At 42.8% G+C, this 102,710-nt stretch overlaps 1 protein-coding gene across 2 annotated transcripts; it reads right to left on the bottom strand.

Moving 5' to 3' along the window:
• Positions 1–567: 567 nt before the first annotated feature.
• Positions 568–96,449, bottom strand: efcab11 (EF-hand calcium binding domain 11). 2 transcript variants are annotated; one of them, XM_014196395.3, is made up of 6 exons: positions 96,266–96,449; positions 73,736–73,831; positions 70,788–70,836; positions 67,852–67,953; positions 53,461–53,551; positions 568–1,377 (listed from the first exon to the last, which is right to left on the bottom strand). In XM_014196395.3, the coding sequence occupies exons 1-6, from the start codon at positions 96,341–96,343 to the stop codon at positions 1,296–1,298; spliced, it is 498 nt and encodes a 165-aa protein (XP_014051870.3). In that variant the 5' UTR covers positions 96,344–96,449; the 3' UTR covers positions 568–1,295. The 2 variants fall into 2 exon arrangements, with proteins under 2 accessions (XP_014051870.3, XP_045574379.2); XM_045718423.2 differs by lacking the exon at positions 67,852–67,953.
• Positions 96,450–102,710: the final 6,261 nt, after the last annotated feature.

Here is a 102,710-nt window from a genome sequence, read left to right as displayed (position 1 = left end):
TTCTCCTTCTCATCTTTATCCCCCTCCGTCCTCGCTCTCTCTCTCTCTCCGTAACCCGATGTTGTGTAGAATGAATGGGAGGATTGGTTTAATCCAGTAAGAGAGTGGATTAAAGTGTCTTGTCCCAGTACGTATCGGATGCCGCTACCGCTGCTTCCTCAAGATGAGACGGAGGCAGGATTAGACAATTACTCTATTTGATTAAACAACTGCTTGATTATATTTCCCTTCAAGTCCATTTCCTTATTTCGCAGCCCCCCCGAGTCCTCTTTGATGGATACATGAAACAAACTAATGTGTGTGAGTGAGAGTAATTGAGTGTGTGTGTGTGTGTTAGAGAGAGACTTGTGGGTGTGTTTGTATACAAGTGTGTAAGACTGTTTGTGTTTAAACAACAATGTATGTGTGTTCATATGAGAGTGCATGTAAGCTTTTGACTGTGTGTGTGTATGTGTGTGTGTGTGTATCCCTTTGACTGTGTGTGTATGCATTTGTATGCCGTGTGTGCACTTGCGTCTCTCTGCGTCACACAGATCCAATACTCGGGTACTTTGATTACAAAAACAAATTAATCTTTATTCAGACGGGAGTGCCATCGTCGTAAATCTCTCCAGAACACAAACATTGTATTTACAGTCCTGTAATTGGCGGGAACAAGAAGAGCGCTGGCAAATCCCCTCTGGAGCAGCAGCCCTGGGTCCTGTTCATCAGGCACCAAATGTACTGAAACCTGGGAGGGACTACCTGAACATGTCAAATAAGCGATTTTTTGGATGTTCCATTGCAATGTGTTTTACTACTTTGTGCACTAATGAATATAACCCTGTTCACCGGGGCTTTATAATACAAAGAAGCTATGCAGGCGCAGCTAGGGCCATCCTGGAGCCCTGCCTGATTAAAAATCCAATATTATTACTACCAGGGGTAATATTCAATTTGGATGCAACCTACCCCTTCATCCCTTCTTCTCCCCTCTCTCTCTCCCTCCCTCCCCCTCTCTCTCACTCTTTCTCAGATGGAAGTACATTTGGGAGAGCAGGGGATTATGGATGGGACCTGCTTAATGGGGTTTAGAGAGAGAGAGAGACAGAGAGCAAGGAGGGGGTAAAAAGGGAGACAGAGGTGGCTGGGTCACTGGTTCTCGGTCAAAGTAGCAGAGGCGGCACAGAAGCACGTCAACAGTGGGCTCCAAAATGCATTCTGCACATGTTGTTCCATAGTTGATTTTTATTAGACGTTGGCCAGAACGAAGCTGTCCAGTCCAGGGAGGAGAGGAACGGCGTGTCCACTCTCAGTTAGCTGTTGGCCTGTCCATAGCTGATGACACACTCAAAGTCTCTGAAGCTCACGTGGCCATCACTATCCTGGTCTGCCAGCCTGTAAGAGAGACAAATAACACCGTTAGAGAAGAGGGGCGGGGAAGAGATGGGAGAGGAGATGAGGGGGGAAAAGAGGAGGACAGAAGGAGAGGAGAGAGGAGAAGAAGCAGCCAGTTGTCCAAAGTTGGTTTTTATTCTCTACCCCTGGAGAGCACAGCTAGTCAGCCACAGTACAGCGAAGCTCTGGCACACTGGCTCCTAGCACCACAGGCTGCAGGTCTTTTACAATGGTCCTATTACTCTGTTCTATATCCATAAAATAGCAGTTTTACAAACACATTGACACACACACACACACAAACAGACACACACAATCACACCAGAGGATGAGCCACTCCACTCCAGAGCCAGTGTATGAAGAAGTCGCCACAGCAAATTCAATCATGTCAATGGAGAAATTACAGTACAATAGACCTGACTCTCTCTCTATTTCTCTTTCTTTACATCTCTCATCCCCTCCCCGGGCTCTCTCTCTCCTCCATGTCGCTCTGCCACACACACACCTTCTCTCCCTCTGTGTGATCTCGCCATTCCTTGGCTGTGCAGAGTGTGCGTGTAAACACAGCAGCTGTGTGGAGATGAGGATCAACAGGGAGGAGAATTAGAGCAGCATTAAACAGCCAGCCAGTGGAAAATCACACTTCCTCCTCCCTACCTGTGTCTCATCGTCTCGCTCTACTAACCAAAGCTCTAACGGGGGCTCTAAATGAGAGCACTGTGAGGATCCAATTTGGACTCTACTGCAGGGGGTCTATCTGTATTGTAGAAGAGGGTTAGATAGTGTGACACCCCCATTCACAGCCCATTTATCACTCCTCCGCCGCACCCTCCCACCACCAGGGATGTAGTGGAGGGTGAACTCACCTGCTGCGTCATTTCCCGAAATACCTCTTTACCTGGTGGACCTACTGTACACCTGCAACAGCTACTCTGTGAATACAGGGTTTCCCAAACTCGGTCCCGGGGACCCCAGGGGGTGCACATTTAGGTTTTTCCAGAAGCACTACACTACACAGCGGATTAGTGAGGAGTTGATTAGTTTAATCTGCTGTGTAGAGGCCGGGCAAAAAACTAAACGTGCACCACCTGGGGTCTCCAGGACCGAGTTTTTGGAAACGCTGCACTGCTACACCTCACATACACCCACCCATCCCTCTTCACCCACTCGTTTCCCTCAAGCCCTCTAAGCTCTGCTAAGAGTGTCTAGAACTGTCTACTATGGTTTAGTAAAGACTATCTGAATCCCTGCAGGAGAGCAATGAAAGACGATAATAAAGTGACAAAGAGAGAGAGAGAAAGTGATATGGAAAGACAGCGAGAGAAAGAGAGAGATTGATATGGAAAGAGAAGAGGCAGGGAGGGAAAGAGAAGACCAAACAGGGGATACTGATAGACAAAGATGATGAGGGTGAGCCTGAATAACAAAACTAAGAGCCCACTTTATGTAGAATTAGATGGAAGACGAGAGAGCATCATGACTTAATGCCTGCGTGCTGCTTGTGTGTTTGGGTATGAGTGTGTGTATGAGTGTGTTAGTGTCATTTAAACAAACCACTTACACAGCGACATTTAAACTGACAGAAGCTACGACCATAATCAAGAACGTACCATTAAGACGTGATTAGTGTGTGTATAATCACACATTTGGAATGGCGTGTGTGTGTGTGTGTATGTTGACAGTCTAATTAAAGGCCTGACACTGACCGTTCTTGAAACCCTGTGTTGTAGTGACAACTATGAAATTACCATTACTGCTCAGGCTGTCAAACACAGAGACTGATAGTGGGTCAGAGAGAGGGGGATGGAAAGGGAAGGGAGCAAGGGGGCTGGATGGAGAGGGGGAAACAGAGTTGGAAGGAGATTGAGAGAAGGGCGGGGGGGTGGAGAGAAATGTGGTGAAAGAGTGGGATGGGGAGGGAGAGAAAGAGTTGAAGAGAGTGAGAGGAAAAAGGTGGTGTGAAAGTCAACTCCTAGAGGGCAACAGAGTCTGCTGCTTTTCATACTTTCCTTTTAATTAGTGAAACCAGGTGTGTGAACTCCCTAGCCAATCAGTGACATTAAGGGATCAACTAAGTGCCAGAGGGAGAGGAGACCCACCTGACAGACCCTGTAGCGTAGCTCCTGGAGGACTTCAGCTTGATACCATCCCTGCTCTAAGTGGTATGAACTTGGGCCTGTGGGCGGGGCTGAATATGTCTCACTCACTCACTGCAGTCCGCTTCCACAAGGGGAGAAAGACAGCAACTCCCAGGGGCCAGTGGAACAAGCAGGCTATGACATCATCAGCATGCACCGGAGGCCCAGGAGCATTAATCACAGTATTGTCATTGCTCTAAAACAGGATGGGTAACTCCAGTTGTCGGGGCCGGAGTGGTGTCTCACTTCCCCCCCCCCATCCCAAGCAAACACAGCAGATCAAACTAATTGCATTCTAAACCAAAGATCGTGATTTGTTGATTATTGGAGTCAGGTGTGCTAGTTGAGGCTGGGGCAAACTTGTGACACCAGTCAGCCCCCCGGGGACTGGAGTTGGCCATCCCTGCTCTAAAAGACACACACACAAAGCTCATACACACACAAACACACCATGAGCATAAAAAGAGAGCATGCCCCCCCCAAAAAAAACAGTTTCAACTCCGTCAATGTTGAATAGAGCGGACTCAGTGGTCCAACACTGACTACAAAGAGAAAGAGAGAAAGACTGCTCAGTAGTTGACTGTTCATTCAGTCCATTACAACTGGTTACACCAGACTGGATCCATTCATACCTAATTATATTATCAGTGTGTGGCAGCTGTGTGTGTGTGTGTGTGTGTGTGTGTGTGTGTGTGTGTGGAACCCCAATCGGGATATTGATGCTCTCATGAGAGCATCTGCCCCAGTTTCTGGCTGTGCATCACAACACACACACAAGCACGCACACAAAGACACACACACACACATTTATGGCGTGCAGGAGCCCAGGGTTTCAACCTAGTCAGTCAGTAACTGCCAAAATAAAGGAAACACACCAAATAAAGTGTCTTAATTAGTGATGCACTGATATGACATTTTTGGCTGATACCGATATCCAATATTTTCCCTGTTCAAAACAACGATACCAATAACCAATATTTAAAATTTGAGCGGCCTTTTAAGCATTCTAGTACACACAACGGTCTAAGGCACTGCATCTCAGTGCAAGAGGCGTCACTACAATCCCTGGTTCGAATCCAGGCTGTATCACATCCGGCCGTGATTGGGAGTCCCATAGGGCAGCGCACAATTGGCCCAGCGTCGTCCGGGTTTGGCCGGTGTAGGCCGCCATTGTAAATAAGAATATGTTCTTAACTGACTTGCCTAGTTAAATAAAAAGGTTACACACACAAGTTATTTTGTTGGCATTTACATATGTCCCCAATACCAGTAAAACATAATCAAAACCTATTTCTTTCACTTACTTGCTGTGCTGTTTCGTTGTTCATTTGTTCAGTCGTTTCATTCTCAACCAGGATTCCATCGCAGCTGCCCCTAAACCATGCTTGAAACTCCGGTTGTAAATTCATTTTTAAAACAATGCCATACACACAATTGTATGAGAGGTCTTTTTAACAAAGGACAAAAGTGCTTTCAAAAGTGTTTTGCCTAGATTGCATTAAGAAATGTTGCACGTTGGAAAGATACATCCTGAATGGTAAAGTATAAGCTTTGAATTACATTGAACAAAAATATGAACGCAACATGTAAAGTGTTGATCCCATGAGCTGAAATAAAAGATCCCAGAAATGTGTGCCTTGTTTCAGGAAACTAGGCGTATGTCGCGCATCACTACTTTACAGGAGAGACATTTGAATGTAGACATGTATTTTTTTGTGAACTTTCATGTGCCTTAATAATAACAAACTAGTATGCCATCTGTAAATACGAATAATAATAAAAAAATATGAGCCTAGTTGATTTAGACATGGAAAAAGTCTGGAACCTTCCCGCTAGCCATGTTTGGCTGAGATAATGGATGGGCTGGACATGCCGAGATGAGTTTGTATTCGTCTGACATGTAGTACGCTTCTGTCTATAACATGAGCTGCTCAGTATGTGTAGTTGATCCTTTCTAACGCAGCTTTTTTTGACATATCACGAAGAACTGCAAGAAACCCGTCTCCGGATTACATCTTCAAACTAAGGGCAACCATGACATCCGTGACAGAGGGAAAAGCGCTCATCCATGTCTACGAGTAAGACAGTCTAGCTAGCTACATTTTCAGATATTATACATTTCTATTTTGTCAGAAAGTCAAATTCATTGCAATATAAAGCGTACTGTTAGATAACTCGCTAATGTTAGCTGGTTGGCTAGCTAATGTTACGTGTATGATTTGTGTACTAATATTATTCGTATCCCAGAGCCATTTGCATTGCTAGTTATAGCTAGCTAGCTAACATAGAACCTAGTTGGTTAGCTTTAGCCACCTGTAGATTCATACAGGATAGTAGCGTTATGAGTTGGGATTATGGTTCATTGTTTAGCTAGCTAGCTACATGTCTAAACAAAAGACTCCACTATGCAAGTAACCATTTCACTGTACCGGTTATACCTTCTGCATGTGACAAATAAAATGCGATTTTAATTTATATAGTGTGTGTTTACCAGTGACGGTAATGTGACAAATAACATGACCTGCATCAAAGTCAAATTGTGGCTATATCCGGGAAAGCCAAAATTCCAAAAGCTGGACCTAAAATAGAATATAAGAGATCATACATAAGATCTGGCTGTGAGTCTTATGTGGATGATGTTAAAAATATTTGTTGGTCTGATGTGATTAATAAGGAGCATCCACATGCTGCACTTAATGAATTGATGAAATTCCTTCTTCCAAGTATTGATAAACATTCACATGTTAAGAAACTGACTGTTAGAACTGTTAAGGCTCAATGGATTGATGAGGAATTGAAAAACTGTATGGTTGAAAGAGATGGGGCAAAAGGAGTGGCTAATAAGTCTGGCTGCACATTTGACTGGCTGACTTACTACAAATTGAGAAATGATGTGACTAAACTCAACAAAAAGAATAAGAAACTGTATTATGAAGCCAACATCAATAATATAAAGAATGATGGGAAAAAAAACTTGAGTACTTAAAATGAAATTATGGGCAGAAAGACAAATTCAAGTCATCAAACCATTTTGATGTTGGCAATTATTTTAACGATTATTTCATTGGCAAAGTGGGCAAACTTAGGCAGGAAATGCCAACAACGAACAGTGAGCCATCATCCTCATGCATAAAAATAAAAAAAACAATGAAAGAAAAGTCTTGCAAGTTTGAATTATTTTAAGTTAAGTGTGGGAAAGGTGGGGAAATGTTTGCTATCGATCAACAATGACAAACCTCCTGGCATTGACAGCTACTGAAGATGGTAGCTGACTCTATAGCTACTCCTATCTGTCATAGCTTAAATCTGAGCCTAGAGGAAAGTCTTTGTCAACAGGCCTGGAGGGAAGCCAAAGTCATTCCGTTACCCAAGAATGGTAAAGAGGCCTTTACTGGTTCTAACAACAAACCTATCAGCTTGCTGCCAGCTCTTAGCAAACTGTTGGAAAAAATTGTGTTGACCAAATATAATCCTACTTCTCTGTAAACAAATTAACAACAGAATTTCAGCATGCTTATAGAGAAGGGCACTCAACATGTACTGCACTGACACAAATGACTGATGGTTGGTTGAAAGAAATTGATAACAAGAAGATTGTGGGAGCTGTACTGTTAGATTTCAGTGCAGCCTTTGATATTATTGACGATAACCAGTTGTTGAGAAAACATTCACTACCGTTCCAAAAGTTGAGTCACTTAGAAATGTCCTTGTTTTTTAAAGAAAAGCTAATTTGCTTTCCATTAAAATAACATCGAATTGATCAGAAATACAGTGTAGACATTGTTAATGTTGTAAATGACTACTGTAGCTGGAAACGGCAGATTTTTTAATGGAATATCTACATAGGCGTACAGAGGCCCATTATCAGCAACCGTCACTCCTGTGTTCCAATGGCACGTTGTGTTAGCTAATCCAAGTGTATCATTTTAAAAGGCCAATTGATCATTAGAAAACCCTTTTGCAATTATGTCAGCACAGGTGAAAACTGTTATTCTGATTAAAGAAGCAAAGAAACTGGCCTTCTTTAGACTAGTCTAGTATCTGGAGCATCAGCATTTGTGGATTCGATTACAGGCTCAAAATGGCCAGAAACAAAGAACTTTCTTCTGAAACTCGTCAGTCTATTCTTGTTCTGAGAAATGAAGGCTATTCCATGCGAGAAATTGCCAAGAAACTGAAGATCTCGTACAACGCTGTGTACTACTCCCGTCACAGAACAGGGCAAACTGTCTCTAACCAGAATAGAAAGAGGAGTGGGAAGCCCCGGTGCACAACTGAGCAAAAGGACAAGTACATTAGAGTGTCTAGTTTGAGAAACAGATGCCTCACAAGTCCTCAACTGGCAGCTTCATTAAATAGTAACCGCAAAACACCAGTCTCAACGTCAACAGTGAAGAGGCGACTCCAGGATGCTGGCCTTCTAGGCAGAGTTGCAAAGAAAAAGCCATCTCAGTCTTGCCAATCAAAAGAAAAGATTAAGATGGGCAAAACACAGACACTGGACAGAGGAAGATTGGAAAAAAGTGTTATGGACAGATGAATCTAAGTTTGTGGTGTTCGGTATCACAAAGAAGAACATTGAGACACTGAAAAAAATAAAAAGATGCTGGAGGAGTGCTTGACGCCGTCTGTCAAACATGGTGGAGGCAATGTGATGGTCTGGGGGAGCTTTGGTGGTGGTAAAGTTGGAGTTTTGTACAGAGTAAAAGGGATCTTGAAGAAGGAATGCCATCACTCCATTTTGCAACGCCATGCCATACCCTGTGGATGGTGCATGACTGTAGGGTACATAAGAAGTGCCCATCAAGACAATCCAACTTGTGGGAGGTGCTTCAGCAAGCATGGGTTGAAATCTCTTCAGATTACCTCAACAAAATGACAACTAGAATGCCAAAGTTCTGCAAGGCTGTAATTGCTGCAAATGGAGGATTCTATGACGAAAGCAAAGTTTGAAGGACAATTATTATTTCAATAAAAAAATTTTTTTAAAGTATAATCTTGTCAACATCTTGACTATATTTCCTATTCATTTTGCAACCCATTTCATGTATGTTTTCATGGAAAACAAGGACATTTCTAAGTGACCCCAAACTTTTGAACGGTAGTGTATGTGTTATGGCTTTTCAACTTCTGCCATATCATGGATTCAGAGCTATCTATCTAATAGAACTCAGAGGGTTTTATTTAATGGAAGCTTCTCTAATGTCAAACATGTAAAGTGTGGTGTAGCGCAGGGCAGCTCTCTAGGCCCTCTACTCTTTTCTATTTTTACCAATGAACTGCCACTGGCATTAAACAAAGCATGTGTGTCCATATATGCTGATGATTCAATCATATACGCATCAGCAACCACAGCTAATTAAGTCACTGAAACCCTTAACAAAGAGTTGCAGTCTGTTTTGGAATGGGTGGCCAGTAATAAACTGGTCCTGAACAGCTCTAAAACTAAGTTCTAGACCTCAGCTGAATCTGGTAATGAATGGTGTTGCTTTTGAACAAGTTGAGGAGACTAAATTACTTGGTGTTACCTTAGATTGTAAACTGTCATGGACAAAACATATATATTCACTGATTGTAAAAATGGGGAGAGGTCTGTCAGTATTAAAGAGATGCTCTGCTTTTTGACACCATACTCCAAAAAGCAAGTCCTGCAGGCTGTAGTTTTGTCTTATCTTGATTATTGTCCGGTCGTGTGGTTGAGTGCTGCAAGGAAAGACCTAGTTAAGCTGCAGCTGGCCCAGAACAGAGCGGCACGTCTTGTTCTTCATTGTAATCAGAGGGCTGATATAAATACTACGCATGCCGGTCGCTAAGAGTTCACGAGAAACGGACTGCATCACTTCTCCATTCTATAAAAAACGTGTTAAATTCAAAATTGTTTGCATAGTCAACTTACACACAGCTCTGACACACACACTTATCCCACCAGGGGTCTTTTCACAGTCCCCAAATCCAGAACAAATTCAAGAAAGTGTACAGTATTATATAGAGCCATTATTGCATGGAACTCCCATCTCAACAGCAAACCTGGTTGAAAAAAACAGATAAAGCAACACCTCACAGCACAACGCCTCTCACCTATTTGACCTAGATAGTTTGTGTGTATGTATTGTATGTATATTTTTAATTGATGCAGTTCTGTCCTTGTCTATTAAAGTTCTGTATTATGTCATGTTTCATGTTTTGTGTGGACACCAGGAAGAGTAGCTGCTGCTTTGCAACAGCTAATGGGGATCGTAAGAAAATACACTCAAAACCATAAGCTATTTTCAATAATTAGCTTTTAAATAATGATCTTGTTGTGAGTTTATTTTCCTGTTATAATGAATACAAATTAGCTAAAGTTAAGACGTTGTCAGCTATGGTCATTATTTGAACTGGCTAGCCAGCTAACTTAACATTAGCTAGCTAGCTAACAAGCTAGAAACGAACCAAAAAATTGTTTAGAAAGAAACTTTTAGTTGCCTGGTTTGCTAGATTGACATATACTAAAATCATTTTTAAACGGATGGGTTTATTGATGTTATGCTATTTGGACCACCAAGCTGCTGATGTCATGCAGCCTGTCATTTTTGTGTTTCTACTTTTTAATAAAGACAAATTTGATGTCGGACGACAATAGAATGTTCATGATGTCATAGACTGTATACAGACATGTCGAAAGACGTTGTATAAAGCAGCCATTAGTCTTGAAATCTTTGGTTGTTTAGTACACTACCGTACTCACTCTGCTTAGCCCATTGCCTCACATGTGAATACTTAAAGATGTGGGGCTAAGGTTTAACATCTATGGGCTAGGTGGGACGTTAGCGTCCCACTCTATTCAACAGCCAGTGGAATCGCGTGGCGCGAACTACAAATACCTCAAAAATGCTATAACTTCAATTTCTCAAATATATTACTATTTTACACCATTTGAAATATAAGACTCTCGTTAATCTAACCACATTGTCCGATTTCAAAACATTAGATTATGTTAGGAGAGTACATAGCCAAAAACAATCACACAGCCATTTTCAAAGCAAGCATATATGTCACAAAAACCCTAAACACAGCTAAATGCAGCACTAACCTTTGATGATCTTCATCAGATGACACTCCTAGGACATTATGTTATACAATACATGCATGTTTTGTTCAATCAAGTTCATATTTATATCAAAAACCAGCTTTTTACATTAACATGTGATGTCCAGAACTAGCATACCCACCGAAAACTTCCGGTGAATTTACTAAATTACTCATCATAAACGTTGACAAAATACATAAATTATTTTAAGAATTATAGATGCAGAACTCCTTTATGCAATCGCCATGTCAGATTTTAAAAGAGCTTTTCGGCGAAAGCACATTTTGCAATATTCTGAGTACATAGCTCGGCCATCACAGGCTAGCTATTCAGACACCCGCCAACTTCGGGCTCACTAAACTCAGAATTACTATTAGAAAAATTGGATTACCTTTGCTGTTCTTTGTCAGAATGCACTCCCAGGACTACTTCAACAACAAATGTTGTTATGGTTCCAAATAATCCATAGTTATATCCAAATACCTCCGTTTTTTTCGTGCGTTCAAGTCACTATCCAAAGGGTAACGCGCGAGCGCATTTCGTGACAAAAAAATTCAAAATGTTCCTTTACTGTACTTAGAAGCATGTGAAAAGCTGTTTAAAATACATTTTTATGCTATTTTTCTCGTAAAACAGCGATAATATTTCAACTGGACAACGTTGTATTCATTCAAAGAGGGAAAGAAAAAAATGGCGAGGTCTCGTGAACGTGCATCTCCAGTCTCTCTGTCACCAGGCAGTCCACTGACAAACTCTGCTGCTGTTATCTGCCCAGACACAGGAGACGCGTCAATCCGGTTTCTGAAGGCTTTAGAGAGCCAATGGAAGCCTTAGAAAGTGTCACGTAACAGCACAGATACAACAGAAGGACTACAAATTGTCAGACAGGCCACTTCCTGCTTGGAATCTTCTCAGGTTTTTGCCTGCCATATGTGTTCTGTTATACTCACAGACACCATTCAAACAGTTTTAGAAACTTCAGAGTGTTTCTATCCAAATCTACTAATAATATGCATATTCTCGTTTCTGGGCAAGAGTAGTAACCAGTTTAAATCGGGTATGTTTTTTATCCGGCCGTGAAAATACTGCCCCCTAGCCCAGACAGGTTAAGAGGGTGTGAACGATGTTGAATAGGTGTAGACAAAGAAGAGCTCTCCACTAGGTGTACCAAAAATTTCAAGGGCCCTTTTCTCAAAAGTGGGGTTAGAAGTTAATCAACTTTCAAAGCAAAATTACTTTCCATTGTTCCTCAACTGTAGTGTATGATATACTATGTTTTAGCTCGGAGTCTCTACTTTTATCCAATGTAAAAAACACCAACTCAAATTTTGCTGCATAAGACCAAATTGAGCTGGTCGGTCACATTTTCCATATGCACAAAATACTTATTTCTCTCAAATTGTGTGCACAAATTTGTTTTTCCATCCCTGTTAGTGAGCATTTATCCTTTTCCAAGATAATCCATCCACCTGACAGGTGTGGCATATCAAGAAGGTGATTAATCAGTAGTATGATTACACAGGTGCACCTTGTGCTGGGGACAATAAAAGGCCACTCTAAAATGTGCATTTGTCACACAACACAGTCACAGATGTATCACATTTTGAGGGAGGGTGCAATTGGCATGCTGACTACAGGAATGTCCACCAGAGCTGTTTCCAAAAATGCAATGTTCATTTCTACCATAAGCCGCCTCCATCGTCGTTATCGAAAATTTGGCAGTACGTCCAACCGGCCTCACAACCTCAGACCACGTGTTTGGCGTTGTGTGGGTGACCGATTTGCTGATGTCAACATTGTGAACAGAGTGCCCCATGGTGGCGGAGGGGTTATGGTATGGGTAGGCATAAACTATGGACAACGAACACAATTGCATTTTATTGATTGCAATTTGAATGCAAAGAGATACTGTGATGAGAGCTTGAGGCCAATTCTCGTGCCATTCATCCTCCACCGTCACCTCATGTTTCAGCATGATAATGCACGGCCCCATGTCGCAAGGATCTGTAAACAATTCCTGGAAGCTGAAAATGTCCTTGTTATTTTATGGCCTGCATACTCACCAGACATGTCACATATTGAGCATGTTTGGGATGCCCTGGATCGATGTGTATGACAGCGTGTTCCATTTTTTGCCAATTACCAGCCACTTTGCACAGTCATTGAAGAGTGGGACAGCATTCCACAATCAACAGCCTGACCAACTCTATATCGAAGGAGATGTGTCACGCTGCAGTCAGATCCTGACTGGATTACTGATCCACGCCCCTACCTTTTTTTTTTTAAGGTATCTGTGACCAACAGATGCATATCCGTGTTCCCAGTCATGTGAAATCCATAGATTAGGGCCTAAATTATTTATTTCAATTGACTGATTTCCTTGTATGAACTGCAACTCAATACAATTTTGGAAATTGTTGCATGTTAAGTTTATATTTTTGTTCAGTATACTTTGCCAGCAGGTAGAGTAGGCTACACACTGGTGTTTGAGTTGAGCGCTGCAGTGGTGCTCATTATAGAATATTTAATTCCCTTCATCTGAACGTCAGAGTGTCAGCAACAATCATGCATGTCAGTTCAGTGCACACAGCGTAACAGAGAAAATTAAATATTTGAGAATACATTTGGGAATTTATTTCATAGAACAGACATGCTTCTGTATTAGGCTATACTGTATCATCTCCAAACCAGCCCCCAGAGATGTTTTATTGCGGATCTACATTGATCTCAAAAACGACCTCTCCAGAATCCAATGACAGAACTTTTTTCTAGCCATGGTAACCAAAATAATGGGCAACTGGGCATTTTTATACATGACCCTAAGCGTGGTGAGACGTTAATTGCTTAATTAACTCAGGAACCACACCTGTGTGGAAGCACCTGCTTTCAATATACTTTGAGTAAATGAGGGATACAATGCCAAAAAATCCCAATGAAATATATTAAATCCCACTTTGTAACACAACAAAATGTGAAGAAATCCAAGGGGGGTGAATATGAAATCCAATCAAATGTTATTTGTCACATGTGCCAAATACAACAGGTGTTTACTTACAAGCCCTTAACTGCATTGTTGGTTAAGAAAGTAGTTACTAAAATAAACTGAAGTAAAAAAAATTATATTAGAGCATAAAGTAGCATTTACTGTAATCTCTGAACACACTGTCTGCAGTATGTGTGTAATCCTGTAGCTGCTTAAAATGAGAATAAGGCAGGAAGTACAAACCTCTTGTGTTTCCTTATATGACATCACAGATTAGGAGAAAAGATAGGGAAGGTGTGGGGATGGATAGAGGGATATTATGTGCCTGGGTAGCAACAGTTTGTGTGTGTGTGTGTGTGTGTGTGTGTGTGTGTGCGCGCACAAAAGGAGTACGCTCTAAGGTGGGTAGTGAGATACTGCTGGCCCTGTAATGTGAACGCAGAGGAGGAATCAGCCCCCTGCCGCCATTGAAATGACCCACCCCTGGAGGCCATGCTCTAAAAAGGGGGCTGCCCGGCTTTCTCTAGCCCAGGAGACAGGCCCCTGCCTGGGATGTGTCTGGGGAGAGGCAGGGGGTCGCTTGGGTCTCACACAGACTCCATTACTAACTCATTTCACTCACCTGGGGGGGTGGGGGAGGACGACGACATCAAATCACACACATAAAGAAGATGAGGCAAAGGAGGGAGATACAAAGTGAGAGAGGAGGGATGGAGAGTAGAGGGAGAGAGTCTGAATCACTGAGCAGTGAAGAAATACTCTCGCAAGCACACACTCACTCTCTCTGTTCCAATCAGAGGGGACCGGTGCCACTGTGCACATCATACGTTGTTCAGCTCCTGCTAACACAAACAGCTCCATGGGTACCCACAATCTATCAGTGTGGGGGCAAGCCTCTCTGATCAAATGAGAAATATACTCTGAAACAGCCAAGAAGTGAATGGGGGATGAGAGGAAAGGGGGGTACGTTACTCTCTTTGTACCCTAAAACACATCTCCATGCCTCCTCGCTGAAACCGTTTCCTTTGTCACAGTCTGAAGGATGAAAAGCCTTCATCTTCACCCACACACACACACAGGAGGATGAAAGACCTTCCTGTTCTCCGTTGGGCCCTACAGACCCCAAGGGAGGCCTGTCTGTCACATTTGGTTGGAACCAATGTTCCTTCTAAGCTGCGTCCGTGCAGCTCCCTGGGACTGCCGAGCAGAAATATCAACCCACAGAGAGAAGCACAAGATTGAACTTTACTCAACTTTCTAGAACAGTGGTCACCAACCGGTCGATGGCAATCGACTGGTTGATCTCCAAGGCATTCCTAGTCGATCGCAAAACATTTCTGAAAAAACCCCAACAATAAAGCCGTTTCTTCCAATTTTTTTTATTTATTTGTCATTGTCACACCTGCTCCCCCTCTACCCCCCTGGTGCTTGAAGGCACCAGGCTCCCCAGCATTACGCACTCCTGCCACCATCAGTACGCACACCTGCCTTCCCCCGTCACGTGCATCAGCCATTATTGGACTCACCTGGACTCAATCACCTGGGTCATTACCTCCCTTATATTTGTCTGTTCCCAAGCTCTTCTCTGCTTCAGGATTAATGTTCATTTGTCTTTGCATACCCGGTTCTGGCGCTGTCTCTGTCCTGTTTGATGTCTGTTCCATATTAAAATGTTCTACTCCCCATACCTGCTTCTCTTCTCCAGTGTCGGTCATTACAGTCATGGGCTGTTGGCAGTAGGTGCACCCTTGTGCGCTGGGTAGGCAAACTGTTGCCATTTTGAACCATTTCATGTGTATGAAGGTAAAACTCTGCCTTCCCCACGGGCCCAGAAATAAAATCAAGCGCACTATAAGCCTAACGCTGACCAATCGGATGGCTCAGATTACCATGTCTGCAGTAAAGTAGCAGGCATAAGAAATCTGCAGCAAAGTTAATACTGTGAAATTTCAAAATGTTTAAAACCATGACTAGAGAGAGACAGTCTACAAATACAGCAAAGAGCTGCTGTTTTTTTCTTACTCAGCATTGTCAACACTTTGTATTCAACACCTTTATAAGCCATACCTTTTTAATGGCCTGAACATTATCATTATCATCGCTACAGTACTGTTTTTAATTGGTTAATGTTGCATAGGTGTACGTTTCTTAAGTCACGTTAAAAAAAAAGATCTCGGCTCGCATTTTGACTCAGTGATTTTGACTCAGAAAAGGTTGGTGACCACTGTTCTAGAGTTCTCCCAGTTAACCCTATTCACATTTCCCTTTACTGTGGCAACTGTGGTCGAATCAACACAATATTAGCCACTTTCAATGCAAGGGTTAGTTTTAGGGTTAAGGTTAGGGGTTAGGGAAAATAGGATTTTGAATGGGACTGAATTGTGTGTCCCCACAAAGTTAGTTATACAAGACTGTGTGTGTGTGTGTAGTCGCAGCAGCTCCGGGGGCTTAGATAAGGATTGACATGTCCCCTAGAGGCCTCTATCCAATAAGAGGAGGAGGAACACCCTGCCTTAGGCTATCTGCTTGTCTACTGCGCACGCACGCACACACACCAGAGCCACTCCACAGGAAGAAAGATCTACTTCAGAGGAAATGTAATTCCAACAAATAACACTATTCCCTGTTCTGATTACAACATCTTGGACTGTGTTCTTCCGCAGCATTTTAAAACTATAGAGGGCTAGTTAATTACAATGGGAGTGTATTCAGAAAGCCTCTCAGTAAGAGTGCTTGGACAGGTTCCCCCTGTCCATTGTATAATCTTATTCATTATGATCTAAAAGGCTAAACTGACCCTAGATCAGCACTCCCAATCTGAGACGCTTTATGACAGTCATCATCTGAAACGAGTCTGCACACTGGGCAAATTTATATTTTTTCCTTATTTGTCGTTTCTCGTATTTGTTATTTGTTTGTTTGTTTGTTTGTATGACTCCTTTAGAGTGAGTTCTGGAGGACTTTTATAAAAAGTTAAAACAGAGAGAGATAAAAGATAAACACAAGTAGTAATTAAAATAATTTCAGGGCTGAGTTTCACACCAAAAAAAAATGGGTGTTCGTTAGTGAGCATTCTGGGAGAAGTTGTTGCCTGGGAGCGATCTCAGCATGATCTCTTCTATACATACACATCTGTAGGAGAGGGAACGGATGGAGGAGGGAGAGAGAACATTTGTTTGTGCACACGTTCATCTATGTGTGTGTGTGTGTGTGTGTGTGTGTACATGCACCCCATCATGACACGGCTGGCTCTCCCTACAATCAGATACAGAAGCTGGTTCCAAATCTATTGATGTCAATCACTGACAAACCCAGCTACAGTACATTTTACACCATTTAGCAGGACGCTCTTATCCAGAGCGACTTACAGGAGCAATTAGGGTTAAGTGCTTATGCGCACACCTAGTTGGCTTGGGGGGGTTCAAACCAGTGACCTTTCAGTTACTGGCGCAATACTCTTAACCGCTAGGCTACTTGCCCCAGGTACAGCAAGCCCCTGTCAGTGAGACTGCTTTACTCTGTCACAGACATCACGCTAGAGAGAGAAACATGACATTATTGCAGCAAGGACATAACAGGAGCATGACATAGCTAGTCATCTGAAACAGACTTCGTAGCTGATCTGATGTTACTTCCTGTCAACAGATCTACACAGATGTGTCACTTTTATAGAACACACACACTCCCCTCACTCGTCACCCAACCTGGCAATGCCGACACGTTGTTTACCTTACAGGGCCGTGGCTCCAATGCTATTTCCATCTAGTGGGCCAGACAGAGGGCTGTGTGTGTGTGTGTGTGTGTGTGTGTGTGTGTGTGTGTGTGTGTGTGTGTGTATGTTTGTCTGGTACAAAGCTGGTGCAGGGGGTTTAAACAGGCTTCGCTAGGACACCTGCCTGATTGAGTCCTTGTCTGCTCCCATTATTGTTTTAATAAATCACACACACACACACACACACAGAGCCTCCAGTGTTACCCGGGCGTTACGTAAAGAAAAACTTCTGAACGCAGCTCGCTTACTTTGAAACACAACGGGAATCCTGCGATTAGTTCATTAGAATGTTAATTACAGCTATTCAGCAGATTGGAACTACTGTAAACAGAAAATCTGAGTTAAGGAGAAAGGAGAGAGAGGAAGGAGGAAAGGGGGGAGGAATAGGAGCAAGAGAAGACAGAACAACTGAGTTTCTGGAACTTTGGCTTTGATCTTTTTCAAAAACGACATTGGTGGAACCGTATTGGTTTTCCACAGTGGCACAGTATATGCTGAGATACAGTTTGTGATGCAGCACCTTGTAATTACATGGCTGTATCAGCTCATTCATGGGGGCACAGTATACGTTGAGGTACCGTTTATGATGCAGCACCGTATCATACTGTGGTTCAGTCAGAGGGTACTGTGCTGTTTGGTCCCAGGTGCAGTTGAGGTCTTTGTGGATTACCTCAGGCTTAGCTCTGCTGCCGTGATCTCAGCTCTGATACCATTACACACTACCTAACAAATATCATCCCTCTATAGAGTACCCCAGTACGAGTCATAATACCTAGAGGTAATACCTTGAGGTCAAACAGGGAAATGGTTCCAATCATTGTTCCACTATTCATTTTTTTTAGAAACTGGGTTTTGATAACCATGTAAATCTCTCTCTAAAAAGGGGCCTTTTATTAATATATTCGCCTGTATTTACCCCCCAAAATGAAATGCTAATTAGCTGCTAATGTGGCTATCATAAAGAACTACAAATGCCATGATGATCTGAAAGAGACTGCTGAATCGAGGCAAAGGTAAGAATCTATGGATTAACTATCTAATGTTAGCTAAATGTAGTAATGAATAAATTGGCTACATTTCTTTAAATGGACAATTCTGTGAACTGTCTTTGGCGAGTTTTAAATTGACACAATATCTGTTAGCAAAGTTATCAGCTAGAGATGACATACAGGAGCTTGCAGGGATTTGTCGTTTTGCATGTTGTCTACTTTGACGCTAATTAGCATTTTCAAATCTGAGAGTAAAGAGATCCAAATATATTGATAAAAGGCACCTTGTCCTAGAGAGATTTACTAGGTTATAAAAACATCACGCCAGGGTAAGCCTATACGAAACAGCCCTTATTTTAAGTGTTTCTAAAGTCCCCTATAGGAAAAATGAAAGGTGGAAAAACGATTGGAACCATTTCGTTGTTTGACCGCTAGATTTTATGGGTATTATGACACCACTGTGGGGCTCTATCCCTTTCCCTCTTTCTTTTTATGTGTCCCACCCCCTCTTCATCTCTCCCCCTGTCCTTTATCTGGCTACACTGCATCACTTTCTGTATCTGTCATTTTTCTGTTTAAACTATATAGCTGCCTGCTATATCTCTATATCAACTTCTGAATACTGTATTTTACTCCAACACCTCAATCTATCAGTCTCTCTTTCCCCCATATCTATCTCCCCTCCCTCCCTCCCTCCCTCTGGCTCTCTGTATCTGACCCATAGTGCCCACAGTGTATGACCCTATATCAGAGATTAGAAGGGGATAGAATATTTAACGGGCTTCCTGATTTTGCCAACACAGATGCATAATCTCTTGTTGCTATGGCGCAAGGGAGCCAGAGGGCACATGGGCATTCCGGAATGTGATAGGACGACGCGACAGTTGGACGATGGTGCCAGAGATACACAGAGGAAGAGCTGACCCCACTCACACATGAGACATGAAAAAACATATACATTGCACGTGCACATACACATTACAGAGAGACATAAACCATGTACACAAACACACAGTAGCAGTGCGTGGGTAAAATCACTGGGGAAGTCAAGCCAGGGGGGAAAAAGCAGTGGTCAATCAAAAGCCACATTACAACCATGGTCAATCAAGTTCATGTTTCCGACATTTTCAGACTAGTAAACAAATATTGATTTAGAACACAGGAAATTCGCAGCCTCTTGCGAATTTAAGGAAAATTATGAAACACCGAGAGATGATTATCTTTGTACATTTTTGGGGGAAGCTTGGCTTTCATGAATACACGCCACTGCATACACACACACTCCCTGTCCTGAGCCCCTTGTTTCAACTAGAGTGCAGAGATCAGATATGCTAACGCAAACACGCAATCCACTGGCTGCTCAGCTGTCACAGGGCATGGCATTCTTCACATCCCTTCACCCAACCTGTACACTTCAATTCCCCTCTCCTTCCCTCTGTCCATCCCTTATTCCCTTCTCTCCATTATGTCACTTTCCTCATTTACTAAACACAACCCGCCTTCAATCTCTATTCCATACACATTCCCTTCACCCTTATCTGTACATCACATCACCTCTCTGTATCTCTCCCTCCATCGCTTTCTCCCCCCTGCTGGCCCACCTCTGAGTGAGAGATTTTACTCTCAGAGATTAAGAGAAAGGGCTGTGACGGTCATGGAATTTTGGATGACGGTTATTAGTCATGCAAAAATGACAGCGGTCACCATAATAACATTTTTTTTTTTTTACACACATTTTGCCCTCTCCTTCGCTCCTGACTGCATGTGCTGACACTGAAATCGAATGACTAGAACGGGTGTCCCCATTCAAGTCAATGATGGCCTAATGGGTGGACTAAAAGCAGGAAGTGTACCCATCAATATGTGCTGTGATTTGTTGATTCAACTCAATTGACATAAAAAAATACATTCCATTGCATGAGCCTCATGAGTTTGAATGAACAGTCTACATTACCATGGAAATTATTACCATCACAATACCAGGCAGCCATACTCTGAGTTGATATTCACATAATAATAAGGAATTCCCCTCGACCACACCCACAAATTGGGGAAAAACAAACATTCTTTCCGATTGACATCCATTGTAAAAGAGCCAACTTCGCTGTAAATTGTTTGTTATACAGAAACACGCCTAAAAGCTGCTGTGTGGTTCAATGTACATGTAAACAGGTCTAAAATTCCGACCTACGGTTCACAATGCTCCCACGTAGGGAAAAAGAGCCTGCGAGAAGAGCTCTGTGGCTTCAGGCTATTCTACGTGGGAGAGTGGGAAATGTGGGGACCCGGTGTCTGTGTGCGTGGAAAACATTTCATCACAGGTAAGATATTTTACACCGTCATGAAAAGGGGATACAATATTACGTTTTCTATGTAGTGAGCAAGCAATGTTGAAAAGTCATCTTTAGACATGTACTTTTCATAAACGTAGTTTTTGTAAACAAATCAAAATAGATTTTAGATTCTTCAAAGTAGCCACCCTTTGCCTTGATGACAGCTTTGCACACTCTTGGCATTCTCTCAACCAGCTTCAACTGGAGTGCTTTTCCAACAATCTTGAAGGAGATCACACATATGCTGAGCACTTGTTGGCTGCTTTTCCTTCACTCTGCAGTCCAACTCACCCCAAACCATCTCCATCGGATTGAGTTTAGGAGATGGTGGAGGCCAGGTCATCTGATGCAGCACTCCATCACTCTCCTTCTTGGTCAAGTAGCCCTAACACAGCCTGGAGGTGTGTTGGGTCATTGTCCTGTTGAAAAACAAATGATAGTCCCACTAAGCGCAAACCAGATGGGATGGCGAATCGCTGCAGAATGCTATGGTAGTCATGCTGGTTAAGTGTGCCTTGAATTCTAAATAAATCACAGACAAAGCAAAGCACCCCCACACTATCACACCTCCTCCTCCATGCTTCATGGTGGGAACCACACATGTGGAGATCATCCGTTCACCTACTCTGCATCACACAAAGACACGGCGGTTGGAACCAAAGATCTCAAATTTGGACTCATCAGACCATAGGACAGATTTCCACCGGTCTAATGTCCATTGTTCGTGTTTCTTGGCCCAAGCAAGTCTCTTCTTATTATTGGTGTCCTTTGGTAGTCGTTTCTTCACAGCAATTCGACCATGAAGGCCTGATTCACGCAGTCACATCTCAACATCAACTGTTCAGAGGAGTCTGTTACTTGAACTCTGTGAAGCATTTATTTGGGCTAGCAATCTGAGGTGCAGTTAACTCTAATGAACTTATCCCCTGCAGCAGAGGTAGAGCAGTTTCATCATAGTGCTTGATGGTTTTTGAGTTCTTGAAATGTTTAGAATTGACTGACCTTCATGTCTTAAAGTAATGATGGACTGGTGTTTCTCTTTGCTTATTTGAGTTGTTCTTGGTCTTTTACCAAATAGGGCTATCTTCTGTATACTACCCCTACCTTGTCACAACACAACTGATTGGCTCAAAGGCATTAACAAGGAAATAAATTCCAGAAATTAACAAGGCACACCTGTTAATTGAAATGCATTCCAGGTGACTACCTCATGAGGCTGGTTGAGAGAATGCCAAGAGTGTGAAAAGCTGTCAGCAAGGCAAAGGGTGGCTACAAGTGTTTAACACTTTTTGGGTTACTACATGATTCCATATCTATTATTTCATAGTTTTGATGTCTTCACTATTATTCTACAATGTAGAAAATATTAAAATAAAGAAAAACCCTTGAATGATTAGTTGTGTCCAAACGTTTGACTGGTACTGTATAAATATACACTAAAGTATGTGGACACCTGTTCAAATCAGTTGATTCGGCTATTACAGCCACACCCGTTGCTGACAAGTGTATAAAATTAAGCACACAGCCATGCAATCTCCATAGACAAACATTGGCAGTAGAATGGCCTTACTGAAGAGCTCAGTGACTTTCAATGTGGTACTGTCATAGGATACCACCTTTCCAACAAGTCAGTTCGTCAAATTTATGCCCTGCTAGAGCTGCCCCGGTCAACTGTAAGTGCTGTTATTGTGAAATGGAAACGTCTAGGAGCAACAACGGCTCAGCCGCGAAGTGGTAGGCCACACAATCTCAGAACAGAACCGAGTCCTGTAGCTCGCAAAAATAAAAATAAAATAAAATAAAAAATTATTAAAAAAAAAAAAAAAAAATCGCCTGTCTTCAGATGCAACACTCACTGCCTCTGGAAGCAACGTCAGGACAAGAACTGTTCATTGGAAGCTTCATGAAATGGGTTTCCATGGCCGAGCAACCGCATACAAGCCTAAAATTACCATGCACAATGCCAAGCATCGCCTGGAGTGGAGTAAAGCTTGCCACCATTGGACTCTGGAGCAGTGGAAACGAATCACGCTTCGCCATATGGCAGTCCGGCGGACAAATCTGGGTTTGGCAGATGCCAGGAGAACGCTACCTGCCCCAATGCATAGTGCAAATTGTAAAGTCACGGTTCGGGCCAGGCCCCTTAGTTCCAGTGAAGGGAAATCTTAACGCTACAGCATACATTCTAGATTCTGTGCTTCCAACTTTGTGGCAACAGTTTGGGGAAGGCACTTAACTGTTCCAGCATGACAATGACCCTGTGCACAAAGTGAGGTCCAATGGTTTGTCGAGATCAGTGTGGAACAACTTGACTGGCCTGCACAGAGCACTGACCTCAACCCCATCGAACAGCTTTGGGATGAATTGGAACGCCGACTGTGAGCCAGGCCTAATTGCACAACATCAGTGCCCGACCTCACTTGGAAGCAAGTCCCTACAGCAATGTTCCAACATCTAGTGGAAAGCCTTCCCAGAAGAGTGGAGGCTGATATAGCAGCAAAGCAGCATATTAATGCCCATGATTTTGGAATGAGGTGTTTGACAAGCAGGTGTCCACATACTTTTGGTCATGTAGTGTATTTTTTTGAATGGTTATGATGGTTAATGAATTTTCATGACGTTCTTCATCCATAACCGTCGGTTAAGCGGGTCTACGGCAATTGTGCCAGCCATACTTAGAAATACCATGTTTAAAACAACAAACCATGCCTTTTATTTCTGTCTTAAACATTTTATATTTCACCTTTATTTAACCAGGTAGGCTAGTTGAGAACAAGTTCTAATTTGCAACTGCGGCCTGGCCAAGATAAAGCATAGCAATTCGACAGATACAACAACACCGAGTTACACATGGAAAAAACAAAACATAGTTAATAATACAGTAGGAAAAAAAAGAAAAAAAAGTCTATATACAAATGAGGTAAGATAAGGGAGTTATGGGTAAGATAAGGGGAAACATTGGAATGGTAGATGTGCAGAAGATGAATGAACAAGTAGAGATACTGAGGTGCAAAGGAGCAAGATAAATAAATAAATAAATACAGTATGGGGATGAGGTAGATAGATGGGCTGTTTACAGATGGGCTATGTACAGGTGCAGTGATCTGTGAGCTGCTCTGACAGCTGGTGCTTAAAGCTAGTGATGGAGATATGAGTCTCCAGCTTCAGTGATTTTTGCAGTTCGTTCCAGTCATTGGCAGCAGAGAACTGGAAGGAAAGGCGACCAAAGGAGGAATTGGCTTTGGGGGTGACCAGTGAGATATACCTGCTGGAGCGCATGCTACGAGTGGGTGCTGCTATGGTGACCAGTGAGCTGAGATAAGGCGGGGCTTTACCTAGCAGAGACTTGTAGATAACCTGTAGCCAGTGGGTTTGGCGACGAATATGAAGCGAGGGCAAACCAACGAGAGCGTACAGGTCGCAGTGGTGGGTTGTGTATGGGGCTTTGGTGACAAAACGGATGGCACTGTGATAGACTGCATCCAATTTGTTGAGTAGAGTATTGGAGGCTATTTTGTAAATGACATCACCGAAGTCGAGGATCGGTAGGATGGTCAGTTTTACGAGGATATGTTTGGCAGCATGAGTGAAGGATACTTTATTACGATATAGGAAGCCGATTCTAGATTTAATTTTGGATTGGAGATGCTTAATGTGAGTCTGGAAGGAGAGTTCACAGTCTAACCAGACACCTAGGTATTTGTAGTTGTCCACGTATTCTAAGTCAGAGCCATCCAGAGTAGTGATGCTGGACGGGCGGGCAGGTGGGGGGCAGTGATCGATTGAATAGCATGCATTTAGTTTTACTAGCATTTAAGAGCAGTTGGAGGCCACGGAAGGAGAGTTGTATGGCATTGAAGCTCGTCTGGAGGTTAGTTAACACAGTGTCCAAAGAGGGGCCAGAAGTATACAGAATGGTGTCGTCTGCGTAGAGGTGGATCAGAGAATCACCAGCAGCAAGAGCGACATCATTGATGTATACAGAGAAGAGAGTCGGCCCGAGAATTGAACCCTGTGGCACCCCCATAGAGAGTGCCAGAGGTCCGGACAACAGGCCCTCCGATTTGACACACTGAACTCTATCAGAGAAGTTGTTGGTAAACCAGGCGAGGCAATCATTTGAGAAACCAAGGCTGTCGAGTCTGCCAATAAGAATGTGGTGATTGACAGAGTCGAAAGCCTTGGCCAGGTTGATGAATACGGCTGCACATTAATGTCTCTTATCGATGGCGGTTATGATGTCGTTTAGGACCTTGAGCGTGGCTGAGGTGCACCCATGACCAGCTGGGAAACCAGATTGCATAGCGGAGAAGGTACGGTGGGATTCGAAATGGTCGGTAATCTGTTTGTTAACTTGGCTTTCAAAGACCTTAGAAAGACAGGATAGATATAGATCTGTAGCAGTTTGGGTCTAGAGTGTCACCCCTTTGAAGAGGGGGATGACCGTGGCAGCTTTCCAATCTTTGGGAATCTCAGATGATATGAAAGAGAGGTTGAACAGGCTAGTAATAGGGGTTGCAACAATTTCGGCAGATAATTTTAGAAAGAGAGGGTCCAGATTGTCTAGCCTGGCTGATTTGTAGGGGTCCAGATTTTGCAGCTCTTTCAGAACATCAGCTATCTGGATTTGGGTGAAGGAGAAATGGTGGGCGCTTTGGCGGGTTGCTGTGGAGGGTGCCGGGCAGTTGACCGGGGTAGGGGTAGCCAGGTGGAAAGCATGGCCAGCCGTAGAGAAATGCTTATTGAAATTCTCAATGATAGTGGATTTATCAGTGGTGACAGTGTTTCCCAGCCTCAGAGCAGTGGGCAGATGGGAGGAGGTGCTCTTAATCTCCATGGACTTTACAGTGTCCCACAACTTTTTTGAGTTTGTACTACAGGATGCAAATTTCTGTTTGAAAAAGCTAGCCTTAGCTTTCCTAACTGCCTGTGTATATTTGTTTCTAACTTCCCTGAAAAGTTGCATATCACGGGGGCTATTCTATGCTAATGCAGAACGCCACAGGATGTTTTTGTGCTGGTCAAGGGCAGACAGGTCGGAGTGAACCAAGGACTATATCTATTCCTAGTTCAACATTTTTTTGGAATGGGGCATGCTTATGTAAGATGGTGAGGGAGGCACTTTTAAAGAATAAACAGGCATCCTCTACTGACGGGATGAGGTCAATGTCATTCCAGGATACCCCGGCCAGTTCGATTAGAAAGGCCTGCTCTCAGAAGTGTTTTAGGGTTTTAGCGTTTGACAGTCGTTTGGTCGCAGACCCATTATGGATGCAGGCAATGAGGCAGTGATCGCTGAGATCTTGATTGAAAACAGCAGAGGTGTATTTGGAGAGCGAGTTAGTTAGGATGATATCTATGAGGGTGCCCGTGTTTACGTATTTGGGGTTGTACCTGGTAGGTTAATTGATAATGTGTGTAAGATTGAGGGCATCAAGCTTAGATTGTAGGATAGCCGGAGTGTTAAGCATGTCCCAGTTTAGGCCACCTAGTAGCACGAGCTCAGAAATAGATGGGGGGCAATCAATTCACATATGGTGTCGAGGACACAGCTGGGGGCAAGAGGGTGGTCTATAGCAAGCGCAACAGTGAGAGACTTGTTTCTGGAAAGGTGCATTTTTAGAAGTAGAAGCTTGAATTGTTTGGGTACAGACCTGGATAGTAAGACAGAATTCTGCAGGCTATCTTTGCAGTAGATTGCAACACCGCCCCCTTTGGCAGTTCTATCTTGCCGGAAAATGTTATAGATAGGGATGGAGAATTCAGGGTTTTTGGTGGTTTTCCGAAGCCAGGATTCAAACACGGCAAAGACATCCGGGTTGGCAGAGTGTGCTAAAGCAGTGAGTAAAACAAACTTAGGGAGTAGGCTTCTAATGTTAACATGCATGAAACCAAGGCTTTTACGGTTACAGAAGTCAACAAATGAGAGCACCTGGGGAGTGGGATTGGAGCTAGGCACTGCAGGACCTGGATTAACCTCTCTAGGGGAGGTGGGACGAAATCGTCCCACACTATTCAACAGCCAGTGACAAATCAGATCGCCAAATTAAAACCACAAAATGTCATAATTCAAAGTTCTCAAACATAGGACTATTTTACACCATTTTATAGATACACTTCTCCTGAATCGAGAGTACATAGACAAAAAAAACACACAGCCATTTCCAAGCAACTTGCATGCATCACAAATACCCAAAACACAGCTAAATGCAGCACTAACCTTTGATGATCTTCATCAGATGACACTCCTAGGACATTATGTTATACAATACATGCATGTTTTGTTCAATCAAGTTCATATTTATATCAAAAAACAGCTTTTTACATTAGCATGTGATGTTCAGAACTAGCATACCCACCGAAAACTTCCAGTGAATTTACTAAATTACTCACGATAAATGTTGACAAAATGCATAACAATTATTTTAAGACTTATAGATACAGAACTCCTTTATGCAATCGCTATGTTCGTGCAATCGCTATGTTCGCTTTTCGGCGAAAGCACATTTTGCAATATTCTGAGTACATAGCTCGGCCATCACAGCTAGCTAATTTGATACCCACCAAGTTTGGGACAACCTAAACTCAGAATTACTATTAGAAAAATTTGATTACCTTTGCTGTTCTTCGTCAGAATGCACTCCCAGGACTTCTACTTCAACAACAAATGTTGTTTTGGTTCCAAATAATCCATAGTTATATCCAAATACCGCCGTTTTGTTCGTGCGTTCAGGTCACTATCCGAAGGGTAACGCGCGAGCGCATTTCGTGACAAAAAAAATCAAAATATTCCATTACCGTACTTCGAAGCATGTCAAACGCTGTTTAAAATAAATTTTTAGGCTACTTTTCTCGTAAAATAGCGATAATATTCCAACCGGGCAATGTTGTATTCATTCAGAGAGAGAAAGAAAAACATGGAGAAGCCTCGTGAACGCGCATCTCAGTCTCACTGTCCCCAGGGCTGACCACTCACAAACAGAGCTGCTGTACTTTGCCCAGAGACAGCAGACACCCCATTCCACTTTCTGGCGGCTTTAGAGAGCCAATGGAAGCCTTAGAAAGTGTCACGTTACAGCACAGATGCTGTATTTTCGATAGAGATGCAACAGAAGGACAACAAATTGTCAGACAGGACACTTCCTGTATGGAATCTTCTCAGGTTTTGGCCTGCCATATGAGTTCTGTTATACTCACAGACACCATTCAAACAGTTTTAGAAACTTTAAGGTGTTTTCTATCCAAATCTACTAATTATATGCATATTCTAGTTTCTGGGCAGGAGTAGTAACCAGATTAAATCGGGCACGTTATTTATCCGGCTGTGAAAATACTGCCCCCTATACCACAACAGGTTAACCTCTACATCACCAGAGGAACAGAGGAGAAGTAGGATAAGGGTACGGCTAAAAGCTATACGAACTGGCCGTCTAGGAAGCACACAGGAGACAGTACCTGAAATGTCAACCACAGAATGCGTAGAGCTATCTAAAGTAATCTATTACAAAAATAAAGCATATGGAACATGGAGAAAAATCCACCAAATTCTTCCTGAATCAAAATCATTTGCAAAAACTCATGACTAAAGATGGAGTCATCCATGATTCCCCGAATTATATTTTAAAAGAGGAAGCTAATAGATGTTTTCTTTTCTGTCTCATCCTCACCCTCTGGATGACGATTAATAAAACAAATAGAAAATTAACAAATGAAAAAAAAGATCAGTGCGAAGGTCAAATTACAGAGGAATAACGTTTTCAGGCTATTAAATCCTTTCAGTCTGGAAAAACCCCAGGGCTTGATGGTACAGATATATCAAGCCTTTTTTGATATACTTAAAGCTCCATTATTAGCTTGTTTTAACTACTCCTATAGAAATGGTCGTTTGTCAGGTACTCAGTAGGAAGGTCTGATTTCACTATTATTAAAACAAGACCCAGATGGTAAATATAAAGATCCAGTCTAACAAACTGGAACCCCTTACACTTCAATGCTGTGATGCAAAAATACTAGCAAAATGCATAGGATTCAGAATTAAAAGGTTTTACCAGGTACTGTTCATCCTGATCAGAGAGTTTTTTTTTTACATGGGCGACACATTGGAGATAATATACGACAACTACTGGAAATAATAGAACAACATAGAACAACATGAAACATCTAAGAGGCCAGGCCTGGTAATCATAGAGGATTTTGAAAAGGCATTTGATAAAGTAAGACTGGATTTAAAAATTTTGGTGAGTCTCTTATTCAATGGGTAAAAGTAACGTATAGCAAAACCAGGTGTAACATAGTAAATAGCGGCTCCTTCTCAGAGAGTTTTGAACCATCAAGAGAAGTTAAACAAGGGTGTCCGCTGTCACTATATTGATTCGTTATAACCATCAAAATGCTAGCTATTAAAATCAGATCAAATAACATTAGAGGATTAGAAATCCAAGGCTTAAAAACAAAGTTGTCCATGAATGTCGATAAGTTTTATATGAAGTCCACAATCTAGATCCCTGCAATGTCTCATTGAAGATCTAGATAACTTTCCTGGCCTCGCTGGACTAAAACCTTTGATAAGTGTACAATATTACTTATTGGATCTTTAAAAACACAACATTTATATTACCCTACAGTTTACCTATAAAATGGGCTGACGGTGAGGTAGACATACTTGGGATTCATATCAGAAAATATGTAAATGAGCTCTCCACAATGAATTTCAATAGAAAACGAGTAAGATAGACAAGATCCTGCAACCATGGAGAGGTAAATATCTGTCTATTTATGGAAAAATGTGACTGGTTAAGTTCTCACTTATGGCGCTGCCTACTCCTGATGATTCGTTTTTCAAATTATATGAGCAAAAAATATTTAGCTTTATCTGGGATGATAAACCAGACAAGATAAAGTGTGCCTATCTATACAATGAATATGAACTGGTTGGGTTGAGATGATTAAATCTAAAAACACAACCTCGCTCTAAAAGCTTCATTTTTTCAAAAGTTTTATTTGAACCCTAAATGGTTCTCAAGTAGATTACTAAGAAAAGCTCATCCATTGTTTAAAAATTGCCCTTTTGCAGATTGCCATGTCTCATTTTCAATTACTTTCAAATGAAACCTTGTTCAAATTATCTCTCTTTTTCAAACAAGCATTGCAGAGCTGGTTACAATTTCAATTTCATCCGCCAGAAAAGACAGAACAAATATTACCACAAATATTATGGTTGAACTCAAATGTGCTGGTTGATAAAATACCTGTATGGAATGGTAGACTTATGTCTTTAATGGAGTTGTGTGGGAAGGTCTGCTCAATCCAAGATTACAACCAATTGATTTTAGCATTACCCCAAAAATGGAGGCAGGTGTCAGCGGTAGGAGGTAGGGAACTGGTCTGTCTGTCCAATATACTGTAAAGGCTCAAAACTGGCAGAGGAACAAAAATAGCATAAATAGTATACCAGTTTCATATGAGGAACAGGATGTTGACAGCTGTGCCATACAGTTTGCAAAATTGCTGGGAAGAGATTTTTGATTAACCGATTCCATGGCACAAGGTGTATGAGTTGATATATAAAATGATACAAGATTCAAGACTTCGTGCCTTTCAGCTAAAATTATTGTACAGAATTCTTGCCACCAACAAGGATATAGGATATAGAATCAATAGACCATTTGTTCTGGTATTGCCCTCAGGTAGCCTGTTTCTGGAATGGCTAAAAGAAGAATAACAATAATGTAAAATTGACCATAGAAATAGCATTGTTGGGAGATCTGGAGAGACCTAGTCAGTCAATTACTAATACTCTTAGTAAAAGTATTTATCTTCAACTCGCAATCTGTGGATTCTATTCGAATAGATTCAAATTGTATGTTAAACATCACAGCATAGTTGAAAGATATATGGTGTGTAGAAAACCAAAGAGGATTGCCAGCAGAGATAGGTGAGACGGGCTGAGGGAAACTGAGGGTTGGGATGTGGAACTGGAGACAAGTTGGAGTGCAGTTGCTGGGCAGGGGATAGAATGATGGTCAAAGATAAAAGTAAAACATATGGTTGATGGGCAGCTCTCAGGGAACTGTGGGAGGGATCTTGAACGGTTGGTGGTCTGGCAGTTGTGAGCTGGTTCAGACCCCCATTTTGACTTGGTGGGAGATCTGTCGACTTGCCCTTGGGTGGGGCGCTTGACCCTGGTTGCTCTGGATGGGATTCTGTTAGATAACGGAATGTAATGTAATGTTGAGCGGCTTCACTGCAGGTACATTGTATGTTTTAATATTTAATAAAATAAAAGTTATAAAAAATGTATATGTGTGTGTGCACCCTGTACCTTTGATCTAAGAGTAACTCCTGTTTTACTTCCTCCCAGCAGGAGGGGGGGGGGGATTCTTGTCTTTGGGTTTTTTGTTGTTGTTCCTGTTTTCTAAAACACACACGGTACACACAAACGTACACACACACAGTGCTCAAGTGGAAAGCCCTCCTTGACCAGGGTTTCCCAAACTGTTTTTTGTCCCAGCACTACACAGCTGATTCAAATAATCAACTAATCATCAAGCTTTGATAATTTGAATCAGCTGTGTAGTGTTAGGTCAATAACCAAAACGTGCACCCTTTGGGGTCCCGAGGAATGAGCTTTGGAAAGGCTGACCTTTTCCAAAAGCATCCCAGGCAACTAAACAGCCTCAGTTAGAAGATGGCAGTGTTTAATATCAGGTGACAACACACACACACACAAACGCCACTTCCCAGCGCACTGACAGCTGTGTGTTTGATAGGGAGCGACCAATAATCTTTCATCACCCACAGAAAGGTGAAATCTCAGGAAAAGTCAATACCGTGAGTTTGTGTCTCACTCTTACTGTCTCAAACTCTATTGTCACATTTCCTTCTCTCTTCCACAACGTATTTTCTTCTCCCTACCCGTCGCCGTCTCTCCCCCACCAATCTGTCATTACGTCAATCTCTCGATCATACCCTCTTCCTTCTTCTGTCGTTCATCATCTTTGGCTCCCTCCTTCACCCTCTCCCAGCGGCACATACACGTCAAAACACACACGCATGCACACCAAAACACACATAGTGTGTGTCCAATGGGAGCACTGTGTGTTTTATCACCGACCAGCAGCAGTATTTCCATGGATCTACTGGACGGATTAACCACACTGCTAAATGTCCAGGAGAGAGGGATGAGAGAAGCGGAGTAACAAAACGAGAAGAGACGAGAAGATAAGCATGCGCTCCATGTCTAAAGCCCCTGAACAGCGCTCATTGAGAACAGAACTCTGTTACCAAGACAACAGCTCCCAAAGCCAGACAGACAGTGCATGCTAAAGCTGTCTCTGCTGCTAGGCTAAATCCTGTTTTTAACTGGGCCAACACTCCAGGACCATCATAATAAGCACATTGTCCCAGTCCACACAACCATCCAACACTTCCTTCTCCTCTTGAGACATTCTCCTTTGAAAGCTATCCACGGGCTAATGTGGCTACGCTGACCAGTTCTGGCCTGTTAAGGGATTTTACTGGATTTTTAGACTTTCAGAAACAGGGAGCTTTTTTCTGAGGGAAGAGAAGTATATTGGGCTGAATTGTTATGTTGGACCTCTCTCTCAATCAGTTTCTTCCTATACATGATTAACCTATGTATATCTGCTCCTGTGTAGCTACCGGTAACTCACACTGTGAGGAATGGCTTCCAGTCAGTCACTTTACATCTACTGCTCCCCTCACAAAGAAAGCTGGTCTCCAAACATTCGCAAGTCAGAGAACTCTGATAGTATACTCATGTAGCCAAGACCAATTGGTTTCTCATCCATCGCTCTGTAAACTGGCATCCATGTTGTTCGGCACCAAATGTCCCATAGATTTGGTGCAAACATAGCATAAAGGTTGTGTTACACAGAGGACAGAGTAAAAGGACTGATGGAGTAAAAGTTAAAACTAGTTGAGTGCAGTGACAGATCAGCATTGACCTTCGGAGGGCAATGGCTGACGCAGCTCTGACCAAGCAGAATTAGTCAAATCAGCATAGACCTCCCGCCAAGATCTAAGAGGCCACCACACCTCTGGGAGAGAGGTTTAGAAAGACAGAGAGAGAGTAGAAAGAAAGGAGAGAAAGGTTTTAAAAAAAACAGTATAAAAAGAAAGAGGGCTAGAGAGTGTGAGAAAAAGAGGAGAGAAGAGAGATAGCTAGGTTTCCATCCAATTGGCGACAGATTCATGTACATATAAAAAAATCTGCATATAGAAAATAGGCGAATATTCCCACCAGTGGTGTGTTTCCACCAAACTGTCGTGTTGCAGATAAGTTAAAGTTTTCAAGTAATGAAATAAAAATAGAATGTTTAATGCGTTTCCATCACATCACTCATTTTCAACTCAACTGATAGTCGTCACAAAAACGGTTGCGTTAAATAGCAAAATGTGTCTACTCTGTTCTTGGCATGTGCACTTTAGTGAACATCTTGAAGATACAGTGAGGGTAGGATAGTCTATATGATGAGATTGTGGATAGAGCGAGATTGTTTTTATTTGTCAAAATGGCCGTCAAGCATCGATCATCATGTCACCAGAATAAGCCCCTCGACATTTATTGGAAAGGAGCATCAAGCTCATACCATGCACTTTCACCACCCTGTGAAGTTCATCATAACTTAAAAGGTGGCTACTTTGAAGAATCTCAAATATAAAATATATTTTGATTTGTTTAACCTCTATGGGCTAGGTGGGACGCTAGCGTGCCACCCGTGGTGCACTCCATCAACAGCAGGTGCATTTCAAGAGCGGCAAATTTGAATCCAAATAAATGTCAAAATTCAAATTTTGAATGCAGGCCACTTCCTGCATGGAATCTTCTGAGGTTTTGGCCTGCCATATGAGTTCTGTTATACTCACAGACACCATTCAAACAGTTTTAGAAACTTTAGGGTGTTTTCTATCCAAAGCCAATAATTATATGCATATTCCAGTTACTGGGCAGGAGTAGTAACCAGATTAAATCGGGTACGTTTTTTATCCAGCCGTGTCAATACTGCCCCCTAGCTCTAACAGGTTAATGGCTGCTGGTTCACAGGAAGTTGTTTAATTTTAAATAACTTACTGTCAACTAGTTGCAAGTGGATTATTGTAAAATGAACAGTAATTTACAGTAGCTAATCCATCACACTCACTGACCTGATGGTTTGGTAAGGAAGTGAGACCAAAAAACGCCTGCAATATTCTGATAGGCTGCTGCTGCTACAGTATGCTGCCAATCAGCAAGTGATGTGCATGTTGCCAACAGAAGATTCTGTGAAGAAAACATGCAACAATTTTAAAGATTTTACTGAGTTACAGTTCATATAAGGGCATCAGTCAATATAATCAATAGATTAGGGCCTAATTAATTTGATTTCACATGACAGGAAATACAGATATACATCGGTTGGTCACAGATACCATAAAGAAATGAGGTGCGTGGATCAGAAAACCAGTGAGTATCTGCTGTGACCACCATTTGCCTCATGCAGCGCGGCACATCTCATTCGCATAGAGTTGATCAGGCTGTTGATTGTTGCTTGTGGAATGTTGTCCCACTCTTCAATGGCTGTGCGAAGTCGCTGGATATTGGCGGGAACTGGAACACGCTGTCGTCCGTCAATCCAGAGCGTTCCAAACAAAAAACGCCCCTTTTAAACAATTAACAGTTAAAGATAGCTCATACCCTTGGTTTTCTTCATAGTTATCTAAGCTCATTCAGAGAAGAAATCAGGCATGGGCCAAAGCAAGGAAAACTGACTTTGTAGTTGACTGGCAATCTTTCAGACAATTGAGAAACAGATGTACTGTATCGATTAAGAAAGCTAAATCAAGCTACTTTTTAAGCTCTGACTGCTGGTGATCCTACAAAATGTTGGAAAACAGTAATTGCCCTGAAGTGTAGAAATTCCTCTTCTTCCCTGCCTAAGCAAGTCTGTCTGACTCTGTCATCATAACTGAGAAGAATGGGATAAGAGATGCTCTTAATATTAATTTTATAATCTTGGCAGGTTTTTCATTTGAGAGAAACGGTGGTGTAGTTGACCCTGGTCAGTCAATCGACTGCTCCTTCCTCTGCCAGCCTCTAGCTGACTCGACGGTTAACCCGTCAACTTCTAGTGAATATTTGTTTTCAATACACTTAACTATGTGTTATGTCCTAGATGCCTTGCTTAAGATTGATGTAAAAAAAAATATTTAAAAAAATCCACTGAAGCTGATATGCTTGATCCCTTTTTGCTGCAGCTCTCTACCCCCCGATTGCTGAATCATTAACCCATATGTTTAACCTATTATATCTGGTACTATCCCCAAGATTTGAAAGGCGGCCCATGTACTCCCCCCTTCACACAGGTGGTGACCCTTGTGACTTAAATAATTAATCTGCCTATGTCTAAACTTTCTTGCCTAGCTAAAATATTATAATCCTTGATTCATTCTTTCCCACTAGTAATTACCAGTTGGAGATGATTCTTCTCAGTCATGTGTGGTAAATTTCCACTTGGTTACCAACACAGCATTACGCTGCGTTCACGTGCTAGTCGAAACTAGGAAATGTCCGACTTGCTAACTGTTTGTAGTTAATCTTGTGCCGCGTTCAACGAATTAGCAAATTGGAAATTTCAGAGCTTCCTAGCATGTGAACGGGGCTATAATAGTGATGTTACGTTTGATACCGGAGCTCCGAGGCATGCAACTAACTTCGAAACAAATAATTAAAATCGGCCTATTTCTAAACTTTGTTGCCTAGCTAAAATATTAGGGTAAGGGCTGCTCTACACACACACACACACACACACACCTACCTGGAGTAGTGGAATGCTTTTAATAAAGAACCTTAGACATCAAAGACTTGAGCTCACGTCAGTGGGCGTGTGTGTGTGATGCTGGAGGGCATATCAGTGCGAGACGAGACACACGCAAGCGCTGCAGAGCACTGTTCACATAACAGCCATCTGATCCACTCCGCGTCTCACACACACACACACACAGGTTCTCTAAAAGAGCACTGCAGTGGTTTCTAGGATCCATCAGATATAGATGCCCTCTCTTTCCCCTCTTTAATTAATGTATTCACTCGTTTATCTGATCCCTTCTTCCTCTCAGGCTCCTCCACTCATCTCTGTGATTAGAATCTTTCCTCACAGGTGGACTGCAGGAGGAGGGAGGGTGGGAGAAAGGGAATGGTGAGAAAGAATGGGGAGAGAGGAAAGAAGGGGAGGCGAGATGGAGAGAGGACGAGATCTCTCGGAGCCTAAGGCAGGTAAATAGTATTCTCCACACCTTGTTATCATGTTATACGCGTGTTAACGCACACACAGACCTGGGGTTCAAGAGCTCAGAGAGGACAGAAGACAGACACACACACACACACACACACACACACACACACACACACACACACACACACACACGTATCAGGGAGCAGGAAATGGGGCAACTCCTCTGGGACTTGTTCGCTACTGTACGGAGTTACCATGACGATTACATTAGCCTTCTACCACATACCCCCACCACACAGGAATTCTAATGAGATGTGTGTGTGTTTTACTGCCTATTGGGATCCCAAGCCAGGGAAATTGTCAGCCTCAATGAAGACAACACATCTGGAAAAAGAAGGGGGCGACCTTGATAACAAAAGCTAAAACCAGCACACTTCTAGTTTTAGAAATCTGAACATGTTCAAGACAGACTTAAACCTATCGGAAATATTAAGTTAGCCGGAAGAAGACTACTGTGATTGCTAGCTTCTACATCAGAGATGCAGGTGTTTTTTTTTAATAGACTGATAATAGGCTAGAGGAAGCTGCTTCCCTACAAATAACCAGCAAATGGAAGAACAGACATCTGCTAAACAAAGGGACAATTCAATCATAAAAATAACAAAATCGGATAGGAAACTGATTAGACAAACAAAGGAATACCTTGAAGATTAGGGAGCAGAGGAAACATTAATGAAAGAAAAAAAGGGGGAGACTGGGCTGGGCTGTGCTGATAGAGACATCTCCTGAGCAGGTAAATAGGAGAGGTTTGAAAGACAGAAAGAGAAAGTGAGAGAGTGATAAAGATCAGCTAATATCTGCCCCATTAAGAGCACTCACTGATGAGGAATGGAGAGAGTGAAGAAAATAAGAAACATTTATTTCCAGAGGATAAGTCAATTCCATAGCCATGGTAATCAGGTTCAAGGTTTTCCTGAGAGGCTTTACATCCTTCCTTCCTTCTTCATCTCCACTAAACAAAACAATCACGTAAAAGAGCATAGACCCTAACATGGGAGGCACATGGCTGGTTCTATATGGTCGAGATGGCCAACCATCTCTCTACCCCCCCCTCTGTCTTTCACACTCATACTGTATGCACAGAAAAAGGAGAGGAGGGGGGAGAAGAGAAGAGGAACTTAAATAGTGAGGGGAACAGAACGAAGGGAATAAATAGTTGCAATGTAGCGGCATTAGCTAAGTTTGAGAGGTACTCCGTGTAACCTCTTAAAGTAGCTGGAGGGGTAGAACTGATGGTGGGGGAAATTAGCATATTCTCTCTTTCTACCACACAGTTAACAGAGCAGCCTCCTCATTGCACTGCTTTAATAGGACCCAAACTACAGCAGAAAGTTTAATTTAGGAATGATAATTAATTCACTTATTCATCAGGCTCCATTTCCTGCAGATTACACACACACACCAGTTTTAGTCTTTGGTTAAACTTCCACTAATCTTTCCCACTCAAGTGCTGCACTCAGATATAGTCAATTAAAACCAGCCACTGATAAGAGTGAAATGTTTCAATTCACAACAGTGTAATGTGATCCATTCTCTTCACTACAGTGGATTTGTAATAACAACAGTTAGCCGAGGGGTCTGGAGAAATCATGTTTATGAAAAAGTAGAAATGAAGAAATTGTAATTTGTTCATTTTAAAAAGGAACATGTTTAAAGTGAAGGTACCCTGAAGTTCAATCTCCACTGTAGAAAGTCCAATTTAACTGTTCATTGGGTCCTCAGTGTATGAATAGCGTGAGTTTTTCTGCAAACAATTTGCAATGTCGATTTAATTCAATTAAGGAGTGAGAGATGAGAAAGGAGAGAGGGAGAGGAGAGAGGTGAATATCCCTCAGTGCTGTAGGTATTTAACCCTTTATACTTGTGGGAATTAGTCTATATGGACAGGGCTAAATGTAAATGTTTCTTAAAGAAGAAATATGAAAAGCATATGCATAACCATGGTAGCAATTAAAGGGAACAGTTTGGAGATAATGGGCAAATGATTAGACCAAAGGTGAGTACGTAATAGTTCACCTGAAAAGACTGGATCCAAACATTACACTGGATTTTATGTAATATGGACACATTCAGTAACATGATAAACTCTAGACCATCTTTACGCCACACACAGAGGTGCATACAAAGCTCTCCCTCACCCTCCATTTGGCTAATATGACCATAATTATATCCTCCTAATTCCTGTTTACAAGCAAAAACTAAAGCAGGAAGTACGGAAGTGGTCAGATGACACGGATGCTAGGCAACACAACTGTTTGCGAGCACAGACTGGAAAATGTTCTGGGATTCATCCAATGGCATTGAGGAGCATACTACCTCAGTCACCGGCTTCATCAGTAAGTGCATCGACAACGTTTTCCCCCCACAGTGACCATACGTATATCCCAACCAGTAGCCATGGATTACAGGAAACATCCGCACAAAGCCGGCAGGGGAGAGATACTCGGAGTGGTCTTCTTGTCCGACTTACACGGAACCCAAACCGGTTGCGCGCGTGTGCCATCATGCATAAATGTATTTTGTCCCCCTACACCAAAGGCGATCACGACACGCAGGTTAAAATATCAAAACAAACTCTTAACCAATTACATTAATTTGGTGACAGGTCAAAAAGCATTAAACATTTATGGCAATTTAGCTAGCTAGCTTGCACTTGCTAAATTTTCCTATTTATCTAGCTTGCTGTTGCTAGCTAATTTGTCCTGGGATATAAACATTGAGTTGTTATTTTACCTGAAATGCACAAGGTTCTCTACTTCGACAATTAATCCACACATCAACCGAATCGTTTATAGTCATCGCTCCTCCTTCCAGGCCTTTTCTTCTCTGGACTTTATATTGCGATTGGCAACTTTCATAAATTAGGTGCATTACCGCCACCAACCTCGTTCGTCTTTCAGTCACCCACGTGGGTATAACCAATGAGGACATGGCACATGGGTACCTGCTTCTATAAACCAATGAGGACATGGGAGAGACAGGACTTGCAGCGCGATCTGCATAACAAATAGAACTGACTTCTATTCTTGCAATTGGCAACGCAGACGATCGTTGGTGCGTGCGAGCAGTGTGGGTGCAATAATTTAATAATATAGATCTCTAAATGTATTTTGTAACACTCGCGCACGGTGTAGTTAGGGTATTAGAAAGTGCGCACACCACCCACCGCTTCAGAGTATATTACTCACGAATGTTCAGTCTCTGGATAATAAAGTTGCCGAGCTCAGGGCGAGGATTTATTTCTAGAGAGACATCAGGGATTGTAACATACTCCGTTTCACGGAAACATGGTTCTCTCGGGATATACTGTCTGAATCCGTCGAGCCAGCTGGGTTCTCAGTTCATCGCGCAGACAGGAATAAATATCTCTCCGGGAAGAAGGCAGGCGGGGGTGTATGTTTCATGATTAACGACTCATGGTGTGATTGTGAAAACATACAGGAACTCCTTTTGTTCACCCGACCTAGAATACCTCACAATCAAACGCCGACCGTATTATCTCCCAAGAGAATTCTCTTCGGTTATATAGTCACAGCCGTATATATCCCCCCTGAAGCCGATACCATGATGGCATTTAAGGAACTACACTGTAGTTTGTGCAAATTGGAAACCACATATCCTGAGGCTGCATTTATTGTAGCTGGGGATTTTAACAAAGCAAATTTTAGGAAAACGCTACCGAAGTTCTACCAACACATGACTGCAGTTCTCACACTGCTAAAACTCTACCACTGCTATACCTACAAGGCCCCCCGCCACTCTCCTTTCAGCAAATCTGACCAATACTCCATTTTGCTCCTCCCTTCCTATAGGCAGACACTCAAACAGGAAGTACCTGTGCTAAGGACTATTCAACGCTGGTCTGAACAATCGGAATCCACGCTTCAAGATTGTTTTTATCTGCCACCAGAGATTCTGGGTTTGAGCCCAGGCTCTGTCGCAGCCGGCTGCGTCCGGGAGGTCCATGGGGCGACGCACAATTGGCCCAGCGTCGTCCGGGTTAGGGAGGGTTTGGCCGGCAGGGATATCCTTGTCTCATCGCGCATTAGCGACTCCTGTGGCAGGCCGGGCGCAGTGCACGCTGACCAGGTCGCCAGGTGTACTGTGTTTCCTCCGACACATTTGTGCAGCTGGCTTCCGGGTTGGATGTGCATTGTGTCAAGAAGCAGTGCGGCTAGGTTGGGTTGTGTTTTGGAGGACGCATGGCTCTCGACGTTCACCTCTCGAGTCCGTACGGGAGTTGCAGCGATGAGACAAAACTGTAACTACTACCAATTGGATACCATGAAATTGGGGAGAAAAAAGGGGTAGAAAAGAAAAATAATTGTTTTTATCACGCAGACTGGGATATGTTCTGGGTAGTCTCTGAGAATAATATTGATGACTATACTGATACGGTGACTCAGTTTATCAGGTAGTGTATAGGAGAAGTTATACCCACTGTGACAATTAAAACCTACCCAAACCAGAAACCGTGGATAGATGGCAGCATTCGTGCAAAACTGAAAGCGCAAACCACCGCATTTAACCATGGCAAGGTGACTGGGAATATGGCAGAATACAAACAGTGTAGTTATTCCCTCCGTAAGGCAACCATACAGACAAAAACATCAGTATAGAGACAAAGTGGAGTCGCAATTCAACGGCTCAGACACAAGACATATGTTGCAGGGTCTACAGACAATCACGGACTACAAAAGGAAAACCAGCCATGACGTCTTCCTTCCGGACAAGCTAAACACCTTCTTCGCTTCGCCCAGACGTGGCCCGCTACCAACGACTGTGGGCTTTCCTTCTCCGTGGTCGACATAAGACATTTAAGTGTGTTAACCCTCGCAAGGCTGCCGGCCCAGACGGCATCCCTAGCCGTGTCCTTAGAGCATGCGTAGACCAGCTGGCTGGGGTGTTTATGGACAAATTCAATCTCTCCTTATCCCAGTCTGCTGTCCCCACATGCTTCAAGATGGCAGCCATTGTTCCTGTACCCAAGAAGGCAAAGGTAACTGAACTAAATGACTATCGCCCCCCGTAGCACTCACTTCTGTCATCATGAAGTGCTTTGAGGGAGTAGTCATGGATCATATCACCTCTGCCTTACCTGTGACCCTAGACTCACATCAATTTGCTTACAGCCCCAATAGATACACAGATGATGCATTCGCCATCATACTGCACACTGCCCTATCCAATCTGGACAAGAGGAATACCTATGTAAAAATGCTGTTCATTGACTATAGCTCAGCATTCAACACCATAGTACCCTCCAAGCTCATCATTAAGCTCGAGGCCCTGGGTCTGAACCCTGCCCTGTGCAACCGGGTGCTGAACTTCCTGACAGGCCACCCCTAGGGAGTGAAGGTAGGAAACAGCACCCCCACTTTGCTGATCCTCAACACTGGGGCCCCACAAGGGTGCGTGCTCAGCCCCCTCCTATTCTCCCTGTTCACCCATGACTACGTGGCAACGCATGCCTCCAACTCAATCATCAACTTTCCAGACGACACAACAGTAGTAGTAGGCATGATTATCAACAATGACGAGACAGCCTACAGGGAGAAGGTGATGCTCTGGGAGTGTGGTGCCAGGTAAATAACCTCTCACTCAACGTCAAACAAAACAAAGGAGATGTTCTTGGACCTCAGAAAACAGCAGAGGGAGCATCCCCCTATCCACATCGACGGGACCTCAGTGGATAAGGTGGAAAGCTTCAAGATCCCCAGCGTACCCATCACTGACAAACTGAAATGGTCCACCCACACAGACAGTGTGGCGAAGAAGGCGCAACAGCGGCTCTTCAACCTCAGGAGGCTGAAGAAATGTGTCTTGGCACCTAAAACCCTCAAACTTTTACAGATGCACAATTGAGAGCATCCTGTATCACTGCCTGGTACGGAAACTGCACCGCACGCAACCGCAGGGCTCTCCAGAGGGTGGTGAGGTCTGCCCAACGCATCACCGGGTGAAAACTACCTGCACTCCATGACACCTACAGCACCCAATATCACAGGAAGGCCCAGAAGATCATCAAGGACATCAACCACCCGAGCAACTGCCTGTTCATCCCGCGATCATCCAGAAGCCGAGGTCAGAACAGGTGCATCAAAGCTGGGACCGAGAGACTGAAAAACAGCTTCCATCTCAAGGCCATCAGACTGTTAACCTCTCTTGGGTAGGGGGCAGTATTTTCACGTCCGGATGAAAAGTGTGCCCAAAGTAAACTGCCTGTTACTCAGGCCCAGAAGCTAGGATATGCATATAATTGGTAGATTTGGATAGATAACTCTAAAGTTCCTAAAACTGTTCAAATAATGTATGTATGTGAGTATAACAGAATTGATAGGGCAGGCAAAACCCCGAAGACAAACCATCCCCCCCAAAACAAAATTCAGCCTACCACTATTTTCAATGGCTGTCACTGGCGCCAGCTAAACTGAATTTTTATGGATATAAAGGACATTATCGAACAAAAGGACCATTTGTGATGTAACTGGGACCTTTTGGAGTGCCAACAGAAGAAGATCAAAGGTAAGGCATTTATTATATTGCTATTTCTGACTTTCGTGTCGCACCTGCCTGGTTGAAATATGTTTTTCATGGTTTTGTATGCGGGGCGCTGTCCTCAGATAATCGCAAGGTGTGCTTTCACCGTAAAGCCTTTTTGAAATCTGACACAGCGGCTGGATTAACAAGAAGTTAAGCTTTATTTTGATGTATTACACTTGTGATTTTATGAAAGTTAAATATTTATAATTCTCTAATTTGAATTTCGCGCTCTGCAATTTCACCGGATGTTGGCCAGGTGGGACACTACCGTCCCACCTGCCCATAAGAAGTTAAACACCAATCAGTAGCACATTAGAGGCTGCTGCCTATACACATAGACTTGAAATCCCTGGCCACTTTAATAAATGGAACACTAGTCACTTTAATAATGTTTACATATTTTGCATTACTCATCATATACACTATTTTTCAAAAGTTTGGGGTCACTTAGAAATGTCCTTGTTTTTGAAAGAAAAGAAAAATGTCTATTGTAGATGGAAACAGCAGATCTTTTAGGGAATATCTACATAGGCGTACAGAGGCCAATTATCAGCAACCATCACTCCTGTCTTCCAATGGCAACGTTGTGTTAGCTAATCCAAGTTTATCATTTTAAAAAGGCTAATTGATCATTAGAAAACCCTTTTGCAATTATGTTAGCACAGCTGAAAACTATAGTTCTGATTAAATAAGCAATAAAACAGGCCTTCTTTAGACTAGTTGAGTATCTGGAGCATCAGCATTTGTGGGTTCTATTACAGCCTCAAAATGGCCAGAAACAAAGACCTTTGTTCTGAGACTCGTTAGTTTATTCTTGTTCTGAGAAATGAAGGCTATTCCATGCGAGAAATTGCCAAGAAACTGAATATCTCGTACAACGCTGTGTACTACTCCCTTCACAGAACAGCACAAACTGGTTCTAACCAGAATATACAGAGTGGGAGGCCCCGGTGCACAACTGAGTAAGAGGACAAGTACATTAGAGAGTCTAGTTTGAGAAACAGAAGCCTCACAAGTTCTCAACTGGCAGCTTCATTAAATAGTACCCGCAAAACACCAGTCTCAATGTCAACAGTGAAGAGGCGACTCCGGGATGCTGGCCTTCTAGGCAGTTCCTCTGTCCAGTGTCTGTGTTCTTTTGCCCATCTTAATCTTTTCTTTTCATTTCATTGGCCAGTCTGAGATATGGCTTTTTCTTTGCAACTCTGCCTAGAAGGCCAGCCTCCCGGAGTCGCCTCTTCACTGTTGACGTTGAGACTGACAACGATGAGACAGTCTATAGGGAGGAGGTCAGAGACTTGGCAGTGTGGTGCCAGGACAACAACCTCTCCCTCAAGGTGATCAAGACAAAGGAGATGATTGTGGACTACAGGAAAAGGAGGGCCGAACACGCCACCATTCACTTCGACGGGGCTGTAGTGGAGCAGGCCAAGAGTTGCAAGTTCCTTGGTGTCCACTTCATCAACAAACTATCATGGTGCAAACACACCAAGACAGTCGTGAAGAGGGCACGGCAACGCCTTTTCCCCCTCAGGAGACTAACAAGATTTGGCATGGGTCCCCAGATACTCAAAACTTTCTATAGCTGCACCATCGAGAGCATCCTGACTGGTTGCATTACCGCCTGGTATGGCAACTGCTCGGCATCCGATCGTAAGGCGCTACAGAGGGTAGTGCGTACGGCCCAATACATCACTGGGGCTAAGCTTCCTGCCATCCAGGACCTATATATTAGGCAGTGTCAGAGGAAGGCCTAAAAAATGATTCCAGTAACCCAAGTCATAGACTGTTCTCTCTGTTACTGCATGCAAGTGGTACCAGAGCGCCAAAGTCTAGGTCCAAAAGGCTCCTTAACAGCTTCAACCCCAAACCATAAGATTGCTGATCAATTAACCAAATGGCCACCCAGACTATTTACATTGACACGCCCCCCCCCTTGTTTTTACACTGCTGCTACCTGCTGTTTATTTTCCATGCAGTCACTTTACCCCTACCTACATGTACAAATTACCTAGAATAACCTGTACCCTCACACATTGACTCGGTACCGGTACCCCCTATATATAGTCTCGCTATTGTTATTTTATTACTTTAGTTTATTTAGTAAATATTTTCTTAAAACCAAACTACAGTTCAAGAAATAGAGTTAAGGCCTCGTAAGTAAGCATTTCACAGCTAGGTCTAGATCTGTTGTATTCAGCACATGTGACAAATACAATTTGATAAGACGGTTCCTGGAAGCTTCCCGAGTGGCGCAGCGATCTAAGATGTAACTACAGTCCCGGGTTCAATCCCAGGCTGTGTCAAATCCGGCCATGACCGGGAGTCTCATAGGGAGGCGCACAATTGGCCCAGCATCGTCCGGGTTAGGGGAGGGTCTCTTTGTAATAATGACAATTACAACAATACTGAATGAACACTTATTTTAACTTACTATAATACATAAATAAAATCTATTTAGTCTCAAATAAATAATGAAACATGCTCAATTTGGTTTAAATAATGCAAAAACACAGTATTGGAGAAGAAAGTGAAAGTGCAATATGTGCCATGTAAAAAAAGCTAACATTTAAGTTCCTTGCTCAGAACATATGAAATCTGGTGGTTCAATATTCCCAGTTCTTCAATATTCCCACTTAAGAAGTTTTAGGTTGAAATTATTATAGGAATTATGACACGTCGACTATTTCTCTCTATACCATTTGTATTTCATATACCTTTGACTATTGAATGTTCTTATAGGCACTTTAGTATTGCCAGCCTAATCTCGGGAGTTGATAGGCTTGAAGTCATAAACAGCGCTGTGCTTCAAGCATTGCTAAGAGCTGCTGGCAAACGCAGTAAAGTTTGAATGAACGCTTACGAGCCTGCTGCTGCCTACCACCGCTCAGGCAGATTGCTCTGTCAAATATCAAATCATAGACTTAATTATAATATAATAAACACAGAAATACAAGCCTTTGGTCATTCATTTGGTCAAATCCGGAAACTATCATTTCGAAAACAAAACGTTTATTCTTTCAGTGAAATATTGAACGAACCATATTTTATCAAACGGGTGGCAACCCTAAGTCTAAATATTGCACAACCTTCAATGTTATGTCATAATTATGTAAAATTCGGGCAATTAGTTCGCAACGAGCAAGGTGGCCCAAACTGTTGCATATACCCTGACTCTGCGTGCAGTGAACGCAAGAGATGACAATTTCCCTAGTTAATATTGCCTGCTAACATGAATTTATTTTAACTAAATATGCAGGTTTAAACAAATATACCTCTGTGTATTGATTTTAAGAAAGGCATTGATGTTTATGGTTAAGTACATTCATGCAACGATTGTGCTTTTGTTAAATCATCAACCTTTTGGCGAAGTAGGCTGTGATTCGATGATAAATGAACAGGCACTGCATTGATTATATGCAATGCAGGACAAGCTAGTTAACCTAACAATATCATCAACCATGTGTAGTTAACTAGTGATTATGTGAAGATTGAATGTTTTTTATAAGATAAGTTTAAATGCTAGCTATCAACTTACCTTAGCTCCTTGCTGCACTCACGTAACAGGTGGTCAGCTTGCCACGCAGTTTCCTCGTTTTTGGACGCCATAATCGGCTTCCAAAAATGCTGATTACCGATTGTTATGAAAACTTGAAATCGGCCCTAATTAAAATCGGCCATGCCGATTAATCGGTCGACCTCTAATTTGCAGCGATTGGATCACAATTGGATATAATGAAATTGGGGAGAAAATGTGGGGTTGGTGCAACAGAAGACAAAAAAATACAATGGTTTAAATGAGAGGAATAACTGGTGCCTCCAAGTGGCCACACACCTTTCCAAAGTGTGCACAGTTCCTAAGCAATTTCAATGCACTTTTATGACTCATAGAAAAGTCTTCAACCGAGGAACTTTTTTTTAGCTCTCCTAGCTGTGCCATTGAGGAACTACAGCAAGCACACTTGTAGTTGTTTAATCTGGAACACAACCCTGCTCCCCAGCATCACACAATTACCGTCGTTGTATACATAATCCAAAAACAGTCCATTAAAAATTGCAATCTGGGTCATGTGGGCATGATATGAAAGCTTGTTCTATTGCCAACATGACTAGCTAAGTTTTAAAATACGATCTCAAAGTTTTAGCCTTTCACAAGGCAATTGGTCATTTTGGTGGGCATAGAAAGGAGTCATGAGTGCATCCAGGTGTGTATGCAGCAGTGAATTTCCTTCAAACAAACAAACATTGGCTCATTCTGTTCAGAACAACCCAGGGTATAGTGACATGTCATCTTGTATAGTGACATGTCATCAAACATACTGATCCTAAACATTGACACTGTATATATGACATGAAATGTATGATTTGGAGGTGAAGTGGACATTTGGACTCACATGCGTTTGGCTTGCTTGTATGACACCAAAGCTGTGTTCATTATAATCCTCAATATCTTTTCTTTCAAAATACATCGAGCCATCTTACATCGAGCCATAGCATTTCCATCACTCAGACAACAAAAACATTTGCAAAAGTTGCCCAATTAGCGGGAGGGATGGGGGCAACTTCTTGTCAGGTGCGGTGCTCAAGTTCAGAACGGCTGTCATTGAGAACCCATACAGCAGAGCCAGAGCTCTGACGCCTTGTACATATGTTGCTGTACAGCCACTATGTTCCAATTTAAGAGCTTATTACCGCCCAAATCTGTCATGTTTAACCCGTATAAGGTTACGAGTGTAAAGGGCTACCAAAAGACTGATAGTTGCTGTGGAGACAGAGAGAGGAGCAACAAAGGAGAAGCAGAGGAAGAACAACAAAAGAGGTAGAGAGAAAGATCGAGAGGGATGGGTGAGGAAAACAGAGAAGAAAAAAAAGGAAGGAAGGGGGAGAGGTAAGAGAAAAAAAATAAAGGAGGAAGGATAGAAAGAAAAATAACTAACAAAAAAGAGAGAAAGAAAAGAAAGGGTCAAAGAGAGAAAGGAAAAGGGGGAAAACAACTGCAGGTTCTGCTGAAGGTGCGATGGTAGGCACTGCGTTGCCACGTTGTCATGGAGACAGTAACCAGGCGAGCGGTTGCTGTGTTAATGGTGTGTGTGAGCAAGAGCTCGGCGGCACGCGGCCGTAAATCTGGAGCAAATAAAAAGGAGGCAGCAGGTGCACGCCGTAAATGTGTGTGTGTATTTACACGTGTGTGTGTGTGTGTGTGTGTGTGTGTGTGTTAGAGAATGTTTGTGTGCACAAACACACACACTCGCTTGTGTGGTGTTAATGGTGTGATTCTGTGATCCATTGTTCTGTGATTATGACAGAAAGAACATGGCAAGGGACTGAAAGGACAGAGAGAACACACACACACACACACGATACACACAACACATTGCTGCACACACACTTAAAACACACACCGCAACACATAGGAACTGCTTTAGTTCTATTCCGAGGTGTATGAAGAACAAGCATGTTCTCTCTTCCTCCCTCCTTTGCTCCTTCCCTCAGGGCAAGTGTTATTATTTATCACTTTGGAGAGATAATCTGGACTAAACACAGCCCTAGGCACACAGATAAACTCTATGCACACGCATATATACACAAACACACTTTAAAAAAGCTAAACTCCCCACTTTCACACTAAATATTACTCTTTTCCCTTTCTTTTGCTCACTCCCCCTTTCTCCTCCCCCTTTCCCTGCCAGGCCCCCTCCCTTCTCCTCTATTCATTCCCTTTGCTCTCTGTCATGCTGTTTTAAAGATAGCCTAACTGAACACCGGGGAGGAGAGAGGGAGGAGGAGACCAGGGAGGAAGAAGAGGGAGAAGGAGACCAGGGAGGAAGAAGAGGGAGGAGGAGACCAGGGAGGAAGAAGAGGGAGAAGGAGACCAGGGAGGAAGAAGAGGGAGAAGGAGACCAGGGAGGAAGAAGAGGGAGAAGGAGACCGGGGAGGAAGAAGAGGGAGGAGGAGACCGGGGAGGAAGAAGAGGGAGAAGGAGACCAGGGAGGAAGAAGAGGGAGAAGGAGACCAGGGAGGAAGAAGAGGGAGAAGGAGACCGGGGAGGAAGAAGAGGGAGAAGGAGACCGGGGAGGAAGAAGAGGGAGAAGGAGACCGGGAGGAAAGAGGGAGAAGGAGACCAAGAAGGAAGAAGGCGACAAGGGATGAGAGAGGGAGGAGAGGGGGAGAAGGAGACAGGGGGAGGCAGACACAGAATGAGCTCAGCATTGCCTTCTATGTCTGCGTCCGAAATAGCACCCTATTCCTTATTAAGATTCCCATAGGGCTCTGGGCCTGGTTTCGCAATAGCGATGGAATTTTAGTTTACGAGTGTTTTAACGATGCATCGTTGCTATAATGGCAGAACAACTCGCATGCGTTTCCCAAAACACTACATAAGGAGAACTTTCACTAAGTGCGTCGTTGGAGCAATAGCAGCGCTGCTCCCTGATCAGCTTTCTCCATTCACATCTTCAATACTGACATGTTAAAATCGCCACTTTTGATGACAGATCAGCTGCTAGATATATTATCCCTGATGGCTGCAAATATTGAGGTGGCTTATTCTAATGCTTACGCTATAATAATGCACCATCGTAGATTTCGCACATCATTGCGCATATGATTTTACACAGTAGCCTACAATTACAAAATAGAACTCAATTGAATGGACATTAAATTGATCCCAATATGATTGAAATATACTGCTCAAAAAAAATAAAGGGAACACTTAAACAACGCATCCTAGATCTGAATGAAAGAAATAATCTTATTAAATACTTTTTTCTTTACATAGTTGAATGTGTTGACAACAAAATCACACAAAAATAATCAATGGAAATCCAATTTATCAACCCATGGAGGTCTGGATTTGGAGTCACACTCAAAATTAAAGTGGAAAACCACACTACAGGCTGATCCAACTTAGATGTAATGTCATTAAAACAAGTCAAAATTAGGCTCAGTAGTGTGTGTGGCCGCCACGTGCCTGTATGACCTCCCTACAACACCTGGGCATGCTCCTGATGAGGTGGCGGATGGTCTCCTGAGGGATCTCCTCCCAGACCTGGACTAAAGCATCCGCCAACTCCTGGACAGTCTGTGGTGCAACGTGGCGTTGGTGGATGGAGCGAGACATAATGTCCCAGATGTGCTCAATTGGATTCAGGTCTGGGGAACGGGCGGGCCAGTCCATAGCATCAATGCCTTCCTCTTGCAGGAACTGCTGACACACTCCAGCCACACGAGGTCTAGCATTGTCTTGCATTAGGAGGAACCCAGGGCCAACCGCACCAGCATATGGTCTCACAAGGGGTCTGAGGATCTCATCTCGGTACCTAATGGCAGTCAGGCTACCTCTGGCGAGCACATGGAGGGCTGTGTGGCCCCCCAAAGAAATGCCACCCCACACCATGACTGACCCACCGCCAAACCGGTCATGCTGGAGGATGTTGCAGGCAGCAGAACGCTCTCCACGGCGTCTCCAGACTCTGTCACGTCTGTCACGTGCTCAGTGTGATCCTGCTTTCATCTGTGAAGAGCACAGGGCGCCAGTGGCGAATTTTCCAATATTGGTGTTCTCTGGCAAATGCCAAACGTCCTGCACGGTGTTGGGCTGTAAGCACAACCCCCACCTGTGGACGTCGGAACCTCATACCACCCTCATGGAGTCTGTTTCTGACCGTTTGAGCAGACACATGCACATTTGTGGCCTGCTGGAGGTCATTTTGCAGGGCTCTGGCAGTGCTTCTCCTGCTCCTCCTTGCACAAAGGCGGTGGTAGCGGTCCTGCTGCTGGGTTGTTGCCCTCCTACGGCCTCCTCCACGTCTCCTGACGTACTGGCCTGTCTCCTGGTAGTGCCTCCATGCTCTGGACACTACGCTGACAGACACAGCAAACCTTCTTGCCATAGCTCGCATTGATGTGCCATGCTGGATGAGCTGCACTACCTGAGCCACTTGTGTGGGTTGTAGACTCCGTCTCATGCTACCACTAGAGTGAAAGCACCGCCAGCATTCAAAAGTGACCAAAACATCAGCCAGGAAGCATAGGAACTGAGAAGTGGTCTGTGGTCCACACCTGCAGAACCACTCCTTTATTGGGGGTGTCTTGCTAATTGCCTATAATTTCCACCTGTTGTCTATTCCATTTGCACAACAGCATGTGAAATGTATTGTCAATCAGTGTTTCTTCCTAAGTGGACAGTTTGATTTCACAGTGTTGTTTAAGTGTTACCTTTATTTTTTTGAGCAGTGTATATAAGCCTAACCTATACTGTATGTCTTTTAATGCAGTCACCTCGATTTTCATTTGAAGCATATTTTTAACAATTGCAAAGACATTGGCAACTTTGTATTTGTAGTCAACTTTGTTCTGTAGTTATCGGCGGACACAGAGAGATTATGTTTAGCCGAGATCTTCTGTATATAAAGTGATGCGGAAGGGCAAAAAATGATTTAACGATGCACTTAGCTGTTCGACGAGTGGTCTGAGGCAGTCCGTAAACAACAAGCATTTTCAAGTGCAACTTTAGTAACGATGGTTTGGGGAAACATCTGAGATTTAATTATGCTCCTACAAAAGGTTCTTACAATGAACTTAGCCTTGATATGCTTTAGGGAAACCGGGCCCTGGTCACAAGTAGTGCACTATGTAGGGCAGGGGGTACTATTTGAGAAGGTCCGGTCACATACTGTAAATGTCCTAGGTGGCAAAGGTCCGGATGGATATTGTCATTTATCGGCATAGTAACAAACCCCCACCTCGCAACCCATGCAACCCCAAACTGTTCACACCCCTATTTTTGGCAGAGATATATTTTAGCAGTTTTAAAGCCAATTTCCTGCAATTCTACACATTTTGCCATGTCTTATATGATACCAGAAAAATGTGTTAAAAATAATTCACAGCTAAATAAATACTAAGTATTTGACTGGACTGAGAACATCTGTGTGAACAACTAAACCCACCATTTGGGACACAGTGGCCATGTCTACCAACATTGATTTACAGTAAGAGAGAGCCTGATGGCATTCCCAACCCCTTTCCAAAACCATTTCCCATCCCAAAAACCCTTTCTATCCCCTTCTTCCCATTTACATTCCCAAACCTTTCCCAACCCATTACCAACTCCTTCACATTTCCATACCCAATCCCCTCCACACTGACTCTCAACACATGGGCCCCTAAGGCATGCGCCCTCAGCCCTTTGCTGTACTCCCTGTTCACCCACGACTGCCAGGCTAAGCATGACACCACCTCCATCATCAAGTGTTCTGATGACACCATGGTTGTAGGCCTGATCACTAACAATGACGAGTCAGCCTACAGGGAAGAGGTACAGTGCCTTCAGAAAGTATTCACACCCCTTGACTTATTTCACATTTTGTTGTGTTACAGCCTGAATTCAAAATGAAAACATGTTTTTGATGCGGCCACCACTATGCCTGAAAATATGGAGAGTGGTACTCAGTAATGTGTTGTATTGGATTTTTCCTAAACATAACACTTTGTATTCTGGAGAAAAGTGAATTGCTTTGCCATTTTTTTATTTTTTACAGTATTACTTTAGTGCCTTGTTGCAAACGGGATGCATTTATTTATTTATTCAATTTGCCAAGTAACTGAAGATCAGCTGTTTCCAGCTACAATAGTCATTTACAACATTAACAATGTCTACACTGTATTTCTGATCAATTTGATATTTGAAAATGGACCCCAAAAAAAGTGCTTTTCTTAAAAAAATTAAAAATAAGGACATTTCTAAGTGACCCCAAACTTTTGAAAGGTAGTGTATGTGTGGGGTAAAGAGATGAGGTAGTCCTTCAAAAATCATGTTAAACACTATTACTGCACACAGAGTAAGTCCATGCAACTTATTAAGCACATTTTTGGGCTTGCCATAACAAAAGGGGTTGAATACTTATTGAGGAGACACTTCAGTTTTAAAATAATATATAATTCCACATGACAGCATATTTTTGGGCTGTGTAGGCTGTTGATACATTTTAAATTCAGGCTTTAACAACAAAATGCAGTGGAGAGAGTCCGCAGTTTTTAAGTTCCTCGATGTACGCATCACTAAGAACTTGATATGTACCAACACCACTATCACTCTTGTCAAGAGGGCGCAACAGCACCTCTACTTCCTAAGGCAGCTGAAGAAATTCGGCACGCCTCCTCTCCAAATACTACCACTGCACCATCTAGAGCGTCCTGCCTGGCTGCATCACTGCCTGGTATTGGACCTGCTCCGCCCACAACCGCAAGGCCCTCCAGCGAGTTGTGAAGACAGCCCGGTACATCACTTGGGCCGTGCTCCCACCCATTCATGACATCTACTCAAAATTGTGCCTGAGGAAGTCCCGCAGCATCATCAAGGATCCTACATACCCCAGCCACAGACTGTTCACTCCCTTACAGTCGGACAGAAAGTATCGGACCAACAGGCTCAGAAATATTTTCTATCCACAAGCCATCAGACTGCTGAACACTGACCACCTACACTGACTCTCCGTACCTTACCATACATGCACTCACTCAGGCACACACATATAGTACGTTCATCACTCACACGACTTTTGCTACTAGAATTGTATTTATTTCTAAATACCGCACAATTTAAAGATTTATCCTCCAATCCCCCTGTCCCCGACACACATGTAAATATTGTACTATAAATTGCTGAGTGTCTTCCTGTATTTACACTAAATGTTTTATTCTACTCTACCGCGCCATTTACTTTTTATTCTTTTACTTTATTATTTCTTACTGCATTATTGAGAGGGAACCTTCAAGCATTTCGTTGGACGTTGTATACCATGTGTATGCTGTATATATTACTAATGAAACGTGAAACTTAAACCCATTCCTAACTCCTTCCCAACCCTATCCCCATCCCTTCTTCCCATTTCCATCCATTTTCCCAACCAATTTCCAACCCTTTCCCATCCCCTTCCCAATCAATTGCCATCCCCAGTACCTGAAGGCCTCCAGGACAGTCCTCTCAGGCAGACGAGGAGCCACTCTACTGAAGGCTGCTCTAAAGTCCTCCAGCTTCAGGAAACCACGACCTGCAGAGAAGAGAAAACACAGGAGTAAACACACATAGTGTACGTACGCACAGGCATGCATGTGCACACATACGCATGGGCGCACACACATACACACGAAGTGGTAGTGCGAGGGAGAGAAAGAAAGAGAGCCGAGTTGGCTGTGGAACAGAGACATCCTGTCTGTCTGAGATAGAGCTACAGTGCCTTCAGAAGGTATTCATACACCTGAACTTACACATTTTGTTGTGTTACAGCCTAAATTCAAAATGGATTAAATAGATTTATTTTAATGACAAAGTGAAAAATAGTTTAAGAGTTTTCTGCAAATGTATTGAAAATGAAATACAGAAATATCTCATTTGCATAAGTATTCACACCCCTGAGTCAATACTTTGTAGAATAACCTTTAGCAGCGATTACAACTGTTAGTCTTTCTGGGTATTTAAGAGCTTTCCACAATTGGATTGCCCATTATTCTTTTCAAAATTCTTCAAGCTCTGTCAAATTGGTTGTTGATCATTGCTAGACAACCAAACACATTCTGTATTTAGGACAAAAAGTTAATTGCTTGCCACATTTTTTGCAGTATTACTTTAGTGCCTTGTTGCAAACAGGATGCATGTTTTTGGAGTATTTTAACAAAAGTTCTGAACCTTTCTATTGTCATAGTTTCTACAGATTGCAAAGTAAAGATACATTTCTGCTAAGTGTATTATTGATCGATTGACTATGACTTTCCAAATCACCCAGCAGTGCTATTATCACACCAACCTTCGCTTTGGCAACCCCTCCTGTCCAGCTCAGGCGTTGCCGGCCTTCTAGCGGTTGCTGAACCTGCTGCTAGCAAACGCCCTTCACTCATCGACCCCATACTTGTCTCATCAACATTACACACACACACACACACACACACACACACACACACACACACACACACACACACACACACACACACACACCACACACACACACACACACACACACACACACACACACACACACACACACACACACACACACACACACCTGATTCCAATCCCCACTCTATATATACACTCCCTGTCATTTGCTTTGTCGGTCATTGTAAATGTTGCTTGTTTTCCTGAGAGGAATCTCTCCTACTATTTCCTGAGTACTTATTATTTTTGCACTTTGGGTTTCGTCCCGCTTTTTTGTGTGTGTGTGTGCATGCATATGAGTGCTTTAATAAATTCAGTAGTTCTAAACCTGCGACTGCCTCCTGCCTACTCCTCTCAACACTTGTGACAGCTATTTGCAGAGCTCCAGGTAAATGTTGCAATTCTTCAGCCATTCCTGGACCTGCGACCAAAAACAAGCTACATATGGACAGTACCAGAATAAATGATCTAGACTCTGCCTCCTCGCAGCAAAATCTGCAGAGCTGGGATGGTTGTATCCCCCAAATACTGTATGTAAAATCATTTGGTTGCAAGAATAATGTAAAATAATTAAAACTGAAAACCTTAAAGTTTTGAATGTGCCATGGAATCGGTACATCGAAAATCTCTTCCCAACTATTTTGCAATCTGCATGGCACAGCTGTCCATTTTTTGGTCCTTAAATGAAACTGGTATCGTTTTTTATTTATTACAATTTTCCTTAACCAATTTTGGTCTTTAATGCAGGGCCGACAGAAACGCTCCTTACTTTCTCCCCCTTCCACTTGCCTTTTCCATTTTTGTGTTTTTATTTTTATTTAACCTGTTGGGGCTCGGGGGCAGTATTGAGAAATTTTGAAAAAAATATGTGCCCATTTTTAACTGCCTCCTACACCAACTCAGAAGCTAGGATATGCATATTATTAACACATTCGGATAGAAAACACTCTGAATTTTCTAAAACAGTTTGAATGGTGTCTGTAAGTACAACAAAACTCATATTGCAGGCAAAAACCTGTGAAAAATAGATCAAAAAAAAAAATGTGAATTTTGTGACTGTACTATTTAGTGTCATTGTTTTATAGATACCATAGTGAGAAAGGATTCATTTCGCAACACCTACGGCTTCCACTAGATGTCAACGATCTTTATAAAGTTGTTTGAAGCGTCTATGATAAACAGAGAGCAAATTAGAATGCAAGGAAGTTGACATGTCATCACTTCATTTTTTTGCGCCTGCGCATAAATCTGAGAAGCGTGAGTTTGTCATTATTGTTTATCTAGACATAGGTTGTGTGAAAATATTACTGATGTTTAACGTTAAAAATGGACCAAAAGATGAATGCTAAACAACGTTTGACATGTTTGAACGAACGTAAATAGATTATTTACTAGGTTTTTTTAGCTTTTCGGCGTGATTTTACAACCCCCCACCACGTTTTGTGGGAGCATAATGAACGCTAACTACTTGGTGTTATTTGGACATAAATTATGAACTTTGTCAAAAGAAACCACATTTGTTCCGGACCTGGGATTCCTGGCAGTGCCTTCTGATGGAGATAATCAAAGGTAAGGGGATATTTACAATGTTATTATCGATATTAGATGATGCTAACTGTATAGCATAGCTTATTGTTCTTAGCATACCACCCCGTTTATTGCAAAATGTGATTTCCCAGTAAAGTTATTTTGAGATCTGGCCATTCGGTAGCAATTACGAGATGATAATATATAATTCTTTGAATGACAATATTATAATTTACCAATGTTTTCGAATAGTAATTTTGTTATGTTCACCGGAAGCATTTCAGAGAAGAAAAAAATCTGAATTTCACGCTACTGTAAAATGCTGTTTTTGGATATAAATATGAACTTGATGGAACAAAAAATGCATGTATTGTATAACATAATGTCCTAGGAGTGTCATCTGATGGAGATTGACAAAGGTTAGTGCATAATTCTAGCTGGTTTCTGCTTTTGGTGACGCCTGACCTTGAATTGAAAATGGATGTTTGTACATTTGTGGCTATGTACTGTCCTAACATAATCTAACTTTATGCTTTTGCCGTAAAGCCTCTTTGAAAATCGAACAATGTGGTTGGAATAAGGAGATGTTTATCTTTTAAATGGTGTAAAATAGTTGATTGTTTGAGAAATTGAAACTATTAGATTTTTGATGTTTTGAATTTCCAGCCTTGTTAGCAATCCCGACTCGGGGTTCATTGCTAACCTGTAGCCCCAACAGGTTTTAACTAGGCAAGTCAGTTAAGAAGAAATTCTTAATTACAATGACGGCCTACCGGGAACAGTGGTTTACTTGCCTCTTTGGGGATCTCAGATGATATGAGAGGTTGAATAGGCTAGTAATACAGGTTGCAACAATTTCGGCAGATCATTTTAGAAAGAGAGGGTCCAGATTGTCTAGCCCAGCTGATTTGTAGGGATCCAGATTTTGCAGTTCTTTCAGAACATCAGCTGGATTTGGGTGAAGGAGAAGCAGGATTTGGGCAAGTTGCTGCAGGGGATGCTGAGATGTTGGCTGGGGTAGGGGTAGCCAGGTGGAAAGTATAGCCCAGCCTTGGGAAAATGTTTACTGAAATTATCGATTATCGTAGCTTTATCGGTGGTGACAGTGTTTCCTATCCTCAGTGCAGTGGGCAGCTGAGAGGAGGTGCTCTTATTCTCCATGGACTTTACAGTGTCCCAAAACTTTTTGGAATTAGTGCTATAGGAAGCAAAATTCTGTTTGAAAAAGCTAGCCTTCGCTTTCCTAACGGACTGTGTATATTGGTTCCTGACTTCCCTGAAAAGTTTAATATCGCGGGGGCTATTCGATGCTAATGCAGAACACCACAGGATGTTTTTGTGCTGGTCAAGGGCAGTCAAGTCTGGGATGAACCAAGGGCTGTATCTGTTCTTAGTTCTGCATTTTTTGAATGGGACATGCTTATTTAAAATAGAGAGGAAAGCACATTTGAACAGCAACCAGGCATCTTCTACTGAAGGGATGAGGTCAATATCCTTCCAGGATACCCGGGCCAGGTTGATTAGAAAGGCCTGCTCGCTAACGCGTTTTAGGGAGCATTTGACAGTGATGAGGGGTGGTCGTTTACCTGCGGACCCATAAAACATGCAGGCAATGAGGCAGTGATCGCTGAGATCCTGGTTAAAGACAGCAGAGGTGTATTTAGAGGGCAAGTTGGTCAGGATGATATCAGGTTGTACCTGGTAGGTTCCGTGATCATTTGTGTGAGATTGAGGGCATCTATCTTAGATTGTAGGACGGCCGGGGTGTTAAGCATGTCCCAGTTTAGGTCACCTAACAGTATGAACTCTGAAGATAGATGGGGGGCGATTAATTTACATATGGTGTCCAGGGCACAGCTGGGGGCTGATGGGTGTCTAAAACAAGCGGCAGCGGTGAGAGACTTGTTTCTGGAAAGGTGTGTTTTTAAAAGTAAAAGCTAAAATTGTTTGGGCACAGACCTGGATAGTATGACAGAACTCTGCAGGCTAACTCCGCCCCCTTTGGTAGTTCTATCTTGTCGGATGTTATAGTTAGGGATGGAAATTTCAGGATTTTTGGTGGTCTTCCTAAGCCAGGATTCAGACAAGGCTAGGACATCCGGGTTGGCGGAGTGTGCTAAAGCAATGAATAAAACAAACTTAGGGAGGAGGCTTCTAATGTTAACATGCATGAAACCAAGGCTATTACGGTTTCAGATGTCAACAAATGAGAGCGCCTGGGGAATGGGAGTGATGCTGGGGGCTGCAGGCCTGGGTTAACCTCTACATCACGAGAGGAACAGAAGGATAAGAGTACGGCTAAAGGCTAAAAGAACTGGTCGTCTAGTGCGTTCGGAATAGAGAGTAAAAGGAGCAGGTTTCTGGGCGCGGAAGAAAAGATTCAAGGCATAATGTACAGACAAGGGTAGGATGTGAGTACAATGGAGGTAAGCCTAGGCATTGAGTGACGATGAGAGAGGTTGTCTCTAGAGGCACTATTTAAGCCAGGTGTGGTCACCGCATGTGTGGGGGGTGGAACATAAGGGCTGGAGGCTCTACAGTCAAATAAGACAAAAATTACTAACCAAAGCAGCAATAGACAAGGCATATTGACATTAGGGAGAGGCATGTGTAGCCGAGTGATCATAGGGTCCAGTGAGAAGCTAGGCAAGCTGGAGGCACGGCAATTCAGACAGCTAGCAGAAACACCCTCGGACGGTTACGTCGGCAGACCAGTCGTGATGGATCGGCGGGGCTCCGTGTTGGCAGCAAAGGGTCCAGGCCAATTGAGGTAATTGAAGCCCAGGAATTATCTGATGGATTTCTTCGGCTACCCGGGAGATGGGCCTAGCTCCAGGCTAGCTCTAGGCTAATTGGTGCTTGCTTTGGGACAAAAACCCCTTCGGATGGTTACGTTGGTAGATCAGTCGTGATGGATCGGCGGGGCTCCGTGTCGGCAGCAAAGGGGCCAAGCCAATTGAGGTAATTGAAGCCCAGGAATTGCTTGACGGATTTCTTCGGCTAGCCGGGAGAAGGATACTCAACTCATCTGAAGAAGGCCAGTTTTATTGCTTGGTTGCTGATTATGGGCCTCTGTACGCCTATGTAGATACTCCATAAAAAAATCTGCTGTTTCCAGCTACAATAGTCACTTACAACACTAACAATGTCTACACTGTATTTCTGATCAATTTTAAGTTATTTTAAATGGACAAAAAAAGTAGCTTTTCTTTCAAAAACAAGGACATTTCTAAGTGACCCCAAACCTTTGCACGGTAGTGTAGGTATTGGTGAAAAGCTGAAAGTCCGGGTAGCGATTTGATTAACAGCTTTGGGGTAGAAGCTGTTCAGGAGCCTTTTGGTCGAAGACATGGCGGTCCAGTACGGCTTGCCGTGCGGTAGCAGGGAGAACAGACAGTGACTTGGGTGGCTGGAATCTTTTACTCTTTTTAGGGCCTTCTTCTGCCACTGCCTGGTATAGAGGTCCTGGATGCTCATACACACTACCCTCTGTAGCGCCTTGCGTTCGGATGCCGAGCAGTTGCCATAACAAGCGATGATGCAGCCAGTCAAGATGCTATCAATGGTGCAGCTGTATAATTTTGAGGATCTGAGGGACAATCTTTTCAGCCTCCTGAGGGGAAAGAGGCATTGTCGTGCCCTCTTCATGACTGTGTTGGTGTGTTAGGACTAGGGATGCACCGATATGACGACATTGGCCGATTCCGACTTCCAATATTTTCCTTGCCATAAAATCTTGTACCGATATTTCAACATTTTAGCGACCTTTTAAGCATTCTAGTACAGTTAAATAGTTGAAAACACACACACACACACACACACACACACACACACACACACCAAACAGTTTTTTTGTTGCCAATTACATTTGTCCCCATTACCAGTAAAACAATCAAAACCTAGTTCTTTCACTTACAGCTGTGCTATTCCATTATTAATTTGTTCAGTCATTTCATTCTCAACCAGGATTTCATCATAGATGTCAAGCAGTGAAGTTTCAGCTGTCTGTCTGTCTGTGGGTCCTCTTCCTCGGTGCGCACTGTCACTGTGGCTGTTTCCATCCTGTCCAGCTGTGTCTAACATTTCACGTAAATCCTGTTTCTTGTCTGCATCGAAGTAGCCGTCCTTGTACCTAGCATCGAGCATGGTGGCGACACAGTAAAGAGGCTCAGAGAGAATGCCACCGAATCGCTTATTCACAGCCTCTAGTAGAGTACTTTTTCAAGTTTTAACCCTACGGTCTGTGTCGGAAGTTTTGTTGAGCAGGCGTTTCAATGCCATGACAGAGGGTTTAACGTCTGCTGCAGACGCAGTTGATGAGTTTATTTCTCGAGTCAGTTGTTCGAATGGAGCTAGGATTGTGTTCATGGTTTCAAGTTTCAAACATGTTCTCAAATGCCATTGAAATGGCAGCAGCGGTATGAGAACCAGCAAATTCCTGAGCATGCAGACTCAACATGCTCATGGGGCTGACATCGCTGGTCCAAATGTCAGTCGTGAAACTAATAGCAGTGATGCCCATAGCAAGTAGCTCATGGATGTGAGTTTCAACAATACTGTGTAACTCCGGTAGGAAAACATCTGAAAAATAGTGCCTACTTGGTAGTGTGTACCGGGGCTCAAGGTGATCGATCAGTCGGCGAAAGCCAACATCATCCACAACAGAGAACGGTTGATTGTCAAGGGCAATGAATTCCATTATCTTGGCGTTGATAGATTTCGCCTTTCAGCTGTCTCGCTTAAATTGTCTTACTCTTCAAGTGACTGCTCGACTTGAACTTGTTGGAAGTGTGCGCTTAGTTTATTTAGTCGCTGAACGTGGGGGTGATGCACTTTCAAATAAGTTATTAGGATTTAACTTTCTCCCCTCCTCGGGAAATAATAACAGCACAAACGTTGCATATGGCCTTTTATCTTCCTTTGAAACTTCAAGATAGATCCACACAGCAGACATTGTGGGCTAGGTTAGGAATGCTGTGTTGCACATGTAGCGCTGCATTTTTCCTGGAGCCATTACGTCATCTGCCTACGTTATATAGGTGTGCACCTCAGCTTTGACATCGGTTTTGCACATCGGCGTTAAACTAGACAGACATCGGGGCGATGCCGAATGTCATTTTAGCTAATATCGTCCGATTCAGATAAGCTTACCGATATATTGTGCATCCCTAGTTAGGACACTGAGGAACTTGAAGCTCTTGACCATCTCCACTACAGCCCCTTCGATGTGAATGGGGGTGTGCTCGGCCCTCTGTTTCCTGTAATCCAAGACCAGGTCATTTGAGGGAGAGGTTGTTGTTGTCCCTGACCTCAGCCTTATAGGCCGTCTCGTCGTCGTCAGTGCTCAGGCCTACCACCGTCACGTCGTCTGCAAACTTAATGTTGTAGTCGTGTGTGGCTACACAGTCGTGGGTGAACATGGAATACAGGAGGAGGCTAAGCATGCACTCCTGAGGGGCCCCCGTGTTGAGGGTCAGCGTGGCGGATGTATTTTTTCCTACCCTCACCACCTAGGGGTGACCTGTCAGAAAGTCCAGTATCCAATTTAACCTGTTAGGGCTAGGGGGCAGTATTGACACGGCTGGATAAAAAACGTACCCGATTTAATCTGGTTACTACTCCTGCCCAGTAACTAGAATATGCATATAATTATTGGCTTTGGATAGAAAACACCCTAAAGTTTCTAAAACTGTTTGAATGGTGTCTGTGAGTATAACAGAACTCCTATGGCAGGCCAAAACCTGAGATGATTTCAAGCAGGAAGTGGCCTGTCTGAGAAGTAGTGTTTCATCTTGGCTCTTTTTATTGAAGACTCAGGATCTGTGCAATAACGTGACACTTCCTACGTCTTCCATAGGGTCTCAGAGCCCGGGAAAACGTTGAACGATATCGAGGCAGGCTCTGGCTGAAACACTTTATCGCTTTTGGCAAGTGGCCACTCGGAGTACTATGGGCTTAGGGGCGTGCCCGCTTCGACCGAATGCTGTGTTTTCCTTTGTCTGTTTATCTAAACGCAGATTCCCGGTCGGAATATTATCGCTTTTTTATGAGAAAAATGGCATAAAAATGGATTTTAAACAGCGGTTGACATGCTTCGAAGTATGGTAATGGAATATTTAGAATTCTTTTGTCACGTATTGCGCCATGCTTGTCACCCTTATTTAGCCTTTAGGATAGTGTCTAGAACGCACGAACAAAACGCCGCTGTTTGGATATAACGATGGATTATTTTGGACCAAACCAACATTTGTTATTGAAGTAGAAGTCCTGGGAGTGCATTCTGACGAAGACAACAAAGGTAAGAAAATTTTTCTTATAGTAAATCTGACTTTGATGAGTGCTAAACCTGCTGGGTGTCTAAATGGCTAGCCCTGTGATGCCGGGCTATCTACTGAGAATATTTAAAAATGTGCTTTCACCGAAAAGCTATTTTAAAATCGGACATATCGAGTGCATAGAGGAGTTCTGTATCTATAATTCTTAAAATAATTGTTATGCTTTTTGTGAACGTTTATCGTGAGTAATTTAGTAAATTCACCGGCAGTGTTCGGTGGGAATGCTAGTCACATGCTAGTCACATGCTAATGTAAAAAGCTGTTTTTTGATATAAATATGAACTTGATTCAACAAAACGTGCATGTATTGTATAACATAATGTCCTAGGGTTGTCATCTGATGAAGATCATCAAAGGTTAGTGCTACATTTAGCTGTGGTTTGGGTTTATGTGACATATGCTAGCTTGAAAAATGGGTGTCTGATTATTTCTGGCTGGGTACTCTGCTGATATAATCTAATGTTTTGCTTTCGTTGTAAAGCCTTTTTGAAGTCGGACAGTGTGGTTAGATTAACGAGAGTCTTATCTTTAAAATGGTGTAAAATAGTCATATTTTTGAAAAATTGAAGTAATAGCATATCTAAGGATTTGAATAACGCGCCACAGGATTCAACTGGCTGTTGAGTAGGTGGGAGGTTAAGAGGGAGGTGTTTAATCCCACGGTCCTTAGTTTAGTGATGAGCTTTCTGGGCACGGCTGTGTTGAACACTGAGCTGTAGTCAATGAACAGCATTCTCACGTAGGTGTTCCTTTTGTCCAGGTGGGAAAAGGCAGTGTGGAGTGCAATAAGAGATGGTGTCATCTGTGGATATGTTGGGGCAGCATGTGAATTGAAGTGGGTCTGGGGTGTCTGGGATGATGACGTTGATGTGAGCCATGACCATCCTTTCAAAGCATTTTATGGCTATAGATATGAGTGCTACGGGACATTAATAATTTAGACATGTTGCCTTGGTTTTGTGGGGCACAGGGACTATGATAGTTTGCTTGAAACATGTAGATATTAGACTGGGTCAGGCAGAGGTTGAAAATGTCAGTGAAGACACCTGACAGTTGGTCCGCGCGTGCTCGGAGTATGCGTCCTGGTAATCTGTCTGGCTCTGCGGCCTTGTGAATGTTAAGCTGTTTAAAAAGGTCTCACACCGGCTACAGAGAGCGTGATCACACAATCATCCAGAACAGCTGATGCTCTCATGCATGGTTCAGTGTTTGCCTCAAAGCGAGCATAGAAGGCATTTAGCTCATCTGGTAGGTTTGCGTCACTGCGCAGCTCGCAGCTGGGGTTCCCTTTGTAATCCGTGATAGTTTGCAAGCCCTGCCACATTCGACGAGCGTCAGAGCTGGTGTAGTAGGATTTGATCTTAGGCCTGTATTGACACTTTGCCTGTTTTATGGTTTGTCAGAGGGCATAGCGGGATTTCTTATAAGCGTCCAAATTTGTGTCCCGCTTCTTGAAAGCGGCAGCTCTACCCTTTAGATCAGTGTGGATGTTGCCTGTAATCCATGGCTTTTGGTTAGTACGTGCGGTCACAGCGGGAATGACGTAGTCAATGCACTTATTAATGAAGCCGGTGACTGATGTGGTAAACTACTCAATGCCATCGGATAAATCCCGGAACATATTCCAATCTGTGCTAGCGAAACAGTCCTGAAGCTTAGTGTCCGCTTCATCTGACTACTTCCATATTGAGCGCATCACTGGTACTTCCTGTTTGAGTTTTTGATTGTAAACAGGAATTAAGAGGATGGAGATATGGTCAGATTTGCCAAATGGAGGGTGAGGGAGAGCTTTGTATGCATCTCTGTGGTTAGCTTAGTATTGTGGAGTAACTACAATGTTGTTGATCCATCCTCAGTTTCCACCTATTACAGCCATGATACTGTAAACTGTTTTAAAGTCACCATTGGCCTCATGGTGAAATCTCTGAGCGGTTTCCTTCCTCTCCGGCAACTGAGTTAGGAAGGACGCCTGTATCTTTGTAGTGACTGGGTGTATTGATACACCATGCAAAGTGTAATGTAGAACTTTACAATGCTCAAAGAGAATAGGTGCCCTTTTCTGCGAGGCAAGGGGTGTGAATACTTTATGAAGGCATATAAAGTTATAATAGTGAGGCACATACATACATGATGAGTGGGTGTGTATATACAGTATATAAACTCAGCAAAATAAGAAATGTCCTCTCTTGTCAACTGTGTTTATTTTCAGCAAACTTAACATGTGTAAATATTTGTATGAACATAAGAGTCAACATCTGAGACATAAACTGAAGAAGTTCCACAGACATGTGACTAACAGAAAATGAATAATGTGTCCCTGAACAAAGGGGGGGGGGGGGGGGTCAAAATCAAAAGTAACAGTCAGTATCTGATGTATCCACCAGCTGCATTAAGTACTGCAGTGCATCTCCTCCTCCTGGACTGCACCAGATTTGCCAGTTCTTGCTGTGAGATGTTACCCCACTCTTCCACCAAGGCACCTGCAAGGTCCCGGACATTTCTGGGGGGGAATGGCCCTAGCCCTCACCCTCCGATCCAACAGGTCCCAGACGTGCTCAATGGGATTGAGACCCGGGCTCTTCGCTGGCCATGGAAGAACACTGACATTCCTGTCTTGCAGTAAATCACGCACAGAACGAGCAGTATGGCTGGTGGCATTGTCATGCTGGAGGGTCATTTCAGGATGAGCCTGCAGGAAGGGTAGCACATGAGGGAGGAGGATGTCTTTCCTGTAACAGACCATGTCGGACCCTACACCTCCAAATCGATCCCGCTCCAGAGTACAGGCCTCGGTGTAACGCTCATTCCTTCGCCGAATCCGACCATCACCCCTGGTGAGACAAAACCGTGACTTGTCAGTGAAGAGCACTTTTTGCCAGTCCTGTCTGGTCCAGCGACGGTGGGTTAGTGCCCATAGGCGACGTTGTTGCCGGTGATGTCTGGTGAGGACCTGCCTTACAACAGGCCTACAAGCCCTCAGTCCAGCCTCTCTCAGCCCATTGCGGACAGTCTGAGCACTGATGGAAGGATTATGCGTTCCTGGTGTAACTCAGGCAGTTGTTGTTGCCATCCTGTACCTGTCCCGCAGGTGTGATGTTCGGATGTACAGATCCTGTGAAGGTGTTGTTACACGTGGTCTGCCACTGTGAGGACGATCAGCTGTCCGTCCTGTCTCCCTGTAGCCCTGTCTTAGGCGTTTTACAGTAAGGACATTGCAATTTATTGCCCTAGCCACATCTGCAGTCCTCATGCCTCCTTGCAGCATGCCTAAGGCACGTTCACGCAGATGAGCAGGGACCCTGGGAATCTTTCTTTTGGTCTTTTTCAGAGTCAGTTAAAAGGCCTCTTTAGTGTCCTAAGTTTTTATAACTGTGACCTTAATTGCCTACCGTCTGTAAGCTGTTAGTGTCTTAACAGTTCCACAGGTGCATGTCCATTAATTGTTTATGGTTCATTGAACAAGCATGGGAAACAGTGTTTAAACCCTTTACAATGAAGATCTATGTTTCTTTTTTTGCTGAGTTTGTGTGTGAACACACTATTATTCCAGACCCCAATTATTATCATGCTGTTGTCAAAAGAGCCAATTAACTATTAATGCAGTAGAGCAGTGTCATGAATCACACACACGCAGTGCGCGCACACACACACACACACACACACGTGTGCAGTGCGCACACACAGACACAGTGTCTAGCATCACACCATAAAACATGCTTTGAGGATGCAGTTTCAGGCAGCCATTAAAGAAACCAGCCGTGTCACACACAAAGGTCTTCGTCTGTAATGGCGGGTGAGAGGGTTAATGAAGACAGTCCCTGGGCCATTTACTACAGAGTTAATCATCACAGTCACCTGACACACACACTCCCCTGCGGATATAAAACTCTGCCAAAAAATGTTAAATTAGTGAATTATACTCATGCTTTCCAATGGAACACCCAGAAAACAACTGTCGGAACAAAGAGCAAGAATGATCTTCTACAGAGTGCACACACACACCGGAGGATTAATTTCAGTGTTCTGTTTTTCAGTTTAGATACAAAGGGAACTATTTGCAGAGGAAGTGTGTGTGTGTGTGTGTGGTGTGTGTGTGTGTGTGTGTACACAGCGCATTCGGAAAGTATTCAGAACCCTTGACTTTCCACATTTTGTTACATTACATCACATGGTTATTGTAAAATTGAATAAGGCTGCCACTCAACGACATTCAGAGGCTTGTCCCAAGTCCCTGCATTGTCTTGGATGTGTGCTTAGGGTTGTTGGAAGGTGAACATTCGCCCCAGTCTGAGGTACTGAACACTCTGGAGCAGGTTTTCATCAAGGATCTCTCTGAACATTGCTCCGTTCATCTTCGCCTCGATTCTGACTAGTCTCCCAGTCCATGCCGCTGAAAAACATCCCCACAGCCACCACCATGCTTCACCGTAGGGATGGTGCCAGGTTTCCTACAGACGTGACTCTTGGCATTCATGCAAAAGTGTTCAATTTTGCCTGAATCAGAGAATCTGATTTGTCATGGTCTGAGAGTCTTTAGGGGCTTTTGGCAAACTCAAAGCGGGCTGCCATGTGCCTTTTACTGAGGAGTGGCTTCCGTCTGGCCACTCTACCATAAAGGCCTTATTGGTGAAATGCTGCAGAGATGGTTGTCCTTCGAGAAGGTTCTCCCATCTTCACAGAGGAACTCTAGAGCTCTGTCAGAGTGACCATCGGGTCTTGGTCACCTCCCTGACCAAGGCCCTTATCCCCCGATTGTTCAGTTTGGCCGGGCGGCCAGCTCTAGGAAGATTCTTGGTGGTTCCAAACTTCTTCCATTTAAGAATGATGGAGGCCACTGCGTCCTTGGGAATATTCAATGGTGCAGAAATTTGTTGGTGCCCTTCCCCAGATCTGTGCCTCGACAGGATTGTGTCTACGGACAATTCTGTCGACCTCATGGCTTGGGTTTTGCTCTGACATGCACTGTCAACTGTGAGACCTTATATAGACAGGTGTGTGCCTTTCCAAATCATGTCCAATCAATTGAATTTGCCACAGGTGGACTCCCAAGCTGTAGAAGCATCTCAAGGATGATCAATGGAAACAGGATGGACCTGAGTTCAATTTCGAGTCTCATAGCAAAGGGTTTGAATACTTATGTAAATAAGGTATATGTTTATCATTTTCTATACATCTGCAAAAAATTCTAAAAGCCTGTTTTCACTTTGTCATTATGGGGTATTGTGTGTAGATTGGTGAGGAAAAACATGTATTTAATCAATTTTAGAATAAGGCTGTATTGTAACAAAATGTGGAAAAAGTCAAGGGGTCTGAATACTTTCAGAAGGCTGTGTGTGTGTGTGTGTGTGTGTGTGTGTGTGTGTGTGTGTGTGTGCGCGCACGTGAAGGCCTAGAGCACCCTCTTCTGGCGAAAGAAAAGCCAAAGAGTATGGGCAACAAAGAGAAAGAAAGGGGGATAGAGAGAAGGGGTGGAGATAGATGGATAGATGGAGGAACAGAGAATGAGTGATAGAGAGATGGGAGTAAGAGAGAGATGGAGGGGGTGTACAGTACATACAGTTCACGTCAAAGGTGTTGAAGATCTGTCTGGTTTTCTGGTAGTGGTCATCTGATGACAACTTCCTCCCCATGAGACACGCAAACATCTCTATACACACCCCTAGAGAGAGATTTGGGGGGGGGGGTGATGGAAAGCGAAAGAGGGAGATAAATAAAGATAGTCTTCCTTTACATGGTGGTAACAGTAACAAACATATCACCTTACAAATGCACGCACACATACAAATGTCAGTGTCTGGCAATTAATGAAAGCGTGCTGTGTGGGGGCTTCTTCAGCACAAGTCTCGCTCAGGGCTTCAAAACAAGGTGGAGAAAAAGAGCCAGAGCTGGGGAGAATAGAGCGAGCGAGAGAGAGAGCAAGAGAGAGCGAGCGCAAAAGAGGGAGAACTGGAAAGAGCAGTGCCAAGCTTTCACAGGAAGGGAAGAATAGAGGTGTGTTTGGATTAGGGAGGGTGTCGTGTGTGTGTGTGTGTGTGTTTTGAATCTGATTCTGTTAGCCGCACGGTGGCCCCTACCAAAGATCTGTGACTATGACTGACCACATGGCAAGCGTACCCAGCAACCGTGCCTAGCTAACAGAGTACTTCACGCATGCGGGTCTCCCCCAGACCAACGTCTTGACCATTAGACCAAGATGAAATTATTTTGTGCTGAGGGGGACACTGATTTTGAAGTTGCAGGCAGGGCTACCTCATCACAAGACCATGAGCCTGACTCATGTCCCCTATACTTAGAACACCAGTTAGGGGTGAGAGAGAGAAGGGGAGGTGGAGGCTAAAACGTCCTACAGGACTTCCTATAGGGATAGATAGATTTATTTGACAATTTCAAACAATACAACCACTCAGAGGACAACACAAGAAAAGTTTGAAAACGTATTTCCAAATAAACATAATAGTCCTAGGCTAGACATTAGACCTAACCTAGTAGGCATACTCGGGTTCCACATGTAACACAACAATGCATAAGACAACACTGTCATAGGCTAGAGCAGGACTCCCTTAGTAGATAAGCGATCTCAGGCTCCTAAACGGAGTTAGATGATGCTCGTATCTCGCAAAAGGTTAATAGCTCGAAAGTGTTCGGGTAAGAAAATGGCATCATCAGCAGAAAATTAGTTAGTAATGGTAAACAAAAACAGTTAAGATTTCGTTGGCAGCTCAAAACCTTTAGCTAAACTGTTTCTCAGCTAGCTCAGTCAATAGATATAGCTTGTCAGCTGTAATCTGCAAATTGTGATTTAAAGCAGAGTTAACGTTAACATTCTAAAGCTAACTGCTGTTTATCCAGTTAGCTAGTGTTACTAGCTAGCCAGCCAGTGTGCCATAGCATAGTGCTAGTAGCCTAGAGTTGATAGGTTCCTTACTTTAGCAACACCACAAAAAAAATATCATATGGCAAAAATTGAAGGCACTATGTGTCTGCTTTTCGTGTAGTAGCACATAAGCATGCAACCTAAGATCAGGGCAGGCGGAATCGATCAGGGCAGGCGGAATCTTGCCAAAGGCCTCTGTTTAACCCCTATGAGGGGCTGTGCTTTAAATGATCCAGAGAGAGAGACAGTCTAGCCAAGCCCACACCCACACTGCCTGGCCCCATTCACTCTTAGCCAGCCACACACATTCTCGATCTCTCCCTCTAGTTAGCCACCCACTCTTTTCTCTTCCCACCATCACCACCAATTTACTAATCATACCACATTCAGAGGAGCTGTTTAATTCATTGCTCTCTCTCTATTCCACTCTTTTCCCACTCTCTCCCAGACAAATTTAACGGATGGTGAAATATTTAATTGCATCAACCATGCCACTATCTAAATTCTCTCTCTTCCCTCCCTCTTTCCCGTCACCCCCCTTATCCTCAATCCCCTCCCTCGTTTTCTCTCTCTTACTGGGCAATTTACAGATTAAAATTTTGCTCCTGGCTTTAAAAACAAAAGAGAAATGACTTCCTAATCTTTAACCGTTTAACATCTTCCTTCAATAGCCCCGTATCTGTCTAGTCAGCCACCTTCTCATCTCCACTCTCTCTATCCCCCTCCCATCTGCATGTCAAGAAGCCCCCAGTTAAAGCGTTGGCCGCATGTAGTCACAATAACAATTACACCGCAAGCCTTTTGTGAGGCATTCTTTTAATTACTGGAAATGTGTAAAACGATTACACCCAATCTAAATCAAGCGTTCCCTCTTGTTTTATCTCGTTTCTTTCCATTTCACCAGGATGGATTGGAATGATACACTGAATAGGTTGCTTTGTTTGGTTTTGTCTTCCACCATCCCATTTTAAATGAAGATAGCAGCTAAATGCTGCGCGGTGGATGTTTTGCTGTGTGTGTGTGTGTGTGTGCTTACACATCAGCATGGGTCCCCCTACTTTGCGTCTCAGTTGGAGGGCTGCCTGTCGTGGCCATAAGTGGTACTGTGATGAACAGCGTATGAAACTGTAATGACGTCTAAACTGCGGGCACGCTATAAATTAATCTAAAAAAGCCATTGAGGCTGTCAGAGGATAGCTGCAGGCAGGCACTCGTGTATGTCTGTGTGTGAGTGAGTGAGAGAGAGAGGTTGAGCCACTCGTTCTCAAATTAAATACGGTCTGCGATGGCTGTTCAGAGGCTATGTCCTGTGGCTATATCTTCCACTTGTTCATTAACACACACACACACACACACACACACACACACACACACATATATATGGAGTGCTCCAGTTCAGCACGACTGGATGTGGGAAGATTGAGTCACTATCATATTTACATAAATCGACACATCAAGGATATACAGTATGAGCTAAAATTGCAGATGGTGTACATATTTTCTCATTTCTGAGTGCTCGTATGACACACACAGACACACAGTAATATGTACTCATTCTGTCACAACAGCATTGTGCTTGTTGGAGAACTGAGAACGGTTCCTGGTCCTGTCAGACTTACCTGGTGAATCTTTTGCCTGGGCTTGATCCATTAACATGTTGGTTTCAGACTGCAACATACAAGCACAAGGAAATTAAAGACTGACCCGATAGATGGCTGAGGAAATGTCATCTATTTTAATTTAAGTGATAGAAAAATTATTAAGAGATCCCATTTGATATTTATCAGTGTAGTTTTTGTGAGGTGATTATCATGCAAATTAGCTAGGTCACAAAGAAAGGTTAGAGAATACTTTTTAGATAAAACAGTACAACGGCCCCATCTTGTGGAATGAAATGAGCATTGCTTCACTGCTCCTCAAATTCAATTTGAACTATGCTGGATACAACCACACAACTGTAGCTCTGGTCCATTGCGTGACACGAGGCAACTCGTTGTCTTCGTGCGATGGACCAGAGCTAGCACAACTGTACATGGGGTCTATACGGTATGAAAGTGGTACTTCCGGTTGTGTCGTTTTGTAGGCTAAGAATTGGCTTAACATTTTCATCGTCAAATTCATGAAACCACAGTCATATAAGATATATATAAAAATGTATACGTGTTTCCGTGTTACCATATGCCGGTTTTCAACATAGTTGATGGCCAAGAAGCATGAAGCCAAAAAGTTACAGTACCACTGTTTCATTAGAACTACAACTCCCACCAGCCGTCTCACTTTCGATACCTTAACGGTCTACAAAAAAAAGTATATGTGTGTGTGTGTGTGTGTGTGTGTGTGTGTGTGTGTGTGTGTGTGTGTGTGTGTGTGTGTATATATATATATATATATATATATATATATATATATCTCTATCTATCTATCTATATCTATATAAATTTTTTTCAAAAAAGTACTGGCTGGCAATGTAAAGTAAAAAAAATCTAACACACACCAAACGGCATCTAACTAACGGGTTCTTACCGGCATGCTATCAAGGCTGCAGCTGTGGCAACCCAATGAGCACTGGTTACCCTTTTCGCACAGGGACCTTTGTTAGCAAGGTTCTGTCACCCCCATAGTGAAGAACTATGTTGTTTTGATGCGTGGCTACCCTACGTAGCTACAGTGGCATGATCTTATCTTGTGCACCTGCTTGATGATGGCTAACGTTAGCTAGCTAACTGATTAGCTAGATTGATCAATGACAACCCGGGGTGTAGGTTTAACTACTTTTAATAACTAGATACATCAGCTAGCAATACAACAGTGTGTAGCCATGTAAGGCACACTATCAACAACCACTGTCTGGGTGGCGCATTGTATTATGGTAGCGCAGTCTTTGTTATTAACACACTACATACTACCTACCTTGTTTTTCTAGCTAGCCACATACTTGTTGTTTATACCTTATTTAAACTGGCTGACTTGCTATCTAAAATGAGAATGTATTAACAAGTTGGTTAAAGTCTATACAATATAAAACCACATAGCCAAGTAGAGCAACACAACGTCATTTGTCACTATGGGGGCCACGGAACTTTGCTAACAAAGGGCCCCATGCGAAAAGGGTAGCCCATACACATTGGGTTGCCACACAGGAGTTCAACTTTCAGTAATGTTTCTTACTCCTTGAGCATCAAATATGTTGATAGAAGCCATCGGATATGAACAAATCAATACACAAATATAATTGTCTCTCTCTCTTATATGACCGCACTTTCATGAGTTTGATTATATAAGCTTGAAGCTCATTCAAAAACAATACAGAATGTGGGAAGGATTAAGCGAGGGAGAAAGAATGGAGCTAAGAACGAACGGTACAAACCAACGTCTACCGAATACAAGCCTAGTAATTTCACTTATGAATCAACAACAGGAGTGCTGGTTACAAGCTCCTCTCCTGAAAACCCCGAGATGGAGGCGGTTAGTGAGAACTCAGAGATCAAACCTGACAAAAGTGAGGAAGTACCTGCAGCGACAGGTTGGTTGAAGATTTCCAAGATTCACCACAACGATCAGGACAATGCCAGAGATGTTTGAGCCAGTGGGAGTAATATATTTGTGGAGATAGTGGATTCATGTCTTTTGGCCGACCCATTTGTGGTATTTTGCTGGGTGGAGGGAAAAGCTGGATATTGTTAACTCGCGTGAGACTGAAGAGACTGTTTACCTGATAAAGTCATACTAGGATATGTCAGGTACCCAGTAAGAGCTTTTTCCCCCCCCAAACCCACTACAGTGTTTCAGGTGCCAAGCTTATGGTTATGTTGCACCAGTATGTAGGAGAAAGATTTTGAGGATTGAGAAGTGTGCATGAGGGCATGGGACAAAGGAGTGTGTAGTTTCGGTGGTAGAAGTGTGTTTTAATTGTGGGGGTGAATTGTGTTTCAATTCTGGGGGTGACCATGTTGCTGGGGATCAGAAATGTCCTGTGCGAGTGAGACAGGTTGAGGTTGCCAGGGTGAGAGCAGTGCAGAAAGTGTCATATGCTGAAACAGTAAGGGAAGTAGAGGATGGTGGGCAAAGGGTGAGGGAACCTGAGAGGATCCCTGTGAGTACCAGGCCAGTACAAAGTGAACGGAACAATGTGCTTTAAGGAGGTTTGCCTCTTGGAGTTTATTGCTTTGGTCATTAATTGTACCGCACAGATGGAAAGGAAATCCCAGAAGATTTGTCTGGTAGTAGCAGCAGCAGCAGAGAAGTGTTTGTGTGTCAGAGATTTTAGTGCAGAGGAACAACAGGGGGTTTGAGAGAAGGGGCCAAAGTAGTGGGTAGAAGTGGGGAGTTTGTTGGGGATAGTGGTGTATATCTAGGGTTAGATGGTGGTGCCATTTTTTCCCCCCCCATTTGTGAACAAATCGTGCACCCTTTCAGTTTGTTTGCCAGCTCATAGAAGTGGTAGGATAAGAAAAGCAACTACTTCCAGATGGATATGGCCTCAATGGCGCTGCCCATGCTCTCAGATGCCATAACGGAACAGATACAATGGCTATCTAAGTCTATGATACCATCTAGTTTCCACTACCTTTGATGGTTTATATCCAAACAGCATGACCACCGCCATTTTTAAGTCTTCTCTGTTCAGGTAGCCTTTCTTCTCCGTGTCACACAGCTCATAAACCTTTGGAGGAAATACATTGTCATGTTACAAAAAAAAGTCTACCTTGTAGGGGCGAGAGAGGGGGATGGGGTGTAATCAATGATGTGTGTGTGTGTGAGATATACACACACACACACACACGATTTATATATACTGAGTGTACAAAACATTAGAAACACCTTCCTAATATTGAGTTGCACGCCCTTTTGCACTCAGAACAGCCGTAATTTGCCGGGGCATGGACTACAAGGAGTCGAAAGCATTCCACTGGGATAATGGCCCATGTTGACTCCAATGCTTCCCACAGTTCTGTCAAGTTGTCTGGATGTCCTTGGGTGGTTGACAATTCTTGATACACACGGGAAACAGTTGAGCGTGAAAAACCAAGCAGCATTGCAGTTCTTGACACACTCAAACCGGTGCCCCTGGCACCTACTACCATACCCCATTCAAAAGTCATTAAAAGAATTGCCCATTCACCCTCTGAATGGCTGGCACACACACACACACACACACACACACACACACACACACACGTCTCAATTGTCTCAAATCCTGTTTTAACCGGTCTCCTTCCCTTCATTTATACTGACTGAAGTGGATTTAACAGGTGACATCAATAAAGGATCATAGCTTTCACCTGGTCAGTCTATGTCATGGAAAGAACAGGTGATCCAAATGTTTTGTACACTCAGTGTATACAGATCATTAGGTGTAATCCAAAGTCTGCCCTCACGAAAAAAAGACTGCAGTCAGAGTGCAGTATAAATGCAGTATGCCGAAAATACTGCATCCAAAATATTTTTTTTTACGGCAGTAATTTTAATTTTAAAGTATAACTGCAGTTACATGTAATGATGATTAATTCTGCAATTACTGCGTCCAAAATACCATAGTCGATAGCAATTACTGCACTTTTACTGCTGTTTCAAAACCGCAATATTTTTCTGCAAGGGTGGCGGCAGTAGGTTATAGTAATAAGGGACTAAAGGAGCCTAACATTGCTCGTTATAGTCCAAGTACCTTACAGGAAGCCAAAACAGCCAAATACTCCATCTTAACGTGATTCGATTCTCAACTGCGGTACGGTTCTAGAAACATAAATCCCTCTACCCTCATATCAAATCAAAATGATTTCACAAATGCAAAAAATACACACTTACTGTACACTGTTTTAACTGGTTTGAAACACAGTTGCAGCCAATGTTCCCTCTACTAGCAAAGAATATGAAGAAATGTGCACATTTGGCTACATGTAGCTCTCGCTTTGATCTCAAAACAAGCGCATATACTCACAACCACTCATGCTGTAAACACAGTCCAGTTCAAAGTGAATGGCACAGATCCATATATTGCAATGGTCTATTTGCATATAGGGATACTGCAGCTCTGATTGGTTATGCCACACTGGTTGGTAGAGTATGGGCTGAGTTGTGCATGTCAATGTAATACAATCCTACTCCGGTGTGTTCCGCCTACAAGAAAATCTCTTTCATAGTTAGTTTTGCATAGTTTGTTTTGGTATGTTGCATTGAAAGTGGCTTAATATTGGCAATTTCCACAGTTGAAGGAAACATTGATAGTGTTAACTAAAGGGGAAAACTAGAAAGTCGAGTAGAGTTCAATCTCGTGCTTCTCTGCATGGGCTAATATTTCTTCTGCACGGCAGTCCCGGGGAGCTGCGCAGCTTAGATGGAACATTGGTTGCAACTGACAGTATGCTTCAGTGACAAGTTTTGTTGAGTCTGTCCGACCTCTTCCGTTTACATACTGGAGTTCGGAGATGCAGATAGAGTGGACTACCTGTGCTAATTAGTGGTCTTCCGTCTGTTTTCTGTAAACAAGCACTGTAACATATGGCTTTGCAAGAACCCTAACCCTATAAAGATGTGTAGTCATTAAACTTGATCATTATTTCACGCTGATATGAAAGACACGTTCCTTATGTTTCCAAAACTGTACCGCAAGCGATGCGTGTTAAAAAGGAAAGATTCACCCATTTTGAATGTTATATTGTTTTTGTGCATCTCTTAGCGGTTCTTTATTTCATTTTGGTACTTTTATCCCCAATTTCGAGATATCCAATTGGTAGTTACAGTCTTGTCCCATCACTGCTACTCACGTTTGGACTCCGGAGAGGCAAAGGTTGAGAGCCATGCGTCCTCCGAAACACGACCTTGCCAAGCTCCACTGCGTCTTCACACACTTCTCGCTTAACCCGGAAGCCAGCCACACCAACGTGTTGGAGGATACATCGTACAACTGGCGACCGAAGTCACCGGCCCACCACAAGGAGGTCGCTAGAGTGCGATGGGAGAAGGACATCCCCGTCCGGCCAAACGCTCCCCTAACCTGGATGACGCTGGGCCAATTGTACAACGCCTCATGGGTCTCCCGGTCGCAGCCTGCTGCGACATAGCCTGGGATCGAACCCGGGTCTGTAGTGATGCCTCTAGCACTGCGATGCAGTGCTTTAGTCGGCTGCGCAACTCGGGAGGCTCTGAGCGATGTTCGATCAATTACCGGGGTCATTTCATGTTTATCTGAGCTATTGCTGTTCAAGCAGGCAAATATTTGTCCGGAAATGAGGTAGCATTACGATAAAGTCACTCACTACACTTGAAGTTAATAGGAATACGACTTTTCAATCGTGAAAACATCTATCACACGTCAGATTTCAATAGTGTCCGATGTCATAACACGAGAGGTTGTCTTCTCTCGAATGAGTCATTGATCATATTTTTGCCATATTTCTACCATGAGAAATGTGTAATTTAAAAAATATATAGTTCAAATATTAAATGTTATTCAACACTGTAAAATATGAAATTACATCATAGGAATTTGATGGATTTTTCCTTTAACGCTTAAAGCAAGCTTTGGGGCTCTTACCAAAACTCGGTCAGAAATATGGGGCAAAACAGACAGGGTTGGCTTATATTGTTGATAACATGTTAACTATATTTCATCTTCAATGTTTATTGAAAACAACTACAATTGCACAATGAGCACTTCATGTTGGTTAGATAGCGAATTTTAGCCATTTCATTGACATGAAATCAGTAAAAATAAAAGACATGGTATCAGGAACAAGATGAAACGAGTCACTTATGTTTACCCACATGGCAGTTTGTCAATGTTGCTAGCTATCTGTCCATCCACAATTACAACAATATACAGACTTCTGCCCCATTGAAATGTGCGCTAGTGATGTTACGTTTGATACCGGACCTCTGAGGCATGCGAAATCGCTAAGCAGTTAAATTCGAAGCACTGTGCCGATGCGTATCACTTTATCAAAAGCGTAGATTGATCAATTGATTTCTCAAACCGTGTGTTTGCAAAACATGAGATCCCACTGAATTTGCCATGGTTCCAGTGCTTTCTTCGATTCCAAGCTGGTTTCAAACACCAACCTTTACTGGACAATGTACTTATTTTTTTGTATTGTATTTACTATGGATCCCCATTAGCTGTGTCCGACAAAATTAAGGCAGTTATACAATTTCAAAAAAAACTACTTTACAATACATTCATCACAGAATTCACAACACAAAGTGTGTGCCCTCAGGCCCATACGCCACAACGCAAAATCCGTGTGTACACGTGTGTATAGTGCGCATGTTATCGTGTATGTATGCATGCATGCATGCATGCATGCATGCATGCATCTGTGCCTATGTTTGTGTTACTTAACAGTCCCCGCTGTTCCATAAGGTGTATTTTTACTTGCTTTTAAAATCTGATTCTACTGCTTGCATCAGTTACCTGATGTGGAAGAGAGTTCCATGTAGTCATGGGTCTATGTAGTACTGTGCGCCTCCCATAGTCTTCTGGACTTGGGGACTGTGAAGAGACCTCTGGTGGCATGCATGGGTGTCCAAGCTGTGTGCTAGTATTTTAAACAGACAGCTCAGTACCTTCAGCTTGTCAACACCTCTCACAAAAACAAGTAATGAGGAAGTCAATATCTCCCACTTTGAGCCATGAGAGATTGACATGCATGTCATTAAATGTTAGCTCTCCCTGTCCTTTTAAGGGCCAGCCGTGCTGCCCTGTTCTGAGCCAAATGCAATTTTCCCAAGTCCCTCTTTGTGGCACCTGGCCACACGACTGAACAGTAGTCCAGGTGCGACAAAACCAGGGCTTGTAGGAGGTGCCTTGTTGATAGTGTAGTTAAGAATGCAGAGCAGCGCTTTATTATGGATGGACTTCTCCCTATCTTAGCTACTACCGTACCGTATCAATATGTTTTGACCATGACGGTTGACAAAAAAAATTTATTTGACATTTATTTAACCCTGGAGGCTAGTGAAAAACAATCTCTCATTTACAACTGTGACCTGGCCAAGATAACGCAAAGCAGTGCGACACAAACAACAGAGTTACACATGGAATAAACAAACATAGTCAATAATACAGTAGAAAAAGGTCTTTATACAGTGTGTGCAAATGAGGTAGGATAAGGCAATAAATAGGCCGTAGTGGTGAAATAATTACAGTATAGCAATTAAACACTGGAGTGATAGATGTGCAGAGGATGAATGTGCAAGTAGAGATACTGGGGTGCAAAGGAGCAAAATAAATAAATAAAACAGTATGGGCTATGTGCAGGTACAGTGATCTGTGAGCTGCTCCGACAGCTGGTGCTTGAAGTTAGTGAGGGAGATATGAGTCTCCAGCTTCAGTGATTTTTGCAGTTCGTTCCAGTCATTGGCAGCAGAGAACTGGAAGGAATGGCAGCCAAAGGAGGAATTGGCTTTGGGGGTGACCAGTGAGATATACCTGCTGGAGCGCATGCTACGAGTGGGTGCTGCTATGGTGACCAGTGAGCTGAGGCGGGGCTTTATAAGGCGGGGCTTTACCTAGCAGAGACTTGTAGATAACCTGTAGCCAGTGGGTTTGGCAACGAATATGAAGCGAGGACAAACCAACGAGAGCGTACAGGTCGCAGCGTGTATGGGGCTTTGGTGACAAAAACAGATGGCACTGTGATAGACTGCATCCAATTTGTTGAGTAGAGTGTTGGAGGCTATTTTATAGACTGCATCCAATTTGTTGAGTAGAGAGTGGTTGGAGGCTATTTTATAGATGACATCGCCGAAGTCGAGGATCGGTAGGATGGTCAGTTTTACGAGGGTATGTTTGGCAGCATGAGTCTAGGGTTACTCCAAGCAGTTTAGTCACCTCAACTTGCTCAATTTCCACATTATTCATTACGAGATGTAGTTGAGGTTTAGCGTTAAGTGAATGATTTGTCCCAAATACAATGCTTTTAGTTTTGGAAATATTTAGGACTAACTTATTCCTTGCTACCCATTACGAAACTAATTGTAGCTCTTTGTTAAGTGTTGCAGTCATTTCAGTCGTTGTAGTGGCTGATGTGTATAGTGTTGAGTCATCCACATACATAGACACACCGGCCTTACTCAAAGCCAGTGGCATGTCGTTAGTAAAGATTGAAAAAAGCCGGGGGCCTAAACAGCTACACTGGGGAATTCCTGCTTCTACCTGGATTATGTTTGAGAGGCTTCCATTAAAGAACACCCTCTGTGTTCTGTTAGACAAGTAACTCTATATCCACATTATAGCAGGGGGTGTAAAGCTATAACAAGTTTTTCCAGCAGCAGACTATGATCGATAATGTCAAAAGCCGCACTGAAGTCTAAACAAGACAGCCCCCACAATAATTTTATCATCAAGTTCTCAGAGCCAATCATCAGACATTTGTGTAAGTGCCGTGCTTGTTGAGTGTCCTTCCCTATATGCGTGCTGAAAGTTGTTTGATCATATACAGAAGTTTACTACCGGTTGGTAACAGACTGATTGGTCTGCTATTTGAGCCAGTAAAGGGGGCTTTAGTATTCTTGGGTAGCGGAATGACTTTAGCTTCCCTCCAGACCTGAGGGCACACACTTTCTAGTAGGCTTAAATTGAAGATGTGGCAATATCATCCGCTATTATCCTCAGTCATTTTCCATCCAGATTGGCAGACCCCGGTGGCTTGTCATTGTTGATAGACAATTTGTTTCACCTCTTCCACACTGACTTTATGAAATTCAAAAGTACAATTCTTGTCTTTCATAATTTGGTCAGATATACTTGGATGTGTAGTGTCAGCGTTTGTTGCTGGCATGTCATCCCTAACGTTTATCTTGCCAATGAAAAAGTAATTAAAGAAGTTGGCAATATCAGTGGGTTTTGTGATGAATGAGCCATCTGATTTAATGAATGATGAGTTGGCTTTTTTCCCAAAATTTCATTTAAGGTGCTCCAAAGCTTTTTACTATCATTAATCTTTGTTTCATAGAAAAGTTTGTTTATTTAGCTTAGTCACATGATTTCTTCATTCGCAGTACGTTTGCCAATCAGTTGAGCTGCCAGACTTATCTGCCATACCTTTTGCCTCATCCCTCAACCATACAATTTTTCCAATTCCTCATCAATCCAAGGGGATTTAATAGTTTTTACAGTCATTTTATAAATGGGTACATGCTTATTACTAACTGGAATAAGCAATTTCATCAAATGTGTCAAGTGCAGTATCTGTTTGCTCCTCATTACACACCACAGACCAGCAAATATTATTTACAGCATCACCATATCAATCACTACAAAATGTATTGTATGACCTATTATACACTATGTTAGGGCCCTTCTTTGGAACTTTGGTTTTCCTAGATATGGCCACTATATTGTGATCACTACATCCTATGGATTTGGATACCGCTTTAAAGCAAATGTCTGCAGCATTAGTAAGATGTGATCAATACATGTTGATGATTTCATTCCTGTGCTGTTTGTAAATACCCTGGTAGGTTGACTGACAACCTGAATCAGGTTGCAGGTACTGGTTACATTTAAGTTTTTTTTCTTGAGTGGGCAGCTTGATGAGAGCCAGTCAATATTAAAAAAAAAAAAAAATAAATAAATAAATAAAAATCACCCAGAAAATATACTTCTCTGTTGATACATTACACACACACACACACACACACACACACACACACACACACACACACACACACCCCCTACATTTAATACAGCATTATGACGACTCATTGTCACAATGGTAGGGATTAACTGAGCTGGTCTTGGGTCATTGATAAGTCGTTTCAACGCAGCCGAGTCCAGGAGCCAAGATGATTTGGATGGACTCTGTCATTCCTGTAGAGTATCTTCTGTTTCCAGAAGGTGTCAAAGTTATCAATAAAAGTGACTCCAGCAGAGCTACAGTAGTCTTTTAGCCAGATGTGTAAGGCCAGTAGCCTGCTGAATCTTTCACACCCGCGTCCCAACGATGGTACTGGACCTGAAATAATTGGCAGTTTTTGGAGTCTTAATGCTAAAAATCAGTTCTTTAAAGTCCATTTTCAGATGTTCCGAGAAAGCCCTCCTGATGTCGTTTGACCCCACACGGACTACGACAGTGTCCAACAGGGTTTTTGCCTTTGGAACCGAGATGTTTCTCACCATAGAGCTGCCTATGATGACAGCTGGCGATGTTAAATGGGCCGGTCTCTCAGGCAGCCTCACGGTCTGATGAGGGTGGGAGCACCGAGGATCTGAACCCGAGGTAGAAGATACCGGAGAGGGAGACAGAACAGAGGACGATGACAGGTACGTCCGGATCCGATCTTGAATGGGAAGCCCCGAAGGAAGAAGGCACTGGAACCTCCAGATCCAGGGCAGCAAAGCCGTTTCTGGTCGGTGTCAGGTCCGGGCTCAACATCTTCAAGGAGACCCCCATTGCCAGAGGACGCTGTCTTCGATGTCCACGGCAAGTGACATATCTCCATGGCTAGTTGGTTGGGTCGGGAACAGCTCCGTTCTCCAGGGAAAGGGGAGACCCCTTTGGAGATGGAACCTTGCTGAGCAGCGGCCAGTTGGCTGTGGAGAGCTAACAAAACGGCAACACTTCCACCAGACCAGAGCGGGGTCCGGCTACTGGGGTGGAAGAAAAAGTAGGCGGGCGTGGATTCCCAGTAGATTGTGTAGGTTTGCTACTTGCTTGCTAAGAGTAGCTACTTCACCCCTGTAGTCCTCCGCAAGCAAGCAGTTGCTACATTGAAAGTCAGCACCGTCCACATTGCTTTTTTCCGGGACAAAGTAAACACCGCTCCTGCAGCGCTGGAAACGTTCGATAGCAACCTCCATTTGAGACCGCTGAGCCAGCTAGGCTAGCTGGGCTTCCGTGTCTCTCCCCCTCTGCGGAATCTGGAGGAATCCCGGGACAGACAGCAGCGCACACAGTAACTAAGCCCAGAGCCGCAGGTTCCAAAATGAAAGTATATAAAAACACTGTCAGCTTTACAAAAACAATAAGCCGAGGTCTCTTGTTCAGCGTTCAACAACAAACATGCGTTGCGCTCAGATGACGTCACTTACAGTGGGGGGGAAAAGTATTTGATCCCCTGCTGATTTTGTACATTTGACAAAGAAAGGATCCGTCTATAATTTTAACCTCTTGGGGCTAGGTGGGACGCTAGCGTGCCACCCGTGGTGCACTCCATCAACAGCAGGTGCATTTCAAGAGCGGCAAATTTGAATCCAAATAAATGTCAAAATTCAAATTTTTCAAAAATACAACTATGTTACACCATTTGAAAGATAAACATCTCCTTAATCTAACCACGTTTTACGATTTCAAAAAGGTTTTACGGCGAAAGCATAAATTTAGAGTATGTTAGGACAGTACATTTACAAGAGTTGTGTGTAATGTTTTGTCAAGTCAAAGACAGGGTCACCAAAACCATAAAACCAGCTAAAATGATACACTAACCTTTTACAATCTCCATCAGATGACACTCCTAGGACATTATGTTAGACAATGCATGCATTTTTAGTTCTATCAAGTTGATATTTATATCCAAAAACAGCGTTTTACTATGGCATTGATGTTGAGGAAATCGTTTCCCTCCAATAACCGGCAGTCAAGTCAGCGTCACAAATTAAATAATTAAAATTAGAAAACATTGGTAAAATATTATATTGTCATTTAAAGAATTATAGATTTACATCTTTTGAACGCAATCAACTTGCCAGATTTAAAAATAACCTTACTGGGAAATCACACTTTGCAATAATCTGAGCACTGTGCCCAGAAAAATACGCGTTGCGATACAGACTAGACGTCATGTTGGGGAGATCTAAAATCGAAAATACTATGTAAATAATCCATTACCTTTGATTCTCTTCATCAGATGTCACTTCCAGGTATCACAGGTCCATAACGAATGTAGTTTTGTTCAAAAAAGCTCATCATTTATGTCCAAAAATCTCCGTCTCGTTAGCACATGATGTAAGCCAGCCGGACTTCTCGTCATGAACGAGGGGAAAAAATATATTTCCGTTCGTTCAAACATGTCAAACGTTGTATAGCATAAATCATTAGGGCCTTTTTTAACCAGAACATGAATAATATTCAAGGTGGACGAATGCATAGTCTTTTATAACGTATTGGAACGAGGGTACCCAACATGAAGTAGCGCGCCAGGTGTCTAATGGGACATCACCGTTCCATGGCTCTTGTTCGGTCAGATCTCCCTCCAGAAGACTCAAAACACTTTGTAAAGGCTGGTGACATCTAGTGGAAGCAATAGGAAGTGCCAAAATATTCCTAAACCCCTGTGTTTTTCAATGGGATAGGTTTAAAGTCAATACAACACATCAGGTATCCACTTCCTGTCAGAAAATGTCTCAGGGTTTTGCCTGCCAAATGAGTTCTGTTATATTCACAGACACCATTCAAACAGTTTTGGAAACTTTAGAGTGTTTTCTATCCATATATAATAAGTATATGCATATTCTAGTTACTGGGTAGGATTAGTAACCAGATTAAATCGGGTACATTTTTTTTATCCAGACGTGCAAATGCTGCCCCCTAGACCCAACAGGTTAATGGTAGGTTTATTTGAACAGTGAGAGACAGAATAACAAAAATATCCAGAAAAACGCATGTCAAAGATGTTATAAATTGATTTGCATTTTAATGAGGGAAATAAGTATTTGACCCCCTCTCAATCAGAAAGATTTCTGGATCCCAGGTGTCTTTTATACAGGTAACGAGCTGAGATTAGGAGCACACTCTTAAAGGGAGTGCTCCTAACCGCAGCTTGTTACCTGTAAAAAAGACACCTGTCCACAGAAGCAATCAATCGGATTCCAAACTCTCCACCACGGCCAAGACCAAAGAGCTCTCCAAGGATGTCAGGGACAAGATTGTAGACCTACACAAGGCTGGAATGGGCTACAAGACCATCGTCAAGCAGCTTGGTGAGAAGGTGACAACATTTGGTGCGATTATTCGCAAATGGAAGAAACACAAAAGAACTGTCAATATCCCTCGACCTGATGCTCCATGCAAGACCTCACCTCGTGGAGTTGCAATGATCATGAGAACAGTGAGGAATCAGCCCAGAACTACACGGGAGGATCTTGTCAATGATCTCAAGGCAGCTGGGACCAGTGTCACCAAGAAAACAATTGGTAACACACTACGCCATGAAGGACTGAAATCCTGCAGCGCCCGCAAGGTCCCCCTGCTCAAGAATACATATACATGCCCGTCTGAAGTTTGGGTCATTCAGATGTTCGTTGGCAGAGGACAACTGGTGAAAGTTTTGTGGTCAGATGAGACCAAAATGGAGCTCTTTGACATCCACTCAACTCACCGTGTTTGGAGGAGGAGGAATGCTGCCTATGACCCCAAGAACACCATCCCCACCGTCAAACATGGAGGTGGAAACATTATGCTTTGGGGGTGTTTTTCTGCTAAGGGGACAGGACAACTTCACCGCATCAAAGGGACGATGGACGGTGCCATGTACCGTCAAATCTTGGGTGAGAACCTCCTTCCCTCAGCCAGGGCATTGAAAATGGGTCGTGGATGGGTATTCCAGCATGACAATGACCCAAAACACACGGCCAAGGCAACAAAGGAGTGGCTCAAGAAGAAGGACATTAAGGTCCTGGAGTGACCTAGCCAGTCTCCAGACCTTAATCCCATAGCTGAAGGTTCGAGTTGCCAAACGTCAGCCTTGAAACCTTAATGACTTGGAGAAGATCTGCAAAGAGGAGTGGGACAAAAATCCCTCCTGAGATGTGTGCAAACCTGGCGGCCAACTACAAGAAACGTCTGACCTCTGTCATTGCCAACAAGGGTTTTGCCACAAAGTACTAAATCATGTTTTGCAGAGGGGTCAAATACTTATTTCCCTCATTAAAATGTAAATCATTTTATAACATTTTTGACATGCGTTCTGGATTTTTTTTTGTTATTCTGTCTCTCACTGTTCAAATAAACCTACTATTAAAATTATAGACTGCCCACTTACAAAGAAATTATCAAACGTACAAAATCAGCAGGGGATCAAATACTCCCCCCCCCCCCCCCCCCCCACTACTGTAGAAATATACACTGAAGCAAAATAAATTTAAAAAACGCAACATACAAAGTGTTGGTCCCATGTTTCATGAGTTGAACTAAAAGATCCAAGAAATTTTCCATACACAAAAACCTTCTCTCCAATTTTGTGCACAAATGTGTTTACACCCGTTAGTGAGCATTTCTCCTTTGCCAAAATAATCCATCCAATTTACAGGTGAGGCATATCAATAAGCTGATTAAACAGCATGGTCATTACACAGGTGCAACTTGTGCTGGGGACAATAATAGGCCACTATAAAATGTGCAGTTGTCACGCAAAACAATGCCACAGATGTCTCAAGATGAGGGAGTGTGCAATTGGAATGCTGGCTGCATGAGCCAGAGAATGGAATGTTAAATTCTCTACCATGAGCCGCCTCCAATGTCATTTTAGAGAATTTGGCAGTACGTCCAACAGGCCGCACAGCCGCAGACCCCGTGTATGGTGTTGTGTGGGCAAACGGTTTGCTGATGTCAACGTTGTGAACCGAGTGCCCCATGGTGGCAGTGGTTATGGTATGGGCAGGCATAAACTATGCACAACAAACACAATTGCATTTTAGCGATTGTGATTTTAATACACAGAGATAACGTGACGAGATCCTGAGGCCCATTGTTGTGCCATTCATCCGGCGCCATCAACTCATGTTTCAGCATGATAATGCACGGCCCCATGTCACAAGGATCTGAACACAATTCCTGAGCACTGAAAAAGTCCCAGTTTTTCCATGGCCTTCATACTTGGACATGTCAACCATTGAGCACGTTTGGGATGCTCTGGATCAACTTGTACGATAGCGTGTTCCAGTTACCGCCAATATGCAGCAACTTCGCACAGCCACTGAACAGGAGCGGGAAAACATTCCACATTCAAAAACCTGACCAACTCTATGTGAAGGAGATGTGTCACGCTGCATGACGCAACTGTTGGTCACACCAGCTACAGACTTTTTTTGATACACACCACTACTTTGTTTTTTTTAAGTTATCTGTATTCCTAGTCATGTGAAATCCATAGATTAGGACCTAATGAATGCATTTCAATTGACTGATTTCCTTACAGTTGAAGTCGGAAGTTTAAATACACCTTAGCCAAATACATTTAAACTCAGTTTCTCACAATTCCCGACGTTTAATCCTAGTAAAAATTCCCTGTTTTAGGTCAGTTAAATCACCCCTTTATTTTAAGAATGTGAAATGTCAGAATAATAGTAGAGAGAATGATTTATTTCAGATTTTATTTCTTTAATCACATTCCCAGTGGGTCAGAAGTTTACATACACTCAATTAGTATTTGGTAGCATTGCCTTTACATTGTTTAACTTGGGTCCAACGTTTTGGGTAGCCTTCCACAAGCTTCCCACAATAAGTTGGGTGATTTTTGGCCCATTCCTCCTGACAGAGCTGGTGTAACTGAGTCAGATTTGTAGGCCTCCTTCTGCCCACAAATGTTCTATAGGATTGAGGTCAGGGCTTTGTGATGGCCACTCCAATACCTTGACTTTGTAGTCCTTAAGCCATTTTGCCACAACTTTGGAAGTATTGTCATGACGTTGCCCTCTTTGGGTACAGCGAGCCCTATTCCCCCTCCCTCTGCACCATCCCCCTCTCTCTGTCTCTCCTACACCCAGGCTGCTGCGACCTCAGGTCGTAAATTCCTGGAGGAGAATCCTGCCTCATGGCCAGACAGTATAGAGAGAGAGAGATAGAGTTTTCATAGAGAACAAAGGAATTTCTTCCACCTCACAGAACTTGACAACCGAACAATATTCATGTTCTGGAGAAGGTATAAAAAGATCGGTGAAGAATCCAGCTACGAACTGGCCCATTTGGTACAATTTTGTGAAACTCATGAGACAATACAGCCACATTACCATAATCCTGTTGATAGAAAAGTCTCAGTTATGAGGCTTACATCTAATTGTTGTATAGAATGAATGAGTAAAGATGGAACTATTTGTGAAATTATGTAATGTGATTTTAGACTGTTTAATGAAAGAAACTCCAATTCCCTTTGGGGTTTAACTGAGTCAGAGGACCGCCCATGAGCACAGTTCTGATCTGGCGTCATGGGACAGCCCTTTTCTATGTTCCGAATAAAACCCCCACCTGGGTTTCCCCACTCCAGACCGAGCTTACCTCAATTACGAGAGGGCTAAGGGTTGAGACGAGACCAGTACCTCTATCACAGAGGGAAATAAGGTTCGAGTAGATTGCTGAATCTTTTAACCATCCCATGTGGTTAAACTCTTAGACTATCGATACCGACAGAATAAGAACAAGTCTTTGATATTAATTACTAGTCTGCAGCTAGGAATTCGGTATCATTGAACGCGAAGACCGACAACCGCCGAAACATCTATTCTATAACGACATGAATGAATGTTACTCTGAACTATCCATTCTAACCACGACAGAGGGAGAGAGGGCGGACACTCTCTCCAACAAACTTTAACCTCTCTGGGCTAGGCGGGACGAATTCGTCCCACCTACGTAACAGCCACTTTAAGCCTGTGGCGCGATTTTCAAAACCTTAAAAATCATATTACTTCAATTTCTCAAACATATGACTATTTTACAGCTATTTAAAGACAAGACTCTCGTTAACCTCTTGGGGCTATGTGGAACGCTAGCGTGCCACCCGTGGTGCACCCTATCAACAGCAGGTGCATTTCAAGAGCGGCAAATTTGAAACCAAATAAATGTCAAAATTCAAATTTTTCAAACATACAACTATCTTACACCCTTTGAAAGATAAACATCTCCTTAATCTAACCACGTTGTCCGATTTCAAAAAGGTTTTACGGCGAAAGCATAAAGTTAGATTATGTTAGGAGAGTACATTGACAATAGCTGTGTGTAATGTTTTGTCAATTCAAAGACAGGGTCACCAAAACCATAAAACCAGCTAAAATGATGCACTAACCTTTTACAATCTCCATCAGATGACACTCCTAGGACATTATGTTAGACAATGCATGCATTTTTAGTTCTATCAAGTTCATATTTATATCCAAAAACAGCGTTTTACTATGGCATTGATGTTGAGGAAATCGTTTCCCTCCAATAACCGGCAGTCAAGTCAGCACCACAAATTAAATAATTAAAATTAGAAAACATTGGTAAAATATTATATTGTCATTTAAAGAATTATAGATTTACATCTCTTGAACGCAATCAACTTGCCAGATTTAAAAATAACCTTACTGGGAAATCACACTTTGCAATAATCTGAGCACTGCGCCCAGAAAAATATGCTTTGCTATACAGACAAACGGCCATGTTGGAGAGATCTAAAATCGAAAATACTATGTAAATAATCCATTACCTTTGATTCTCTTCATCAGATGTCACTTCCCGGGATCCCAGGTCCATAACGAATGTAGTTTTGTTCAAAAAAGCTCATCATTTATATCCAAAAAGATCCGTGTTGTTAGCACATGATCTAAGCCAGCCGGACTTCTCGTCATGAACGAGGGGAAAAAATATATTTACGTTCGTTCAAACATGTCAAACGTTGTATAGCATAAATCATTAGGGCCTTTTTTAACCAGAACATGAATAATATTCAAGGTGGACGAATGCATTCTCTTTTAAAACGTTTTGGAACGAGGGTACACAACATGACCTCGCGCGCCAGAGTCTAATCGGCCATCACTGTTCCAAGGCTCTTGTTCGGTCAGATCTCATAGTAGAAGATTCAAAAACACTTTGTAAAGGCTGGTGACATCTAGTGGAAGCAATAGGAAGTGCCAAAACATTAATCAGCCCCTGTGTGTTTCAATGGCATAGGCTTAAAGGTAATTCAACACATCAGGTATCCACTTCCTGTCAGAAAATGTCTCAGGGTTTTGCCTGCCAAATGAGTTCTGTTATACTCACAGACACCATTCAAACAGTTTTAGAAACTTTAGGGTGTTTTCTATCCATATATAATAAGTATATGCATATTCTAGTTACTGGGTAGGATTAGTAACCAGATTAAATCGGGTACGTTTTTTTATCCAGCCGTGAAAATACTGCCCCCTAGCCACAACAGGTTAATCTAACCACACTGTCCGATTTCAAAAAGGCTTTACAACGAAAGCAAAACATTAGATTATGTCAGCAGAGTACCAAGCCAGAAATAATCAGACACCCATTTTTCAAGCCAGCATATAATGTCACCAAAACCCAGAAGACAGCTAAATGCAGCACTCACCTTTGATGATCTTCATCAGATGACAACCCTAGGACATTATGTTATACAATACATGCATGTTTTGTTCAATCAAGTTCATATTTATATCAAAAAACAGCTTTTTACATTAGCATGTGACGTTCAGAACTAGCATACCCCCCGCAAACTTCCGGGGAATTCGCTAACATTTTACTAAATTACTCACGATAAACGTTCACAAAAAGCATAACAATATTTTAAGAATTATAGATACAGACCTCCTCTATGCACTCGATATGTCCGATTTTAAAATAGCTTTTTGGTGAAAGCACATTTTGCAATATTCTAAGTACATAGCCCAGGCATCACGGGCTCGCTATTTAGACACCCGGCAAGTTTAGCACTCACCATAATCATATTTACTATTATAAAAGTTTGATTACCTTTTGTTGTCTTCGTCAGAATGCACTCCCAGGACTGCTACTTCAATAACAAATGTTGGTTTGGTCCAAAATAATCCATCGTTATATCCGAATAGCGGCGTTTTGTTCGTGCGTCCCAGACACTATCCGAAATGGTAAAGAAGGGTCACGCGCATGGCGCAATTCGTGACAATAAAATTCTAAATATTCCATTACCGTACTTCGAAGCATGTCAACCGCTGTTTAAAATCAATTTTTACGCAATTTTTCTCGTAGAAAAGCGATAATATTCCGACAGGGAATCTCCTTTTCGGCAAAACAGAGGAAAAAAAAAATCACAAAGGCGGGGGCGGTCGGGTCATGCGCATAAGCCCAGAGTCCCTTGATCGGCCACTTGAGAAAGGCGATAATGTGTTTCAGCCTGGGGCTGGGATGACGACATTCTGTTTTTTCCCGGGCTCTGAGCGCCTATGGACGACGTAGGAAGTGTCACGTTAGAGCAGAGATCCTTAGTAAAAGATAGAGATGGAAAAGAAGTTCAAGAAATGGTCAGACAGGCCACTTCCTGTGAAGGAATCTCTCAGGTTTTGACCTGCCATTTGAGTTCTGTTATACTCACAGACACCATTCAAACAGTTTTAGAAAATTTAGGGTGTTTTCTATCCATATGTAATAAGTATATGCATATTCTAGTTACTGGGTAGGAGTGGTAACCAGATTAAATCGGGTATGTTTTTTATCCAGCCGTGTCAATACTGCCCCCTAGCCCTAACAGGTTAACAGAGATCCCGATGACACACTGAGCGTAAATATATATATTGATTGCAATTATTCCCGAATGAGTGAGCGTTCATGTGGAATGGATTAGCATTTCAATTGTTATAATTAACAACTTTGTAGTGTCTCTTATCAGTCCCTCTGTCTAACAAGCCGCCATGCCGGTTTAGACCACTAGGGCACATTCCCCTATCATTTCTTTGTAACCGTATCTACTTTGTTTGTGTTATGCATTTGTCAGTACTTAGTTAGTAAATAAATGATTTTAAGACAATTGATGTATGGATGACTCAGTGGAGACTGGGTTCGTGCAGATAACCAACAATTTACGATGTTTGGAATGAGACTGACGTGAGGTAAAGATTACGTCATTAATCAAAAGACCAATTGATCAGATATTAAAATATCTGAAAGTTATATTAGGAAAATTATAACTTTGTAATCTGAATATTTTCCTTGGTGCCCCGACTTCCTAGTTAATTACAGTTACATGATTAAGAAGTTTAATCACGTAATAGAGAATTTTTGATAAAGATTAATCTTCAGTTTAATGATGCCAAAGACACGACAGTATGCTTGCGGTCCTTGTCCATTTGGAAGACCCATTTGCGACCAAGCTTTAACTTCCTGACAGATGTCTTGAGATATTTTTTCAATATAGCCACATAATTTTCCTTCCTCCTAATGCCATCTATTTTGTGAAGTGCACCAGTCCCTCCTGCAGCAAAGCACCCCCACAACATGATGCTGACACCCCCGTGCTTCACGGTTGGGATGGTGTCCTTCGGCTTGCAAGCCTCCCCCTTTTTCCTCCAAACATAACGATGGTCGATATGGCCAAACAGTTCTATTTTTGTTTCATCAGACCAGAGAACATTTCTCCAAAAAGGACGACCTTTGTCCCCATGTGCAGTTGCAAACCGTAGTCTGGCTTTTTTATGGCGGTTTTAGAGCAGGGGCTTCTTCCTTGCTGAGTGGCCTTTCAGGTTATGTCGATATAGGACTCGTTCTACTGTGGATATAGATACTTTTGTACCCGTTTCCTCCAGCATCTTCACAAGGTCCTTTGCTGTTGTTCTGGGATTGATTTGCACTTTTCGCACCAAAGTATGTTCATCTCTAGGAGACAGAACGAGTCTCCTTCCTGAGCGGTATGACAGCTGCATGGTCCCATGGTGTTTATACTTGCGTACTATTGTTTGTACAGATAACGTGGTACCTTCAGGCGTTTGGAAATTGCTCTCAAGGATGAGCCAGACTTGTGGAGGTCTACAATTTTTTTTTCTGAAGTCTTAGCTGCTTTCTTTTGATTTTCCCATGTCAAGCAAAGAGGCACTGAGTTTGAAGGTAGGCCTTGAAATACATCCACAGGTACACCTCCAATTGTCTCAAATTATGTCAATTAGCCTATCAGAAGCTTCTAAAGCCATGACATCATTTTCTGGAATTTTCCAAGCTGTTTAAAAGGCACAGTCAAATTACTGTTCGTAAACTTCATACCCTCTGGGATTGTGATAGTGAATTATAAGTGAAATAATCTGTTTGTAAAATGACCTGTGTCACGCACAAAGTAGATGTCCTAACCGACTTGCCAAAACTATAGTTTGTTAACAAGAAATTTGTGGAGGGTTGAAAAATGAGTTTTAATGACTCCAACCTAAGTGTATGTAAACTTCCAACTTCAACTGTATATGAACAGAAACTCAGTAAAATCATTGAAATTGTTGCGTTTATATATTTTTGTACAGTGCATTCGGAAAGTATTCAGACCCCTTACCTTTTTCCTCATTGTTAAGTTACAGCCTTATTCTAAAATGGATTAACTAAATAAAAATCCTCAATCTACACACTACCCCATAATGACAAAGCTGAAAAAAAAGTTTAGAAAATGTTGCACATTTATACAAAATGCCTTATTTACATTAGTATTCAGACCCTTTGCTATGAGACTCGACATTGAGCTCAGGTGCATTCTGTTTTCACTGACCATCCTTGAGATGTTTCTACAACTTGATTGGAGTCCACCAGTGGTAAATTCAATTGAAAGGACATGATTTGGAAAGGCACACACCTGTCTATAAAAAGGTCCCACAGTCGACAGTGCATGTCAGAGCAAAAACCAAAGCCATGAGGTCAACAGAATTGTGTCGAGGCACATTGCTGGGAAAGGGTACTAAAACATTTATACAGCATTGAAGGTCCCCGAGAATACAGTGGCCTCCACCACACACCAAGACTCTTCCTAGAGCTTGCCACCCGTCCAAACTGAGCAAATCGGAGAAGGGCCTTGGTCAGGGAGGTGACCATGAACCCGATGGTCACTCTGACTGAGCTCCAGATTTCCTCTGTGGAGATGGGAGAACCTTCCAGAAGGACAACCATCTCTGCAGCACTCCACCAATAAGGCCTTTATGATAGAGTGGGCAGATAGAAGCCACTCCTCCGTAAAAGGCACGACAGTCCGCTTGGAGTTTGCCAAAAGGCAAAACAATATTCTCTGGCCTGATGAAACCAAGATTTAACTCTTTGGCCTGGATGCCAAGCGTCACGTCTGGAGGAAACCTGGCACCATCCCTATGGTGGTGGCAGCATCATGCAGTGGGGATGTTTTTCAGCAGCAGGGACTGGGAGACGATTCAGGATCGAGGGAAAGATGAACAGAGCAAAGTACAGAGAGATCTTTGATGAAAATGTGCTCCAGAGTGCTCAGGACCTCAGACTGGGGCGACGGTTCACCTTCCAACAGGACACTTAAAATAAGGGCTGTGTTTCGTGTAGGCTTAACCCTGGCATGACGTTTTGATAAACATGTCTGAGAGAGATTTACAAGGTGACTTATCAATATATTAGACTATTTAACGCTCAGTTTTGTAAATGCTAATTAGCATCAAAGTAGACATCATGCAAAAATACAAATCCCTGCAAGCACCTGCACGTCATCTCTAGCTGATACCTTTACTGACAGGTATTGTGTCAATTTAAAACTTGCACAAGACAGTTCAAAGAATTTTCCATTTTATAGAAATGTTGCCGATTTATTAGTTGCTACATTTATTTAACATTAGATAGTTAATCAAGAGAATCTTACCTTTGACTCACTTCGGATCATCACGGCATTTGTAGTACTTTATGATAGCCACATTAGCAGCTAAGTAGCGTTTCATTATGGGGCGGGGGTAAATACAGGCGAATATACACTACATGCTCGTCGAACATCTCATTCCAAAATCATGGGCATTAATATATAACATTGATGTTGAAAAATTGCTGCAGGGACTTGCTTTTATTCAGCCACAAGAGCATTAGTGAGGTCATGAACTGTTCAGCAGTCTTATGGCTTGGGAGTAGAAGCTGTTAACCTCTCTAGGGTAGGGGGCAGTATTTTCACATCCGGATAAAAAACGTACCCGATTTAATCTGGTTATTACTACTGCCCAGAAACTAGAATATGCATATAATTGTTTGATTTGGATAGAAAACACCCTAAAGTTTCTAAAACTGTTTGAATGGTGTCTGTGAGTAGAACAGAACTCATATGGCAGGCCAAAACCTGAGAAGATTCTGTACAGGAAGTGCCCTCTCTGACCATTTCTTGGCCTTCTATACCCTCTTTATCGAAAACAGAGGATCTCTGCTGTAACGTGACACTTTCTAAGGCTCCCATAGGCTCTCAGAAGACGCCAGAACGTTGAATGATGACTTTGCAGCCCCTGGCTGAAAAACAGTAGCGCATTTGGATAGTGGTCGATCTGAGAACAATGAGACGGGCGTGCACGTGAAGAGTCCATTTTACATTTTCAGTCTTTGAACGAAAAAGACGTCTCCCGGTCGGAATATTATCGCTATTTTACGAGAAAAATCGCATTAAAAATGTATTTTAAACAGCGTTTGACATGCTTCGAAGTACGGTAATGGAATATTTAGAATTTTTTTGTCACGACATGCGTCCGCACGTCACCATTCGGATAGTGTCTTGAACGCAAGAACAAAACAGAGGATATTTGAACATAACTATGGATTATTTTGAACCAAAACAACATTTGTGGATGAAGTAGAAGTCCTGGGAGTGCATTCTGACGAAGAACAGCAAAGGTAATCCAATTTTAGTGAACGCCAAACTTGGTGGGTGTCAAATTAGCTAGCCCGTGATGGCGAGCTATCTACTCAGAATATTGCAAAATGTGCTTTTGCCAAAAAGCTATTTTAAAATCTGACACCGCGATTGCATAAAGGAGTTCTGTATCTATAATTATTAAAATAATTGTTATGTATTTTGTGAACGTTTATCATGAGTAATTTAGTAAATTCACCGGAAGTTTGCAGTGGGTATGCTAGTTCTGAACATCACATGCTAATGTAAAAAGCTGGTTTTTGATATAAAATGAACTTGATTGAACAAAACATGCATGTATTGTATAACATAATGTCCTAGGAGTGTCATCTGATTAAGATCATCAAAGGTTAGTGCTGCATTTAGCTGTGGTTTTGGTTTTTGTGACATTATATGCTAGTTTGAAAAATGGGTGTGTGATTATTTCTGTCTGGGTACTCTCCTGACATAATCTAGATGTTTTTCTTTCGTTGTAAAGCCTTTTTGAAATCGGACAATGTGGTTAGATAAAGGAGCGTCTTTAAAATGGTAAAAAATAGTCATATGTTTGAGAAATTGAAGTAATAGCATTTAAGGTATTTGAATATCGCGCCACTCGATTCCACTGGCTGTTGACTAGGTGGGACGATTTCGTCCCACATACCCTAGAGAGTTAAGGAGCCTTTTGGACATAGACTTGACGCTCCGATACCGCTTGCCGTGCGGTAGCAGAGAGAACAGTCTATGACTCGGGTGACTGGAATCAGGTCGGGCACTTATGTTGGGCGATTAACATTTAGCTCTCGGGGCGTTCAAAGCGCACACTGGACGCTCTGGCAGAGTAGGGTTGATCCGAGCGTTAAAACGCCAGTCAAGCACCCAAGCTAACTGGCTAACGTTGGCTAGCTACTTCCAAACACAAATGAGAAAACACCTCACTCTGACCATTTTACTTGCCCTAGTAGAGATGGTTAGGCTGTTTTCATGTTATCTAGTGCATTGGTGACTAACTGTGCTGCTGGCAACAATTTAATTAAGGTTTTTTTTTGCCGACTTTTACTGACACCGGCCATATTCAACAGGTGATGAGCGTTCGTAAAATCATCAGTTATTCTGCACGAGAGTGCTCTGAAATCGGAGTAGATAGCCAGAATGAACAATGTCGATTGAAACGCACAACGACTATACCACTTAGCTAAAAATGTGAATAATAAAGTCAATAAACGCTGGGTAGTTAGTTAGATAGCAGATAGTTAACAATACTGACTGGCAAGTTCGCGGTCTGGTCAGCATGTAAGAGATTAGCCGTGTAACGTTAGTGTCGCTCACCTGTGAACTGAATTTGGCTTGCCTTGGCAGCCCGGACCCTCTGGTCTCTGAACACGAATGATACTAGTGTAGACGGAAATTATGGGATGTGCTTTTACAGAACTTGACATGGTAAACTTCGGTACCCTAAACTGTACTCCCACACAAGGGGCAGCCAATTACGGAGCCATTCTGCCTCTATCAGACAACCGCAAAAAATCAGTTACCTACAGTAGAGTCAATGAATCTGTACAGTACCGTTAGTTCTTACCGTTTCAAACTTCTTCTTGTCGATGTCGGTGATTTCTCTTTGTTTTCTGGCAAAATGTGTTAGAGAACACATTTCCATGTTGGTACATTACACAGACGAAAAGTTAAGTTTCCTTGGAGACCGTATGAGATTCACGGTTGGTTACCTCTTCTTCTTCGGTGTCATGGTGTTCGCACGTTTTGTTTGTGCATGCCGCCACCTACTGTGCGGTAGTGTGTGGTCAATCACGTTACATTTTGGTTACCTGTTTGATAGTGGTGGAAAAAGTACCACCCGCTAAACGAGAATAGTGTAACAGGTCTAGGCATAGAACAACATAATAGCAGCCCCATTCATTGGCCTACACTTCATATTAAACACAATTAACACTCTGATTAGTAGGCTATATAATCAGTTCAATGTCAATAACATATCCTAATATTTTAGGTCTCATTACACTGATAAAATCACAAGTCTCTATTAAATTCGTTTTTTATATTTCTTTATCCGTTGATTGTGGGAAGACAGCTTGCAACCAAGAGAATATGTCACCCTGAAAAAGTCTCAAAAGAAAAGTGGATAGTTTCAGGGAAGAATGGACAGAGAAATAGGTATTCTTACCATATTTCTCCAATGTCAAACCACAATGTCTTGTTTCAAACTAAAATGTTTCTGTTTGCAAATAATCAAATATTAGACATCTGTATGAATCTAAGTATGGCACTTCCAAGTTACCTTTCCACGCATACAGAGGCTCGACTGAGGCAGAAAAATGTAAGCTTCAACCCATGGCTACTCATCCGTTGCTTAAACCAACAGAAGTAAAAACTGCCTGGGTTTAAACATCCTATTTTCAGAAAATGAAAAGCTCAATTAATAGAGACAGAATAGCAAAGTACATTTTTTGACTCCCCGAATATTGAAGGCCGCAGCTCCTCTTCAGAATGTCATAGAGCGGAATCAATACAGTGCCTTCGGAAGGTATTCAGACCCCTTGACCTTTTCCACATATTGTTAGGTTTACAGCCTTATTCTAAAATGTATTAATAGTTTTTTCCCCTCAATCTACACACAATACCCCAGTGGTGTGGAGGCTGTGCTTTGGCAAAGTGGGTGGGGTTATATCCTACCTGTTTGGCCCTGTCCGGGGGTTTCATCGGATGGGGCCACAGTGTCTCCTGACCCCTCCTGTCTCAGCCTCCAGTATTTATGCTGCAGTAGTTTATGTGTCGGGGGGCTAGGGTCAGTCCGTCACATCTGGAGTATTTCTCTTGTCTTTTCTGGTGTCCTGTGTGAATTTAAATATGCTCTCTCTAATTCTCTCTTTCTCTTTCTTTCTTTCTTTCTTTCTTTCTTTCTTTCTTTCTTTCTTTCTTTCTTTCTCTCTCTCGGAGGACCTGAGCCCTAGGACCATGCCTCAGGACTACCTGGCTTGATGACTCCTTGCTGTCCCAGCCTCCAGTATTTATGCTGCAGTAGTTTATGTGTCGGGGGGCTAGGGTCAGTCTGTCACATCTGGAGTATTTCTCTTGTCTTTTCCGGTGTCCTGTGTGAATTTAAATATGCTCTCTCTAATTCTCTCTTTCTCTTTCTTACTTTCTTTCTTTCTTTCTCTCTCTCGGAGGACCTGAGCCCTAGGACCATGCCTCAGGACTACCTGGCTTGATGACTCCTTGCTGTCCCCAGTTCACCTGGCCGTGCTGCTGCTCCAGTTCCAACTGTTCTGCCTGCAGCTATGGAACCCTGACCTGTTCACCGGGCATGGTACCTGTCCCAGACCTGTTGTCCCAGACCTGCTGGAACCCTGACCTATTCACCGGACGTGCTACCTGTCCCAGACCTGCTGTTTTCAACTCTCTAGAGACAGCAGGAGCGGTAGAGATACTCTCAAAGATCGGCTATGAAAAAGCCAACTGACACTTACTCTTGTGTTACTGACTTGTTGCACCCTCAACAACTATTATGATTATTATTATTTGACAATGCTGGTCATTTATGAACATTTGAACATCTAGGCCATGTGCTGTTATAATCTCCACCCGGCACAGCCAGAAGAGGACTGGCCACCCCTCATAGCCTGGTTCCTCTCTAGGTTTCTTCCTAGGTTTTGGCCTTTCTAGGGAGTTTTTCCTAACCACCGTGCTTCTACACCTGCATTGCTTGCTGTTTGGGGTTTTAGGCTGGGTTTCTGTACAGCACTTTGTGATATCAGCTGATGTAAGAAGGGCTATATAAATACATTTGATTTGATTTGATAATGACAAAGCAAAATAAGGTTTAGAATTTTTTGCAAATTTATATTTAAAAAAAAATGATATCACATTTACATAAGTATTCAGACCCTTTACTCAGTACTTTGTTGAAGCACCTTTGGCAGCGATTACAGCCTCGAGTCTTCTTGGGTATGACGCAACAAGCTCACCAGTATTTGGGGAGTTTCTCCCATTCTTCTCTGCATATCCTCTCAAGCTCTGTCAGGTTCGATTGGGAGCTTTGCTGCACAGGTATTTTCAGGTCTCTCCAGAGATGTTCAATCGGGTTCAAGTCCGGGCTCTGGCTGGGCCACATCAAGAACATTCAGAGACTTGTCCCGAAGCCACTCATGCATTGTCTTGGCTGTGTGCTTAGGGTCATTGTCCTGTTAGAAGGTGAAACTTTGCCACAGTCTGAGGTCCAGAGCGCTTTGGAGCAGGTTTTCATTAAGGATCTCACTGTACTTTGCTACTGTTCCCCCGGGCGCCGAAGACGTGGATGTCGATTAAGGCAGCCGCCCGTACCTCTCTGATTCAGAGGGGTTGGGTTAAATGCAGAAGACACATTTCAGTTGAAGGCATTCATTTGTACAACTGACTAGGTATCCGCCTTTCCCTTTTCGTTCATCTTTGCCTCAATCCTGACTAGTCTCCCAGTCGCTGAAAAACATCTCCATAGCATGATGCTGCCACCACCATGCTTCACTGTAGGGATGGTGCCAGGATTCCTCCAGACGTGACGCTTGGCATTCAGGCCAAAGTGTTCAATCTTGGTTTCATCTGACCAGAGAATCTTGTTTCTCATGTTCTGAGAGTCCTTTAGGTGCCTTTTGGCAAACTCCAAGCGGACTGTCGATGTGCCTTTTACTGAGGAGTGGCTTCTGTCTGTCCACTCTACCATAAAGGCCTGATTGGTGGAGCGCTGCAGAGATGGTTGTCCTTCTGGAAGTTTCTACCATCTCCAAAGAGGAACTCTAGAGCTGTCAGAGTGACCATCAGGTTCTTTGTCACCTCCCTGACAAAGACCCTCCTCCTCCGAATACTCAGTTTCCCCAGATCTTTGCCTCGACACAATCCTGTCTCAGAGCTCTACGGACAATTCCTTCGACCTCATGGCTTGGTTTTTGCTCTGACATACACTGTCAACGTTGGGACCTAATATAGACAGATGTGTGCCTTTCCAAATCATGTCCAATCAATTGAATTTACCACAGGTGGACTCCAATCAAGTTGAAGAAACATCAAGGATGATCAATGGAAACAGGATGCACCTGAGCTCAATTTCAAGTCTCATAGCAAAGAGTGAATACTTATGTAAATAAGGTATTTCTGTTCTATTTTGAATACATTTGCTGAAATGTCTAAACCTGTTTTCGCTTTGTCATTATGGGGTATTGTGTGTGTAGATTGCTGAGGAAATGTTTTTATTTAATCAATTTTAGAATAAGGCTAACGTAACAAAATGTGGAAAAAGTCAAGGGGTCTGAATACTTTCTGGAGGCACTGTATACCCATATTCATAAGTCACTTACTTTGTGGACATTTTAAACTTCGTTTCTAGCATAAGGCATCACAGAGATAAGGAATGTTATAGAACACTTCATATTATCTGGATACTTTTTTTTTCAAAATATAAAGCTAACAATCCTTTTCCCCTTTTAACGAAGGGTATGGCATACCCTCACTCAATTTGAGCCCTAGTTTTAACCAAACACACCAAGCCCTCTGGAACTGGATTCTGGACTTCCTGACGGGCCACCCCCAGGTGGTAAGGGTAGGTAACACCACATCCGCCAGACCAATCCTCAACACAGGGGCCTCAGTACCCTCCTGTACTCCCTGTTCACTCATAACTGTATGGCCAGGCACGACTCCAACACCATCATTAAGTTTGCCGATGACACAACAGTGGTAGGCCTGATCACCAACAACGACTAGACAGCCTATAGGGAGGAGGTCAGAGACCTGGCCGTGTGGTGCCAGGACAACAACCTCTCCCTCAACGTGATCAAGACAAAGGAGATGATTGTTGACTACAGGAAAAGGAGGACCGAGCACGCCCCCATACTCACAGATGGGGCTGTAGTGGCGCAGGTTGAGAGCTTCAAGTTCCTTGGTGTCCACATCACCAACAAACTAACATGGTCCAAGCATACCAAGACAGTTGTGAAGAGGGCACGACAAAACCTATTCCCCCTCAGGAGACTGAAAAGATTTGGCATGGGTCCTCAGATCCTCAAAAGGTTCTACAGCTGCACCATCGAGAGCATCCTGACTGGTTGCATCACTGCCTGGTATGGCAACTGCTCGGCCTCTCGACCGCAAGGCACTACAGAGGGTAGTGCGTACGACCCAGTACATCACTGGGGCCAAGCTTCCTCCCACCGTGGACCTCTATACCAGGCGGTGTTAGAGGAAGGCCCTAAAAATTGTCGTCATAGACTGTTCTCTCTGTTACCACACGGCAAGCGGTACTGGAGCGCCAAGTCTTGGTCCAAGAGGCTTCTAAACAGCTTCTACCCCCAAGCCATAAGACTCCTGAACAGCTAATCAAATGGATACCCAGACTATTTGCATTGCCCCTCCTCTTTTACGCCACTGCTACTCCTAGGTAATTATCTATGCATAGTCACCTTAATAACACTACCTACATGTACATAATACCTCAATTACCTCGACTAACCGGTGCCCCCACACATTGACTCTGTACCGGTACCCCCTGTATATAGTCTCGCTATTGTTTATTTACTGCTGCTCTTTAATTACTTGTTCCTTTTATTTCTTATTCATATTTTTTAAACTGCATTGTTGATTAGAGTCTTAAGCATTTCACTGTAAGGTCTACACCTGTTGTATTCGGCGCATGTGACTAATAGAATTTGATTTGAGATACGGAGGTATATAAGGAGTGCATGGTGACAGTATTGGAGGATTTGGCTATACTGACACATCTATGGATAGAATAATTGCTTCTGTCAAACAGGTAGGCCTAGCTCTTTTTTTTAATTGGAAAAAATAGGCTCCAACAGGGGCTTAGTCTAATACAGTGACAACTAAAATATCCCAATAACAATTTAGTCCAATCAATGTAAGCTAAATATGATGTCTGTCCATGTTTCTGATTTCAGTGCGCGTTCCTGCATGTAGAATAAACATGTTGACTCACCCTACTTATAGAGAAACGCCAATGCCATCCTGCTCTCTTTCATGTTGAGGAAACGGTCTATCACTCTGTCATACAGTTCAAGCTTAAAAAAAAAAATGTCTTAGGTTACCTGGCTAAAATGCTTGCTCGCTAGCCTAACTTCCTTTCATGGGCAACATTAGCTAGTTAACATTAGCCTTCCACATCTAGCTACATATTGAACTTCCATCCTCTTAGGCCAGGGGCACAATGTACGAATTAATGGATGGATCAGAATCACAGTTCTAATCATTGGCCAGCACAGAGAATAAAGTAAAACCACAAGTCTAAATCCCTATCTCCATCCATTGCTAATTTAGGAAAGGGACAATTTTAGCGAGCTAGTCACTGGAGGACAACAATACAATGAGATGCAACAATTCAAGTTGTTTCTGTAAATGATATATGCTCTCGATGCAATTTGATAGGAGTGACACCAAATCCAAACCGGCTTCCCTTGACACCTTTTTTGGTGTGTCAGGACCATTCACAGTTGAGCTCAATGCTGATTGGCTATTATTTTATAAAAAATGTTTTATCAAGGGAGACCAAATGCTATCTAGCTTCCCTTGCATTCAATGCTACGGGCGACAACAATGTCATACTCTTTTGGACCAGACAGCATCAGATAGATGGCATACACATACAGCGACAGAGGGGCACTGTATGCTCGCTCGGATGCATTCTCCGGTGAGATACGTTCAGCCTCTTGCGAATTGAAGGAAAATTATGAAACACAGAGAGACTAAATGTCACATCTGCTCCTGCTACGCCCTCTTGTGTTCATCCGGTGTCTTCTTGAACTGCTGTTACTTCCCCAGTACACTCGCACTCTCTCTCCCTCTCTGTGTGATTGGAGACAGGTGTGCTGGAGTCAGAGCAGATCCCTACCAGCTGCAACTCGTTCCATAATCAAGACCTCTACAAATACTCAGTCCTGCCTCTTCCACTCTGCCAGATTGTAATCTCTGCTCAGTCAGTTCATGCTTCTAGCTATTTATAATTTTTCAAGATCCTGTTACTCTGCTGT

This window comes from Salmo salar, chromosome 01 (genome assembly GCF_965601325.2).
Source record: "Salmo salar chromosome 01, fSalSal1, whole genome shotgun sequence".
Classification (NCBI taxonomy): Eukaryota; Metazoa; Chordata; class Actinopteri; order Salmoniformes; family Salmonidae; genus Salmo; species Salmo salar.
This window is presented reverse-complemented; position numbering and strand designations above follow the sequence as displayed.

Coding starts and splice junctions, on each gene's coding strand:
- efcab11 (XM_014196395.3), bottom strand. CDS start 96,343: ATGGAAATGTGTTCTCTAACACATTTTGCCAGAAAACAAAGAGAAATC. Junction 67,954..70,787: donor CCAGGCAAAAGATTCACCAG/GTAAGTCTGACA, acceptor ATCTCTCTCTAG/GGGTGTGTATAGAGATGTTT. Junction 53,552..67,851: donor CAACACCTTTGACGTGAACT/GTATGTACTGTA, acceptor TCTTCTCTGCAG/GTCGTGGTTTCCTGAAGCTG.